Source organism: Sciurus carolinensis, chromosome X (assembly GCF_902686445.1).
Source record: "Sciurus carolinensis chromosome X, mSciCar1.2, whole genome shotgun sequence".
NCBI classification, from domain to species: domain Eukaryota; kingdom Metazoa; phylum Chordata; class Mammalia; order Rodentia; family Sciuridae; genus Sciurus; species Sciurus carolinensis.
This window is the reverse complement of record NC_062232.1, coordinates 44,170,292-44,292,187: the sequence shown is the minus strand read 5'-3', so window position 1 is coordinate 44,292,187 and position 121,896 is coordinate 44,170,292. Positions and strand designations below refer to the sequence as shown.

The following is a 121,896-nucleotide window of genomic DNA, read 5'->3' as shown; positions in this document are numbered from 1 at the left end:
GTATTCAGTTTCACTTTGTCCCCACATTGCCCTGGACAAATTTAAGTCTCACCATTCCTAACTCTTCAAACAACTCTTCAGAGTTAAGAGTAGCTAAAAGTAAGCAGGTTGCTATAGAAATTGTAGTGATTATTTTTATTTTTCATACGTGTTCTTTCTCACATAAGTAAGGCATATTAGTTTTTGCATCGAAGTGAAAATTCTCCCTCTCGGGGAATTTTAGCTCACTTTGCTCAAATTCAATGAATCCACTCTATTTCCTTTCCCATGATGCATCACTCTTTCCCCCACAAACTCCTTATGATGGGAATGGCAGTAAAAAGCCTGAGGCGACTCACTGGGATGCAAGGAGTTGGAAGTGCAAATCCTAAAGACATCTCTTCACGCCCCGCCTCTGTGACACTGTGAACTACAAGAGGGGTAGTACTTCGGTTGCCCGACTACATCCTGAGGCCACATAGGAGAAGACTACAACTCCCAGGATGCGCATCCGCCCCGCCCCACTCCCCCTCCTCCAGCTAGAAAGCGTGTATCATAGAGAAGACGAGGCAACATGGCTCCCGGAGGTGGAAGGAAGAGGTTTCACCCTCTTTGAAGCGGTGAAGAAGAGCAGCGGGAGAGGAGGAAAAAGAGAAGTGACTAGAGCCTGTCATCGCTTTTATCCTCCCAGCCTCTCCTGAGTCCGGTCTGCCTCACCCCTCCTGTCCACCGGTATCCAATCTGTGGTCTCCTCCCCTCCCCGCCCTTGTTTCCTCACCCCTCCCCTCGGGAATCCTTTTCCCGCCCCCTCGCCCCCCGCGGAGTGCGCACGCGCCCGCCCCCAGCTTCGCGCCCAGATCGCCGCCTAGCTTGCTCGCGCAGCCGCTGTCTCATCTCCTCTGCCCACCGACGAAGCATGGGCGTCCAGGGCTTCCAAGAGTTCCTGGAGAAACGCTGTCCTGGGGCCGTGGTGCCGGTGGACCTCCTCAAACTCGCGCGCACTGTCTCGCGCCAGCAGCAACAGCAGCACCTGCACCGCCAGCTGCCACCGACGGCAGCCTTAGCGCCCGGAGCTCCACGCGCCGCCAGGGGCTCTGCTCCTCTGCAACCACCGCTCCCGCCCGCAGCTTTGGGTGCCTATTCCGGGGGCGCGGGCCCGAATCGGCACCATCACCCTGCTCACCACTTCCACCACCACGGCCCGGCACAGCCCGGGCTGCACCCGCCACTGCCGCCGCCGCCCCCTCCGCTGCCCGGGGCTCGAGTGCTGGTAGACGCGGGCTCAGCGCTTCCACGGCTCTATGGCGGTTACCAGACGGATTGGGTGTGTGGTGGCCAGTGGAACGCCATGCTGGGCTACTTGTCAGCGCTGTGCCAGGCTTGTGCCTACCCCGGCGGCGACGGCCTGGAGCTGGTGGTCATGTTCCCCGGGGGCCTGGGCAAGGACCGACTGGCTGAGTGGGGCCGTCGGTGCCAGGCAGAGCGGCAGACAGCGCAACTGATCGTGGGACACGTGGGCAACAAGGGCACCCCTCCACCGCGGGCCTGGTTCCTGCCACCGGCCTGCCTGAGCCACTGCGTGAGGCTAGCACTCATCCGCTTCCGGGTCAAGGTGAGGGAGGGGCCAGATTTTAAATAACACACCCTACACCTATTTCCTCCCAACTAAACACCTAGTCACCCACCCTTTAACCTGCTATCCACCCACTTACCCACTCAATCTGATAATCTAACTGCCTAACTACTGTTGACCATTTTGTCCATTTACCCCCACCCCTTCATACCACCTCTATGGATTCGCTTACGTACCAGACCACATGTCTATCCATGTAATCCCAATAGCTCCATTTATCTTCACTTATCTAATTGGTCTACCTCCAGGTTTTAGCAGAATCTAGTCAGAATTTCTTTTGCAGCCTCACCTTTCTCCAGCTGTCTTTTTCCCTCAAACTGAAATACCTTTTCCTTGCTTTTTCCACTTGACATCTACTCCTATATCTCTTTCCAACCTCACAGCAAATCGTTTGAATAGATGTTAATTCAACACTGCCAGTATTTTCCCCATCTTGACAAGGTGCTGCTTTTTTACCCATCTATCTATTCAACCTTTCTCATTTCTACATACTTCTGTCTCCTGTCTTAGCCTAAATGAACAAACAAAAACCTACTGATTCAGTCACTGTTCAACAAGTGACTGAATATAAGGGGTTTGAAAGACATGCAAGACACCGTTCCTGCCCTTGGAAAATTAGATATGTACACATGGAACATTTATTTAATCGTGTAAGTGTGTACGGCGACAGTGGTTTATCATACAGACAGTAAGTACAGTACCTGTTTGTGTATGTGTGGGGGGAGGATATTTTTGTACTGAGATAGTCTTTCCTGAAGAAGTCAGACCTTGCCTGGCTCTGCAAGGATGGGTTGGATTTCAATGTGGCACAGGTTTGGGAGAAGGGTGCTTTCAGTGAAGGGAAGAAAATGAGCAGAAACAAAAAGGACTACCAAGTGTGTGAGGCCCCATGAGCAGTTAAGTCCAATCTGCATGTGGTTGGGTCACTCACTGCATATGGGGCCTGGGGAACAGCTTGGCAGCATCCCCAGTTCTTGGCACCACTGCTGTTGCTCTGTTGCTTTCCCATACTCTTAGGTTTCAAGTTCCTACGTGTAGGGAATAGTAAGGCTTGAGAATTAAGGAGATGGGCAGGAAGAAGAAAAAAAACAGTACAAGGTTGGGTAGGATGAAATTGCCAAAAAAGAAAGAAAAGAACAACCATGCATGTGCTTATCCCCCAACCAAGGTTTTTGGGGATGTCCTCACAGGACAGGGAATTGTAGGTTTTACACAATAAAGAAGAGGTGCCTGGTGGAGTACTGAGGAAAGAAATTTCAGCTGAGAGACTGAAAGACCTATACAGAGAAGCTTGTAGTAGTTACTGAGCTTGTAGCTAGAGTTCAGTTTATGCTACACTCCTAGTGCACAGCATCAAATCCGTTGCATAGACTGGATTGATTATATCTGTTTGAATTTAAAAATCCAGCTGTAGTCTGGGGATGCGATTCAGTGGTGGAATGCATGTTTACCATGCATAAGGCCCTGGGGTATGATTTCCCAGCACCACACTCATAAAATCCAATCATGACTAACTTAAACATACAAAGAAAAAGAACAATATAAAAAAAACCCACTTGCTTGTCCTCCTAACTGAACATTTTAAAATAGATTCTTCATTCATGGCTTTTCTTCCTACTGCTACCCCCTAGACTTTCAAGACTTTTCTTCATTATTAACCTGGTTGCTGGCAATAGTGACCACACTGATGGATCACTTACTGCATGTGTGCCTTTATTTATTTATTTATTTATTTTTGCAGTGCTGGGAACCTAACCCAGGATCTTGTGCTCTACCACCAAGCTATAACCCAGTACTACATAGTTTCTTTGTAAAAATTATTGTCTCATTGGAGCATCACAATTACCAATGAAGCAATATTATCCCTGTTTTCCAATGAGAAAATTTGGGCATAGGAGTTTAGAAACTTGCCCAAAGTCATCCAGCACTAAGTGGCAGAGCTGGGATTCTGGGATTCATGCCCATGCAGTTTGGCTTCAAAGCTCATGCTCTTAACAGTACTCTGAGCTGAATCTTTCTAAAGTGCCACTGTGATTAGATCATTTCCATAATCGACTACTCTTCCATGGCTCCTGGGTAAAGACAGGTTCAGGTCATTCACTTATTACTTTATTGAGTGCTTGCTGGCTAAGTACTGTGCTAGCTGCTGAGAATTCAGAGGTAATAAGAGCATTCCTGCCCTCAAGGAGATCTGGAGTTGGTAAAAAAGAGACATACTGAAGACAAAATTTCACATACTGTGTGATAATTGCAAATGATGAGAAAAATAAGGCCCCTGTAGAGGCATGCTTTATTTGGGGTGAGTGAGTGAAAGTTGGGGAGGCATCAAAGCTGGGTGCTGAGCTATGAAGTGGGCTAAGGATAGTACAGATAGTGGACAAGGGTGTGGAGACCTAAAATAGCCATTTGTGAACTCTGAATAGGTTTTGATGGGAGGCTGACAGGAAAGATGAAGACTTCGAGTTTATGGTTTCCAGATTTTTTTTTGTTCACGTATTCCAGTCAAAATTTTGAGAAGTGACTGTAAATACATTTTGTCATACTTAACATGAATTCTCATTTTTAAAATCCCAGCAGTAGCTAGGTGTGGTGGTGCACATTTATAGTTCCAGCTACTCTGGAGGTTGAGGTTTGAGGATTGCTTGAACCCAGGAGTTTGAAACCAGCCTGAGCAACTTAGCCAGATCCACGTCTCTTAAAAAAATAATAAAAATTCCAGCAGTTAATAAAAAAAATTAAGATGGTTTGGATAGATAGATGGATATATAATGAATCAAGTGTGGTAAAAATTGGTAGAATGTCAGTGGTGAGTATTTGTATGTTCATTGTAAAATTATTTCAACTTGACCATGTGTTTTAAGATTTTCATAATAAAAATGTTGGTGGGGGGATTCCCAGTAGTTTTCTTCAGTCCTGAGAACCACTGTTTGGGGAATATATAAATCTTATTCTCCATGCTAGATTATAAACAAACTCAGATCTTTTCATATTTTTCATAATGGCTTGTATACTTTGGGTACAGGATTTTTTTTTCCTAAGTATATAGTCAGTGAACCTAAGAGAATGGGTTGTGGGAATGACTTAAAAAGTCTTTAATGTAATGCTTAATATAGTGGATTTAAGACCTGCTCCAGAATTGCATATGTAAATTATTTGTTGATGTTATCAGCTAGTGAAGTGTTCTCTCCTTGTTGTGGTTGGTGACTTGTTGGAGTGAAGAATTTCCTTGATTTTAGCACAGACTTGAAAGGTATTGATTAATAATGGATAACAGTTTGCCTTTTCAGAGGAGTGTTCTGCCATCTTCAAGGGGCAGGTTTTGACTTGGATCATTTACCTGTCTAGGATTTCTTGGACTGTTTCAAAACAAAACTGACTACTTTATCCTTTGCCTCCTTGGTTTTGTTCTTCAGACTAGTCCACAAGATGGGCTTTTATTCTCAGTATCATTTTCACTTGTTACAGAGAATGTAAAGGTGGTAGGATTAAATAATAAATTGCTGGGTTGTATGTTTAGATTTAAACAGTTTAGGATTGCCACAAATAAATTCAGTGTATATTGTTGGGATAAATTTTGCTCTTTGGTTGGTTTCAGTTGTGCATTCTGCAGGTCTTTGTAAATGAAATTTGCTAGTAGCAGGCAAATTCATAAAATGCACAAATTGCTTGACCGATCTCTTCCAAAGGATCTCAGAAGTAGAGGAACCTAAAGCAGTTTTAGATAGTGATTCAGGGATGATGTAATGTGATGAAGGGGATTCTATTTAATAGTTAATTTATATGAGGAAAAAAGATAAGTAGCATATCAAATTTACCATTTCACAGGTATGCTTTTTCCAAATATGACCAAGTAAAGAAAAATGAATTGATTTAAAGAAAAATATTGCAATACTTGGTCATGGCAGTGGTAGTATGTGAATAACTAGACTTTGAGGAGTCTGACCAGGACCTGATGATCATTTTATACTTCGCTTCATCAGAATATAGTAAAACAATGACTGATGTGCTTCCTCATTGTTTATTTATACACTCATAGACAACCTGAAAAGTCAGTGACTCATCTAGATGCTCTTGTGTTTGGAAAAATGATCATAATAGTAATTGCTGCTACTTGAGTACCAAGTGGTGTATAAAGTACTTTTTAAATATCTTATTTAATCCTTACAAGCTTATTAGCTACATGGTATATTTCTCCCTTTTACAATTAAATAACCAAGGTACAAAGAGATAAATAAGGACTAGCTCAGTGGTAGAGTGAGGCCCTGGATACTATTTCCACCAGAAGTTTTTGGTGCTTGAGATTGAATCCAGGGCCTCATGGATTCAATCTCATTGAACATATTGTTCATTGAACATATTGTTCAATCTGATAGAACATATTGTTCTATCACTGAACAATACCCCTAGCCCCAATAATTTTTCTTTGGTGTGGGCGCTGGTAAGTGGTGGATAAAAATTCTTATTTGAGGTCTCTCTTGCTCAAAATCTCTTTCCAGAATCCCATGACACTCTTTCTTTCTTTTTGTGCATTTTTGTGTAAGATGGTATAATTTTATTGTCTAATTGCATCGATGCATGAAGAAAAACAGTTAAGCTGATTTATTGAGCACTTAGTTTGTGCCAACATTGTTAAATATACAATACTGCCAATACAGAGCAAATGTGTAAGCTAATTGCCAAATGAGTGAGTTACACAGTGATGTTAGGGGAATTCAAAAGTAGAACTCCCTTTTCTGCATTTTCAGTCTCTGATTTCATTCACATGCAGGATGCACAGACGATGATGATGATTAGTGGTGGTGGTGGTGGTACTGGAAATTGAACTCAGGGCTTTGTGCATGTTAGGCAAGTGCTCTATCGCTGAGCTACACCCCCAGTCCCATGCACACAAAATGTCTTTAGCAGACAAAATGTTCCTCTTTGTAATTCCTTCAAGTAATTTTCCTTATCTCTTTTCTTCCCTTTTTACCATTGTTCTTGAAAATGAAAAGTGAATTATCATTCCCTAGCCTATTGTTACTTTATATCTGACTTTACCACTCTGAGCTGCCACATCCATTTCTATTCTTATATTTCTTCGCCCTCTTTGAGCCATTCTATCCTTGAACTACCTCCCTTGCATTCCAAAAAGTTACTTGTTTATTTATTTATTATCATTATTAAATTTTTGAGATAGGGCCTTGCTATGTTACCCTGGCTGACCCTGAACTCGTGGAATCAAGCAATCAATCCTCCTGCCTGAGTCTCCAGACTCAGGGAGTATCAGCATATGCCACTATGCCTTGTAGTCCTACTCACTTTTTAAAAATTCTTTTTAGTTATACAAGACAGTAAAATGCATTTTGATAAAATTATATGAGCATGAAATATATCTTATTCTAATTAGGACCCATTCTTTTGGATCAACACAATGGTGAGGTTCACTGTAATATTGTCATATATGTACATAGGAAAGTTAAGTCAGGTTCATTCCGCTGTCTTTACTTTTGCTATCCCCCTCCCTTCCCTTCATTCCCCCTTATCTAGTCTACTGAACTTCTGTCCCCCGCCCCCTTTTGTAGGTTGTCTTACACATATCAGAGAAAGCATTTGACCTTTTGTGGTGGTGGTGTTTTTTTTTTTACTTATTTCACTTTGCATGATATTCTCCAGATCCATCCATTTACTGGCAAATGTCATAAAGTCATTTTTAATGACAGAGTAATACTCACTTCTGATTCTTCATGTGAATCTCTAGTTCTTTCTTCTCCTTTCCTTTCTCCTATTCCAGCATCCTTAAATGTTGGTATTTCCAAGGCTTCTGTCCTAGTCACACTCTTCTGCATTGGTTTCCTGAGCAATCTTATGCATTACTATAGCTTTAAGTTTTAAATATATTCTGATGATTTCTATGATTCTTCCTCTAACCTTTCTCATGAATTTTATTTATTTATGTATATTTGTATGTATGTATGTTGGTACTAGGGATTGAATCCAGGGGCACTTAACCACTGTGCCACATCCTCAGCCATTTTTATTTTTATTTTTGAGAGGAAAGTCTTGCTTAGTTTCCTAAGGCCTTGCTAAGTTGTAGGGGCTGACTTTGAATTTGCAGTCCTCCTGCCTCAGCCTCCTGAGTCACTGGGATTACAGGGGTTTGCCACCATGCCTGGCTTCTCATGAACATTTATTCTGTCTTTTCATCTCTCTCCTTGATGTCTTATAGGTCACTTAAACTTAAAATAATCCAAGATGGAACTCATTATCTTTCCCCCAAAACTTGTTCTACTTTTGGTATTTTCTTTTTCTGTGAGTGAAATCTTTCATCCTTTCAAGTCAGAAACCACCCATGGTTCTTCACTCTCCTATCATATCCCATGTCTACTTCATCCTTTCAGTTCTTCCTCAAAAATGTCTTGAGTTCAGCAACATGTGTCTGCTTCTACCTCCATTACCTTAAGTGAAGCCATCAAAATTTCTTATCTTTCCAAGCCAGCTTTGCCACTTAAAGTGAATGACACTTTACTTTGTGCTTCCAGAGTACTCTCTTCTTAATCTCTCTCATAGTTTTCTCTTATAGTATTTTAATGTCACATTATAATTCTCCTTTAAATGAATTCCTAGAGGACAGGAATTTGCTCTAGAATTTTGTTACATATTTATAATGATTGTTGAGAGAAAAAGACTAAGAAAGATCAGTTGATAGAATGACTGTAGAGAACTTTAAAGGACAGATGAGGAACAATTTAGAACAATTTAACAATTGTTAAATTTATAAAACCGGTGTTTTATAATGTTATATGTTAATCACATATAAATGAATTCAGATTGCAAATTGAATTGCCAAACTCCTGTGATTCAGAAGTGAGTTTGTATTGCTTAGCAATGCATATATAGAATATATAATACCCCTTTAGTGGTAGTAATAATAACTATGATATGTGCTAGGTCTGTTGTATATTCACCAGGTCATTTAATCCTCACAGCTACTCTTTGGGGTAGGTATTAATCTCCATTTTTATAACTAACATAAAAAATGACCTCAGTTTAGTTTCTGACCCAAGTTTGAACTGCCTGAACTTAGTTGGACCAAGATTGGAATCTAAAAAATTTAATACCCAAATCCTTCCTGTTTAATGTGTCTCAGAAGAGTACAGTTACAATTGTATTAGTGCACATGTATTATACAGAATAATGGATTTATTCTCATGTATCTGAACATGTATATAACATGCTTTGATCAATTCCACCCTCCTTACCCCCCCATAGTTACACTTTTTATGGTTGTATTTCCTTTTTCCAGAATAACTTTTCTTATAATTAGTTTGTGTAACATAATGGAAAAAATCTTGGAGTGAGACTGCCTAGGTTTAAATCCCTGTTCTTTCCCCTACTCGGTAAGTGACCTTGGGCAAATTAACTTCTCTATGCTTCAGTTTCTTCATCTGGAAGATGAGGATGGTAATGCCTATATCACAGACTTTTTCTTGTGATAAATAAGTGATTTAATTTAAGTAAAGGGCTAGAACCTTACATTGCACATAATAAATGCCAGCTGCTACTACTTTGCCCAAATGTCTTATGTGCCTATTGGATTGGACATTAATTATCTCACTCTTATGCTTTAACTTTAGCATGGCATGGAGCATTCTTGGTGATCTGCCTACCATTCTGTAGCCTCATTTCACCCCATTTTTCTTACCAGGATGATAAATGCTTTTCAGTTCAGTTAACATTTTTTGAGCAATTACGCTGTGCCAAACATGTTGTGCTAAGTACTATGAGCAATGAAATTCATTTATTCAACCAATATTTATTTGGTTCTTACTATATGCTGGGCAGAGTTCAAGATTATGAGATTGCAGTAGTCAATAAAACAGATTTCTGACTTTGTGAAGCTTAAATTCTAATGAAGACAGACAATAAGATTAGACAACAAAATAGACTCTACTGTCATGTATAACTGAAAAGAATTTAAAAAAGTAAATAAAACAGATTAGACAAAATACAGTATTTTAGGTAGTATAGTAAGTGCTTGGAGAAAAATTAAGTAGAGAAGTGAGATAAGGACTGTTAAAGTTAGGGGTAGAAAGCATGGTAACATGTTCTTCCGGGAGTTTATAATCTAATAGAAGAGGCAAGTAAGAAAATATAGTATGATCCCCTGGGATCATTTTCTAGCCCTTGTCGTAGATTCAGGGACATAACCAGTAGAAATGACAGAATTAGAATTTACATGCCAGACACCAAAACCCTTGCCCTTTCATCTCTACACATAGGAAATTAGAAATATTGTGTCAAAGTTGGTAAACTTGCAACCCATAGCTCATATGTGGGCCATTCATATATTTTTGCATTGGTCCACACATTTTTGTTTGGTTGGTTTTCTAGAGAACATCGTTATTATCTTTCATCAATAGTGTTCATGAGAATTTGAAGTCAAATAATGTGTTTGGGTGAATATTAAGGTATCATCTAATTGAATGAATTTCATTTCCTGCATTGCATTATATGTTATTTCCATTGCATTGTATGAACTCATTTCTTTTTTAGCAAATTTGAATTTGTTGAAAACTTATAGATATTGTGAAATATTGCAGAAAAGTCTGACTTTTCAAATATTCTTGAAATACCAGATACTCTGGCCATACCAGCTGTCCCTTTTTGTTCAGCCACAAGGTCTTTGTTCATCAGCATCTCCACCATTGCATGGCATCTCCCTGACACAGTGACCAAGTGCCATTTTTCATTTATAATGGACATTTCCTGCAGTGGTTTCCAGAGATTCACCTGAATTCTCAGATTTTTGTAATCCCTTCCCACCCCATGTGTGGGTTGGACCTAGTGACTTGCTCCTCAGAAGAAGACTGCAACAAAAGCAATGATATGTCACTTAAACGATTAGGTTATAAACTACTGTGACTTCCATTTTGTTTGTGCTTTCTTGATCTCTTTCTCACTTTTGCTTTCTGGCTCTTCTTGCTTGATCACTTTGATGAAGCAAGCTGCCATATTGTGAACTGCCCTATGTAGAGGCCCATATGACAAGAAACTGAGGGCAGCCTCTGAACAACAGCCAGTGAGGAACTGGGGCCCTTAGTTCAACAACCTGCAAAAAACAGACTCATGCCAACAGTCACATGAGAGAGTGAGCTTGGAAATGAATCCTTCCTATTCAAGCCTTGAGATGACTGTAGTCCTAGCTGAATACTTTGCAGCCTATGAGACACCCTGAATTAGAGGGCCCAACTAAGCCATGCCCACAGAGACTATAAGATAATAAATGTTGTTTTAACCCACTAAGTTTTTGGGTTAATTTGTTATACAGAAATAGACAACTAAAATATTATCAATTGCTGTGATTGTATATTTTTTACATATATATTTTTAGTAGATGGACACAATACCTTTATTTTATTTATTTTTACATGGTGCTGAAGATTGAGCCCAGTTCCTCACATGTGCTAAGCAAGTGCTCTACCACTGAGATACAACCCCAATCCTGTGCCTGTACTTTTTTTGTTTGCAGTGCTGGGGCTTGAACCCAGGGCCTTGTACTTGCAAGGCAAGTACTCTACCAACTGAGCTATATCGTCAGCCTGCTTGTACATTTTGTTTTTCACATAAGGGAGTTTATTAAGCAAAGTGTCTCCCTGCAGGGTAAGAGAGAAAATGAGAGGAAAAGAAAGGGAATGAGAAAGGGCACATGCTAGAGAGAGTGGAAAAGTGAGGAGGATAGAGAAAGTGAGTAGGAGAGAGAGAAGCATGAGAAAGATGGCAGGGTAGCTACCGTGAAGCGGTTGAATTCCACCGGGCTAACAGGGGACCAATAACAGAGAAGGATACTTGCAAGTTGACTGTTGAACCAATAGCTATCTAGGATGTTCACAGACTGACAATAGTTGGGAGGCGGGGAAATGGCTGCAACCGAAAGGGTGGGGAGAGTGCTTTGTACATTATATTCCCCTATTTCTGTTTTTATAAGAAAATCGTTTGTTCTCCAGTTCTTTCCAAAGCCGCCTCTCCCTTTCCTGCCTAAGTGACCAGGACTGGTTTTGCAGGTGAGATGTAAAAAGTCCATTCTCCTTCCAGACCTCCAAAGGCAGATGGTTTTCATGGCTTCATTTCCTCGATTTGACTGATCCCCTATTTCTACACTAACTGCCTGTCCCCAATTCTGGCTTCATTCACCCCTCTAATTTTAGGAACTCCTTCACTGCTGTAGGGAAAGGGGGTGATGACCGATCTGGCTTCTTCGAGCTGGAAGGGGGCAGTGTGGGTCAAGCAGTTTGGAGTTCCTTTTTTAGAAATCAGGTTAAGCAAGGGGTCCATGCTAGAAGTCTGGTTGGGGAAGAGCAGGTCATAAAGGCATCTGGGGATGGGTGCTTCAATCTGAAGTCCGGTGATGAATGCAGAGCAGAGTGTCCAGGTGAATGGAAGGTGGGACCGTGTCTGGGGCTCACTGGGGCATCAAATGGGGTTCCACTCGCTTAAGAGACAGTGGAAGAACCCATCCCAAGTTGCCGCACCAATGTAAGGAATCCCACGGAAACCATGCTGGACACGGGAAATCACATAAGGGAGTTTATTAAGCAAAGTGTCTCCCTGCAAGGTAAGAGAGAAAATGAGAGGAAAAAAAAGGGAACGATAAAGGGCACGTGCTAGAGAGAGTGGAAAAGCAGAGGAGAAAGAAAGTAAGTGAGTAGGAGAGAGAGAAGCAAGAGAAAAGATCCACTTGTACATTTTTTAATGGCCATTTTGAGAAACCACATCTATGCAAAGTGAAAAAGATTATGCAAGAAGTTCACTTATTTGCTACAGGAGCAAGCCTATTTCTTTGTAGAATTGATGAATTTTCCCATGTCTCTAAAGACCATGTCTGTTCAAAGACCACAGTTCAAAATACCATTTAAAAATAAATAAATCATTGTAAGAAATATGACCAGTATACAAAAATGATGAGTGCCGAAATGAAGACAACTTTAAAAACAGGGAATTTCAATGGTCTGTGGTTTTGAATACATACAGAATAAGTGATGCTGCCATGAAATGCAATTGTGTGTTAAATGAAAAGATTGCCAGGACTTGGAAACCTTTTGTAGGTGGTAGTTTTTTGAGGGATATCAAGTACAGCAGAAATTACATCATAAGCATTTATAAAGATAGGAAACACTTTGCTCAGGATGTTAAAGATGGGTAACTGAACATTTGGGGGACAAATTGGGTTGTGAAGTTTTAGATAGCAGTTGCTTACAGCAGATATAAATACCACCCACACAGCTGTACACAGCTATTTGCCTAACCAGTAGTTCTCAAAATGTGGTCTCTGACCAACAGCACTATACCACCTGAAAGCTTGTTAGAAATGCAAATTCTTAGCTTCTGAAATTGAGGGCAGACTCTTTCCAACAACCAATGAGAAACTGAGGCTCTTAGTACCCACAAGGAAATGAATCCTGCTGGCAGCCAAGTGAGTGGACTTGGAAATGGATCCTTCTGCAGTCAGACCTTGTGATGACTAGGTCCCTGGTTAACAACTGTGATTACATTCTTTGAGAGATCCTGTCATATCTACTGAATCAGAAACCTGGGGAGAGGCTCATGTTTTTATCAAGGTCTTCAGCGGATTCTTAAAAGTTTGAGAACCAGTGCATGTAGGTATAATTCGAATTTCAATGTAATCTAACTCTTCTGGACTTGTAGCCTGTCACAGGTACATCTTCAAATACCAGAATTTTCTGTGTTGAGAAAAGTGCTGGGAATTGAATCCACATCTCTGCACATGCTAGGCAAGTGCTCAACTACTAAGCTACACCCCCAGTCAAGTCTTGAAGTTTTTAGTATTGATTGATGAAAATTAGTAAATATGACTATAGCTTGTCCTTCTGGCAGTATTACTGTTGGACTTGGAACTTTTTTTTTAAAGCTGAGACACTTTCCAATGACAAACATACCCTTTTTTTTCTCCTTAGAATTCACTTTATACTAAAAATTTCAAGATGAATCAGGTCAGGAATTAGTAATTAACATTGATTTTATGAATTAATAGGTGCATGTTGTGGAAATCTGCCCTATTATATGGAGGTTGATTGGCCTAGTTGGGGCACATTACTCAAGATATTATAAAGAAAAACTTACTTATTTGGCATTCAGAGAGCATTCAGCATACCCATATGGATTGAAATAATATATTTGACTTGTTTGGTTGACTTTACAACTCATCTGGACATTTTGAAATTAAAGCTGGGTTGTTCAAAAATACCTTCCTAAATGTATGGTTGTGTTTGTTCATTCCTAGCAAAATTATGCCTTTGGGAAACTCATTTGGCAAGAGATAAACTGGCTGACTTTACTGAAGTTGGTTTCCAAGAAATGAAAGTGGTGGCCTGAATTACATTCCCACAATTGTGGAGTTGTCTGTTGAATTCCAGAAAAGGCTCTCTGACTGACATGTTTTATGAAAATGAAGAAATATTGTTCAGCCTTTCTCAGTGTTCATGGTGTGAAAGACTACTATGAAGAAATTGAATTGTCATGCTTATGGTACTGAAAAAGAAGAATGATGTCATCGAAATACCAGAATTCTACAGTTATTTTGGGAGAATTTACCCTAAATATAAAACACTGTGCAAGTGAATTTTTGTGGCACATGTCTCTAATCCCAGCTACTTAGGAGGCTGAGGCAGGAGGATTGTAAATCTGAGACCAGCCTGGAAAATTTAGTGAGACCCTGTTTCAAAATAAAATTTTAAAAGGACTGGAATCTGGTGGGCAAGGTGGCATATAATTGTAATCCCTGTGCCATAGCAGGGATGGTTTGATTCAGGAGGATCATAAGTACAAGGCCAGCCTTGGAAACTTGGCAAGATCCTGTTCAAAAAACAAAAGGGCTGGGGATATACCTCAGTGGTAGGCCACCCCTGAGTTCAATCCCAGTACCACAAAAAAGGGGTGGGGTGGTAATGTAATTCAGTGGTAATATGTGCAAGGTCCTGGGTTTGATTTGTAGTACCACCAAAATGAGAAAATAAACTATGGAAACATCTTTCTAAATAACTGTTTTCCATTATGAAATAACCAACTTGATCACTCCCAGTTAAAGGACTCAAGACTAAATTCTGTACTGCACATTGTAACAAAAATATATGACCTCTTAGGAAAATGGGCATCAAGCCTCTGGTTCTAAGACAGAAGAAAATAAACTACAAAAATATGTAATGATCAAAATTGTCTGTTTTTTAACTTTTATTTTAAATTTAAAATGAAAATCTCAATATCTTGCATGTATATACTATTAACACCCACAGCATGGTTTAGTTAAAAAAAAAATCTGGAAGTTGATTTTTTTTCTTAGCCTCTTATAAGCATTTTCAACCCCTATTTCAAGGGCTCTTAGGAATTTTTCACCATAATTGTCTTCTCTGCAGTTCTTATCTTCCTTTGTGGGGTAACCCAGAAATTTTCTTGGACTCTTGTTCTCTTGTTATTCCTAAAGATACCTTCCTTCAAGCCTTCTGACTTTTCAATCCTGATGGTTTACTTTGGGCAGAACAGTTGTTTAGTCTGATACCTACTGGTCTCAAATGATTTTCAGGACCTCCAGACATACCATAGGCTTTATCTTTCCAGAATAGGCTATAATTTATTTCATAATTTTTCAGAGTTTATGTGCCAGGCATTTTATAAATAATCTCTAATATAAATATTTTAAACATAATTTCTGAGTCTTACAATCAGGCTTTGGATTCTATCCTTGTTACAAATGAAGAAGCTAAGTAACTTCCCTATGACTTATTTCTACAAATTCAATTTGAGCATTTGTCCATTGAATTCTCCTGCTGTATTTACTAATTACAAAAGTTACTGTCAAAGTACAGTTTCCAGCCCAAGGAGGGGTCACAACAGGTTTTTTTAAAAAAATCTTTGTTTTTCTTTGGATTCTTACACATGACACCTACAGAAACATGCTGGCTCCTGGCAGACTAAGAGTAATTAATGGTACTGAAATTGGATGCCCACAAATTATAATTACCATCTTAATGGTGTGTACTCAGCACTTGGTCAGTATCAATATTTTTTGTGTGGGGGGGAGTACCAGGAATTGAACTCAGGGGCACTTAACCACTGAGCAACATCCCTAGTCCTATTTTGTATTTTATTTAGAGACAGGGTCTCACTGAGCTGCTTAGCCCTTTGCTTTTGCTGAGGCTGGCTTTGAACTCAGGATCCTCCTGCCTCAGCCTCCAGAGCCACTGAGATTAAAGGCATGTGCCACCTTGCCCAGCTACTTGATCAGTATTTTATCTCCAGCCTTATTGCTGTATTTTATGGTCAAGGCTCTACTATGTATGTGCATGTAGATAATTGAAATTCTTACAATTGGGAGGGAAGGGCACTGTATCAATATTGCCTTGAATTGGCTATAGTTTTTAATTGCTGCTGTTCTTTTTATAACTATTCTTTAGCTTTGTAATTATCAATTTAGTCTCTTAATGGTTGATTTTTTTTATCTCCACAGTGTCTAGTAATGCATACTTACATCAACAGTAGTTTGAGTCTGTCTGAAGTGTTTAGACTTCAAGGCTTATAGGCCTTGCAGTTGAAATGTAAGTCATCCATATTTCTATTGCTAAAGCATATTTACACATAATTTCCCCTCCACAAATCTTATGATGGTCTGATTCCTTGTCATCTCTGATTTCCTTTGCTTTGGGATTGAGAGCAGGTGGAGAAGGAGGACCATAGATCCCTCCCTGAGTCAGACACCAGTTTGGAATAGTTAGCATGGTAGATAGTTGGAAGCATTATATTCCAATTGGATATGAGACAAACTGAAAGAAGTATTGCCTTTGTTTGGAGTAACTTTATTTTTTTTATTTTTTTTAGTTGTCAGTGGACCTTTATTTATTTATATGTGGTGCTGAGAATCAAACCCAGTACCTCACGCATGCTAAGCAAGTGCTCTAACACTGATCTACAATCCCAGCCCCTGAAGTTAATTTAAACAAGCATTTATTAAGTTGTTTCTATATTTCAGGAAGGGAGCTAACATAATTTTGCCACTGAGGGTCCACCAGTTATTCTTTAGTGACTTTTTATGCCCATATTTGTTATTATTTTATGCCCATATTTACTGTATATTTGTGAATTGATCTGAGATTAGTGTATGCACAATTTTGTAGTTGTCTTTGAGAAACAAAACATAATAAACTTCAAAATACAACAGTATTTTGAAGTTGAGCCTCACTGGGTTCAAATCCAAGTTCTGCCATGTTGCTAGCTGTGTGATTTTGGTTAAGTTATTCAAATTTTCCAGGCTAAAGTTTTCTCTGTTAAAAAAATGCAAGAGGAGCAGGATTAATGATATAATACCTATTTTATGTGATTAGGTGGATAAGTGAGATATTTCTTTAATTGCTTAGCCCAGCGTCTGTCTTGGGACATCAATCATTATAGCTTCAGCTCCACGAGAGCAGGATTTTGTGTCTCGTTCACAATTGTATCCCCACACCTAGATAAGTACCTGGTATAGTTAATATAGGTTGAAAGTTGAACCAGTTCATTGATTGCCTGCTTTTTGGAAGTGTTCTATGTACCAGAGATACAGCAATGAGAAAAAAAATTTTAAATTCCAGCCTTGGGCTGGGGGAGTGTTTCAGTAGTAGAATGCTTGACTAACATGTGCAAGTCCACGGGTTCTTTCCCCAGCACTGAAGAAAGAAATCCAGCCTTCTTGAAACTTACAATCTAGTGGTTAATAGTCTTGTTTTTATGGCGAATATGCTTTTTTGTGGGTGGTACTAGGGATTGAACCCAGGCTTCTCTACCACTGAGCTACATTCAGCTCTTTTACTTTTAAAATTCTTTTTAGTTATACATAACATTAGGATTCATTTTGACATAATTATAAAAAGGTGGAATATAAATTACTCTAATTCAGTCCCCAGTCTTCCCCTTTCTCTCCCCACTTCCTCCCCCTGTTCCCTTCCCTCTACTCTTCTAATCTTTCAACTGTTTACTTATAGTTTTAATTAGTACCTTGTGGATACACATAATGGTGAGGTTCACTATGGTATATTCATATATGTACATAGAAGAGTTAGGTGAAATTCATTCCACTGTTCTTCCATTATCCTGTCCATCCTCACCTTCCCCAATACCCTCTTCTAATCCACTGATCTTTCTTTATATTTTGATGGAATTCTTCCACCCTAATTTTTTTTTTATTTTGAGACATGGTCTTGCTAAATTGTTGATGCTGGTCTGAGCCTGAGCCTCTCGAGTTGCTGGCGTTACAGGTGTGTGCCACTGCATTTGGCTAGCAAATATTCTTTAAATAAAACATTTCGAAAAGATGTACCCCATTTGTGTACAATGAATCAAAATTCAGTCTGTAAAAATAAAAAAATACTAAAAAATGAATTAAACCCAAAGAATAAAAAAAAGAAAGTTAACTCCAGAAATAAGGTCTGAGAATTATAGCGACACCAAGATATCTCAATGAATGGACAAATCATTCCCCAAATATAATGGTCTAAATAGTTTTAAAAATTTCTGAAAGCCAAAATATATAAAATGGAGGATATGAGATTAGATTGAAGAGGAAGTAGGAACACTGATCCTCCCCAGTTATTTTGCCCTGTATCCACCTGCTGAAATCGGGGTTTGGGGAAGCACAATTTTTTTTTTATTATATTTCTGGTACCTGCAATTGAACCTGGGGGAAGTTAACCACTGAGTCATGTCCCAGCCCTTTTTTGTTTTACTTTTGAGTCAGGGTCTCACTGAATTGCTTAGGGCCTCACTAAGTTGCTGAAACTGGCTTGAGATCCTCCTGTCTCAGTTTCCCAAGCCTGTGGGATTACAGGCCTCTGTCATCATTGCACCCTGCTGGGGAAGCACAGTTAAGCCACTGCTTTAGACTACTTATGGTTGGAAATGAGACATCAACCTTTTCTTAGTCATCTTTCCCTGAGTTTAATAAATGTTGCTTCTTCTAAAAAGCATTACCCCTCTAACCCTCTGACTGGTAAGGTGTCTTTCCTCTGTTCCCCATGGCAACCTGTACTCATAATTTCTCACATGCTTTTTAAATGTCCTACTTTGTGCTGTCTGCATCCTGGCACTTAATATGTCCTCAATTCATATTGAATGGTGAAGCAGCAATTAAAAACTTTTAACAGTTGTTCAGAATCTCACCAGTTGCTTTCTTTAAAACTCAAGTATATTTCTTTTCTGATTAGTTTGAATATTTTATGGCTTAATCTTCCTAAACCATTTCCTAGAGAATTGCAAGGTTAACAACTAAACTGGACCAATATGGCCAGGCACTGGAAAATCTGCTTATAGGTGGTGGGACTCATCATAAATGTATAAAATGGACCCAGGGTGATTGCTATTCTGAGGGTTATTGTAGCTAGAAGTTTATCTCTTTAGGCCTTGGTCAACATTTAATTGTCACATTCCAGTCTAGATTGTATTTTACTAGAAATAAGTTGCCATGTTGTGTGATGTGACTAAAGAGCTACTTCTTAAATTTGCCTCATCATGAAAATCATCTCAGATTCTTACTAAAAATAGATTCCCAGCCTGACCCTAAGACCTACTAAATCAGTCTCTTCATGGGAGGTGCCTAGAATGGCAATTATCTCCTAGAAATAAAAGGACTATTGCGTAGCCAGGTGTGCTGTAATTCCAGCAACTCTTGAGACTGAGGCAGGAGTATCGCAAGTCTGAGGGCAGTTTGGGCAATTTAGCAAGTATCTATTTAAAATAAAAAGGGCTGAGGATGTAGCTCAGTGTAAAGCGACCCTGGTACTGAAAACAAGCAAAGGACTAATACTTTTCACTATATACTCTCCTGTATTTGATTTTCCCCCTTTATGTGTTCTGCTTTTATTCAACCATAATATATATATTTTTGGTGCTGGGGATGGAAGCCAGGGCCTTGTACATGCAAGACAAGTTCTCTATCACTGAGTCACAACCCCCAGTTTTTGAATGTCAATTCATGATACAAAACTTGAAAAGATATAGAATGATATATGGTTAAAAAAAAGTATCTTCCATCACTGTCCTGAGCCACTAGATTCTCTTTCCTAGAGGTGATCAAAATATTATCAGTTTATTGTATATTCTTTCCAGAGATATTATACATATAAAAGCAAATGCATTTAATGATATATAAGAATATGTATTATTCATATTACACATATTACACAAAATGTACACCTTTTCAGAAGACACAAGCAGTTCTATACTATATAAAATGTTCTGTACTTTTTTTGGTGTTGGAAATTCAGCTCTTTTAACATTTAATATATCTTGGTAATTCTTCCACATATATGTACAGAGTTTTGTTATTTTTATGATTCTGCACTATTCTATTGTATGCATATTTTATAATTTAGTTAGTCCCCTTATTGATGTGCATTTAATTAGGTTGTTTTCAGTCATTAGCTATTATAAATAATGTTGCAATGAATATTTTGTATACTTGAAAAGTAGTTGTTCAAACATAAGCATTTGCATTATTGTTCCAAGTGCTTTATGTACCTAAAAGATAAATCCCTGAAGGAAGAATTGCTGGATCAAAACATATGTGTTTTTATAATTTTGGAAGATTTTGCCAAATTGCTCTTCCTAGATGTTGTACCATTTATACCCCTACCAACAGTGTTTATGTATGCCTGTTTCCCTCATCATTATGTCATTTGCAACCAGGTGTACACACCTGTAATCCCAGCTACTTAGGAGACTGAGGTAGTCCTCCCATGTTCCTCACACAAATTCGAAGCCAGCCTGGACAACTTAATGAGACCCTGTCTCCAATTTTAAAAAACAGAAAGGGCTGGAATGTAGTTCAATGGTAGAGCGCCCCTGAGTTCAGTTCCTGGTACCACAAAAAAGAAAAACCAAACAATTATTTGCTACTCTTATATGTTTCAGAATTTTAATTTCCATGTCTCTTATCACCAGTGAGTTTGATCATTTTTATATACTTAGGATCTACTTTTGTTCCCTTTTTTGTGAAGTGCTTTCTAAAATCAGGCCTTTGTGCTATGAGTTCAAGATTTTTTGTCATTGTTTTTTGAGTTTACATACATTGCCTTTTCCCAAACAGAAATGTTTGATTTTTTTATTTATTATTCAATAATTTATGCATTCTTACTATAGAAATGTTTGATTTTTGTATAGTTAAGAGAATTGGTATTGATCTTTTTATTTTGTTACTGGATTTTCTCTTAAACCATCATGCACTCATTTGTTTAATGATGGGTACATTCTGAGAACTATGTCATGGTATTTGTCATGCAAATATGGAGTGCACTTATAGAATGCCCTACACACTGAGCTACATGGGGTATGTATGTGTGTGTGTGTGAGAGAAAGAGAGTAAGCAAGCAGTGGGTAGAACACAATGGAGATCAGTAGAGTTGAGGAAGGGGATCAGGCAGGAAAGGGGAGGAACTAGGGGTAAAACTGAATAAACTATATGCATGTGCAAATATGTCATGAAACTCACTTTATGAATGGTCATAATGTACCAATTTTAAAAAGTTATGCTCTTGGGCTAGGGATGTGACTCAGTGGTTAAGCGCCCCTGGGCTTAATCCCTGGTATTAAAAAAAAAGTTATGCTCTTTGTATGATTATATTTTTCTGTAGTAAAAAATTCTTAAAGTGAGAATTAGGGAACTTGGGCTTTGTGGACAGAGTTGAATATGAATCCTAGCTCCACTTTTTAAAAATTGAGATATAATTCATATGCCATGTAATTCACCGTTTAAAGTATGTAGGTTGGTGTTTAGTATATTCACAGTTGTGCAAATATCACCACTATCTAGTTATAAAACATTTTGTAACCTCAAAAGGAAACCCAGTACCCACCCACTAACAGTCATTACCCATTTCCCTCTTCCCCACTCCAATCCCTGGAAATTGCTAATTTATTTTTCCAACTCTATGAACTTGCCTGTTTTGGACATTTCATAAAAAGCAGTTGTTCATCATGTAGTCTTTTGTGTGTGGCTTATTTCATATAGTATGTTGTCAAGATTCAGTTATTATAACAAGAGTCAGTACTGTGTTCCATTTTATAGTTGAATAATGTTCCCTTGTGTGGATATATGACATTTTGTTTAACCATTCATCAAATGATAGAAATTTGTGTTGTTTCCATTTTTTAGCTATTCTGAATAAGGCTATTCTGAATGTTCATATACAAGGTTTTGGTGAACACAGCCTTTCAGTTCTTTTGGGTATGTATCTAGGAGTAGAATAGCTGGATCATATAGCTATGTTTGACCATTTGAGGACTTTGCAGAGTGTTTTTCAAAGTGACTTCACCACTTTTCATTTCTACCAACAATGTATGATGATTACAATTTTTCCACATCCTTGCCAATACTCAATATTTTCTATTTTTTAAATTATGGTTATCCTACTTGGTATTAACTAGTTTCTCATGACTTTGACTGGCATTTCTCTGGTGACTAATGATGTTGTGATTATAGGCCAGCTTCACTTTTTTAAAAATAATTTAACCTTTATTTAATTTATTTTTTATTATGTGGTGCTGAGGATCAAATCCAGTGCCTCACCTGTGGTAGACAAGTGCTCTACCACTGAGCTACAGCCCTGGCCCCAGCCCCAGCCCCAGCCCCAGCCCCAGCCCCAGCTTCACTTTTTAGCTGTGTGACTTTGGTCAAGTTCTGTATCCTCTGAGTGTCATCTATCTGTAAAATATAGATGTAGCAGTCCCCACCCCCTTATCTATGATTTTACTTTGCATGGTTTCAGGTGCCTGTGATCAGCTGTGGCCCAAAAATATTAAGTAGAAAATTCCAAAATGAACAATTCATAAGTCTTAAATTGCACACCCTTCTGAATAGTGTAATGAAACTTTGTATCATCCTTCCAGTGTATCTATGCTATATATTTACATGTTAATTAGTCATTTAGTAACTATCTTGATGATTAGTTTGGCTATTGGAGTATCTCAGAGCTTGTGTTCAAATAACCCCTATTTTACTTACTAATGACCCCAAAGCACCAAAGTAGCGGTGCTGACAATTTACATATGTCAAAGAGAAGCAGTGTTTCCCTTAATGAGGAAAGAAAAAAATCATATGTTGAGGTTGCTAAGATCTATAGTAAGAATGAATCTTCTATGAAGCTAGTTTGGCTGCTATACCTCAAACTGCAGAAGTTATAGTCAATATATTTAAGTGTTAAGTTAGAAAAGGCATTAAAGTTGTATATATGTCTAAGATAAAAACATGGGATATAGAGGGCTTGGTACTATCAACCATTTCAGGCTTCCATTCAGGGATCTTGGAACATACCCTGGTGGCTGAGAGAGGATTACTTAATAATGCCTCACAATGTTATTGTGAGGTTAGTGGAAATGAAGTGGATTTAGACCAGTGCCTGCTATGTGGTAGATACCTAACTGATAACTAATATCGCTACTTGAGATTAGGTAGCCAGCAATGCAGGCAGACTTTTCCTACTGACTTCAGGACATGTACTGTAGAAATCAAATGCTAAAATGATGGTGTCTCTCATTTGCCAGGGCTTAATGCTGTCATTAGAACCTGGAGGATATATACAAGAGTAAGATAGAATTTATGAGATTAAAACTTGGAGATGATGGTACTGTCAAATTAATACTGTGACATCTATCTCAGTGCTATAAAATGAAAATGAGAGAAATTATCCAAGAATAAGAGAATATCTTAGATAAGAATAATATAGGCCTATGGAAAGTATTCAGAACACTGGGCAAGAAAGACAGTAAGGCATTCGAGGTAGGGAAACCCAAGTGAGCAAAGATGGAAGTAGGAGTAATCTAGGATACAGTCGGTTAGGAAGCTAGCCTAGTAGGAGCGGGATAATGGGAAATTGTGAGACAGTTTTGTGACATTCTTATTCTGTTTATCATTATTCTATTCCAGAATACATAGTGAAAGAAGTTCTATACCTGGAACATTGAGACTTTTTTTATTTTGCTGCAGATTAGCTCTAGGTAGTCTTGTTGTTTATTCTAAGTAATAATATGAATAATTGTTTTAGTTTAGTGATTCTTAATTAAGGGAGGGTATGCATCAGAACCTACTGGAAACCATTTCAAATATATGTTTGGCTCACATTCAGCAAATTGTTTCAGCAGATCTGAGGTCAGGCCCAAGTTAGTATATTTGGAAAAGCTCTCCTGGTGATTGTGATTTACATTCCTAGTATCATGGGAACCACCAGATTAGTTAAAAAGCATTAATGTTTGGCTTTCTGTAGTTGAAATCACTTGAATGGAACTGGGTACAGTGGCATATGCCTGAAATCCCAGTGACTCAGGAGGCAGTGGCAGAAGGATCTTAAGTTCAAGGACAGCCTCAGCAACTTATCAAGGCCCTAAGCAACTTAGTGAGACCCTGTCTCAAAATAAAAAATAAAAAGGACTGTGGAAATAACTCAGTGATAAAGTGTCCCTGAGTTCAGTCCCCAGTAGAGAAAAGAAATTACTTGGATGGTAGCATAATCAGCATCAGACCAGCTAAAGATTAGGTGTATAGTGAACAGAACATGGATTTTCATATTAGTCTGACACAGATCACTGCTTCCCAGTTCTGAAAATGGCACCTAACTTCTCTCAACCTCAGTTTCTTCATCTGTAAAATATGATTTTATGATGCCTGTGATCAGGTTGGGATAATAAGTGAGAACATATCACACTACACTGTGCCTGGTACAAGGTAGACGGATGCTTTTATGAGTGATAAACTGGAAGAAACTATCACGAGGGACAGCATAAAACTATACTTGTACCCTTACACATCTGGAGTTAATCATAACTCTAGGTATGCTGAACTACTTGGTGGTTCCTTAATCTAAACATAAAATAATACAGACCTTGCTTCACTATCTGCTTATATCCTTTTATGTGACCTAATGTGGAGCATTACTGTCAACATGACTAAACTCCATAGCAAAAGTTTAATGCATTGAAACTTCTGTTGGACTCCAGAAAACTATAATTCCTTTACAACTTAAATGAAAAGCAAGTAAATTGAATTTAACAAAATTATCAAGGCCCATAGGGTCTTGAGCTGACATCTAGCATTTGCTCCTTCTAATTCTGTTCCATTGGAAATAATTTAAAATAGGGGGCTAATAATAGTAATTATGACTTCATAAGGTTATTGTGAATATTAAACAAGTTAAGGCATGTTCAGTATTTGCAACATTGCTTTATACATATTCACTGTCTGTTAGCCATTATCATTAGCATTACCATGCACCAGGTCTTATGTGGGAGCCAGAAATAAAAACTCTGTAGTCAAGGAACTTGGAGAATCCAATATATAGGTAACCTTAGTATGTTTCAAGTGCAGCATTCGAGGCACATATAGGAAGAGTACTTAACAGTCTATCACTGTTTCATAAGAAATAGTTCTCTCAGCCGGTGATGGTGGTGCACACCTGTAATCCCAGCAACTCGGGAGGCTGAAGCAGGAAGATCACAAGATTAGCAACTTAGCAACTTAGCAAGGCCTGAAGCAAACTTAGTGAGACCCTGTCTAAAAATTTAAAAATAAATAAATAAAAAGGCTGGGGACTTAGCTTGGTGGTTAAGTACCCCTGGGTTCAATTCTTAGTACCAAACAAAGCAAACAAACAAAACAACCAAAATGCTCTCCAGGAAGGCGTCTGGTACAATGGAAAATGTATGTGTACTGAAGTCAGGTTAGCTTGTGTTTGACTTGTTCACCACTCATTAATGCAACTCTGGGACAGCCAAACTCTTACAGCCCTATTTTCCCCATTTCTAAAATGGGATGAAGTTTCTGACCACTTCCTGTTGGAAGTACCCTAGGTAGGTGCTCTGCAGTATTAGGTGCTTCTAAAATAAAAAGCATGAACTTTTAAAAAGAGTTAGATGAATGTAGGTTTTCATTTCTATATCCATTCTGAGTTTTTTCATCAATATGTACCTTGTCATGGCTGTTCTGATAAGAAAATGTAGGTAGAGTATGCGTAGCACATAGTAGATTGTGAGCAATAAATAATGGTTTTATTATTTTTCTAACAAAGGTCTCCTCTGTTATTGTTTGACACTTATGTGATATATACCTTGTTAATTTTATCCTTCTGATTTTGAAACATCTTAGACCAAGCTTCATAAAAGGAGTAAAAACTGACTGGGCATTTGAGTGAACACATGTACGATTCTGTCTTTGTTTACAGAAATAATCAAGTTCTAGGCTGAGAGAACACTTTGGTTTTGTTTTTGCTCTTTTAAAATATATTCTGTGCAACCACATGTAATCTTAAATTTCATCAAATTATAAAATTTTCCTGACTTCTAACAGTGCAGATCAGTTTTTGTGGCATGACATGTTTTTTTCTCTCCTCTAGGTCTTTCAGAGCCTTGAAGACCACCATTTGGAAGTGGTGGCTTTTTTCAGGGAAAATGGCTTCCATGGCCTTCTTGCCCATGACTCCGAGTATGCTCTCTACAATATTCCCTCTTACTACAGTTCCCATGCTCTGAAACTGAGTTGGAATGGGAAGAACCTCACTACCAACCAGTTTCTGATGCAGGAGGTAGCCAAGCAGCTGGGCCTGAAGCGGATGAATTTTCCCATATTTGCTGCACTGCTAGGTATGTAGTCCAAATGAAAAAGTCCAAGTAAATTTTCCTCTTCCATTGTTAAGGATGAAGACTAGAGTGATTTAGCCTATCATCATTAGATTCATCTTTTTAAAAATTCTCATGCCAAACATCATGCTGTGAAAAACACAGTGGATGCTTGGGCTTCTTTGTAGGCCACCCTAATGTGAGTCAGAATGTTTGACTCATGGATTGTTGTGGGATACTCCAAAAAATTATTTGTATTCTTGTAAAACTTACTATCTTTTTACATTTTATAACTTTTATGCTAAATATTTTACTTATCATAGTTATTTTGGTTCCTTACTCAGATAATTAGCATTTCTTCCCCAGTGTCTAAATTTAGGCCAGGAACACAAATTATGGATTATATTTTCCTTTTTTTTTTCATTTCTTTTGTACTAATATTTTATTATGAAAATCTCCATAATACAGCAAAATTTAAAGAATTTTACAATGAAAACTGTATATCCACCACCTGTATTCTGCCATTAACATTTCACTATACTTGTTTTATCATATATTTATCCATTCCTATAACTCTCTATTATACTATCTTTTAAAGTTGTATTTTAAAGTAAATTCTGGGGAGTTGGTTATGTTTTGAATTGGTTTTCCAAATAACTACAGCATGAAGGTTAGTATATTATCTTAGGTGTGATCACTGCTCTATAATTCCAAAGGATATGAGTTTGGGTAGCCTAATAGTTATCAGCACAAGTTTTGGAATTTGACCTTATACAAATCACTGAAGTCACACTTTACCAGTTTCAGTTTACTTATCTGTGGAATGGGAATAATACCTCATATATTATTGATGAGGTTAAATGAAATGAGATATAATATGCTCAATATTTATTAGGCAGTCATTAATTTGGTTGCTGCTATTATAAAGGCAGCATAACTAGGTGATAGATAATAGCATGGACTTTGGAATCAGATAGTCCTAGCTTTTCATCCTGGTATGTACATAACTAGGGCCAAGTCACCAAAATTGTCTGAACCTCAGTTTCTTTATCTGTAAAATTGGAGTAATACTATTATGCATGGATATTATACAAATGCTACATATAAAGCACATGATATGTAGTAGGTAATCAGCATATTGCTATTGTAATTATTACATTAAGAATACTGGCCTATGTGATTTATTTAGTCATTTTCTCTCCCAGAATCTTCTTCATGGCCTGGGGATTCTAAGAAACCTTTGTATAGTCAATAAATGACAAATGTACTTTACAGGTAACCACATTCTCCCAGATGAGGACTTGGCTGCTTTTCACTGGAGCCTCTTGGGACCAGAACATCCTCTTGCATCCCTTAAGGTAATGTGTCCCATTTCCTGCCTGTGCAGATAGACTGTTATCAAGTTTTGGAGTTTGATGGAATAATTGTCTTTCATTAAATTCAAAACATTTAAGATACAGATCAATTAGTTGTAATAATGCCCTTAATATCTTAAGAATTCATACATATCTATAAAGAAAAATAGTAGTAAAATAATGAACAAAGGACTGATACAGAAAATTCATCAAAGAGGAAATATAGTGACCAATAATATGACTAGATGTTCAACATCTGTAGTGGCCAGGCATGTAAATTAAATGAGCAGTATGATTTTTTTGTTAACAGTGGGGCAAATATTGAAAAATTATTCTATCAAGACTGTGGTGAGACTGATGCCCACCTACACTTCTGGTGGTGGTGTAAGTTGGCGATTGTATTGTATTTCCCTCTCTCTCACTTTCCTAGATGACTGTTTTATATCATCTCTTTCCTCCAGCCTCAAATACTTCTTTATTTTCTCATTCTCAGTATATAATTTCACTTCCTTTTCACTGAGAAAATGGAAGCAATAGGAAGAGAACCTTTCATAAACTCCCAAATGCCCTTTACCTCACCTGCATGTATCTATGTGTCCATGTGCTCCTGTTAGCTGTGGATGACCTGTCTATGCTCCTTTCAAAAGCCAACCCCTCCACTTACACTAGATTCTATCACCTCTTGCCAATTTTAGGGCATTGGTACAGCAATTCTTCTCTTTCTCCACATCATCTATTTTTCTCTCTTCATTGATTTTTCCCGTCAGATGAATAAACACACATCCATCTTAAAAGATAAAACAAGTTGGGCATGGTGGCACAGCCTGTAATCCCAGCAGCTCAGATGGCTGAGGCAGGAGGATCGGAAATTCAAAGCCAGACTCAACAACTTAGTGAGGCCCTAAGCAACTTAGTGAGACCCTGTCTTAAAATAAAAATATGGTTGAGGATGTAGTTCAGTGATAAAGCACTGCTGGGTTCAATCCCTGGCACCAAAAAATAAAAATAACCCACTGACCTCACTCCCAACACCCAAGCTGCTACATACTTCTTCTCATATCAAAGTATTCTAAAGAGATGTCTGTACTTAAGCTGGTTACTATCCTCCTCCCCTGTTCTCTATTCAATCTGATTTGCTGTAATTACCCTTGGCCTTGTCAGTAACCTCCAGGTTAATAAACCCAGTGGCCAGCTCTCTCTTTTCATCTTCCTTGACTAGTTGGCATTTGACATGTTGCTCATTCTTCATTTGTCTATAAGGAAACCACTCTTTTCAGATTTCCTTCCTATCTCACTGCTGCATCTCAGTATCCTTTTCTGTTCTCTTATCTTCAAAATATGAAGTGTCCCAGAGTTCTGTCCTGGTTTCCTTCCCTTCTGTCTACACACTGATTGATTTTATCCAGTCTCATGACTTTATGATCATCTGCCCATTGATGACTCCTAAGATTATGTCTCCAGTTCTTACTTCTTTCTCAAAGTCCAGACCTAGATTTAGTTGGCTACTAAACATCTTCATTTACATATCTAAATGGGCATTGTTCTTTTTTTCCCCTGTTATTGGGAATGGAATCAAGGGGTGCTCTACCACTGAGCTACACCCCTGAATTTTTCTATTTTTTGTTTTGAGACAGGGTTTTTTGATTACTTGATGAGACAGACCTTGAACTTCCAGTCCTTCTGCCTCAACCTCTGAGTCTCTGGGATTACAGATACACCATTATTATTTCTTGCCTGGATTATTGCAGTAGCTTACTAACGGTTGATCCTTTGCTTATACTTTCTTCCCATTCCAATCTGTTTTCAGTGTACCAATCCTTACCACATCTTATAAACCCCTGTACTCTCTGGCCCCCTGTTATACTTCTATTCTCATCTTTCCTTTTTTTTTTCTTTTCACTGTTAGAACCGTTGCACTTAACATCTCTTTTATTTAGAATGCCTTTTATTGTCACATAGCCATTTCCTTACTCGTAGAGATTTCTCAAATGTCATTTTCTCAATGAGGCCTTTCCTGATCACCCTATTTAAAATTTTATGCACACACCCATTTCAAATTTTATGTGCACACACACACATTTGCACTTGTACACATACATGTGCTTGAATTCCCAGTTCCTTCTCTCTATTTACTTTTTTATAGCTTTTATCTACATCTACCACACTATATATTTTACTTAGTTATTAATTTTGTTTCACTCCCCTCACCACATCCCAACACACCCACATTAGAATTTAAGCTCCCATGTGGGCAGAAATTTTTCTTTCTTGTACCCTGCTATGTCCCTGGTACTTAGGACAGTGTCTGGCATATAGTATGCATTAAATATTTTTTAAAGGAAAAAATGGTACATCATTTTTGCGAAACAGTTTTTATCACAGCATTTATGAACTTTAACTCATAATTACAATTTGAATAAGCTTATAATTAATTGGAAAGTGGGCAATAAGTCACACCCACATTTCATCAGAGCATCAAAAACTTCTTTAAAACATTTTTAAGTATGAAGTCTGTTGTGGTGGCACATGCCTGTAATCATAGCTGCTCCAGACACTGAGGCAGGAATATTGCAAGTTCAAGGCCAGCCTGTACAATTTAGTGAGACCCATCTCAAAATGAAAGTTTAAAAAGAGGCTGGGGAGGCTGGGCTTGGTGGCACACAACTGTAATTCCAGCAACTAGGGAAACTGAGTCAGGAGAATCACAAGTTTGAAATTCAGAAACTTAGCAAGGCCCTAAACAATGTAGCAAGACCCCTGTCTTAAAACAAAATAAAGTAAAAAGGGCTGGGGATGTGGCTCAACGACTAAGAGCCCCTGGGTTCTATCACTGATACCAAAAAATTTAAAATAAAAATAAAAAGGGCTGGGGGTGTAGCTTAGAGGTTGAACTGTTATCTGTCATGTGTGAGACCCTGTATTCCATCCTAGGTACTGAAAAATTAAATAAATAAAGATTTTTCAATATTGTTGAGTGTTGCTCTTGTTGTTGCTAATGTATTTTAAAGCAAAATGCAGTACCTTAAGTTATTTCAATCCCACATAAGCCCACTGCCATTATCACTAAGAAACAATGCTAATTTCTTGGTATCTTCTTAACATGTAGTCCATTTTCAGGTTTTCCTGATTATCTCAAAAGGGCATTTTTGTGACTAATTCAATCAGATCCAAAGGTGGTCCACCCATTACATTATTAAAAGTAATGAAAATAACAAAAAGTTGGAAGCAGACAAAAGGTCTCATGAAGGAGAATTGACTGATTATGGTGGTGTCATCAAACAGTTGTTATGTATGTAGTAGGATTATGAATGGTATGTTTTTATGTCTTTGTAATTTTTAATCTTTTCCAGGTGCTCTATACTAAGGGGAAAAAACTTTTTAAAATAATTTATCTCGGGATTTAGTGAATTTCATATCTCATCCCCACATAACTTTTTCTCTTAGTGATCCATCTTTTCCTAATTTAAAAAAATATTTTGTGGCACTTGGAATTGAACTCAGGGAATATCTACCACTAAGTTACATCCTCAGCCTTTTTAAAATTTTGAGACATGTTTTTGATTAATTGCTGAAGCTGCTGTCAAACTTGCAATCCTCCTGCCTCAGCCTCCCAAGTAGCTGGGATTACAGGGTGCATCACTATGTGCATTTTAGTGATCCATCTTTAATGTTAGTGACCATTCTTTGTTTTGCCTTTTCTAGGTTCGAGCTCATCAACTGGTTCTTCCACCCTGTGATGTGGTGATCAAGGCTGTTTCTGAGTATGTAAGTTCTATCAAAGACCCTTCAAACCTGGATGTGGTTGGGAAGGATGTTTTCAAACAATCTCAGGTGAGCCAGCCTACTCTTTAATAAAGAATTAACAGTTGTTTTACCTTCTCCAGCAACACCTGCAAGTCTCCTGTTGTTTTCTGTGACACATAACTTCTCTTTGCTTGTCTTCTCCAATCTTACAGACCAGAGCCCTAAAAATTTCCTTTAAAATATTTTTAGACTTGGATTGAAAGGTTTCTTTGCTTTTCTTCCTGTAGATGATTAAAGTGAAACAATCCCTCTGAAAATAAATAAGGGAATAAAGAAGGGAAACAATTCACTTAAAATATCATTACACAGTTACTTAAACAATTCGCCTAAAATACCATTACTGAGTTGTTTCTGGGTAATGATATTTTAAGTGAATTGTTTAAGTTAATCTGACATATCTCCTTCTAATTAATTTTTTTCCAGTACTGGGGATCAAACCTAGGGCCTCCCATATACTAGGCAAGTGCTCTACCACTGAGCTACATCCCCAGTCATTTTTTTTTGTGTATTTTAGCATAAAGGAGATCTTGCTTAGTGGAGGTTTAAATAGGTAATGATAAAGACACTTAAAATGAGTCCACATAAGACGTGAATCAAAATTTCTTTGTTAATAATGGGAGAAAGGACTCAACTAGTATTTTATCCTAACAAAATTAAACTAAAAATTATGAAAATATGTTGGCTTTATTTTTAGCAAATTGATTATTGCTTTGTAATAACACCCAAGCCTATCCCAAATCCCTAGAAACCACTAATTAGTCTCTGTCATTATAACTTTGTCTTCTGGAGAATGTCATATGAATGGAATCATACAGTAGATAATCTTTTAAAAATGGTTTCTTTCATCCAGTATAATCCTTAGTTGTTGCATGTTACACGTGTCAATAATTTGTTCCTTTTTATTGTTGAGTAATGTTTGTTGTATGGATATACCACATGTTTTTTATTCATTTACCTCTTAAAGGTTATTTAGGTTGATTATAATTTTTGGTGGTTATGAATAGAACAGCTATAAATACTTGTGTATAGGTTTTTGGGTAGATGTTAGTTTTCATTTCCCTAATGTACATATCTAGGAGTGGGATTTTTGTGTCATATGGTAAGCATATAGACCTTGCTAAACAGTTTCTAGTCACTGTTCCTTTTTATCAGTACTTGGTCAGTTAATTTTTAAAATGCATTTATTTTTTTTTTCTTTACACCAGGGAGTGAGCTTAGGGGTGCTTAACCACTTAGCTACCTCCCTGCCCTTTTTATTATTTTTTATTTTTGAGACAGGGTCTTGCTAATTTAGTTAGAGCCTTGCTAAGTTGCTGTGGCTTGCTTTGAACTTGTGATCCTCCTACCTAAGCCAGCCACCACACCTGGCTTATTTACTTATTATTGAACCCAGGTATGCTTAACCACTTAGCCACATCCCTAGTCCTTTTTACTTTTTATTTTGAGATAAGGTCTAAGTTGCTGAGGCTGACTTTGTAAATTATGGGGATTATAGGTGTATGCCACCATGCCTGGCCATTTACTTATTTTGTAACTTATTTTTATTTTACCATAGTGGAAATAGAATCAGGGCCTCAAACATGCTAGGCTCATGTTTTATCACTGAGCCACACTCCTAGCCCTCATTACAGTTTTAATTTGCATTTCCCAAATAACTAATGATAAAAATATTTTTTTCTGCTTTACTTGTCATCCATGTATCTTCTTTGGTGAATGGTCTGTTAACAAATAGTCTTTCACCCATTTTTTAAAAAATATTTTTTAGTTGTCAATGAATCTTTTATTTAATTTATTTATTTATATGCAGTGTGAGGACTGAACCCAGGGCCTCACACATGCCAGGCAAGTGCTCTACCACTGAGCCACATCTCCAGCCATTGCCCATTTTTAAAGTTCATTTGTTCGCTTAAATATTGTACTTTGAGAATTCCTTATATATTCTACATCTGAGTCCTTTGCCAGGTATCTGGTTTATAAATATTTTCTTCCAGGTTGTTTCTTAATTCTTTCATTAACATCTTTTGTAGAACAAAATTTTTAATTTTGGTCAGTTTTTATCTTTCATGGATAATGCTTTTGGTATCATGTCTAAGAACTTGTTGCCTAACTGCATGCATGATAATTTTTGTAAATCAAAGAGTTATGCATTTTACATTTAGAACAAATCATTAACTTATAGTTAATCTCTTTATAAAGTGTTAGGAGTTTTTGTTTGTTTTTGCATAGGGATATCTAGTTGTTTAAACAGAGTTTGTTTAAAAGACCATCTTTTCTCTGTTGAATTGCCTTTGCACTTTTGTCAAAAATAATTTGGTTAAATTGCATGGGTGTATTTCTGGATTCTCCTGTTCACTTGATCTATATGTCTATCCTTTTCCAGTAGCACACTGATTATTGTAACTTTATAGTAAGTCTTAAAATTGAGTAGTGATTTCTCCAATTTTATTCTTTTTCAATATTTTTAAAGTTTTTTTTGCCTTCCCAAATAAGTTTTAGAATAATTTTAGTTATATCTGTAGGAAAGAAATTCTTCTGGGATTTTGATTGGAACTGTGTTAAATATATAGATGATTTTGGTTAGTCTTTGAATTCATGAATATGGTATACCTCTATTATTTGGTCATATTCAATTTCTTTCATCAACTGCAAGTTTTATACTTTTTAACATACAAGTCTGGTACATGGTTTTTAGTATTTATACTTATTTCCTATTTGAGGCATGTATTGTCATGAATGTTGTTTTGTTCATTTCCATTTTTAATTGTTCAGAGATAATATATAGAAATTATTTATTTTTGTGTGTTGACCTTATAAATTGTGACCTTTGTAAAGTCTCCTATTCTAGAAGTTTTTTTTTTTTACAGACTTCTTGGAATTTTCTCTGTAGGTGGATCATATTGTCTGAACACAGTTTTATTTTTTCCTAACCTGCATACCTTTATTTCTGTTGACTTACTGCATTATTTAAGATTTCCAAATGATGCTGAATAGAGAAATATTGCAAGTAGATATCATTTTCTTGTTCCTGATCTTTGGAGAAAGCAGTAAATCACCATTAAATGTGATATTAACTGTAGGTTTTATAGATGCATGTTATCAAGTTGAGGAAGTTGTCTTCTATTCTTGGTTTGCAGAATGTATACTGTATTTTTCCAAATGCATTTTATCCATCCATTGATAAGATCATATTATTTTCTTCTTTAATCCATTAATATTTTGGATTGATTGTTGAATACTGCACCATTCTTGCATTCCCAGAACATGGTCCTGGTGTATTATTCCCTTTTTTGGATAATAGTTTTTAATTTTGTTTATTTCAAAAGGATTTTGGTCTATAGATTTTGGTTTATTTAGTTTTCGTTTTAATTTTGTGCTCTCTTGGTCTGGTTTTGTTATCAGGGTAATGCCAGAGTCATGAGTTGACAAGTACTCCTCTGCAATTTTTGAATGAATCGTATAGATTTGGTGTTATTTCTTCTTTGTTTGGCATGATTTATCAGTGATGTGTTAGGCATAGATTTCTTTGACCTTATCCTGTTTAGAATTTGCTGAACTTCTTCTTCCTTTTTTTTTTTTTTTTTTTTTTGTGGTACTGGGGATCGAACTCAGGACCTTGTGCTTGCAAGGCAAGCACTCTACCAGCTGAGCTATCTACCCAGCCCTGCTGAGCTTCTTGAATCTCTAAATTTGCATTGCACTAAATGTGGTAAATTTTTAACTATTGTTTCTTCAAATACGTTTTCTGCTCACATTCTTTCTCCTTTCCTTCTGTGACCCCAAAGAACCAATTTAGACCTTTTGGTGTTATCTCCTAGATTTCTGATACTTTGTTCTCTTTTTGGGGTGGCACTGGGAATTGAACTTAGGGGCACTTGACCACAGAGCAACATTCCCTATCTTTTTGTATTTTATTTAGAGGCAGAATCTCACAGAGCTTAGCACCACGATTTTGCTGAGACCAGCTTTGAACTCAAAATCCTCCTGTCTCAGCCTCCCTAGCTGCTGGGACCACACGCCTGGCTATTCTCTCTTTCTTTCTCTTTTTTTTTAAGAAATTATTTTTCTATTTGTATCATACTGGATAATATCTGTTAATCTATGATCAGCTTCATTGACACTTTGCCATCCCTCTTTTGCTTTAGAGTCCTTCCACCAAGTTTTTTTATTTAGTTATTGTATTTTTGAGTTGTATAATTTTCACTTGGTTATTTTCATATATTTTCTTTCCTTACTGAGACTTTGTTTCAAGTTTTCCTGTTAGTTTCATACATTGCTGTAATGGCTTTGAAAGTGTCTTTTTGGGCTGGGGAGATAGCTCAGCTGGTAGAAGGCCCTGAGTTCAATCCCCAGTACAGCAAAAAAAAAAAAGTGTCTTTGTTAGGTAATACCTAACTGTGTGTCTTCTCAACATTGGTATCTGTCAATTCTCTTTTTTCCATGAGAGTTAATATTTTCCTGGTTCTATTCATGTCAAGTAATTTTGGATTATATCTAAGAAAGTTTAAATATTATGTTATGAGGCTATTGGTCTTTTTTCAGCATTATGGCATGTGTTGATAATTTTTGTTTTAGGAATCACTCAACCTATTTTGGTTCAGACCACTAGTTCTTTAGGCTTTTGTGAACTGTGCTTTCATTGTCAGTGTGGTTTTCAAAGTTTTTGCAAACATATCTGAATTACTCCTGTGTATATGCCATTTAGTGATTAGTCTGGATCTTGAGCCATCATCTATTAATTAATTCAGTTCTTAGAGTCTGGGTCTGCTATTTAGTCTGATTCATGCATGTGTATCTCAGGAGTGAGCCCAGTGCTTGATAAAAAACTTGTCATTTTGCTTTTAGTAATTCTCCCCCTCTGCATCTATTCAGGCTTCCTGGTTCTTTGGGCCCACCCCCTTTGGGTTCTCTTGTCATAAAGTCAGGGCTTTAATCATGCAACTTTGTGGTGTACTTTTTATGACTGTGTCTGTGACTGAGGCCAAGGAGCATGAGGACCAAAAGAGTGAAGAAAACCATTCTTCTGATTAGAGAGGAAGGTTCTTATCATTCAGAGTTTTAGTTTCCTGCCACTTTCATTGCCACTGTTGCCATCCAAGTTTTGCTTTGGTCTGGAACAAAAGGGAAAAGAAAAAATAAAAAGGAAAACAGGGTATTCCTTTATACTCTGAATTTTTGGAGACCACGTTTTCACTCCATAGGCCAGAACTAGACTACAATTTGATTCTTTCTTTTTCAGTTTCATCCTTTTTTTTTTGGACCAGAGAGCAAACGCCAGGGCACTTAGCCACTGAGCCACAACCAGTCCTTTTAATATCTTATTTTGAGATAGAATCTCACTAAGTTGCTTAGACTGGCTTTGAACTTGTGATCCTCCTGTCTCATTTCTCCAGAGCCTCTAGGATTTACAGGTGTGCACCACCCCTTCAGCCTGAACTAGTTTCTTATGGAGCTTTCTCTGTCCCCTTAAGTAGTGAACACTTCTAGATTTCAGTGTATATTATATATATATATATATATATATTATATATATATATATATATATTATATATATATGTATATTATATATATATTATAGATTTCAGTGTATATTATATATATATATTTTATACATATACATATATATATTTTATACATATATATATGTACCCTGAGGTTCTGGAGGAATAAGAAATGCTAAACACACCATTGAATCAGTAGTATTTTTGTCACCAGAGAGGGTCCGAGGAGGTCTTAAAGGAAGGGAACCTCAGCTTGGAACCATTCAGGTTATTTTTTATCCTGTGGTGCTATGGATCAAACTCAGGGACTTGAGCATGCTGCCCTAGGCAAACACTCTACCATTGAGCTACATCCCCAACCCCAAGCAAGTTCTTAACATTCATTACAAAAAAGGTCATCAGACATGTTCTTTTTTTTTTTTTTTTTTTTTTGCGGTGCTGGGGATTGAATCCAGGAACTTGTGCTTGCAATGCAAGCACTTTACCAACTGAGCTATCTCCCCAGCCCATCGGACATGTTCTTAAGCAAGAGAAAGGTAAAGATTTTTTTAAGAACAGCAAAGAAATTCACACTCAGAAGTATAGGTGACCCTCACCTCTCAGAAGATGAGTGACATGCCCATGTTTGAGTGCTTTGCTGATGCATATGATTTTTGAGGGGGTGGGTTGGGATCACAAGTAGGTGAGCTATTGTTAGATTTTGATAATTTGGAAAATGTTTACAAACTTTCTTAAGGATGAAATTTCATGACAACTAAGTCCCATAACAACCACTCTATACTTGGAGGTTAGAATGTTTCTCTTTGGTCACATAGCCTAGCCATTAATCATTTGTGGGCACATTGAGTAAGCACCTCAGGTGAATGACATTTTAATTAATAATATGTCTAATCTTTATAAGCATACATTAAATGTTCTCTTTATCTTTAACTGAATGAACAAGTTCAACATAACTTGTCATGTTTTTAGTTCTCTCCATTTACTAAGGCTCTCTTCCCAGGATCTCATTGTAGTTTTCTGATCTCACTTTGAATTCTTGTCTTCTTCCCCAGTCTATCTTTAACTACTTACAGATTTTAATAACTATCCTCAGTGGGAACAGAGTGAACTTTACTTATTCCGTTTTATCTAATACTGAAATATCTATGGATTTTTTTAAATGAAAAGAAAAAAATATGAGAGCTGGGGCTGTGTCTCAGTGGCAGAGCCCTTGCCTGGCACATGCAAGGCACTGATCATCAGCACCACATAAAAATAAATAAAGATATTGTGTACATCTACAACTAAACATATTTTTTAAAAAGAATAACATATGAGTATTTGACTTGGGGGACTTAAATTTTCTCAACAAAATTTGTGATAGCGAAATCTAATATGTTACCTTACATTTAACTCACTAGTACAATCACAACAAGGATTGTCTTATAGAAAGTATACTTGGACTTTTATTTTCCACAAGGTCTTATATTCTTTCTCTATTCAAATGACTCTCTTTTCAAATGCCTACTCACCTTCATCTTTCATAATTTTCTTTCATTGTTGTTGAACGCTAATTGCACCTGATCCTCATTTGTCTATGCTTTATACCATGTGAAGAGTCCTCCATCATTTTCCTTGACTTTAGAAACATTCTCTTATGACAGATTTGCACATTTACTTTGTTTATTTGCATTTTCCTCTTAACTCTTTGCATCAAACAGGAAGAAACTGACACAACAAAAAATTGACCTTTTTAGTAGGGAGAAATGTTGTTAAGTAGGGAATACTGTTAAAATAGAGAATAAATCTTGTAAATGCTTAGTTTTATGGTAAATACTTTTAATGTTATGGTTTTTGCATGTCCTTGTGACTTCCTGCATTTTGGAAATATGATAATTATTTTTAATAACAAAGACTCCTGTATAAACAAAAAACTACAAAATTTGAAAATAGAGACACAGTTTTTAATTCTGCCCCAGTCTTCTGTATTTGCAATTTTGTTTTCTTTTTTGTGGTAGAGCACCTGCTCCCTTGACCTACATTCCCACCATCCAATTCCCCTTTTTAAATTTTGAGACGGGGCCTCACTAAGTTGCCATGTTTTCAATCATTTTTTCATTGATGCTACATAATCTTCATAAAATCGTTTTGTTTTTGGAGTCCTGGGAATCAAACCCAGGTCCTGGCCCATGCTAGATCAATGCTGGACCACTGAGCTATATTCCCATCCCATAAAATCAGAATTGAGGATAGCTTTTGTAAACAAATGTACATACTATTTACTAGTACAGGTTGAGCATCCCTAATCCAAAATTCCAAAATCTGAAACTTTTGTAGAACTGTCATTATGTCGAGTGTAAAATTCCACACCTGACCTCAGAGATACATTGAGTGAAATATTTCAGTAGATTGGGTCCTAAATCTCTACTGATTAGCATTGAATAATATACAAGACATATTGTTAAATGCAAAAAGCAGTTGATAACCATGTGGTAATATGGTTCCATTTGTATGAAAAAGACAAAAACCATATTGGTATTCATATATGTGTGTGTAAACATAGCAGTATTTATGAAAGAACATCTACCAAAGAGGTCACTTCTTAGGAAAAGAGTAGATTCAGAGAGAGAAATGTTAAGGGAGACTTGTACACTTTGTGGTTTTTAGAAGATTGTTTTCTATTATGTGTATTACTAAATATAATAAGATTATGAATAGACTAATGAAATGTTGATAGTATACTGTTATTTAACCATTTAGATACCATTCTGATAGTCATTAATTTGTGAACATTCTCTAGATTTGAAACCCTTTTTTAATCACATATCAAATTCAGATTTTTATTAGTACTTTATAGTTATATATAATTGTGGGGTTTATTTTGACATTTTTGTAAATGCATATAACCTAATTTGCTCCATTTCAATTTCCAGTATTGTGCCTTACCTCTCCATCTCCCTCCCCCATCCCCTTCCTCTGTTCTATTGGTCTTTCTTCTATTAATTTATTTTTAACTGGCTTTTGAGAAACCAGTGAATTTCTTTCTGTTGGTCTGTAGGACCCCAGGATCTCAATTCCTGTGTTTATGTGCATATATACATGCAAATAAAAGCCCTGGAATGTTTAAAGATTCTGGATGTTAATACTGATAATCTCTGAGAGATAACATTATAAATGTTAAAAATATTTCTTTTTTGTTATTTGTTATAGCTAGTAAATAAGTAGATAGGGGTTTTTGGTAGAAAATACTCAACACTGGAACTGTATGGTGAACTTGATATTCTCATACAATACTGATGAAAGTATAACTTGAGACATCTGTTTTGGAAAGAGATTTAGTATCAGGTGTCAGACATCTGAAAATGATCATGATTATACCCTTTGACCTAGTAATTAAACTTCTGAGAATGTACTGTGAAGTAACCCAAGAAACTTATATAAAAATATGCTTATGAGAACATTATTTTTAATTAGAAATTGCCTTTAATATCTTATATTGCATTTGGTAAAATATTATGAAGATCTTAAAAATATCTCCAGGAAGAAATCTTGATAAATCTAAGAACTCATTCTCTGCCCTTTCCCTGCAAAGATAAATAGTAATTTTTTATTTTTCTTTTTTTGTGGTACTGGGGATCAAACCCAAGTTTTGGTACATGGTAGGCAAGTACTCTACCACTGAGCTATATAACCTTAACCCAGAATTTTTAATTTATATTGCTAAAGATTGGTTTTCCCTCTATCTGACTTTCATGTATATGTTTTTATTTCTCTCTTATTTCATTCAGTATAATATCTTTGAGCCTATTGTGTATATCAGTAATTTCCTGTTTTATTCCTGTATAGTATTCCATTGTGTATCTATGCAACAAATTATCCATTTTTCTATTGATGTACATTTGAGTTGTTTCTGGTTTGGAACTATTGTGAATAAAACTTGTAAACATTTTTGTGCATATCTTTTTGAGGATGTTTGCACTTTTTTCTCGTGGGTAAACACTTAGGAGTAGGATTGCTTATTATGGCACACACCTATAATTCCGCTACTCAAAGACTGAGGCAAGAGGATTACAAGTTAGAGGCCAGCCTGTGCAACTTAGCAAAACCCTGTCATAAAGTTAAAACATAAAAAGAGCCGGACATGGTAGCACACACCTGTAATCCCTGCAGCTTGGGAGGCTGAGGCAGGAGGATCAAGAGTTCAAAGCCAACCTCAGCAAAAGCGAGACACTAAGCAACTCCATGAGACCCTATCTCTAACTAAAATGCAAAATAGGGCTGGGGACATAGCTCAGTGGTCAAGTGCCCCGAGTTCAATCCCCAGTTCCTAAAAAATAAAAAAAAGCTAGAGATATAACTCAGTGGTAGAGTGCCACTGGGTTTTATCCCCAGTAGTGAAAAAAAAGTTGTAGGATTACTGTACCATATGGTAAATGTATGTCTTATTTTATAAGAAACTGTCAGCTATTTTCCAGACTATACCAATATACATTCCCACTAGTAATATGCTCAAGTTCCAGTTATTCCCTATACTTGCCAGGATTTAATATCACTAATCTTTAATTTTAGTCTTTCTGTTAGATAAATAATATCATCACATTGTGGGTTTATGTATGTTTAAGTGCTCTTACTTTTAATGTTCATACCCTTTGAACCAATATCATTTCAAGAATATTTTCTTAAGGTATAATCTGAAATCCAGAAAAAAATGTATATGGACAATATTTACTCTTGCTTTGTAGCTTAAAATAGCCAAATATGAGAAATAACCTAAATGTGAGATATTATGCAACTGGTTATAAAATTTTATGATAAATACATAATAATAAAATATTCAACCATTCGATATTATTTAGATAAATTAGTATAATAAAAACAAAATTATAGAGTATGTATATTATAATGGCATATACTGCAACAAAATTTTTTAAAAATAATGTAAGGAAACACATTGAAATATTGTTAGTTGGTTATACTATGTGATTCCCCACCCCATTCTTATGTATGTTTCCTACAGATCATGTGATCATTTTAGAATAGCATGAAATGTAAGTAAACTTTTTAAAAATTTCCAGATTTTGTGTTCCATAATGATTTCTCTCTCTCTAATCTTTCCTGCAAAGTGGAAATTTGTTTTCTTGGGTTTCTCTAAATATTCAATTTCTGCTATTGTTTTGACTCCCAAATTATAAGTTATATGAAAAAAACTCTCTTATCATTTCTTTTTCTGAAAATCTCACATGCCAACAACCAGTCCAGGACAGAAGATAAAATAGAGCGATTCAAGAAAGCAGTTGAATACTATTCAGTCACAACCAAACTCTCTTCACTGCCAGTGGGTCCCTCCTTTCTAGGTAAGGTTTCCATCTGACCCCAGGCTGCTCTGTTCATAGGGGAAACTGTTGGTACATCACAGGAACTCCAGGGTCAGAATGGAATCACTTGTTTGTGGTTGGGCCTTCCTAGAAGTCATTGCTATTTGGAAGGCATTTTACTTTAGATTTTCATGTAAAACAGTAAAGCCCTGTCTTTGCAAATTTATAGATGAGGAACAAAGTTATTTGCTTAGTATGGACTGCTTCTAGTTCTAACCCACATTCTGTCCTGTTATATATAAAAAAGCCCTATCTTTGGGGTCAGACCTGAGTTTGAATTTTACTTACCACATATGTGACCTTGGTAAGTCACATTTGTATGAAATATAGTTCATGACACCTACTCTATAGGGTTGTTGTCATATGAAATTATTTATGTAAGATTGCTGGCATGACACATAGTAGCTGTTCAATTAACTTTTTTGTGGTGTTGGGGATCAAACCCAGGGTTTCATGCATGCTAGGCAATGGTTTATCACTGAACCATATCTCCAGCCCATACCTTATTTATTAATATTATTTTTTCATGTGGTGATGGGTTGGCAGAATATAACATTGTAAAATTATTAGGACTGATTGAAATATAGTCCTTTCTCTTGGCTTCAGGCTTTCGAAATAATCGTCTTGGAAATCCTCCCCTTCCACGAAATCAAATGGGCACAATTTCTGCTGGAAAGCCAATGGTAAGCATCCTTTAAGAGGTCTAAGACCTTTTGTTAGCATTGGACTCACATTGCTTCCTGGTTTTTATTATCTGAGTTGTGGAAATGGGCGTTTCAGTGTTAGCAGAATGTCAAGGTCATATATATCTATATCACGTTCTACTTTGAGGCTGTCAAACTATGTAAAGATAGTACCCAAATCAGTAACCATTAGGGCATCGTAAAGGTAGATTAGCTAATGTCAGGGAATGGGTCTCAGTGACTTGGATTGGCTCATTGTCCTACCTCTAGTGGATTCTGTTCATGCAGCATGGTTAGAATTATTTCTTATCATTCTCAGTAGGATATCTCCACAGTCCCTGCTACTGGTATCCTCCACTATGTCACAACTGCTGAGGGAACCATCTTGGAGTCTGGTAAAATGTTAAACAGATTTTCTGTCTGTTTTGTCCTTTAGTTTTCTCACCAAGTGCCCCAGAAAATGAAATATCCACCACCATTCCCAATGGGACCCAACTCATCTCTTCTCTTCTCCTCCCATCCTCTGGGGGATTCCCATGCTTTTTCTGAGGATCCCATGCTGCAGGACAGCCCCTTTGCCAATTGGGCTGTCTCTTATGACTCCTCTGCATCCCAGTTTCCCAATTACCTGACTTCCAAAGCTTCACCTCCTTTGGGACCAGACTCTTCCCACTCCTCTTCCTCTGATGGTGATGAGCCAAATGGAGCCAGTTCTGAGTAAGTATCTGTATAGACATCCAGGGGAAAAGACTTCAGAAGGAATGTGGGAAAGTATATATTCTTGCCTTTTCTCTATCATTCTTTGGTTTTTGGCCCAGTGCAGATGGTAGTTTTCAGATGTCCAGGCTACTGTAGTCAAAGGCAGTATAGCAGTTGGTTAGGGAAGCCCTGGTATGGATGTGCCATGTAATTTGGGTATCATTTCTCCATTTCTAAAGGGGATAGTTTGAATTTTTTAAAAAACAATGTATAGAGTTGACATATTAGAACAGTGGATTAGGCAGTTAAATTGCTTAGTAATGAAGACACGGTTCTGATCATAGCTCACTTTTTTAGATTATTTCTCTAAACAGATTATTCTTGGGAAGCAAAACTATTTTGAGGTTGCAGTTGCAATTATTTTCTTAGAACATAAGCAGATTCCTAGCATGGCCTTTAAAAGATATAAAGGATTCAGAGTGATTCCCATTACTTTTGATTGCTTTGGTTTGTGTCAGGTGAAAGAATCCAGGAGGGAAGTGATGGCTACTGAGAGGAAAGGTATCATCTCTGGTGCTAACCTAGTGTCTGGACCTCCAGAGGGTTTGCAAGATTCCTTGGGATCACAGTAGCCATCTTGGATGGAAGTATTATTATCAACTTCCCTTTTCTGTTCTACGCTGTCTTTCTAAATTTTTCAGTCACATCACAGAAACTCTTCAGCAGCAGTCTAGATGGGAAGGTCCTAATGGTGACAGAGGATCTTGGGTACAGCCTGTGGATACTGGAGTTTCAGAAACCAGCCTAGGTGATGGTGAGCCTCACATCCCATCTCTGCTATCTATGTCTACAAGGAACCACATGGACATCACAATTCCACCCTTACCACCAGTAGCTCCAGAAGTCTTGCGGGTTGCTGAACACAGGCACCGAAGGGGTCTTATGTATCCATATATCTATCACGTCCTCACTAAGGTGAGACAGCACATCTACACCTACCTCCCTATAAGAGTACTTTATATTTCCTAGTACTATAAGTTATCAGAAAGAAAGTCTGATATTGGTATTTGAAAAGAGATAAAGGAGAACAATTGTACTGGTGCTTCTCCTCATATTAAGGGCCTCAGATGAGTCAGGACCAACTAGAGATAGGACTGTACAGTAAATGAGGTGCCTAAAAGCAAAGTATAATTGTGAGATTTTGAAGTAGACACTGCACCAAATTGGTGGACTTTTTCTAGAGGTAGGCAGCCTAAGAAGAAGCTTTATGCCCTTGTTCCTTATGTTTTCCTCCACTGCATAGCTAGTCCCCTCCTCTGATCTTACCATACAAATCTGTCCCCCAGCAAATTGTCTAAGCTTTCTCCATTAGTCATCTATAGTCAATCATAGGTGAGACCTCCAAAATGGAATATACCTTATAAATTGACTGGTTAGCTGAGCTTCAAACAGCTTCTTTTTAATCTGAAACTCAGAAATACATGTAGAAAATATAGTGGCTGAGCTATAGAGGCAGCAGTTCATTGTTGGTTCTTCTCAGTTTGGTTCTAAACCTCAAAAGTACTCATTTTCTCCTTTCCCTTGGACCTTTCTTTTATTAGGGTGAGATTAAGATCCCTGTATGTATTGAGGATGAGTGTAACATGGAGTTACCTCCAGCTGCTCTCCTGTTCAGGTCAGCTCGTCAGTATGTATATGGAGTCCTTTTTAGTCTGGCAGAGACACAGCGGAAAATGGAACGCCTGGCCATACGGCGGCGGCTACCTGTGGAAGGTAAGTAAGTGTATGTAGTTATAGCTTTGATAGTTCTCTCAATGCTTGACACAGCAAAATATAAATAAGTGTGTGTGTGTGTGTGTGTGTGTGTGTGTGTGTGTGTGTGTGTCCAGGCACATCATACAGGCTATGCAGTCTTTAAGAAAATGTATCATTCATCACAATATGTGTCAGTATGAGAAACACATTAATGTAATAGCCCCAAATCTGCAATCATCAAGCATTCAGAATGACTACTACTAATAAGAAGTATGTTGGGCTTTGAGAATATAGAAGTGTAACTGACACAGTCTGCCTCCTCAGAGTGGTTTTGTTTTGGAGTTTGAACCTGTGCTTATGTTAAACCATTGAGGTATTTTAAGCTACAGAGTGACATGGTCAAATTAGTGTGTTCAAAAGAATACTGTAAATTTCTGCTTCCTTGAAGATGAACTAGATCGGATGTAGTTTTCCTATTCCTGCTGTTAAGTACAAGTAATCCCAGGACACATGTAAAACAAGCATAAGGTAATCTAGAAGGTAGGGAGAAGACAGACTGGCTGATGACATTGGGTCCCAAGGAATGATGCAGTGGTGCACTAGTGAGTTCCCTGGGTTTTCTTTTTGCCTCACATATCCCAAACTGGATGTGGAGCAAGCTGACAGTGGCCCAGAAATGTTAACAACTGCAGGACAGTAGAAGCCTCCAAAAAGCTGGCTTTCTGTGGTCAAAGGAACAGAACACAAAGCCTAGCAACACAGAAAATTTTTAGGTAGTAACCACTGTACTCCAGCCCCGATCCACAGCAAAGACTTTATGAAGAGCTTAGACTTTCATCCTTACCAGGCTATAATAAGGTGCCTTACCTGCTCCTGCAGGGGAGGGATCAAACAAGGTTAAGCAAGGACTGAAACTTCCCATTCCCACCTGATAATAATGAGATAGTGTCCTCTTTCACTCACATAGTGGTCAGAAAAAGCCTGCTAAGACACAAGATTTAAATAAAACCCAGAGCCTTTTAAAATAATACTCAAAATGTTCAGTTTTCAATTAAAAAGTCCTCATTATGACAAGAACTAGGAAGGTTTCAAATTCAGATTATCTCAAAGTGACTGAGAATAAAATGAATACCATGATGGTAGATTTCAAAGCAGCCATTGTTAAAATGTTTTAACAATTGTAAACATTCTTGAAACAAACTAAAAATAGAAAGACTAAGCAAAGAGAAGATTTAAAGAAAAACCAATTGGAAATTAAGAACTAAAATATACTTACCAAAATAAAACACTCAATGAGTAGATTAAATCTCAGGTAAGAGACAAAACAGGAAGAAATCAGTGAACTTGAAGACAGAACAATAGAAATCACCTAGAACAGAACAGAGAGAAAATAGACTGACAAAAACTGAATCAAAACAGAAGATCTCATATTGGTATCATCAAAGTTTCAGAAGGAAAGGAGAAAGAGGATGGGGATGCAAAAGTATTCAAGAATAATGGCTGGACTATCCTCAAATTTGGCAAAAATATAAATTTACAGGTTCAAAAAGCTGCATTAATCATATGCAGTATAAACCCAAAGAAAGCCATGTCAAGACAGATCATGGTTAACACTTCAAAAGTAAAGACAAAACTTAATGAAAGGAGCCACACAAAAATGGTGCTTTACTTATTGGGTAAAAATAATGCAAATAACAACTGATCTCTCATCAGAAGCATTAGAATCCAGAAAAAAGCAGCACAACATTTTCAAGTACTGAAAGAAAAGAATTGTCAATCAGAATTCATTATCAAACAAGAAAATTCTTTAATAATTAAGAGAAAATCATGCCATTTTCAGAAGGAAAACATAATTTTTCATAAGCAAAACTACCCCAGAAAAAAGAATAATTAAAGGTAGTTCTTTTCATAGGAAGAAAATGACAAAATAAGGAATCATGGAACATGAGAAAGGAAGAAAAACAGTGGAAAAAACAAAGGAATAAATAAGTACAATAGACTTGCCTTCTTGAGTTTCTAAATTGTGTTTCACATTGAAGCAAAAAATCACAACGCTAAGGGACTGGAGATATAGTTCAGTTTGTAGATGGCTTGCTTTGCATGCAAAAGGCCCTGGATTCAATCCCCAGCACCACACACACACACAAAAAGAAAAATCACAATACTGTTTAGTGTGGTTCTCTAGTTAGAGAAAATATTTTAGACAATTATAAATGGAGTGGTATAAAGAGTCATAACATAGGTCAGGTTTCTACATTTCACTTGAACTGGTAAAATGTCCGTGCCAATAGGCATAAGTTATGCATATAATTCATTTATTTATAAGTATTTGGAATTCAACCCAGGACCTCGTGTATTCTAAACATGAACTCTATCACTGAACCATATCCACAGTCCTGCTTTGTATATTTTTAAAATGCATGTTCTAGGTATTAAATTAAATACATAATGAGACCATGGTTATAGCTCAGCAGTACACTGTGTGCCTAGCATGCATGAGGCCTTAGGTTCGATCCCTAGCACTCCAAAAAATATATACAGAGATGTTCTAAAAAACACTATAAATATATAAAAATGGAATCAAAATTAGTTGAAGTAATCCACAAGAAGGGAAGAATACGAAAACAAATGAAAAACTTAAAAGTAATATGATAGACTTACTGACTAATATATCTATTATTACATTAAATATATGGAGTCTAACAGGGCCAATTAAAATGCAGGTTAGTAGACTAGATAAAAACTATGACCCAAGTAAATGCTGTCTGCAAAAAGTTCGCTTCAAATATACATACAAATATAAAAAGAGGGAAAATGATAAACATGCAAACCTTAATCTAAAGAAAGCTAGAACAACTATATTAATGCCACATGTAGTAGACTTTTGAGAAAACAATGTTGCCAGAGACAGAATATAATGATAAAAGGGTCAATCTACCAAGAAGTTATAGCAAACCTGAATAATATAGCCACAAATAATATAGTCACAAAATATGTGATACAGTAACTGATAGAACTAAAAAGAGAAATAGACAAACCCATAATTATAGAGACTTCAACACCCCTTTCAATAATGGGCAGAACCACTGGACAGATGATCAGAAAAGCTATAGAAGAACTCAGTCACATAATCAGTGAGCAGGATCTGATCAACTCTTAGAAAACATACAAGGGAACAGTATACATTATTTTCATGCAGTCACAGAACATGTGCCATGATAGATCATTTCCTTAGCAATAAAACAAATCTCAGTACATTTAAAATAACTGAAATCATATAGAGTATATTTTCAGACTTCTGTGGAATTGAATTAGAAATCAAAAACAGAAAGATAAAATCTGCATATTTTGAAAATAACAAAGCATGTGTATATAATCTGTGGAAGAAGTCTCAAGGGAAAGACAGAACTGAATGAAAATGAAAATACAAGTGCCCCTCAACATACAATGGGCCTTTGTCCTGATAAACTAATCATAAGTTGAAAATCTGTATATGGAAATGTCACAGTGAAACTCATTAACTTGTACAATTAATATGTGTTAACAATTGGAAAAAGCATTTCCTATGCTTAACCTAGTAAGCATCACAGCTTAGTAACACAGCACAGTGTAGCGTATCAGTGGTTTCCCCTCATGACCACATGACTGGGAGTTGTGGCTCACTGCTACTGCCCAGCATCAAAGAGAATTTTGGACTTTGTATAGCTTACCTGGGAGAAGATCAACATTTAAAATATGATTTCTTTTTTAAAAATATTTCTTTTATATATTGATAGATTTAATTTATTCATTTATTTATATGTGGTACTGAGAATTGAACCCAGTGCCTCACACATGCTATGCAAACACTCTACCACTGAGCCACACCCCCAGCCCCTAAAATATGGTTTCTATTTCACTTTTGAATTATCATCAAGTCAAAATAGCATAAGTTGAGCAATTATAAGTTGTGGACCATCTGTACAACATAGTAAATTTGTGGAACAGAGCTAAATCATTGCTGAAAGGAGAAGTTAATACCACTCATATTAATAAAGAGGAAGCCAGGTATGGTAGCACATGCCTGTAATCCAGCTACTTGGGAGATGGAGGTAAACTCAAGGCAAACCTCAAAAACTTATACCCTGTCTCAAAATAAATTTAGAAAGGTCTGGGGATGTGACTCAGTAGTTTAGTGCTAACACATGTGATGGGTCCATATCCAGTTTATTAAAAACAACACAAAACCAGAAGATCAGCCTCTAATCAATACTCTAAAATTTCATTTTGAGATACAAGAAGAAGGGAACCTGGGCCACCCTGGGGGTGAGAGGCCTGCCATTCTTGGGGTGGGGGCATACTGGGGGTGCACCAGGGATGCACATGGAGGAGGCCTAGACCACAAAGTAGAAGGCCCTTTCTCACTCACTCCCTCTTACCTACCAGTGGACCTCAAATCTACAGCAGCTACATCAAACCAGGTAGGGAGCAGTGCCTAGCATGCACCCTGATCCTTTTCCAGGATTATTGAGGCCCATCACCCTGGGTCCCTGGAAGAAGACTTCTCAGGTACTTTGCATGTGAGGCAAGTTCCTTGGTTTGGGGAGGCAAGCTCAGGCAGGCCCAGGGGAGCGGGTGTGTGCGCAGATGATCACTCATAGTGGATCTGCTGCCACCAAGAGGTGGCACATTCTTGCAGGCCAGAGAGCACTGAGGGGTCGGGGCACTTATGAAGAAGTGAGAAAGAAGCCTCCACTGGTCTTTGAAGGCACAGGCAAGCCTTGGGTGTACAACTTCGAGGTGGGAGCCTGAACCCGTTGGCCAGAGACCATGGCTACATTATACCAAGCCAAATAAGGAGGGTACTGGGCCACCCAAGAGCCTGCAGCCACCTGTCCTGAGGTTAACAGAGAGGAGGTTGGCAGCAAGCTGGATACTGTTGAAAGAGCAGCAGGAGCCTCAGGTATCAAGGGGACTTGGCGGAAGCCCCCACCCAAGGCGAACCCTTGGACTAAGCATGTGCTGCGGCCAGTCCTGGACCCTGTGAACAGACCATACCCTCCGGAACATTCTGCTCCAACCAAGGTGTTTGAGAGCAACAGCCCCTAAACAGTGCAAAGGCAGCAAAGTTGGTGACTTTGGAGATGCAATTAAACTGATCTACAACTAAGAGATAGCCCACAAGTGTGTGTAGTCAACAGCATTTAAAGCCTCAGCTTGCCAGTACACTGCCACCTAAGAAGGACATGAAAGAAAGAGGAGAGCAACAGTAACAAGAACCTGAAAACCAAATCAGAAAAATCAGGGAAGAAGAAGCATGGGGATGAGGACTGCCAGTGAGATGGGCTGAAGAAGGAAGAGAATAAACACAAGTGGGGTTCAATACAAATAGACATGAAGCCTATCATACTCAGAGAAACTTGCCCGCCCACAGGAGCTGAGACGTATACCTGCCAAATGTGGGGAAAGTAAATGGTCTGAGCTTGCCACCTACATGCCCTTGTCAGTGGCCACTCCTCTGAAGCTGGGCAACCAGAGACCAAACCTAAGCCTACCTAGCACAACCAGAACAAGACATAAAGTGAAGATTAATGGGACTGGTGGAGCACAGGCTTCCTTCTGTGGCCAGGAATGTGGCGGGACATAACACTGAAACCCATTTTGACCACCAGTTTGGCTGTCAAAACTGATGGTACAGAGGGGCCCTGTTCCCCCAAGAACATGAACAGCATCACTTGCTACTTTGATGATGACAGCAGTGTGGACCAGGCACTGTGCAAAAACTACATGAAGTGACAGATTGAATATAATTTAGAGCAAGATTTCTTCCTGAGGTGGAAAATGGATGCCAGTGGTTTCCTTCCCATTCCCCTTATTGTTTATTTCTACCCAGTGCAGACCCTCACCACTAACAGTTCATTCATCTTTGTAGCCCTCAAGGACAGCAAGATGGTGAATATTATTGATGAGAATGTCCTTACAAGGGAAGAGCCTGAGAAGTGGCCTCTTCTTGGTCCCCCAATAATTTGCATACTGATTTTTTTTCCCAGTTTCTCAACTGCCCTAAGTTTGTTCCCTTCCAGCCCTACCAGAAAGAGACAAAGTCAGTATCTGGCTCTCCCTGTACAGTCATCCCAGTGCCAACCAAAATGGAAGAGGTGAACAACCTAAAGATACTACCCAAGGGCATATCTTCCAGTCTGCCTGACCTGGGTTCTCCGCAGCACAGCCCAAGAAGTCAGAGGAGCCCAGGTTCACCCACCCAACCTCTGCCTCAGCAACTTCTCTCCAGGAAGCTAATGTCCAAGGATCAGGATGAGAAGAAGAACTAGATTTCTTTTTTGATGAGGAAATGGAGCAGATGAATGGGTCAAAGAATACCTTCACTACTTGGTCTAATGAAGACTCTGACTGTGAGATTGATGACCAGATGTCATCAAGATCCTCACTGTCACCCAGGCACCACCTTACATTCACCAGCACCTAAGTGAGATCAGCAATCATGGTTTTTGACCAAGATGAGTGCTGAGATGACCAAAGTCATTAATGACAGGCTTTTCTACTATGGGCAGGACCTGTAGACTGAGAAGTTTGAACCCAAGTATTCCAAGATCAAGCAAGAAAGTCAATGTGATTAGCTGTAAGTAGTTTGATACACTGACCCCCTGAGCCCTCTGTGAATCCCAACCAAGAGGTTCTTCCCGGGTAACTTCTGTTCTAGCAAGTTCCCACTGATGCCCTGGTCAATAAGCTGTTTGGTGATCCTGAGCCCTCCACTACAGCCTGCTCTTTACCAACCAGTGTCCGAGAGTTGCCCAACTACAGCAATACCAGGACCTCACACACACCCAGGCCCCACAGATCAAAGACTCAAGCCAATCATCACAGTTTTACCCAGTTATGAAAGAAGGGCAGATATTAGATGTGAAGATGCCTCGAAAAAAGGAAGACAAGGCATAGCTCAAAACCATTCTTGGAGAGCCATGTAGGCTGGGTGATGGATTCCCAAGAGGCCCTGGAATGCTTTCATTAGCTCCAGCCCCTCAGAAGGAACACCCGAGGTTGGCAGCTATGGCTGTACTCTTCAGTCATTGTCCAAGTTCCAACATCCTTCCCATGAGCTGCTCACGGGAAATAGTTTTACATAACATGTCTACCTCAAGTATCACAGGTACTACCTTAATTAGCAAAAGCACATGGGCAGTGTCCAGTCCGAGGAAATGTACATTCTTCTTCTACTTCTGATCCTTCTTCCCCCAAGATCAGTTCAACAAAAAGATGTATGAGGAGTTCAAACAGCTGACTCTGGAGGATGTCAGAGAAGGCTATATATATGGTTTGGAGTACTTTTTTTGATATTGTAGTTATGACCTAGAAAAGAAGTTCCAACTGGATATATTTCAGGATTTTCAGGAAGAAACAATGAGGGACTATGAAGTTGGCCTACTCTATGTGCCAGAGAAGTTCTGGGCCTTCTTGAAATATTCCAGAGCCAAAAAATTTGGACATTGACCCCAAAATACAAGAATACCTCAGCAAATTTCAACATCTTGAAGACTTTCAAGTGGATGCCTCATTGGTGAGGAGAGTAACCACAAAAAACACCCATTGGAAGCAGGAGGTATTAGTGGTGAGAGCAGGAAGCAGGGCACCTCCCAGTCTTCCAGCAGGCTTGCCATGATAATCAGCTAACCACCAACTGGAAAGCCCATTCAGGAAGATGCCAAATGGACAAGCCAACACTGGTACACACAAACTTTGGGAAAACAAAAAGTTCCTTAGCCCTAGGGTTTGGAGCTGGGAATATGTGGGATGGTCGAGGGTCCATAGGGATGCCTAGTCCCAGGAGGGAACAAAGAAGAGAGAGGTCTGGATTTATAAGGATGGACTTTAATGCTGAGTAGCAGTATAGATACCTTTTGGGCTATTTGAGGCACGCTAGGTAGTAGCTTCCACATAATTCCCTTCCCCTCCTCTCTACACAACTCTCCCATCCCAGCTTCTTGAAAGGGTAGATATTTTAAGTGTGTGTCTATATATATGTGTATCGAATTTTAAATTATTGATAGTTTGTCTGGATTACCAAAATCATTCTTTAGCCCTGCCTATGGCTGTTAAGGCACAGCCCTGTTCCCTATCCACTGCTTTCTCTTACTGCTCCTCAAGTCAACTATGCAGCCCATCAGAAGACCCTGTGGACCCCATTTCCCAGCACTGTCCCATGGAAGACTCTGACAGTACCCCTGGACTCCAGGAGCTTCAGCCCCTTAATCATCTAGGGTTTGCCATCACTATATTCTCTCCCTGATATCCCTACCATGCCCTCTGCCATCTTCTGGAAGAAGGAAACCAAAGGATCTAAAAGTGGGGATTGGGGGGAGATTTCAGCTTCTCCTACTGCCCTTACTCCCAAGCCCAGAGAGATGCTGCTCATACCAGAAAAGACTATTTGAAAATGATTTATTTTTCTCTGATCTTTCTATTCTTGGGAAAATGGGGAGAAAAAGACAAAATTGACCATAATAAAATCAGAAAGCCCCCACCTAATCCATTGAAAGTAATGTCTTTCCTTTCTCCTTGGAATTTTTGTTTGTTTTTGTTCTTGGAAATAATATTTTTTTTCCAAAACGTTCCCTTATTATGGAGCAGGAATCCAAAATAATACAGAAATGCCTATTTTTTTTGGTGGAGTCAACTTGAAGAGCTCCCACTTTCTCTGGATGTTCCTGGGTTTGAACTGGCTAGATCTTTCTCTGCACCTGGTTGCCTGTATGGTGCCTCCTGACTGGAGACAAGAGAGTTGGGGTGAGCTTTTGTCAGAGCCGTGCCCAAAATATCCCTGCTGTTGCATCATTGAAGCTGATGTCCTGTGTCTACACTGCTGCCACTGTCATGTCCTCACTCGGCCTGCTGTCACCTCATACCAGGCCCTGCCCTGCTGTGAAGCCAGGCCCTGGCCTGCTCTTAACACCTTTCCTTCTACCCTTGGAACCCCAAGGCCAAGTTTGCTTCAGACTATTAGAAAATAGAGTTGGGGTCTCAGAGACTACAGACTAACCAGCCATTACTTGCTTCAGGAGCGTTCTCTTAATATACACTTTCATCTTCTGGATCACAGGTGTTATCCTTCTTGCTGTTGGCATTTGAGACAAGGTGAGCCTGGAAAATTATTTTTCACTTTTAACTGAGAAGGCCACCAATGTCCCCTTTATGCTCATCTGTATAGGCACTGTCATTATTATTTTGGGTGCCTTTGGCTGTTTTGCAGCCTGCCAAGCTTCTGCATGGAAGCTGAAACTGTATGCACTGACTCTCATTTTCTTGGTTGAACTGGTTGCTGCCATCGTAGGATTTGTTTTCAGATATGAGACTAAGACCAGCTTTAAGAATAATTATGAGAAGGCTTTAAAACAGTACAACTCTACAAGAGATTATAGAAGTGAAGCAGTAGACAAGATCCATTGTTGCGGTGTCACAGATTATAATGATTGGAAAGATACTAAATATTATATAGAAACAGGATTTCCCAAGAGTTGCTATTAACTTCAAGATTGTTCTCCACAGAAAGATGCAGATAAAGTAAACAATGAAGGTCATTTTATAAAAGTGATGACCATTATAGAGTCAGAAATAGGAGTTGTTACAGGAATTTCCTTTGGAGTTGCTTGCTTCCAGCTAGTTGAAATCTTTCTAGCCTACTGTCTCTCTTGCATCAGAACAAATAACCTGTATGAGATAGTGTGACCAGAAAAAACAAGGGCTTCTCTTCAACTTTAAGGATACTTAGGCTCCCCCTGTGAATTATAAAATCGTCTGGTTGGAAGACTAACATCACTAGTTATCAGTATGCTGAAAAACTATACCAGTAGATTGAAAAACTATACCAGTAGACTGAATCAAGATATTTGTTCAGTATGTTCTAAGTGCACTTTCTGTCCCATGATGTCGCATTCATGTTTGATCTTTGAAATCCTGTATCTCTCTGAAATGCTAGAGAAGCTAGTAAATTGTAAAATGAAGTAAAAAAAGAAAATAGAGTTGCCCTGGATCTGGAACACACTTGTCCTGAGCCTGAGCATCTCTCCCATGCAGGATGAGAAAGGGGAACACCTGACACCTGAGGCTTGGATATGTTTCTCAGTGTTGTCCAGAAAGATCCCTAAGACCTGGAGGTGGCTTTGTCTCATGAAAGGTAGAGAAAGGTCCCATTCCTCTCTGAGGGTCTGATGGGGTCTCCCTGTCTTGCATCCCACCTCTGCAAGCCATCTCTGCCCACCCTCTGATCAGCCACACCTTGGAAAGAGAATCTACCTGGGAAGAGGGGATGAGGAGGAATTGGGGACTGGGGGACATCCTGCTAGTTGGTAAACCCCTGTGGCAGGAAGTGTATGTGGACATAGAGTATACCTAACTTCTCTTCTCTGGCCACTGACTGTTTGAGTTGGGCTCTGAATGTCAATGGAATGGCTAGTCTACTGTTATCAAAAGCGAGGGAGAGTTGGTCTGCTATTGTAGCTGAGTGGTAGAGCGCTTGCCTGGTATGTGTGAAACATGGGGTTTGATCCTTAGCACCGCATAAAAATAAATAAAATGAAGGTATTATGTCCATCTACAACTAAAAATATTTTTTTTAAAAAGATAAGCTAGGGAGGGTGATGAAGGACTCACTCACACAGACTGGGATGTGTGTCATCCCTAGTGGGAACTGGGCAACACTGAGAAGTTTGCAATACGATTACTCAATTACTGAAAACTTCTTTGGCCCTTCTTTTCAACAGGTTCTTCTCTTGGTCCAAAGGTTAAGAGTGGGAGATGGTATCCCAGACTGACAGGGGCTTGCCCTCTGTCTTTGGGTACCTGGTTGCTTGTAGTCTGTGTACCACCCTCAACACCATCTCTGTCATCCCAATGCTTAGTATGTGGGAAGCCCATATCACTTCTCATGAGCCAGTTGTCTTGACCTAAGGATGAATATCTGGTCTGTGCTATGACTATAGGATGAGGTCCTGCCCCACATAGTCCCAGACTCTGAACTCCTGGACCCCTCTTCTCCTTCCCGTCATTTCCTCTTTCTTTCCTTTGAGTCACTCAGCATTGTACTGTACCCCACACAAGAGAATCCTTGGTGTTTGACTCCTGCTGGGTTTGGGGACACAAGGAAACCTTGGAGGTTGTGTTAAAGCCGTTCTCTTCTAGAGTTACTCCCAGGCCATGGTCTTCCACCCTTTCCCTGATCCTTAGACACCCCTGAAGGAAGAGGCCCCTTTGAGGTTTGTAGGTGAGGACTTCATCTCAACATAAGCTGAGGAGGGGTGAGGGTGGGGGTATTTTCAAGTTATTAGTTAATAATGCAAAGAGTAGTTTCATCTTCACTTTGTGAAGGCACTTGAACTTAGGACCAGTGTATCTGTGATAAGCATGAATGGCTGGAGCTGTCAGAAATAGCCACTTCATACCCACCACCTTTATGTGGCGATCTAAGACCTGGTTCACAAAGCAACAGCCTGCCTAAATCCCCCTGTTCATACTCTGCCCTTCCAAGGATGGTCCATGCCAGCATGACCTGTGGACGTCAAAGAGAAGGTCTGTGTGCCTCAGCTGTAGTGAGAGGCAGGTTTCTCTTGTGCTTTCTTCAGAACCTGGGACAAATTGTCTCAGCCTGGACCTCTGAGACTCAGATGGAGGTGCTGAACCCCAATGTCAGAAGTTTAAGTATTTTCGTTTTGTTCCTTTGTAGCTCTTTTTTTCCCCTTTTCTGATGATTGATAAGCTGCCCAGAAGGCTTTGGAAGTGCGGAGGAGGGAACCAGAAGACCAGTAGTTAGGGAGGGCAGGGGACTTTTGCCAAAAACCTGAATAGAGTGGCTTGGATCATCCTAGATGGGAACCTCAAAGTATCTCTTGTGTGGAGGGGTCCTCAGATTCTCCTCAGTTCCACCCTCTCCTTCAGCCATGTTGATGGCAGAGGCAGAGGGGAAAAAAAAAAAGCTTAAAAGCCCCTTCTCACTAGAAAGGAAAATTTGTCATTTGGTTTTGCAGAGAAGTTACATCTTAGGCTTGTTCATCTTTACCATGTGCTAGGATATCACATTTAAAAGGACAAAAAATTAAAATACTTCAATTAACTTGTACTATAACATTATCGAGAGTATCTGCTTTCCAGACTGAAGTGATTCATTCATTATTGTAGTCCTGCTTTTAGTCCTTTGTAATTTGTGGTAATTATGTTTTTATTTTTAATGTAAAAAAAACCATGTAATTAAAGTTTGAAAAGGCAAAAAAAAGATATAATTTGAAATCTTAACCCCCAATGTGAGGATTTTAGGAAGTGGGGCATGGGACCTTTGGGAGGTAATGAGATCATGAGGGTGGTGCCTTTATGAATGAGATTAGTGTCTTTCTAAATGGGGTCCTACAGAGCTCTCTCTTCTCCAAGCCAGGTGGGAATACAGTGAAAAGACAGCCATCTGCAAACCCAGGAAGCAGGGCCTCACCAAATTGTATCAGCTAGCATTCAGATCTTGAACTTCCCAGTCTCCATAACTGAAAAATAAATTTGTTGTTTATAAGTCACCCAGTCTATGATGTGTTGTCATAGCAACCTAAACAGACAATATAGCTGGGCATGGTTGTGCATGCCTGTAATCCCAGCTGCTCAGAAGACTGAGGCAAGAGGATGGTAAGTTCAAAGCTAGCTTCAGCAACTTAACAAGACTGCGTTTCAAAATAAAAATGGAGTGGGGATATTGCTCAGTGGTTAGGTATCCCTGGATTCAATCCCTGGTACCAAAAAACAGCAACAACAAATAAACTAAGACATTATAATGCAAAAATTCTTAACAAAATATCCCATAGAATTAAACAACATATGAAAAGAATTATACAGCATGTCCAAGTAGGATTCATTCTATTGTTGCGAGGCTGGTTCAGTATTTAAATTTAACTTTTAAAATTTTGAAAAATCAATCAGTGTAATCTATCATCTATATGAACTAAAGAAAAATCATATCATATCAATGAATGCTGAAAATCATTTGACAGAATTTGACATTTGTGATAAAAACTCTCAGAACACTAGAAATAGAAGGGAACTTCCTCAATTCGATATCAAGAGTATCTACAAAAAACTTAAAGCTGACTTTATACTTAGTGGTGAAAGACTGTTTTTCTTTTAAAATCAGGAACAAGGCTAGAATGTGTGCTCTTCAACATAGTTTTTGCCAGAATAGAAGTCAAGAAAATGAAATACAAGATTCAACATAGTAAAGATGTTAGATGTTAATGGGGGTGGGGAGATAGCTCAGTCGGTAGAGTGCTTGCCTTGCAAGCACAAAGCCCTGAGTTCGATCCCCACCAATTCAAAAAAAAAAAAAGATGTTAATGCTGTCCAAATTGATACACAAGTTTAATGCAATTCCTATCCAAATTCCAGCAAGATTATTTGTAGATATAGACAAGATTATTCTAATATGTGGAAAAGCAAAGGAATTAGAATAGCTAAAATGATTTTTAAAAGTAAGAATAAATTTGGAGCAATTAGTAAACCTGATTACAAGATCTAGTATGTAGCTATAGTAACAAAGACAGTGTAGTATTAGCAGATATATTGACACATAGATCAGTAAAATGCAATAAGGAATCCAGAAATAGCCCCCACAGGAGTACAGCCAACTGGTTTTTTTTTTTTTTTTTTTTTTTTTTGCGGTACTGGGGATCAAACTCAGGGCCTTGTGCTTGCGAGGCAAGCACTCTACCCAGCTGAGCTATCTCCCCAGCCCCAGCCAACTGGTTTTTGACAAAGCTGCTAAAGCACTTCAAAGGAAGAAGGATAGTGTTTTTTAATTGGTGCTGGATGAACTAGATAATCATAGTTGAACAGGTCCACATTGTCTTGACTAGTACCTAAAAATACATGAAAAACTCTAAAAACTAAACATTTTAAAAACAAATTAGAGGGCTGGGGAGATAGCTCAGTCGATAGAGTGCTTGCCTTGCAAGCATGAGGCCCTGGGTTGATCCCCAGCAAAAAAACCCAGAAAACTAGCAGATGACATGTACAGACATTTCACTGAAGATAACAGAACCCCACTATTATGTATAAACAGATAAACAGAACTCCACTATTATGTATAACTATAGTGCACTAATAAAACATTTTGTATCATTAAAGAAATGCAGATTAAAACCACAGTGAAGTATAACTGCACCTATCAAAATAGCTAAGATGAATAATAGTGATAATAACATGTCAGAGAGGATGCAGAAAAACTGGATCACTCATAAATTGCTGGTGGGAATGAAAATGGCACTACCATTCTGGAATGTAATTTATCAGTTCCTTTCAAAAGCTAAAAATAGACACATCCCAGAACTTATACGCACAGACATATACCAAAGACAGTTTCCTGCAGAAACTTCACAATACAGCTTTATTCTTTTTTCTTTTTCCCAGGACTCAAACCTAGGGCCTCACACATGCTAGGCAAACACTCTACCAAAATCTTGTATTCTTAATAGCCCCAAATTAGAAATAACCCAGTTACATATTCTTCAGTGGGTGAATAGCTAATAGTGATTCCATGCCACGGAATACTACTCAGCAAAAAAGAAACAAACTATTGATTCAACAACATGAATGGATCTCAATGGCATTATGCCAAATGAAAATGCCAGTCTTCAAAGGTCACATACTGTATGGTTCCATTTTTATAACATTTTCAAAATCACAGAATTATAGAGATGCAGAGTTAGGGATTTGTTGGAAGGCTTTAGGTCTGACTCCAAAGGATAACACAATGGAAATCTTTGTCATTATGGAATAGTTCTGTGTCTTGAGGTGGTTACATGGATCTACACTGTTAGAACTACATACACACGCACATTGTTCCAATATCAATTTCTGAACTTTAATGTTTTATATTATTTTTGATGTTTTATATTGTTTAAAATAAAACTATTAGGGGAACTTAGGTAAGGGGTATATAGGACTTCTCTACTATCTTTGTATTTCCTTGTGAATCTATAATTATTTCAAACTTATAAGTTTCTTTGTATGAGTGTGCCTTTTCCCCCATATCCACGCTAACACTTACTATTGCTTGCGTTCTTGATAATAGTCATTCTAATTGGAGTTAGATGAAATCTTAGGGTGGTTTTAATTTGCATTTCTCTAATTACTAGAAATGATGAGCACTTTTTCATATATTTGTTGATCACCTGTATATCTTCTTCTGTGAAGTGTCAGCTTAGTTCCTTAGCCCATTTATTGATTGAGTATTTTTGGTGTAAAGTTTTTTTAAGTTCGTTATAAACTTTGGAGATAGTGTTCTGTCTGAAGTGTGTGGGGAAGAATTTCTCCCACTCTGTAGGCTCTCTTTTCACATTATTGATTGTTTCCTTTGCTGAGAAAAAGCTTTTTAGTTTGAATCTATTCCATTTATTGATTCTTGCTTTTATTTCTTGTGCTATGGGGGTCTTGTTAAGGAAGTCTGGTCCAAAGCCAACATGATGGAAGTTCGGGCCTACTTTTTCTTCTATTTGGTGAATGGTCTTGGGTCTAATTCCTAGATCCTCGATCCATTTTGCATTGAGTTTTGTACAGGGTGAGAAATAGGGGTTTAATTTCATTTTACAGAGATTCCTCAGAAAACTTGGAATGGACCTACCATTTGACCCAGTTATCACACTCTTCAGTTTATACACAAAGGACTTAAAATCAGCATACTACAGTGATGCAGCCACATCAATGTTCATAGCTGCTCAATTCACAATAGCTAGATTGTGGAACCAACCTAGATGCCCTTCAATTGATGAATAGATAAAGAAACTGTGGTATATGTACAATATGGAATATTACTCAACCATAAAGAAGAATAAAATTATAGCATTTGCTGGTAAATGGATGAAGTTGGAAAATGTCATGTTAAGTGAAATAGACCAAGCCCAAAAAACCAAAAGTCGAATGTGTTCTCTGATAAGTGGATGATGATGATACATAATGAGAGGGAGTGGTGGGGGGGTGGGGGGAAAGAGAAGAATGAAGGAACTTTGGATGGTGTAGATGAAAATGGGGCAGGAGGGATGGGGGAAGGAAAAGGAAAAATAGTAGAATGAGACAGACAGTATTACACTATGTATATGTATGATTACATGAATGGTGTGACCCTATATTGTGCACAACCATAGAAATGAAAAGTTGTACCCCATTTGTGTACAATAAATCAAAATGCAGTCTGTAAAAAAAATTAAATAAAAAAGTTTTTAAAACTTTCTGTGTTTTAGAGAGCACTCTAGGGCAAGGTATGTAGCTCAGTAAAAGAGTACTTGCCTAGCATGAGTAGGGCCCTGTGTTCAGTCCCCAGCACCACAAAAAAATAGTAATGCTCTTGTGATTGTGGAGCATGGGGATGAAAGGGACCAGTCAAGATGAAGGTAGGAACAAGCGGTCTAGGGACTCTTGTCAGGTGAAGAATAAGAATATTTGTTGTGATGGAAAAAGGGTACAGATGGAAGGGCTGATTCTGGGGTAGAATCAGCAGGCCCCTGGCTTAAAAAACATGTTTTGGATGTGAGTAGAAAGAAAACTCATGATTCCTAGGTTTCTGGCTTGAATGACTGAGTAGATGCTAGACATCTCAATTAAAAGAACTATAACTTAGGAGCCAGAGTGAACTAGAAGTAGACAGAAGCTATGTTTTTCTGTTCTGTTGCACCCTTGTAAATCTAAAAGATGTTGGGGGGTGTTTGGGGAACAGAGTCTCACTGTGGTACCTAGGTAGGCCTCAAAAACCCTTGGACTCAAGCAATCCACCTCCCTCAGCTTGCCAAATAGCTAGGATTACAGGCATACCCCTCTATGCCCAAGATGTTAGATTTTTGAGAATTTTGTGAAATTCCTGTAAGTCTTTTGGAATGTCCTATTATGTATTGAAAAGCCAGATATGTACATAATTTCTCCTTCAGCTTCATTCCTTGTCAGCCTGGTACATTTACCTAAGAAATTTTTTTCAAAGTAATTAAGAGCTGTATGACATTGGGCTTTGATTTCTTCTTCTGCTAAATAAGCACTGTGTTTTGTAATAATCATAATAGTTTAATCTCAGGGTTTTGTGGTAATTAAATGAGATAATGTTTGAAAAGTGCTCAATATACATCAAGTACCTAATAAATGCTTGCTACCATAGCTGATAGTACCGCTAATAATAAAAACTGGAGTGATAAGTACTTAAAATGTTGACATATAATAGATCCTGTCGATTGTAGCTATCTGCCAATAATTCTCGGATTTTCTAGAGCCTATTTTTCCTCAATTTCTGTTTTCCAGTTCCTTCAGTGATCCTTAAAGAGTGGTCTGCCTATAAAGGAAAGTCACCTCAAACCCCTGAACTGGTGTCTGCACTGACATTTCGGGAATGGACTTGCCCAAATCTGAAGAAGCTCTGGCTAGGCAAAGCAGTCGAGGACAAGAACAGAAGGATGCGAGCTTTCCTGGCCTGTATGAAGTCTGACACACCCAGTATGCTAAATCCTGCTAATGTCCCCACTCATCTGCTGCTCATGTGCTGTGTTCTCCGGTAAGCCATGTGACAGGGAAGTAGCTAGTTCCTTTTTCTTTTACTTTTTTTTTTTTTACAATGCTTTTAAGTAAGTGTTTTATGATATTTCAGGGTGGGGATATTTTTGTTTCATGTTCACCTTAGACTTCAGAAACACTGAAAATTATTGTTAGAATATTCTCCTCATTTTATGATCCTCTGTCATCATCAGACCATGAATAATCCTTTATTTGGTTTAACTTTTTGTCCCTTTCTGTCCTTACCTGATCTAGTTCCCATCTCATTTCTATGAAGAGTCTTACATTGTTGAGTATTTGATGCATGTCCTTCCAAGCCATCGGCCATATATTTATATCTATATCCATATCCTCCATAGTCCATAGGATTTTTTTGTGTGCTGGGGATCAAAACCAGGGTATCGTGAATGTCAGGCAACTTGTATATCTCTAAGCTACATCTCTAGTCCTAATAGTATTTTTGAATGTGTACATTTTTTCCTTTTTTTTTTCTGGTGCTGGGGATTGAAACTAGGGATTCTCTCCTACTGAGCTACTTTCACAGATCTTTTTTTTTTATTTTTTAAGTTTTGAGTCATAGTCTTGCTAAGTTGCCAAGGCTAGCCTCAAATTTGTGATTCTCCTGCTTCAGCCTCCCAAGTATGCACCACTGTGCCCAACTTTTTTTTTTAAGAGGTGAGATCTTGTTATGTTGCCCAAGGTGACCTTGAATTCCTGGCCTCAAGTGATCCTCCCACCTCACAGTCTTTTGAGTAGCTGGGAGTACAGATGTACACCATCTCACACAGCTAAAGTTTTGTTTATTTGTTTTGCTTTTTTGATATGAAAGGTGTTGTGCTATAAGCCTAATTCTTTTTCTTACCTTTTATTCACTGTTCTTTTCTTTTTTGAAAAGGTCTCTGTGATGCTCACTTTGGTCTCATACTAATGTACTTAAATGTTCCTCTCACCTCAGCCTCCCTAGCCCTATAGGCATGATCCACCCCACATTCATTGTTATTTTTAAGGTGTATCCATATTCATATATGGTTCATTCCTCTTGACTGCTAGTTATGTTCCATCAAATACTGATAGTGTACAGTATTTTATTGATTGATGAATGGATAGTTGTTTCCAGTTCTTTGGTGAGTATCAAACAGTGCTTTGAAGAGTATCTTAATAGATGTCTCTGTCTTTTTGTGTTCCTGTGTTAGTTTATACTCAGGAGTAGAATTTCATGATCCTGTAAAATATACATGTAGATCTAGAGCTATATTGCCAAATTGCTCTAAATAAAAGTATGCCAATTTATATTCCTATGAACAATACACAAGGTTTTCTGATTCCTCATTTTGCTACTACTGATTGTACAACTTAATTTTTACCACTCTGGTAGGTTTCAAACAACATTTTAATTTGCATTTCTTTTGATTACAGATGAGACTGATCTTTGTTTTTGTTTATTCTTACACTAGAGATCAAACCCAGGGTTTTGTGCATGCAAAGGAGGCATTTCACCACTGAGCTCTATCCCTAGCCCTATTCTTCTGTTTTTATGCTTATTAGCCATTTGAGTTTTCTCATTCCCTGAAGTGCTTATTTACTTATCTTACAAATTTTCTATGAGATTACTTGTCTTTTCTCCTTGGTTACAGAAGATATACAGCAGATACCTTTTCTGTATTTGTATGAGTATGTGCTTATGTGTATGTGTGTATGTATGTATCAGTTGTCTTTTCCTGTTGATCAGTTTGTTTAAATTTTGTGTACTATAGCCTTTATTGAATAGAAGTATTTCATATTAACCAACCTTTTATTATTTTGTTTTGTTTTGTTTTGACTGGGGATTGAATCCAGGTGTGCTTTACCACTGAGCTACATCCCTAGTCCTTTTTATTTTATTTATGTATTTATTTATTTGGTACTGGGGATTGAACCCAGAGGTGTTTAACAGCTGAGTTGCTTAGGGCCTCACTGAGTTGTTGAGGCTGCCTTTTTTTTTTCTTTTTCTTTTTTTTTTTTTTTTTTTTTTTGCAGTGCTGGGGATCAAACCCAGGGCCTTGTGCTTGCAAGGCAAGCAATCTACCGACTGAGCTATCTCCCCAGCCCTTGAGGCTGGCTTTGAACTGGTGATCCTCCTGCCTCAGTCTCCCAAGCCACTGGGATTACAAGCATGTGCCACCACACTGGCCTCCTTTCTATTTTTTGAGACACGATCTTGCTAAGTTGCTTGTGGATCTCACTAAGTTGGCGAACCTCAAACTTGGAGTCCTATTGACTCAACCTCCCGAATTGCTAGGTTTACAGGTGTGTACCACCAAACCCAGCTCTTTGACCTTTTATTTTTATAATTTCATATATATAGAAAAGTTGGAAGAATAACCACCTCATAGATTCTAAAATTAATATTTTACTGTGCTTTATCCCACAAAATTATCCATCTGTTAATTTCTAGTCACCTCTTTAGCTATCCTTCTTAACAAATTTCTAAGTAACCTTCAGATATCAATATCCTTTCCTTCTCCTCATGAGGTATTTTGCTGAGCACAGTGGTGCACACCTGTAATCCTAGCAACTTGGGAGGATAAGGCAGGTGGATTGCAAGTTCAAGGGAAGTCTCAGCAACTTAGTGAGGCCCTAAGCTAGGCCCTGTTTCAAAATTTAAAAAATGTAAAGAACTGGAAATGTAGCTCAGTGGTAAAGTGCCTCTGGGCTCAATCCCCAGTACCAAAAAAAAGTATTTATTTTGGTTTTGCCAAACCCATCAATATGTACCTTTATACTGTGTAATTTTGTGTCTTTATTTAATAAACTATCCCCAATTTCTAGGTCATAAATACATTTTTCTAAATTTTCTTGTAATTTTATAATCTTTTTCTGTGTCACATTCTTAATATAGTGGGTATTTATTTTGCATATGTCAAGAAATTTTGTGCATATTGAGAAAAAGGACGTTACTTCATTACTTTATTTTCTCTATATAATAAGCCAGTTCCCCAGGGATTATTAAATGATCTCTTCTTTCCTTACTGATTTGTATTACCACCTTCCTCTGTACCAATTTCCTATATATACACGAGTCCATTCCTGGATTCTATTTTGCTCCATTGCCTATTTGATCCCTCATCAATATCACATTGTTTTATATAAGGGTTTGTAAGTTGACTTAATTATCAGGTAGGGCAAATCTCCACTCTGCACTTTTAGTTTCAGAATTGTACTAGCTATTGTGTCTCATAAGTCATTACTCTATGTACAATTTAGCATTGGTTCAGTTTCCACAAAGTATTATTGAGATTTTTTTACATTGAACTGAATTTGTAAATTAATTTAGAGTACACTGATATCTGTATACTGTTAAGTCTTTCCATCTAAAGATCAGAGTTTAACTCTCATTTATTCAACTCTCTTATATCTCAGGATTAATTTTTTTCCCATAGAAGTCTGGAATTTAATTCCTAAGTACTTGTTATGTATTGTTTTGTTTGTGAATGATATCCTATTTTCTATTATATTTTCTCACTTTATTTTCTGGTGTAGTGGTAGTAGTTTTTATATAAAGGGGAGGTCCAGTCTTATAAGTAATAGAGCAGTACACATTGAAACTGGGCAGAATTTAGTTTGAATTGTATTTTTCTAGCACTTTTCAGCATGGATAAGTCACTTTAGCCTTGCAGCACATCTGTGTTTTTTTTCCACTGTAAATGGTATGTTAGCTTTCCATCACTATGACAAAATACCTGGGAAGAACAACTTATAAAGAGGAAAGATTTATTTTGGCTCACAGTTTCAGATGTTCTATCTCTATTCTCTTGGCTTTGCTGTTTCTTGGCCTGTGGTGAGGCAAAGCAGCATGAGAGGGGGGGCATGTTGAAGCAGAGCTGCTTACCTAATGGTAGACAGGAAGCAGAAAGGGAGAAAAAGGGACTGGGAACAAGAAATATCAAAGATATGCCCCCCTGTGACCAACTAGGCCCCATCTCCTAGAGTTTCTACTACCTTCTTGTAGTGCCATGGGCTGTCTGCCAAGTCTTTACTATATGATCTTTGGGGAACATTTCATATCAAAAACATAACAAATGTGAATAATAATTCTTAATTCTCAAAAGCTCATATGAGGTCAGGTGTGAAATTTTCTACTTGTAACATCAATTCAGTGTGCAACAGAGATTTGGGAGTGTTTTGAATTTCAGAGTTTTGAATGCTCAAGTTGTGCCACCTAGTCTCTGGTTGGATCACCACAGAGGTGTGGAGCTGTAGTGAGAAATAAAATCACTATCAGCCCAGAACAACTCAAAGTACCATTCGACGAAAGGTGCATGTTCACAATGAAATACAGAAACATGAGGAAGTGTCTAGAAACGCCTGCAGCAATTTTACAAAGTAATTTGATGTCTATTGAGTATCATCATAAAAAATTAGGTAGAATTTCAAATACTTTTTATTTCACTTTTCTAGTCATTTATTTTTATTGTATTTTTGAAAAGTATCAATCCACAACAAATTGGAAAAGAAATAAAAGAACTGAAAAAAAAAAAAAGCTGTTTGGGCATTCAGATGATGTATGCAGGGGCCCTACTTCATAATAGTTGTTCAGTATATATTTCCCTGTATAATTCCTTAACCACCTTAACAATTAAACTGTTGACTTAGAAGTCTTATACAATATGGAAAATGGATAAGGGTTTAATCTTTCTAGTTCCTAATATTCTCCTCGTCCACATCTTATATTGTTACATATTAACTGTGAAATCGCATGTTTTATCTTTTTTATAAACTGTTTATTAATAGCTCATTTTCACATTCAGTTGTCTGGATTATATAGAATATATCAAGGAACATGAAAATAATGAAAATGGCCTAAGAGCACCGTAATAGCTACCAGAAAGATATTTTGATAGTCTAATAGAGTCTATATACCTACTTCCCTTGAAGAGAATCCCTCAGCCTCCTACTCGACCTGTTTATTCTTAATTTAGACACATTTATTATAATTTGTCAATTTTGCAGTATATAACAAATCAGAAGCATCAAATTATGAGGGAGGTAAAACAGGAAGGAGGATCTATTGTTAGATCTGGCCCCAGTGACAACAGTGTTAAATGATAGCTTACCGCTAAAACCAAGGAAAAAGATACAAAGATTACCTACCTTAAAAGTCCAAAAAGAAGGCTGGGGAGATAGCTCAGTCGGTAGAGTGCTTGCTTCTCAAGCACAAGGCCCTGAGTTCGGTCCCCAGCACCGCAAAAAAAAAAAAAAAAAAAAAAAAAAAAAGTCCAAAAAGAATAGGTAACATCTAGAGTCATGTAGTATAGAATGAAATTGCCCAGTATAAATCAGTAACCCAGTATACTTCAAATCATCAGGAACAGGTTCCACAATATTACCTATTATGTGTGCTAAATCATTCCTTTTTTCTTTCTTTCTCTTCTTGGTTTTATGGGTTTTGTTTTGTTTTGTTTTGTTTTTTGGTACTAGGGATTGAACCCAAGTTGCTTTACTACTAAGCTATATCCCCAACTCTTTTTATTTTTTATTTTAAGACAGGATCTCACTGAATGGCTGAGGCTGGCTTTGACTTTGCCATTCTCCTGTCTCAGCCTCCCAAATTGCTGGGATTGCAGGCACATGCCACCATGCTCAGATAAGTCAACCCTTTTTGTGTGATGTTTCTAATCTTTAAAATAGTGCTGAAAATTTGATGAGGCAACAGGCTCACAGAGCATTAACTCACAAAAATGATAATAACTTGGAAAGGAGGGATGGAGGGGTAGTAAGAGGATTGAACCCAATGTTCTCCAACTTTATTTTTCTGGGTACTGGAGATTGAACTCGAGGCCACTCAACCACTGAACCACATCCCCAACCCTTTTTTGTATTTTATTTAGAGGCAGGGTCTTACTGAGTTGCTTAGTACCTCACTGTTGCTGAGGCTGACTTTGAACTCATGATTCTCCTGCCTCAGCCTCCTAAGCTGCTGGGATTAAAGGCATGTGCCACTGTAATGCTCTCTGACTTCTGAATTCCTATTTTTTTAAGCCAAAATGGTAGGAAAAAGCAATTTTAACAACATAAAATTTGGTTGGAAATTTAAAATTTAACTTTAAATGAAGACTAAACTTAAACCAGGTGTGGTGGCCCACACCTGTAATCCCAGCAGCTAGGGAGGCTTAGACAGGAGGATCATGAGTTCAAAGCCAGCTTCAGCAACGGCGAGGCACTAAGCAACTCAGCAAGACCCTGTCTCTAAAGAAAATAGAAAACAGGGCTGGGGATATGACTCAATGACTGAGTGCCCCTGAGTTCAATCCCTGGTACCCCCTGCAAAGATTAAATTTTTCTAAATAGTGCATTCCTATACAGTAAACACTGTATAGAAATATTGAGCTGTAGCCTAATTGAGTACTAAGAGTCTGAATTACTCAGTTACTTCTAGTAATATTTAAAATCTGCCTCTTAGAACAGAGAAAGTAATATTGGGCAAGTTGTGTGACTACAATATATGTTGGTGAAGTTCCCAGATAGTTCATCTAGAGATATAGTCTCCTAGAAAGGATTGATACAGTTTAAGAAAGGCCAAACCTTTGCATATACATTAGTCATATGAGGAAGGCAGGATACAAGGAATAGAGTGCATCTTTGTTGAATGTGGAGAGGCATGCACCAAGGCCCTGTCATTTCTAGCAAAAATTCATTCAAATCTCAACAATCTTCTAGAAATAGGACATGAAATTAAACAAGGACTCTTCTCTTAATTTACTGGTAAAGTTGAGGAGTCTCTCCTGTGAAACAACTCGATTAAGAAACACTGGATTGCTAGACATGGTGGTTAGGGTTAGGTTAAAGTAGCCTTTAACCCTAGCTACTTAACAAGGCTGAGGCAGGAAGATACCAATTCTGAGAACAGCCTGGAAAGCATAGTGAGACCCTGTCTAAAAAAAAGATAAACCCACAAGATTCATTCCTAGCATTGGGTTTACTATGTGCCATCCTGATAAGTAAAAAATGAAAATATATGTAAACTTTTAAACTCATTTGTCAGAGTAATTCTAAAGTTCATCAGGGTACAAATGAGGAAGAGTAGCTTAACATTTTTCAAAAAGAACAACAGAAGCTTGGCATAGTGATGTACTCCTGTAACCCAGCAACTCCAAGTCCAGGAGGATTGCAAGTTCAAGGCCAACCTCAGAAACTTAGTGAGGCTTAAAGTAACTTAGTGAGGCTCTGCCTCAAAATAAAAAGGGATAGGGATGTATCTCAGTTGTAAAGTGTCTCTGGGTTCAATCCCTAGAACCAAAAAGAGAGTACAAAAGGAAGTCTCATGGCTCAAGTAGATATCAAAATATATTATAAACTTATACTAAAATAATGTGCCAGTATCATTATTTTAAAACAAGTAATAGAGACCCTAGATATATTAGACCTTAAACTATATGAAAGGATACAAATCAGTGAGGAAGAAATGACTTTCCAAAGTAATTGTTGTTTAGAGTATTAAATCTGTATCTAGGGAGAAAATATCTATTTAGAGCCATGCCTCTCAGAATCTTAGATGGACTGATTATAGATATGAATGTTTTTTTTTTAAAAAGCACAAGTCAGAAGAAAAACTAAGTATTGATATAACTTACCTTGAGATGGGAAAGATATTTTAAAATGAAAATTAAGAATCCTCAATCCCAGGGCATTATCAGAAACAGTGGCAATCTCAGTTGCAAACAATCAGGAAAGGCATCTACCTCAGTTGATTGTGGCTCCAAATCACCTAGTCAAAATTTAACTCAGAGATCTGTGCAATAAGATAACCACAGGGTTTGTTTGTTTGTTTGTTTGTTTTTGTGTTTTTGCAGTGCTGGGGATTGAACCCAGGGCCTTGTGCTTGATAGGCAATCACTCTACAAACTGAGCTATATATCCCCAGCTCACCATAGGAGTTTGATAATCTGTCAGTTATTCTTAAATATCTGGAAGACTACATGTATACTCAGGAGAAGGATCCAGTTACATATTCCTACCTGACTGAATAAGGATTTGAACAAGGTGAAAATAAAAGCCAGGACAGATTCTGGTGATGTAGCTCAGTGGTAGAGCACTTGCCTTACCTGTGTAAGGCATTGGGTTCAATCCCCAGAGCAACAACAACAACAACATTAAAAATTCAGCATGGAGTTGTAAATTGTCTGAATTTTTAATGAATACCCCAACATACACAAAGATCCCCTTGAGATTGATGGAAGCCTTATTGCTCAATATGTTTATACACAAATTTGACCAATCATTGACTGCTTAATGAGGTATGCTAATCCAAAGGAGACCCCTAGGAAGCTAGGCCTAAAAATTTAAAAGAGGAATTAAAAATAAAAGTCTTGGGCTAGGAATATAGCTCGGATGGTAGAGTGCTTGCTTTGCATACACACGGCCTTGGGTTCAATCCCCAGCACCAAATAAATAAATAAATAAATAAGCCAATCAGTCAGTTAGTCAAAGCAGGAATATCCTGGACCACACCTTGCAGGGGACACAGATTTTTTTCCAAAAATAGTTCAGAGTAGTCACTATAAACAGACCAGCAAAAATGACAATACTCAGGGAGGGAGTCTGAAGTCCAGACTTTCTCTAATATATTATCAAAACTTATCAATTTCCAATAAGAAATTACCAAACTTACAAAGAAGAAATACTTTGTGGCTCATACACAGGAAAAAATATCAATCAATTGAAACTGTCACTAAGGGAGTACAGATGTCGAATGTGATATGTAAAAACTTTCAGTTAACTACTGTTATGGATTGGATATGAGGTTGCTGCTGCCCCCACAAAAATTAAAAACTCATAATTAAATTATGGGAGCTGTGACCTAAATCAGTAAATTAATCCATTTAATGGATTAGTAATTTCAAAGGACTGTAGTACTGGGTGATAATTGTAGGTAGGTAGGGTGTGGCTGAACTAGGTCACCAGGAATGTACCTTTTGGATTTATATCTTGTCCCTGGTCCCTTTCCCTCTCTCTAATTCCTGACTATCATGAGCTGAGCAGCTTTCCTCCATCATGGCGTTCTGCCTCATCTTGGACTCAGGCAGAGTAATGCAGCCAGACAGCCATGGACTGAACTCCTAAAACTGAATTCTCAAAATAAACTTTCATCCAATAAATTGTTATTCTCAGGTATTTTGATCACAGCAACAAAAAATTGATAAAATTACAAACGCATTTGTAGAATTGAAGGAAATCATATTTCAAGAATTACAGGGGAACTAGGGGAGTAACTCAGGCATAGCTTAGCATGCATGAGGCCCTGAGTTTGATCCCCAACATGAAGGAAAGAAGGAACTATACGCTTTATGGTTAAAGTGGTAAACTTGATTATTTATATTTTACCATGATAAGAAAAGAAAGGAAGGCAAGGGATGAAACTTCCATACATTTAAAGTAAAGAGATAGCAAAATTTCAACTCCCTAATGAAAATTATAAAAACAAATCATTTAATGTTTTTGGAGTTTGTCTTAAGGATATCAGCAAATGGAGAAACATTCATTGAAGAAAATATACTAAGAGAAGTGAGTAGGGCTGATACACATCTTTCTTCTCCCAGAGAAGCCACAGGAAAAAAGGGTTAGTCAGCTATGTTGTCCCTGATCAGAAGGGTAAGCAGCATCACCAAAGCCCCAGAAGCCAGTGGTCATTACAGTCCAGCTGTGTTAATCCACAGGGAAATTTACATTTCAGGACAGCTAGGCATGGACCTTTCAGGTGGACAGCCACTAGGGATAGCAGAGGGGGGCAGTAGAAGGAGCCAAGCAAGCACTTAAAAACGAATGATATTTTGAAAGCTAGAAACTGTGACTTCACTGATGTGGTAAAAGCAGTGGTTTTGCTGACTGATTAATGATTCGTGTCCAGTCAATTAAATCTGCAAGCAGTAGTTTAGATATAGGTTTCCTTTTAGAACTGCTTACCAGTTTGCAGCTTTTCCCAAAGGACACTGTCTTGAGATTAAAGCAGTAGCCATCCAAGGACCCCTACAGAAGCATGACTATAAGGGGACCCAGTGTTGTTTAGACTGGAATGTTCATTGAGTTTTTAAATTAATATTTTTATCGTTAGAATTGATGTTGGCAAGCAAAGAAAGGAAAGCAAGGGATGAGACGTCCACAAATTCAGAACAAGGTGTAGACAAGCCTCTGTCCAGCAAAATCTCAATTTAACTGCTAAAAATTATGAAAACAAAAATCATTCATGTAAGTTTGTTTAAAGTATCTGAAGTTATTGTTGAAACATATATAGGGAAGGTTGAACATGAAAATGAGATAATCTTACTAATGCTATAAATTACACTTATGTACATTCATATTGCTGAATGTGGGAGAAAAGATTCATTACATAGATACTCAAATAAATTAAAGAGAAATAACATGTAGGAAAGATGAGTTACTGTTCCTGAAAAATAATAAAGAACATATCCGTTTCATTGAAATCTTATTAATTTAATGATGTGAAATATTTAGTTCTCATGTTAGATGTCATTCTGCTTTTACTTGAGTAACATTAATATATTCATATTTGAATGGTAGATGTAAAGTAGAAGAAAGTGGGCCAAAATTATATATAGATGATTTTTTTAATGGAAATAAAAATGCAGATTTTTATAAAAGAGAAAAGTAAAGGTGAAAGAGAGGAAAGAAGGGAGAGAATCTTCTAAATCTGGTAAAAATAGCAAGAGTTTTTAGCATTTGAGTTAAAATTCATTCCCTTACTCTGACATCTGTTATTACAGTAGGTCTCTTTCAGGCATGAATAGCCAAGAAGACAGGGATCCCTTTTTTTCCCAGCTCCCATACTTGGGCTATTTTACCCTGGGAGGGGAAGTCTGCCCTTTCTCATCAACTTCATCCCTGTGTCCAGGTAAGTGTGGACAAGAGGATCACCAACCAAATCCCTCCTCATAGAGCAGAAGCTCTTATTAGGGGCAGCAGGCTCAGAACATTGTCATCCCCAACTGTGCCCAGTCTGGTTCATGTTGCTACACTTGAGGGAGTAACCCAAAATAATCGGGCTGCCAATTCCACTGCATCCCCCCATCCTTGATGTCCACTTAGAACATAGAAGTGCAACTTCTAGGTAGGTAGAAAAGCATGCCTACCTCTCGTGAAATGACCAGGTATTCTTCTCGGGGAAAAGCAAGACATGAGGACAAGGAAACTGACTTTTTAGAACAGAGCATGGAGAACTCCATACCTAAGAGATGTTGAAAAACTAGAGATCTTTTTAAAAAATATTTTTAGTTATTGATGGGCACAATACCTTTATTTTATTTATTTAGTTTTTTAATGTGGTGCTGGTGATTGAACCCAGTGCCTCATGCGTGCTAGGCAAGCACTCTACCACTGAGCCTCAACCCCAGCCCAACAACAGATATCTTGATGGTGATAATTAAGAGGAGGCTGGTAGCTCCATGAGAGAAGCAAAATGACAGAGAAATCATTGAAATTTTATAGCATGAACCAGAGAAATAAACAGCCAAGAGGAGCCCTAATGGGATCACAGTAACTTGGAATCAGGAAAGGTGTAATTAAGCACTAAATCAGGACAAGATTGAGGGCAAAACTTCAATGCTTTCCCTAAGTCACACTCAGACTCATCAACACAGTATAGATGCCTCCCAACTGAGGCTGAAACACCACCTCTGACAAAACATTGTCTGAAGATAACTACTCTGACTCAGAGGCAACTCCTAGGAACTTAGAATTAAAGCTAAAATATATCCTTTCATTCTGGAAGACTGAATGTCCAAGGCCATGTCCTCATAGGAGTGAGGACAGAAGGTACCTCCAAGATACTAGTCCCTCATTGAATGTGGGGCGAAAGAATATAAATTCCCTGACCTATGATAAAAGCTTTCCTCCTGACATATATTCATTGATAAAGGGTAAAAATCTAACTGGCAGACAGTACTTAGGTATAACCTTTGACCATTTGGTGGCTTACGCTGACCTAAATGTGACACATAGGTAGACAGGCTAAAGAATAAAAACAAAGTGGAAAACTTTTAGCAGGGGCAATCAGATGCTTTACTCTGCATGGGAAATAAACTTCACAGAATTATCACATCCAGATCACTAAATAACAAAACCAGAGAGCAACTAAGCGACAACATTGACCATCTCTGGGCTGGAGAGTTGCTACATTATCTAAAATATCCTGTTTTCAATACAATCTTCTAAGGCATGTTAAGAAACATGAACATGTGACCCATACACAGTAAATAAATTAGGGTTTTGAAGTGACTCAGGTGGTAGACTTAGCAAAGACTTCAAAACAGTGTAAGTATGTTCAAAGAACTCAAGCTGTGCTTAAAGAATTAAGTAAAGGCATGACGACTATCAATAAAGAGAAACGTAAAAAAGAACCAAGTAGATATTCTGGAGTTGAAAAGTACAATAACTGAAATGACAAGTTTACTGGAGATGATCGACAGTAGATTTGAGCTGGCAGAAGAAAGAAGCAGCACACTTGGAAAGAATCAACAGAAATTATGTGATCTGAAAAACACAAAGAGGGCTGGGGAGATAGCTCAGTTGGTAAAGTGCTTGCCTTGCAAGCATAGGGCCCTGGGTTCGATCCCCAGCACTGCAAAAAAAGAAAAAAGAAACTGAAAAACACAAAGATAAAAAACAAAAGTGAACAGAGTCTAAGAGAAATGAGTGACACCATTAAGTGAACCAGCATACATATGATGGTAATACCAGAAGAGAAGAGAGAAAGGAGGAAAATATTTTTTAAAAACTGAAAATTTCCCAAACTTAATGAAAAACTATATATCCAAGAAGCTTAATGAACTTCAAGCAGGATAAACACAAAGAGAACCACCAGACATATGATGAAAGACAGCCTACATAATGACCTTTACTGGACGTCTTTTTTTTTGGTATGGATTTTCATTACTATTTTTTATTGCTTTCAGCCTATAGAACTTCCTTCAGTATTTTTATGCTTTTTATTTGTGCATTATAATTACACATGAGATTCATTATACATGCACATAACATAATTTGATCAGTCTCATTCCCTAGTACCTCCCCTCTTTCCTTCCCCTGATCCCCTTTCTCTACTCTTTTGGTCTGCTTTCTATTATTATATTTTAATAAGTACATTATAATTATATTTAAAAGTGGGATTCACTGTGGTATATTCATACATGGATATAGCATAATTTGGTCAATTTCATTCCCCATTCCCTCTCCTCCCTCCCTCTTAATCCTCTTCCTCTATTTTGTTGCTCTCCCTTCTATTTTAATGAGGTTCATTTTTCATTCCTGTTTTGTGGGGTTTTTTAAATTTTTGTTTGTTTGTTTTGCTCCAGTTTCCACATGAGAAAACATTTGAACCTTGATTTTTTTGAGTCTGGCTTATTTCATTTAGCATGATATTCTACATCTCAACTCATTTACCAGCAAATGACATAATTTCATTCTTATGGCTGAGTAAAACTCCATTGTGTATATATAATGTGTTTTATTTATCTATTCATCTATTGAGAGACACCTAGGCTTGTTCCATAATTTTGACTATTGTGAATTTTGCTCTTGTAAACATTGGTAAACATGTATCACTATAGTATTCTGATTTTAATTCTTTTGGATAAATACCAAGGAGTGGGATAAGTGATTCCATCGATAGTTTTTAGTAGTCTCCATACTGATTGCTAAAGTGGTTGCACTGATTTTCAGTTCTGTCAACAATATATAATGTACCTTTTCCCTCACATTCTTTAGTATGTCTTATAAAGCATATCTGTTAACAACAAAATGGTGACAGAGTGCTTGAGTGCTGGAAGAGAAAAATGACTCGTAACATGCAATGGAACCACAAAGATTAGACTTTTCGTCAGAAATAATAGAGGATAGAAGGCAATAGGACAGCATATTCATTATAATGAAATGAAACACTATCAACTGAATCTTATGTCCAATAAAACTGTTTCAAAAATGAAGACAAAGGCATTTCAAGATAAAAGCAGAGAATTTGTTAGTAGATCTGTCATATGAGGAGTACTAAAGTATGGAAAACTGAGTTTAGTGAGTACATGCCTCTAATCACAGTGACTCAGGAGACTATGGGAAGCGGATCACAAGTTCAGACCAGCTGGGCAACTTAGCAAGATGCTGTCTCAAAAATAAATAAATAAATAAATAAATAGAGATGTAGAGCACTTTCCTAGCATGGGTGAGGCACTGGATTTGATCCTTGGCACCACATAAAAAGAAATAAGTAAAAGGTTAAAAATAAAAAGTAATGGGGTTATAACTCAGTGGTAGTGTACACCTGGTTTCAATCACCAGTGCTGCAAAAGAAAAAAAATAAAGGATTAAAATTCATATTTAGAAAATGTTTACTAAAAGAATACATCAAGTAATAACAAAAGACACATGGGACATGAAATATAGCATAGTAGATTCATATCTGCCATAGACAATAATAAATTGGATTAAAAATTTAGTCAAAGGCAGAAATTGTCATATTGGACAAGGAAACAAAATCACCTATACACTCTCTACAGGAGACACACATTAGATTAAATGATACAAATAAGTTGCAAATAAAAGAAGAGAGTTACATATAAGTAACCACCATAAAAGAACTATACTCAATGCTAGTACCATACAAATAAAAATATAACTAGAAGCAAAGAGGGTGTGTTAACTTTCTATCTCTGTGACAAAATACCTGACATAAACTGAAGGAGGAAAGATTTACTTTGGCTCAGAGTTTCACAGGTTTCAGTTCATGGTTGCTCAACCCAGTGTCTTTTGGGCCTTCAGTGAGGTAGTCCTTAATGGGTGGCATGTGGGCAGTTGTTGCTGCCTGCAGCAACAATCCCATGGGAAGGAATTGGAGGTGGACTGGGAATGAACTACTTCTATTCTCTTTTTCTGGGCTGCTTTCTTGCTTGCTTGTTTGCTAGTTTATAGAGGAAAAGAGGCTTGCTTGCTTGCTTTTAGAGGCAGAGAGGCTTGCTTGCTTTTACTACGCTTTCAGAGAGGCTACACTTATCAGAGAGGCTACGCTTTCAGAGGAGCTATTTCTTAGAGTTCTGCTGCTTCTTCTTAGAGGTGTGTCCTGCATCCTGTGTCCTAGAGGTGCATGCTATTAAAGGTGCTTCTTAGTGGTGCGTCCCGTGTACTGCGTCCTTCATTCTGCGATCTGGAGGTGTGTTCGTAGTCCTGCATTCTGCGATCTTCTTCCAGGCAAAGAGAATGTCTTATATACACTAAGGCAGCCAGTCAGTTTAGGATTAAGTAGCATGATTGGAGCACGCACCACGTACCAATCAAGAAAGAATGAGGAACATGTGTTGACCACTAGAGCAGAAGAGACATCAACCAATCAGGCAAAAGGTCATGTTAACACTAATTATGTGCCACCTCTTGGCCCAATGCCAGCCGCCATCTTAGAGCTACTTAAACATGTCTCTGCATCTCCCCCTTTTTAGTTTAAAAGGTGAAGAAAACTTTAATGGATGTGTGATGGCTATCACTACATCTGGATCGACTGTGCCCATCTTAGGCGTCCATATGTCTTACTGACATTCTTACCCATTATCCGATTACCAAGAAGCTTGATATTATCGTCTTGGCTCCTGTCTTAGGTTGATATGTCAGCCACATGAGACTTTCCCGTCTCTGACTACCAGCCATCCATTTGAGACAACCAAGCAGTTCCGGCTTCTAAGGCGGCAAGTGCATTTTTTACAATGATCTTATCCCTTTGTTGGCGAAGGCACATCTTACACGTGCAGTAAAATGCTAACACAAACAGACACATGAATAAATCTAAGTTTCCCGAAACGGGGGTCATGTGTAACATCCATTTGTCGTAAGTGACTAGGCAAAAAGCCTTTTAGGATTGATACCAACATAAGGGACTGGAAAGTGAGTTACACAGAATGAAAACCAGCAGCTTGCTTTACTGAGGAAAAGATGAAAACCGTCTGAGTGGCCAAATCAGCCCCATGATTACGCTCATGTAAAGGACCAGGTAAGTTGGTGTGAGCTCTAATATGTCCAACAAACAAGGGCTTCCCACGCTACCACAAAAACCCCTGCACCTGCAAAAACAATTTGAATGCTGGAGTATGAGGGGCCACAGGTCCAGCCTACTCCAATCTGGGAATCGCCCAAGTGATGTAATTACTATAAGTAAAGCGATTCATTTGTTGCTCCTTAAACTTTACAAGGGCTGTAACAGCTGCTTCCATTTCCACCAATTGAGCCGATTTTTGAGATGTATGATAGTATCTTGGTGAATAACTACTGCAGCAATACCATTAGAAGAAACATTCAGGGCATTAGGAATGGGTAGAAAGGATTATGACGAGGAACCATCTGAATTCGTGATCTGATATTGTTCCCCTCTAAAGCTCCATATTGATTTTGTGTATCTATTGAAGCGTATTGGCCTTCTCTTATTAGCATATCAACATTTCTACCAGGAAACCTTGCTACTGTGTTTCTACAAGCAGTTTCAACAGCTATTTCCTGCCACTGAGCTCTCCAATTCAGATATTGTCCTCCAGATAACACTGCTCTGCATAGCTGTTTCCAATCAGTCATAACTGCCTCTTTAAAGTTTTTCTAATGGTTGATGGTACCTCTATTTTGGTCCTCAAATACAGGCAGGTTCCACAAATTTTGGGGTTCTTTGTATTAGATGTAACTCTCCCCTACCTTTTTCCCTTGTTCTTAAGTTTTCTGAGTAATTGTTTTCCATTTCTCACTTTGTTCTCTTTCCCATTGTGGCACCTTGAGCAGCCTTTCCTCTATAAACCCTGGGCTTATTTCTGCTAGAGTTTGAATATATGATCATGCAGTGGTTTCCTTCACTGTCGTGTCTTTTGTGACCTTTAGTCATTTAGATCTTTGACTGACACTTTCTTCCTACTGTCCCTCAGCCTTAAACCACTCTGGCCAGAGACTCCCGCAAGGTTCCTACTTTCCCTCACCCTATTCCTGCGAGGTTCCTCAGTTTACCCACCGTGCCGATTCTCAGAGGCGGACTGGGAATGACTTTCCCACGCCTTATTCCTGCGAGGTTCCTCAGTTTACCCACTGTGCCGATTTCCCTGTACAGGCCACCATTTGTTGCCGCCTGCAGCAACAATCCCGCGGGAAGGAATCCGAGGTGGACTCGGAATGAACTACTTTTCTCTTTTTCTGGGCTGCTTTCTTGCTTGCTTGCTTGTTTGCTAGTTTATAGAGGAAAAGAGGCTTGATTGCTGTTAGAGGAAGAGAGGCTTGCTTGCTTTTACTACGCTTTCAGAGAGGCTATGCTTTCAGAGGAGCTATTTCTTAGAGTTCTGCTGCTGCTTCTTAGAGGTGTGTCCTGCATCCTGCATCCTAGAGGTGCGTGCCAGAGGTGTGTCCTAGAGGTGTGTGCTAGAGCTGCGTGCTATCAGAGGTGCTTCTTAGTGGTGCGTCCCGTGTACTGCGTCCTTCATTCTGCGATCTGGAGGTGTGTTCGTAGTCCTGCATTCTGCGATCTTCTTCCAGGCAAAGAGAATGTCTTATATACACTAAGGCAGCCAGTCAGTTTAGGATTAAGTAGCATGATTGGAGCACACACCACAGTACCAATCAAGAAAGAATGAGGAACATGTGTTGACCACTAGAGCAGAAGAGATATCAACCAATCAGGCAAAAGGTCATGAGCGATCACACCATGTTAACACTAATTATGTGCCACCTCTTGGCCCAATGCCAGCCGCCATCTTAGAGCTGCTTAAACATGTCTCTTCAGGCAGTAGAACAAAGCTGCTCACCTCATGGCAGCCAGGAAGCAGAGAGTAAGAAAAAGTGTGCAGGGAGACGGGATAACATACAACCTTCAAGGGCTTGCTCCCAAGAACCCATTCCCTTCAACTACACTCCACCTCCTAAGTTTCCACCTCCCAGTAGTCCATTAATTATTAATCAATCAATGATCTAATCACGTTCTAAAGTTCTCACCTCTGAACACATGCCTTTGGGACAAAGCCTTCAACACAATAGCTTTTTGTGGACATTTCACATCTAAACCAGCCCATATTGTATAATGATAAAAGATTAAATTTGCCAGGAAGATAACAATTATATGCACTTAACAATAGGGCCCCAAAATACCTGAAATGAAAAGTGACAGAAATAAAAGGAGAGACAGGTGTGGTGGCACATGCCTGTAATCCCACCAACTTTGGAGGCTGAGGCAGGAGGATCACAAATTCAAGGCCAGTCTCAGCAACTTGAGAGGCCTTAAGCAATTTAGCAAGACCCTGTCTCCAAAATGGTCTGGGATGGGGCCTTGTGGTAAATTTCCCCTGGGTTAAATCTCCAGTACCATATAAAAGAAAGAAAAAGAGAAATAGACAATTTGATAACCAGGGTTTGGAGGTGTAGCTCAGTTGTGGAACATATGCTTAGCTTGTACAAGGCCCTGGGTTCAAGTTCCATCACCAAAAATGGTAATGAGAGAATTCAATATTCCACTTTGAAAAAATGAAAATAAAAATTCTGCAAAAGATCAAGGATATAAAAGATCTGAACCGTACAATAAAGTAGTCCTAGCAAACATCTATAGAAAACTTCATCCAACAGTAGCAGAATATGCATTCTTTTCACATGCATATGCGTTTATTCTGCATGATAGACCATAAGTTAAACGTTCTTCTTAGGCAGTAAAGTAAGACATGGTGAATTTAAAATGATTTAACAGCGAAATGAAGTTAGAAATCATTAACAAAAATAAACTTGGAAGATTTATAAATATGTCAGAATTGAACAGCACACTCCTACATAACTAATAAGCCAGAGAAATCACAAGAGAAATTAGAATATACTGAGATGAATGTGAACAAAATGATAATTTATGAGATGCACCTAAAGCAGTGCTAGGAGAGAAATGTATAGCTATCAGTACCTATGATATAGAGAAAGATCTGAAATTAACAACCTAGTCTTAAGACACAGTGACTCAGGAGGCTGAGTCAAGAAGATAGCTAGTTTGAGGCCAGCCTGAGGAACTTAGCAAGACCCTGTCTTAAAAAGGGCTGAAATTGTGACTCAGAAGTAGAGAGAGGGGTTGGGGAGATAGCTCAGTCGGTAGAGTGCTTGCCTTGTAAGCATAAGGCCCTGGGTTCGATCCCCAGCACCCAAAAAAAAGAAGTAGAGAAACCCTCTGGGTTCAATCCCTACTACTACCAAAAAAAAAAAAAAAAAGCAAAAATACCTTAATTTTTTTTTAATGCACAATTATTTATTCAATCCAACTGCACAATTTTAAAGAACTTTTGAGATACTGATTTAGTAAACATTTGCCTACATGATCATATTTGGACACTTCTGTACCTTGTCCTGATCTTTGGCAAAGAAACTTCTAAGTTGGAACCCAACTGAAGGGGTTACAGGAAGAGTATTTTAGACAATTTTAAAAAGTAAATAAAATATTTTCAGGTAAACTGTATTGGACTGTAATTGAATTTTATCTAAAAAATTTATGCTCAATACAAAAAGAAAAATGAAAAATGGAAAAATACCAAGTATCTACCAAGATACCATTCAAACAATTGCAAAGTACTTAGATTTTCAAGTTTCTCCACCAGTTTTTCAGAAGGTGCCAAGAAGTCCTCTTTGCATGTACATTTCCCTTTTTGGATTCTGTGCTCATTTACACTTTTTTTTAAAATTTATTTTTATTGTAAACAAATAGGATACATATTGTTTCTGTTTGTACATGGAGTAACAGCATATCATTTGCATAATCATATATTTACATAGGGTAATGATGTTTGATTCACTCCATTATTTTTTCCTTCCCCCCCACCCCTCCCCTCTCTCTTTTCCCTCTATACAGTCCCTTCTTCCTCCATTCCTTAATCTTATAAAACTAGAAATAGTTTTAAACCCCTCCCCACAAGAAAGCAGGTAGACACTAGCATTTGTGTAGTCCCAGTTTCTCTAGAGACTAATATAGGAGAATTGCTTGAGTCCCGGACCAGTCTGGGCAATATAGCAAGACCCAGGCTCAAAAAGATTAAAACAAAAGAGGAAATCATATTACATTAGACTGGAAGTGTAGTTCAACAGGTAAACACTAAATTGGATATAAACAAAGTAAAGAATAGAGAAAACTAAACCCAGAAGTTTTTTTTAATTAACAAAATTGACATGCCTTTACTTAGAGTGACCAACTGAATAAAAGAAGACAAACTACTAATAAGGAATGGGAGGGAGGCATTACTACTGGCTTAAGAGAATATTATGAACAACCATATGCCAACAAATTAAGTAGCACATGGAATTGACAAATTCCTAAAAAATAAATCACAAATTACTGCCATTGAAAAAGAAACAAAATCTGAACAGAAATATAATGAGTAAAGAGCTTAAATTTGTAATTAAAAACTTCTTACAAAGTTAAGATCAGGCCCAGGTGGCTTCACTGATTAATTCTACCAAGGATTTAAAGAATTATATCCAATCTTTTACAAATTCTTGTGAAAAATGAAGGTGAACACTTGCCAGTTCAATTTGGCAAGTATTAACTTGAAATCAAAACAAGACAGACATCACAAAATTATAGAAATATAGTCCTTATGAGTAGTAGGTGCAAAACTTCTCAACAAAACAGTAGGAAACCAAATTGAGCAATGTATAAAAAGGGTTGTAGAGCATGACCAAATGAAATTCATCCCAGGAATGTAAGATTTGTTTAACATAGAAATCAATAAACCATATTTACAGAATAAAAGACAAATTATATGGTGATTTCAATAGACAGTAAAACATTTGTCTAAATCCCATTCCCTTTCATGTTAAACACACAAACACAACAGAAGGGAACCTTCTCATTTGATAAAGGCCATCTATGAGAACCCCACAACTAACATTCTACATTTTGACAGAAGTTTCTCTAATCCTTTATTTTATTTTATTTATTTATTTATTTATTTATTTATTTTTTGCAGGGAGAATGTACTGTTGCTTTACACTGAGCTACATCCCCAGCCCTTTTCATTTTTTAAATTTTGAAAGTCTCACTAAATTGTTCAGGGTCTCATAAAGTTGCTGAGGCTCAAACATATGATCCTCCTGCTTCAGCCTCCTGAGTTGCTGGATTAAAGGCGGGTGCCACCACACCTGGCAAGAGTTTCTTCTTAATAATGGAAACAAGACAAGGATGTTCATTGTCACCCTTACTATTAAACATAGTAGAAATTCTGTCCAGCTTAAGAGAAAGGAGCCTTTCTATTGTAGGCACCAGTGTTTGTTGTCAAAATAGGCAACTTCATGAAACTCGAGAAGGTGGAGCTGGTCCTGGCCAGATACTACTCTGTATACAAAGCCATCAAGAAGAATGTTGACAGTGGCACTTCAGACTGCCCTTATAGCCATGCTCTCTAGTGGCTGGAATTGATCACTATTCTCAAAAAGGGGCAGCTTCCATGGGCAAGAAGAAAACTGCCTACAAGTCAAAGATCAAGTTTTGAGAAAAGTTTGGAACTACTATCACTTCATGTCTACAAGGAACCCTGTGGATATCCTTTTGGGCAAAGTTATCATTGAAAGCCAGGTGCAGTGGCACAAATCTGTAATTCCAGTGGTTTGGGAGGATGAAGCAGGGGGATTGCAAGTTCAAAGCCAGCCTTAGCAACTTAGCAAGAACATGTTTCAAAAAATAAAAAGGGCTGGGGATGTGGCTCAGTGCCCCTGGGTTGAATCCCAGTTCCAGTACATGTATACGTCATCAACAAAAGTGTCTTTGAGGATCCTGTTCTTAAACACAAGAACTGATCAGAGGCCAGGATTAATTTTGAAAAAGGGTACAAAGATGGGCAAGAACAAATAGTTCTTTCAGAAGCTGCAGTTTTAAATGTTCTTTTGTTCAGTCACTAAAAATTTTTTTAAAATCCCTGGAACAAAAGAAATAAAAGGCATAAATATTGTAAAGGAAAAAGCATGGAACATGATCTTTTATGTAGTTTATTCTGTTGGTTAGATTTCTACAATATAATGCCAGAAACTTAAGTCACAAAAGGAAAAATATATTGGACTGGATCAGATTTTTAAACTGCTAGAAGCAATAGCACAACATAAAACCACAGCTACCATAAAGGGAGAAAATATTTGCAAACTTCATATTTGATAAGGACCTAGTATCCAGAAAGAGTTCTTTAGAACTCAATGAAAGATAATTCAATTTCTAATTTTTATTTTATAAAAGCAAAAATTATACATATTAATAGTGTACCATTTGATATTTATGTAAATTGTATAATATTTAAATCAGGCTAAATGTATATATCTACTCAAACATCTCATTTTTTAATGATGAAAACATTCAAAATTCTGGTTTTTTTTTTTTTTTTTTTTTTTTTTTTTGATACTGGAAATTGAACCCAGAGGCACTTAACCACTGAGCCACATTCCCAGTACTTTTCATTTTTTTGTTTTGAGACAGGGTCTCACTAAGTTGCTTAGGACCTCAGTGAGTTGCTAAGGCAGGCTTAGAACTTTGGATCCTCCTGCCTCAGCTTCCTGAGCTGCTGGAATTAGTCATGGGTCACTGTGCTTGGCTCCTTCTAGCTTTTTGAGATAATATGGTACATAATTGTTACCTACAGACAAAATATTTGAATAAACATTTCTCCAAAGAAATGCAAATGTCCAAAAAGCACATGAAGAGATGATCAATGTCATTAATCATTAAGAAAGTACAAATCGTGGGGCTGGGGAGATAGCTCAGTCGGTAGAGTGTTTGCCTTGCAAGCACAAGGTCCTGGGTTCTATTCCCCAGCACCCAAAAAAAAAAAAAAAAAAAAAAAAAAGAATACAAGAAAGTACAAATCGAAACCACTATGAGAAACTAGTCAACACCCATTATAGTGGTGAAAACCTAAAGGACAAACAAGTGTTGGCACAGAGGTGGAGAAATTGGATCCCTTATACATTGCCAGTAGGAACATATGTCTACACTAAAACATGTTTATAAATGTTCATAGAGTTTTTCATAGTAACCAAAAGTGCAGATAACTAAATGTCCATAAACTGATGAGTGGGTAAACAAAATGTCATATACCCATGCAATGGAATATTATTTTTTATAAAATGAAATTAACTGTTGGGTCATGCTATAGCATGGAGATGAACCTGGATAACATCAGGATAAATGAAAGACCAATCACAAAAACTGTATGTGATTCTATTTATATGAAGTGTTTGGGACAGGCAAATCAACATGTACAGATTAGCAATTACTACGGGTTTGGGTGAGGAGTAAATAGAGTATTTGCTATTGTATAGGGGTTTTTTTTAGGGGTAATTTCAATGGTCTAAAATTAGAAAGTGGCAAAAGTTCTGCAAACCTGTGAATTGTATAATTTTAATACATGAATTGTATGGTATGTTAATTTTATTTAAAGTTATGGAAGAAAAATAAGGTGAAATAAATAAAGAACTAACCAAAGAGTAAGAGAATTTATTGCTACCAACTTGTCTTACAAGAAATATTAAATGATGCCTTTAAGACTGAAAGGAAATGACACCAAAGGAATAAATAATTACCACCTACAAAAGTAATTATACATGTATATAAGCATGTTTTTTGCATTTAACTGATTTAAGACAATTATTAATATATAATTATGTGTTAATTTTAGAATAAAGGTAAAAATATGCATGACTTTGGAGGAAGAGAACAATATTGAAGCAAAGTTTTTACTGAAAATAATTTAGTATTAATTTGAAGTAGCGTGTAATAAGATACATATAGTGTTCCACAGTGCAATCACTAATGAAAATAACTAAAAATGTAGTGAAAAACCAACCATAGAATTAGTATTTTATATCATAGACTATCTCTTTAGCACAGACAGTAAGAGTAACAAAAGATATGTGACCTATAAATCTAACCATATCAATAATTATATAAAAAGAAATAGATTAAGCACTCCATTCAGACTGGATTAAAAAGGTTGGATATGCTGTGTACAAGAGAAATACTTTAGATTCAAAAACAAATAGGTTCAAAGGGAAAAACTGAAAAAAGTACCATATATGCAATAACCATATAAAAATTATAGTGGTTGTACTAATAACAGACATAATAGATTTTCAGAAAAGTAATATTACTATGAACAAATAACTTTTTATAGTGATAAAAGTGTATTCATCAGGATTATACAATGGTTATAACAATATGCAACCCTAATTACAGTGTTCCATTGTTGAATTTAGTATGATGTTGAACAATGATGTTGAATAATTAATTTATACCCTTACTTTACTCAGCACACAATAATTACTCAGTGGATCATAAACCAAAATGTAATCATTTAAACTATAAAATTTATTGAAGAAAACAATGGGAAAATGTATGGAGTTTGGCAAAGATCTTAGATAAAAAAAACCAGAATGCAATCCTATATGTATATATATATCTGTGTTGGATTTGATCAAAATACAAAACATACTTGCATTTCAAAAGCCACCATTATGAAACTGAAAAAGGAAAACCATTGCTAGGCACAGCTAAATATACCTATGTTATCAGCATTCAGGAAACTGAGGCAGGAGGATGAATTCAACCCTAGGCAATTCAGAGCCAGCCTGGGCAACATAGCAAGACCCTCTCACAAAGGAGGAAGGAAGGAGAAGACAAGATACACACTGGAGGAATATTTACAAATCTTGCATCTGATTAAGAACTCCTATCCAGAACATACAAAGAACTCTTACAGCTGGGCGTTGTGGTGCATACCTCTAATCTCAGGCTGCAGAGGCTGAGGCAGGAGGTTTGCAAGTAAGAAACTCAGCAAGACCCTGTCTCTAAATAAAATATAAAAATTATGGCTGGGGATGTGACTCAGTGGTTAAGTGCCCCTGGTTTCCATCTCTGGTACCCCCCAAAAATAAAAACAACTGACAGCATCTGTGCCAAAATGCATCAAATTAAAAAGACAAATGAGAATGTAGGGAAATATTTGGGCAGGACATGTGTTAATGTTCTCTCTATATAAGGGCATTTTAACTCAATGCTTCCTGGTACTATGTCCCTAACTGCTTTCCTCTGCCATACCCTTTCACCAAGATGTTCTGCCTTACCTCAGGTCCAGAAGAATGCACTCTATGGACTAAGATCTCTGAAACCTTTATAAATTTTGGTGATCAGATGCCAGGAATGCAGGTGCCAAGAACAGGTCCAAACACGTTCCCTGGTGGTTACTCTGGGTACCCAGCATATTCAGACAGCTGTTCTTCAGCCGATGACCCTATACTTCGCTTATATTGGTGGACAGGATGGTAAAGTGGATGCTGAAGATCTTCAGAAATGTTGGACACAGTCTGGAATTAGTGGAGCTTATTCCCCCTTCAGTTTGGAAAACTGTAGAATTGTGATTGCCATGTTGGATGGAGATTACAGAGGAAAAATGGGATTCAATAAATCAGGGAGCTTTGAATAGCTCTTAATTCCTGAAAACAGAACTTCATGGCCATCAGCCAAGACTGAAGTGGCACAGTAGCGCTTAAGAAGTAGTCAAACCATTGTTATCATGGGTTATAGGTTGAGTGTTAACTGCTATTATTAAATGTTATAGTAAGCATGGCAGAATTTTTTTTTGATGATTATATCACTCGCTGTGTGAAGCTTAGAGCATTGACAGCCTTTTGTAGGAGAAAAGACTACTTGTAACAAAAGTGTGTGAACTTCATTTATGATGATTTTTTTGCAGTGTTTCATATTAATTTGCATGCCTAGTATTTGAAAGCTAAAGAAATACTATGAATTCTTAATGCTTGGAAGAAATGAACTGGACTAACTTAAAACTTTTGGAGTGTTTTCTGTTCCTACTTGTTAAACCTTTTCCCTTACTAGGTGTTTTTACTTGAATCCACACTTCAAAGGTACACACACACACACACACATATGCATATATAGATATATACACAGATATATATTTTGGGGGATAAAGGTATCACTTTGCAAATATCTGCACACTTATAAAATATTGGTATAGAATTAATTGGTGTAAGATATTCTTAGCCTTCATTTTTAACAATGAAAACCTAGAGGAATGTGCTAACACAATACATTGTATAAGAAGCCAGATGATGAAAGCCTAGATAAAAATTATTTATGCTCACCTGAAGGTTACAAACTATACTTTAGAACTTTTTTTGTAGATGTGGGTGTTTGAGGGCCAGCTAGAAGGGAAAGTCTGGATTTTGTTCCATCTTTGTAGTAGGATTTGTTCTTTGATCACATAATCAAAGAACATAACCTTATGGATTTTTGCCTGTGAAGAGGAAAATTGCAGTCCTAAAATTTTTTCCTAATTTGAATATATAGTGAAATAAAACTATAGGAGGAAAGAAAAGTCTTCTTTGAAACCAGAAGTACAAAAGGGTAAATGATATTATTGTTAATCTTTTTGTTATTGTAATCAAAATACCTGACAAGAACAACGTTGAGAAAAAGTTCATTTTGACTCACAGTTTCACTGAATTCAGTCCATGATTGGCTGACTGCATTGCTATGGGCCTGTGATGAGGCAGAACATCATTGATGGTGGAAAGGCATGGTAGAAGAAAACTACTCAGCTCATGACAGCCAGGAAGCAGAAAGAGAAAGGAAAGGACCAGGGACAGATACAGTCCCCAAAGTCATATACTCAGAACCTATTTCCTCCAGCCATTCCCTACCTGCTGACAATCATCACCAACAACCATTCTTTTTTTCAGGAATTGAACTTAGGGGTACTTGGCCACTGAGTCACATCCCCAGCCCTACTTTGTATTTTATTTAGAGACAGGGTTTCACTGAGTTGCTTAGCTCCTAGCTATTGCAGAGGCTGGCTTTGAACTCACCATCTTCCTGTCAGCCTCCTGAACTGCTGAGATCACAGGAGTGTGCCACTGCACTGTGCCCAGCTCAAATTTTTAATTATTCAACTGGACTAGTCCACTAAACTTAGTCCAGGAGCTGAAATTACAGCCCTCATGATTCAATCATTTCCTAAAAACCCAATCTCTGAACATGATCCAAAAATAAGAAAAGTGGTACACATAGAAACTGTCCTGGAAAGTCAGAGGAGTCTGAGGATGCCCACTCTCACTTGAGCCTCTGTGACTTTTTTTCTGCATGTCTGCCTCACGGATCTGTGCTTCTCTTAGCTTAAATTCTCAAAACTGATTGGCAAGCCACGGATTGGTTTGACTCGGATTAGTTGTCCACCTCTTGTTCCAATAGCTCTCATTATTATATGAAAAGGATTTAGATTATCGGAGAAGAAGGAAAAGAACAGGCAAATTAACCAATATGTCTGATAGACATGGACCAGTTTCAGAAGTAAATAAGAGTTTGGGAAAAAAAGATGCAGCCTCACATTAGCAATCAAAGAATATTTTGCATATTAAATCATCAAATATTAAAAGTAACGATCCAGGGAGGTGGGAGGGAGGCAAGAATGGAGGAAGGAGGAACTGTATAGAAGGAAAAGAGGGGTGGGAGGGGTGGGGGGGAGGAAAAAATAACAGAATGAATCAAACAACATTACCCTATGTAAATGGATGATTACACAAATGGCATGCCTCTACGTCATGTACAACCAGAGAAATAAGTTGTACCCCATTTGTTTACAATAATAAAAAAAAGTAACGATCCATGCTGACACACTGCTGGGGCTTAGGATGTAAATTAGAACAAATAGGCCTATATTGGGATTGAACCCAGGGGCACTCTACCACTGAGCTACACCCCCAGGCCTTTTTATTTTTTATTTTGAGAAAAGATTTCTCTATGTAGCTGAGGCTAGCCTTGAACTTGGAATCCTCCTGCCTCAGACTACTGAGTAGGCACACCTGTGTCACTGTCCTCTCTATTATAATCTTTTGAGATGCAGATGGTACTATTCCATTCTAGAGATGGGCAAACTAAATCACCTACAGGTTAAAGGCGGTTGCTCAAAGTCACATAGAAAAAGTATAGTGGAACCTCCTTTAGAGCCAAAGATGCTAACTTCCAAGTTTTTATTCATTTCTACTACATTCTATGAACATTAAAGTCCTTAGCAAGGTTTTTAGAATATCATGCATTTACTAAATGTTTCTTGTGTGAGTAATTTATAGTGTGCTACATATAATAATAGAATGTCATACTTGTACATAGTATGTTTAATAATGTAACCACTACTAATAGTAAAGATGTCATCTTGTCCTTGAAATTGAGGAAGTTCTTGGGAAATAAGTAATGGTACAGTTTTGCCATAGAAAATACCAGAATTATATAATTCAGAAGATAGTGTATTTAATAGCTATTATTATTTTCTACTGTCCCATTTTTAAGTCCTATGCTCCTCTGATTCATTGGCCTTTATATTCTTTGTCTCCTAATATATTCAATACTTGTTGAATGGAAGTTCTGGCTCAAAGATGGATCTGAGGATTCCCTTCTGATTATCCTGACATTGACACAATTGTTTGAGAAATATTTATTGAGCACTTAATCTGCCCTTCATTATATTAAGGTTAAAGAGACATTTCAGATTTCAAATTAAAATTAAAGTATAGATAAAAACCAAACAAAAAGCCCCAGTCCCTAGGAAACTAAATGTTTCCTCCTCTGTGGAGCTTTCTCTGATTCTGCTAGGTACATTTAGTCAGTCACTTTCCTTAGAGTACCCAGAACAATCTATAATCTCAGTTGTATTAAACGTTCTGTGAGCTTGCCTGTTTCCCACACTTTTCTTACATAGCATTTAAGATGATACCATTACAATTCTGCTTTGGAGGATTTGCTTTTGTTGAGGTTTTTGTTTGATTTGTTTTGCATTCAGTCACTCCTCCAATAAATATTTACCAACACCTGCTCCATGTCATGTACTATACTAGCAAGTTTGTATTAAGTTAGGGTTAATAAACAGAGACAAGCAAGGTCCTAGACCTCATGGGAACCCACATGGGTACTTGAAAAGAATATGTATTCTTTAGACAAAATCAACCAAGCATTTAAACCACATTTATTCCATTAATTAGATCTTCTGTGACTTTAAATATAGGCATATTTGGGGACTGGGGATAAAGCTCAGTTGGTAGAGTGCTTGCCTCGCGTGCACAAGGCCCTGGGTTCAATCCCCAGCATCACAAAATATATATATATAGGTATATTTTACATGTCAGCTTGATGGTAACAGTCTTCTACTTAATTGTATTCATGCTCATTTTCTTCTATTGGTGTTTTGCATCTTGCCAATAAACTAAGATGAAAATTTTTAAAATGAAAGAATGGTAAAAGTTGGGCTGGGGTTGTGCCTCAGCCAATAGAATGCTCACCTAGCACATGTGAGTCACTGGGTTCAATCTTCAGCACCACATAAAACTAAATAAAATGTGTCCAACTACAACTAAAAAATATTTAAGAAAAAAAAGAATGGTGAAAGTTAAATTGAAGAATTACAGAATCAAAAAAAAAACTACATTAATAGCAGATACAATACAAGGCAAAAAGCATTGTAAATAAGTTGATATTTATAAAAGGTAAGTTACAGATTACATGCTAAATAATACAGCATCAAAAAATATAAAATAGGTCATAACCAGTCATAGTGCAGCACACCTGTAATCCCAGCAGCTTGGGAGGCTGAGGCAGGAGGAAGATGAATTCAAAGCCAGCATCAGCAAAAGTGAGGCACCAAGCAACTCAGTGAGACCCTGCTTCTATATAAAATACAAAAATAGGGCTCAGAATGTGGCTCAGTGGTCTAGTGCCCCTGAGTTGAATCCTTGGTATGCTAAAAAAAAAAAAAAGGATTCTTTGGCATGTTTTGCCATCCCAAAATCATCCCAGAGCTCAGAGGAATAATAGTTTGGGCTTGAAGAAACAAATACTTGTATATTTTTTCCTCTCTATCTCTCTCTGCATTCTTAGTGTCTAAAACAGTAAAACATATTCAGTTCATGAATATTCAATTCAAATACTCGTCCATGAGTACCTATTTAATTAGTGGATTGTCTATCTTAGAAAATGGCCCCATATCATCCAGCCAAATGCCCAAGCTGGAAGTTTAGGAGTCTTAGACTCTTCCCTTCTTCTCACTCCCTACCCATAAAACCCATGACCAATGGCTATGGATGTAGCTCCATGGTAGAGCTTGCCTAGCATGTGGAAAGCCCAGGGATTCATCACCAGCACTTCAAATTTTTTAAAAAATCCACCATTGAGTCCTATGGATTTATTTCCTTAATAACTTTTGAGTTTGTCACCTGGCTCACTCCCTCTCTTCTTCCAGTGTCTTTGTTCAGTCCCTTTCTGGCCACAGATTCAGTCACCTCCTAACTGGTATCCACACCTTTTGACTCTTTCCCTCTGAGCCAATCAACACCAAACCAGTTAATATCACTCCAAACATGCTTAGCTACAGCACTATTGAACAGGTACATTTTGGCAATTCGTGTTTCTATGCCTTCACATACTCTTCAGTCAGTCTAGAACATCGTTTTCTAACTTTTGTGTCACTAAATTCTATAGGCCCCTTGGAACTCGGCTCCTGCTGACTTTTTCAGGATGCTCTCCCTCATTCTTAGAGTTATAAGACTCTTCTGTGTTCTCAGAACCCTGTGTGTTTTTCTCTCTTGATACTTAACACACTGTCCCGTCATTGCTGATGTACAAGCCTATCTCCTGTACCACCCAGACTATGTGTGATCAAATGCAGAAATTCTTCTACTTCATTCTTTTGAAATTGCCAAAACCTAGCCTAGGGTCTGGTCCATAATAGGTTTCAACTTAATAAGTGGTTATGTGATGAATATAATATATCAGGTCTTGTGGCCTAATAATAATACTTTTATTTTCTAGCTACATGGTTCAGTGGCCTGGTGGCCGAATCCTGCATCGCCATGAGCTTGACACCTTCCTTGCACAGGCAGTGTCTACCCAACTTTATGAACCAGATCAACTCCAAGAACTCAAGGTGATTTGATTCTACCTTTATTTAACTTTTTTCCCTTATAAGTTCATGACTCTATTGTAGGTCTTTTTCTCCTGGAACCAGGGGTGGGGCAGGGGATGAGTTCTGCAGGTAAGTGATTGACTTACCTTAGTCAGATGTACAAAAATCTATTAGTAAAATCAAGAGATACCTGCTATATACTATCTTCAGTATTGATGGATGAAAATGGATAATAAAGATGGATATTGTACAAGGCAAATAAATCATGGCCCATAGACTATGTGTCTCTTTTTTAAAAAAAATAACATTTTGTCCAGGCACAGAGGCACACTTGTAATCCCAGTGGCTTGAGAGGCTGAGGCAGGAGGATCACAAGTTCATAGCCAGCCTCAGCAACTTAGCTCTTCTGTCTCTAAACAGAATTTAAAAGGGCTGGGGATGACACTCAGTGATTAAGCACTGCTGAGTTCAATCCCTGGTACCAAAAAAAGAGTTTTTGTTTGTTTGATACAGGGTGTCACTAAGTTGCTGAACCTGGCCTTGAACATATGATCTTCCTGCCTCAGCCTTTTCAGTTTCCGGGATTACAGGTGTGCACCACAATGGCCAGCTCTGACTCTTATAAGAAATACAATAGGGGACTTACCCTGGTATCCATGCTTGTTTCTGAATAAATATCCACCCCCTTTTAATAATACATACTGGGTATTCGGGGGAATTATAGAAAAGCATGAGGAAGAAAATAAGTTCACCGTGTAACTGAAGGCAGTAAAGCATTGGTAATATAAAAGTTAAGCTCTCAAAGCAGGCTGCCTTCAGTTTGAATTCTGGCTTCATAACCTCCCAGCTGTGTGACCTTGGACAGGCTACTTAAACTCTCTAGCTTCAGTTTCCTTACTTGTAGGATTGTGAGGATATTAAGTAAAGTAATCCATGTAAAACACTTAGAACAGTCTCTTGCATATTTTAAGTACACAGTACTCAATAAATATTGCCTACCAATGCAGGGTACCCCAACTCCTGACTTAAGTAGCCATGTTTCTTTAAGGCCCCAAGGTAAACTAGAAGATCAAATTCAATAAGATTTATAAAATTGAGCTGGGCACATTGATGCATACCTGTAGTCCCAGTTACCTGGGAGCAGGAGGATCCCCCTGAGCCAAGGAGTTTGAGACTAGACTGGGTCACAAGGAGACCTCTTCTCAAAAAAAAACTTGGGTGTAGGGGTGTAGCTCAGAAGTATAGCACTTGCCTAACATATAAGAGGCCCTGGGCTCAATCCCCTGTACCAAAAAAAGAAAAATACTTGTAAAATTTTAATTTAAGTTCAGCACACTGGTGTATGCCTATAATCCTATCTACTCCAAAGACTGAGGCAGGAGGCTCATAAGTTTAAGGCCACCTGGGCAAATTAGTAAGACCCTGCCTCAAAATTGAAAAAATTAGATGTAATGGCATATCCTAATGGTGTAATCCCAGTAACTGGGGAGGCTGAGGCAGGAGGGTCTCAAGTTCAAAGCCAGCTCCCACAACTTAGTGAGGCCCTAATCAACTTAGGGGATGTGACTCAGTGGTTAAGCACCCCTGGGTTCAATCCCTGGTACCAAAAAAAAATTATGAAGATTTGGGGTGTAGTTCAGTGGTAGAGCTCTTGACTAACATGTAAGGCTGTGGATTCAATCCCCAGTACAACAACAGCAAAAATCTTAATTTAAATCAGGTCAACTGTGGGAAAGAAGCAATCATCCTAAGACAAAAATTGTTTCCTTTTTGCAGTAAATGTACTATTGCTGCATGGTAGAACAGCTCCTGATACCCAACCACATATAGCAAGCACCTGTAAATACTTCCCTTTTTCCTATTGAAGTCATCTAACACACCAACTTAAGATAACAACTGTGAAAAATGTTGATATTTTCTTCCAACAGTTTTTTTGTGTATGTGGTGCTGGAGATTGACTCTTCTAGTCTTTGTCGTGCATGTGATGTTGCTTAAGTAATTATACCCACAGTTTCCACATATGCATCTATACTGAATGTATAAACTTTATTTCTTGTCATTGTTCCCTAAACGATATACTATAACAACAATTTACATTGCATCTACATAATATTAGGAATTATACATAATCTATATGATATAAATTATACGAGGGTATGTATAGGCTATATGCAAATACTAATGCTATTCTAAGTAAGGGAATTGAGTATCTATGAATTTTGTTATCTTGGTATGGGAACCAATTCACCAGTGATACCAAGCAATAACTGTATTGTTTTTTCCCATAATATGATGTAAATTTTCTATGTGTTAAAATTTTTGGTAAATATTTTATCATATGGATGTATCATTTAATTATTAAAATGTTCATCATTTAATTGTTTCCAGTTTTCCCCAGTTATATGTAAAGTTACAGTTAGCATCTTTATGTATAGAATTTTACTCACATCTCTACTTTTAGAATAGATTCTTAAAAGCAGATTTTCCGAGTCAACAAATGAACATTTCCCAGATTCTTGATATATATTGCTTAATTGTAGTATACATTCATCATCAGTTTTATGAGAGTTCCCATTTATTCACTGCTTCCTTGTCAACATTGAGTGTTCTTTTGGTTTTTCCTTTTTGAAAGTTTTCTAATTTAATGAGCAAAAAAGGTATTTCAAGTTGGTGTATTTTTAACCTTATATATTTCAAGTCATCTCAGTGACAGACATAGATAAAAGCTAATTGTGCATTCAGAGATCTGTATTAAAAAACAACATGTTCAAATTAAACTCCAAGAATTAGCGTGACAGAGACCTGGGGATGTGGCTCAGTGGTAGAGCACTTGCCTAGCATGTGCATGGCCCTGGTTTCAATCTACAGCAATGAAAAACAAAGAAAGAAAGAAAGAATTAGCATGTCAAGAATAAGAATAAATGTTATCAGTAATAGCACAGGTTGGATATCCCTTATCAGAAATGCTTGGGGCCAGATTTGTTTTGGATTTCAGCTTTTGTTTGGAGTTTTGAATATTTGCAAATACCTAATGAGATATCTTGGAGCTAAGACCAAAGTCTAAACATGAAATTCACTTGTGTTGTACGTGCACATACACATAGCCCAGAGGTAATTTTCTCTGATATTTTTGTGGTACCTGCATTTTGACTGTGACCTGTCACATGAGGCCAGGTGTGGAATTTTCAACTTTTGGGATCATGCCATTACTCAAAAAGTTTCAGATTTTGGAGCATTTTAGATTTCAGATTTTCAGATTAGAGATACTCAACCCTCATTTTTAATAGTAATTTTTCCTTTGTGGTTGTTTCAGATTGAAAAACTGGATGCCCGAGGGATCCAGCTTGCTGCCCTCTTCATGAGTGGAGTTGACACAGCTCTCTTTGCTAATGATGCCTGTGGCCAGCCAGTCCCTTGGGAGCATTGCTGCCCCTGGATTTACTTCGATGGCAAGCTGTTCCAGAGCAAGCTCATTAAAGCAGGCCGAGAACGAGTATCCCTAGTTGAACTCTGTGATGGCCAGGTACCAGCACATTGGGCAGCTGCTAAGGGCCATCTCTAATCTGCTGAATGGGAATGAATGAATGGGCAGGGAGGGGAAAAAAACTGAAATGTTGGAGAAGGAGGGAGCCAAAGTGGGGAAAGTGTGTCTAACCTTAACCTAACTGAACCAACATGGTCTCAAAAGCCCATATATAATCTTATAATATTAGTACATGTTATAAAATCATATGTTGAAAGTTTTTTTATAAGCTTGAAGTTCTCATGTCCTTTTTCATATTTCTTCCCCATGGAATACTCAGACGTTATATGCCTTTCTCAATTTCATTTCCCTTATAAAACTATAAGTCACTTTTGCATGTGATGATTTTTTTGGTAAATGAAAGTATGTTTAGAAATAGGTAAAGTAAATGAAAGAGTAGAAGCAGAGGAATTTTTGCAGTCAAATTTTGGAAAAAGTGAGAAAAGGCAAGGGAGCAGAAAGTTTACTCACTCTTTCATCCATTTGCGGAGAATGGGCTGAGATTTTAGAGTAGGGGTCAGCATACTACCCAGTCTGCCTCCTGTGTTTTACAAGACAGTCTACCCCCTGTTTTTGTAAACAAAATTTTATTGGAACACAGCCACATTCATTTGTTTGCATATCACCTCTGCTTTCATACAACAATGGCAGAGTGAAGTAGTTGTGACAGACATGGTGTGGCATGCAAAACCTAAAATATTTACTATTCTACCCTTTCCAGAAGAAGTTGGAGCCTGAGCAGAGCTTAGGGTCTCCAATCTTGCACCTAGGGGAGAAATTTAAAATTAAGGTTTCCTAAATATCAGGTTTTTATTCTTTTCTCTTTTACCTAATTTTGTTACTCTGCCTTAAAAAATGGCATACCCTACCTGCACAAGGCCCTGGGTTCAATCCCCAGCATTTCAAAAACATAAAAGAAAGAAAATAAGGTAAAAATAAATGACCTAGCCTATTACTGGCCATGTAATAGACCATCAATAAATCCTTACTGTTATATTTGTTTTCATTTGTCTAGTTAATGTACCTGGCAAACTGTCAGTCAATACTAATGTGATGGTAGTGTGGTTTCATGTGAAGAGCAAGGACTTTGGTGTTAGATGGGCTTCTTGGGTATGTGGCCTGAAGCCATTTAATTCCAGACTTCAATTCCCTTAATGGGAATAGAATTGTGAGGCCATACCTAAAGTGCTCAATAACTGTGCCTGAAACTTAGGAGAAGTTAAAAAGATGGCAGTTGTTGTTATTATTTTCTCCTTATTTGAAGGCTGACCTGGCAACCAAAGTGGAAAAGATGAGACAGAGTATCCTTGAAGGAGTCAACATGAATCATCCACCACCTTCTGCTCTACTTCCATCACCTACTTTTGTGCCTCCCATGGTGCCCTCTCTGTACCCTGTTTCACTTTATTCCCGAGCCATGGGCTCAATGCCACCTCCCCCTCAAGGAAGGAGCCGAGGGTTTGCAGGTTAGTATGTCAGAATGAGGTATTTACCATCCAGTTCATTTCATAATAACATTGCATTGCCATTACAGAATTATCAGTTTCACATGCATTATACTTCATTTACATTCTGTGCTCTATTTTGGTAGTTTGAGGAGCATCTTATTGAGATGGAGGAATGTAGCCTGGGGAAGAAAATCCTTTGAATTCCCAGACCACTCTCCATAGAGGTGGTTGGTCCCCAGGAATTTGACTTTAACCAACCAAACTCACATAGTGACTGATAGAAAAACCAGGATTCACTTTTTTATTTTGAGAACTATAATTCATATGAACTGTATCTGTATGTATGCACAGGAGCTTTCAGGAAGAGCAGTTGGAATAAATGACCAGTGGGAATAAATAACTCGATATAGCCATTTCCACTCTGGGGGTTGACCTGATGCATTTCCCTTCCTTCAGCTCCAGAAACTTGGAGATAAATGTCTTTGTGCATGCCTCCCAAAGGAATACAGTTTAATGGGGAAAATAAATGCACACATATACGTACAAATACACACACATATATACATGTAAACATACACATGTATGTATACATTATGGTGACATTTGAACGGCTGCTTAACAATAAATCAGTAAGCATGCTTAGGTGGCTCAGACACTGATCCTGATATTTTAAACAACCTGTCTTCTGGTGAAACAGGATATTTTAATGGGGACCTTTTAACATGAAATAGCAAGAGTCTGTGATCACATGAGAGTGTCATTGCTCGGGTTGAATGTGTGTGTGTTGTCCATTGCTCCCCTCTTAAAAATAATAAAGCTAGAAGTTGAAGTTAATCTTTTGGGTGGATCACAAAACTCAGTATGGATGTTTAGTTCAAAGCTGAGCTAGATGAGCAGTGTGAAAATCAGTTCTGGTAACTCCCTGTTTGGTCAGGTAATGATCAAATCTTACAGTCCAGGAAACCAACTATTCCATCCCTTTGAAGTGACTCTACAGATCTCTCTTCTAATCCTTCATTTTTATTTCTTTTTGTTTTGAGGTACCAGGGATTGAACCCAGGGCCTTGCACATGTTAAGCAAGTGCTCTACCACTGACCTACAATCCCCAGCCCTCTTTGGATTTTTTTTTTATTTTGAGACAGGATCTAACTTGCTGAATCTGGCCTAGAACTTATGATCCTCCTGCCTCAGTCTCTCAAGTAGCTGGGATTAGAGGCATGTGCCACCATACCCAGCTTTTTGATTCTTTGTGTATTGCCTTTATTCTATAGTCTCAGAAGTCACCTTAATTATGGCCTACTTCTCAAGAGGTTGTCACCATTGTCCCAGCCACCAGTAATACTGTAGTCTCCAGGTAGTGGTGGTTCGTGGTAGTCTCCTGCCTCCTGAAAGGACACAATAAAATCCCCAAATAAAAATTTTTCTTGGGCTGGGGAGATGGCTCAGTCGGTAGAGTGCTTGCCTTGCAAGCACAAGACCCTGGGTTCAATCCCCAGCACCAGAAAAAAAATTTTTTTTTTCTTGTCACTTTTAGGAGTATAGTTCCTAACTCCTGGGATTCTCACTTTTATATAAACCAAGAGCTCTTTACTAACAACCTGATTAATGGCTTAAGGATTATTACCTTTGTGTTTTATTTTCCATAAATTAAAATGCCTATTAGAACTCCATACATATTCTTTGAAGGCCAGATTAGAAACCTGAACTGTGCTGTGAGTTTACATACACAGAGTTAAAATTTCCTCTGTCTCAAGTAACTATATTACCATCCTATCTTGAGTTGGTTCTGATTTTCAACTGTTACTTCTCTTGCTTTTTAGTTATAAATTGCTGTTAGTCTAGTTTCTCTTTTTCCCATTGTTTGGTGGTCTGACTAATCCTACAGTGGGTAGTGATGCATAACTGTATAGAAAGTGGGTTTAGCCTATAATTTTCCAATAACTAGATTTTAAGACATTCTTCCAACAGATATTGAATTCTGACTTCAATATTCAACAAATACTGAATTCCTGCTGCTAGACTCTAGAGTTGAAAATGAAATCACTCACCTGTTAGTAAAGTGTACATATACAGATCTTTTACCCTCTCCCCCTGTATTGGCTTTCTTCATGACTCCATGCTGTTTTCATAGTCTTCTTATCACAGAGAAATGGAGATAAGAAGAGTAGGTAGATTGTAGGATCTTTTGTTATTTAGCATTCATTGCTGCTGTCCCTCCTTTTTTGCCAGGTCTCCATCCAATCCCACCCCAAGGAGGAAAATTAGAGATTGCTGGTATGGTGGTGGGCCAGTGGGCTGGCAGCAGATCCTCCAGAGGCCGAGGATCCTTTGGCATGCAAGTGGTTTCTGTCGGTGGTCCAGGAAAGGGGTATGTATTCAAATGGGTTGGTAGGAGCTAGTGTCAATCAAAGTAACCAGCTATTGAATCATTCAATTATGGTAAGAGGCATTAACCAACAATCCATATATAAAGCCAGTTTTCTGTTTAGTTCAGCAAACATGTACTAAATGCCCTGCCTTGATGAAAAAAAGTTTTGTACTAGAGGAGAAAGTGGAACAGTGTAATGCGGTATATATATTGTATGGTAATATAATATGGAAATTAGAGAGATATAGGTTTACAATAGTAATACTGAGGAAGGGCATCCAATTAAACCAGGTCAAACTTCCTAGGGGAAATGAGCAGCTAACCAAGTGAAAATGGTATGGATGTGGGCTTTATATGTTTCTCATGATCACTTTTTCTCCCACTTGCTAAAGGCATGGAAAAGAGCAGACTAGTAGAGGATCCAAAGGACACAAAAAAGGAAATAAACAAGTAAGTACCTTTTGTTGAGATTCTTTAGTTTTTGTTTGATACCTCTTTCTTTTTAAACTGAGTTGCCAGAGATCACAGACATGGAAACCTGAGCTACTCAAGGAAAGAAGTGTTCACATCTTTTCTGGCATTTGATTCCATTCTCCTCCTCTCTAAATGTGTAGTGAGGGCTGGGGAGATAGCTCAGTTGGTAGAGTGCTCGCCTCGCAAGCACAAGGCCCTGGGTTCAATCCCCAGCACCGCAAAATAAATAAATAAATAAATAAAAATAAATGTCTAGTGAGTAGTGTGTGGGATATATCTTACTTGGTAGAGTGCTTGCAAGGCAAGCACAAGGTCCTGGGTTCAATCCCCAGTACCATAAAAATAAAAAAAATAAAAGTCTAGTGAGGATTAGCCTGCCTAGAACTATTCCCACAGGCCTGCAGGGGCACATCCTTAACCATGAATGAGGCCACAAGGCAGAATCAAAGTACTGTGTCCTAAAGACCTGTGCCTAGCATAGTATGTGCTGCCTAGATACAGAAAGGGACGAGAGTACAATGAACAGTGTAATTGCCTGCAGTCTGCCTAAGCTTCTGAGGGGCCACCAGAAATGCTTGAACAATACTTTGGACTTTGCTGAATGTGGAAGAGGGAAGGAGCATTGTCATTCTTCTTGTTGTTTTTTAAATGTTTTTATTAGTGCATTATTATTGTACATAATAGTGGGTTCATTTTGACATAATCATTTATGCATAGAATATTATTCGCTACATTTCAGTCCCCAGTACTTTCCCCTTCCCTCCCCTCATCTCTCCCCCTGTTCCCCTACTTCTGATCTACTGGTCTTCCTTCTTTTTATTTGTTATTTTTTTAATTGGTACTTTATAGAGATATATATATATAAAAAGTTAAATTCATTGCAATGTATTCATATACGTACATATCGTAATTTGGTCAGTTCATTCCATAGTTCCTCCCTTTCCTGTCCCTCCTTTTCACCTCAATTCTTTTCCTCTACTCTACTGATCTTCCATGTATTCTCATAGTATATACTCCCTTTTAATCCATATTTTGCTGTAGATTCCACATGAGAGAGAAAACATTCAACTCTCAACTTTGAGTCTGACATTTTTTATTTTGCATAATGTTCTCCAGTATCATCCATTAACTGACCAATTAAATAATTTTATTCTTTATGGCTGAGTAAAACTCCACTGTGCATATATACCACATTTTCTTTATTCATTCCTCTGTTAGTAGTCATGTGGGCTATTTCCATAACTTGGCTATTGTGAATTGTGCTGCTATAAACATTGAGATACCTATATCCCTATAGTATCCTAATTTTACTTCTTTTGAATAAATACCAAGGAATGGGATAACTGGGTCACATGGTGGTTCCATTCCTAGTCTTTTGAGCAATCTCCATACTGCTTTCCAAATTGGTTATACTAGTTTATAGTTCAGCCAACAATGTATGAGTGTAACTTTTCCCCCACATCCTCACCAGCATTTATTATTATTTGTCTTCTCTCTCTCTCTCTTTTTTTTTTCTTTGCAGTGCTAAGTATCAAACCCAGTGCCTCACATGTGCTAGGCAAGTGCTCTGCCACTGAGCTACAGCCCCAGCACTATTATTTGTATTCTTGATTATTATTGCCATTCTAACTGGAGTTGGAGAAAATCTCAGTGTAGTTTTGATTTACATTTCCCTGATTGCTAGGGATATTGAACATTTTTTCATATATTTGTCGGTAATTTGTATTTCTTCTTTTGAGAAATATCCGTTTAGTTCTGCTTATTATTAATGACTGAGAAAGGTCTTAAACTTTCTTCCAATCTATGCCTTGAATTATATCTTAGTTCCCAATGATCCTTATTAGACATACCCCCCTCAAAATATAGACTATGCAAAACTATTCTGTAATGATCCAAAGTCTCATATTGGGACTGTGGGTACAGCTTAGTGGTAGAACACTTGCCTAGTATGCAGAAGGCATTGGGTTCAGTTCTCTAAACTGCAAAATAAAATTCTTGTACTGAACTCAAACTGTTAGGCTTCTCATAGTATTACAAGCTAACATTCTTGAGGACCTGCTCTCTACCAAGCCCCGAACATTTTACATGCAGTTTCTAATCCTAGGCAATTTTGTCATCACTTCTACATCATAAATCTGCTTTCCTATATACCATCCACCCTCACTGCATCCATGTTAATCACCAACATCTAATGTTTTCTCAAATAATACAAATTTTCTTTAGTTATTTTGAGCAAAAATTGAAGCTAGCATATCACACAAAGCATTTTGTAATTTACCCAAAGCTAGAAAGCATCAACTTTGGGAGTTTCTAGAAGAGTGCTATACTAGTGATCTATACCCTCAGCTCCACTATTTTGGGAGTATTTTTTTAAAGCTGCTTACCCTTTTCCATAAACTGCTTAGTAAGATAAAAAGGATTGCAGCTAGATGGAAAACTAATTAGCCAGATAGGTTTCCACAAGGTGATACGGCCTTGGTGAATTCACCATGATTCAGGGTCTGATCCTCAGTTGTAAAATCTGAAAACCTTTCTATTTTTAGTACAAAAAGAGTAGATCCATTTCTCTGTGGTTGTCTCATACCAACCAAGATCACAGAAATGTCAATACCACATAGGGTAAGACTGGGGAGTTGGGGAGAAGGAAGAAATCAGAGATAAGTACTGGTAAGTACTAATTTATGATAAGAAATTATTAGTGAAATGTATTTATACACACACTTTTTTCTAGTCACTCCTAAAAATGTATGAGCTCATCAAAGCCACATGAATACCCTGTAAGGTACTTATTACTCTCCATTTTAAATAAGATGAAACAGAGGCCAGGAAGAATGAAACACCTTGCCACAAATTATCCATCAAGTCAGTTATCAGACGTAACATTCCTGCCTGAGCTAACTGATTCCAAAGCCCTGTCCTATATTGATTCCAACACAGCATAGTGAGTCATTGTTAAAGACAAAAGTCAGACCCAGGTCTGGCTGACTACAGTGTGCATGTTCTTAACCATTACTGCCAGATGTTTCTTTATCTAAGGTCAAACCACAAGAGAGGCTACAGTATTAGAAATTTTCTTAGGGTCATAGTATCAGGCTAATGATGTTAGTTACCATTTTTTGAGTTATGCAAGACACAACATGTTCTAAGTGCATTACATTGAGTGTTTCATTGAATCCTTATGGGAACCCATGACGTACATGCTATTATTCTCTATTTTACAGATGAAGAAAATGGGAGAAAACAAGGGATGACAGAGATCTTAAGTTTCTCTTAGCTATGATTCCTTCTATTCTAGAGGGGAATCCTTGAGTTGACTTTGTTTTTAGCTAAAGCATCTTCCCTAGAGGGAGCTGCTGCTACCTTGCTGGCTTTCCCTTTTTCTATTCAGTCACACTTTGACCAGAGCATGAGATAATTAATTACTCAAACCTGGGTCCACATGCGCACGTAAGGCAAGCGCTCTGCGAGCTGAGCTATTTGCCCACTCCTGATAATTAATTATTCTAGCCTACTAAATCTTATTCTATAGTGCTTTCTTCTGAGATCATTATTTTATATGTTCTCAAATTATTAACTTACTTATTTATAATATTTTTATTTCTTTGTTGACTACCTCAGGTGGCTCACTCCATCTTCTGTGTGGATTTTACTAGTTTCATATTATTTCCATGTTTTTTTTTTTTTTTGGGTGCCAGGGATCGAATCCAGGGCCTTATGCTTACAAGGCAAGCATTCTACCGACTGAGCTATCTCCCCAGCCCCTATTTCCATGTTCTTGAGCAGCACTTCTTAGTAGCCTCCATGTTGTGCAGACCTTGAAACCAAAGGATTTAGCTTTGCATCAGACTTTGACATTTACCAGTTCTGTGGCCTTGGGCAAGTTATTTAACCTCATGCCCTAGTTTCCTCATCTATATAATAGAGAACTTGGTATCTACCTTGCAGGGTTGTAAGGATTCAATGAGAGGCATATGTAAGGAGTATAGCACAGAGCCTGGAACATGGGAAGTGCTCAATGAAAATTAGTAGTTGTTATTTATAATCAACCACAAATTCAACAGGTATTAGCTTTCCATTATATATTGTATCTTATTGGAAAGAACAAGGCCTTTGGAGTCAAACAGGCTTGGATACAAATCTAGGCATACCAGTGACCTTGAGCAAGTCATTTTGTTGTTCTTCGTGGGAGAAGAACTCTATTATCTTATCTGTAAAATAAACAACAGAGTGTATGGCATGTCCAACCACATGGTAATTAGAAACTACTGTTATTCCTACTAACATTCATCCAAAACCAGCACTAGGCTGCAGGGTAATGCAGTTAATGTCATTTGCAATAGCGGTTACGTTCTTGGGATTAAAAGAAAATCAGATGATTGTTTTTAGTTATAAGAAGAACCAATAAAAAATTTTAAAAGAGAGGGAAATACTAATTACCCTGATTTGATCAGTGCACACTATAGGCATTTGTTGAAATATTACACAGTCTCATTAATATGTGTAACTTGTAAGTCAATAAAATAAATAAAAATTTTATAAAGATCCTCTGGTAGTTAAAATGGTAAATTTATGTTATATATTTTTACCACAACAAAAATTAAAATAAGCCAGGCACAGTGGTGCACACCTGTAATCTCAGTGGCTTGGGAGACTGAGGCAGAAGGATCATGAGTTCAAAGCCAGCTCGGCAAACCTAGGCACTAAGTAACTCAGTGAGACCCTGTCTCTAAATAAAATACAAAATAAGGCTGGGGATGTGGCTCAATGGTTGAGTGCCCCTGAGTTCATTCCCCAGTACCAAAAAATAAATATAAAAAAATAAGAAAAATAAAAGATTCTGTGGAATATTGCACATAAATATGTTTTTTCTTTTCCTTTTATTTACATAACCAATCATCAGCATTAGACTGTACTGCATGGCAGTTGAGAGATTAGAGGCTGAAATACATGGAGTGAAATTCTGGCCCACCCATTTTCTATCTTGAGCAAGTTACTTTCATCTTCCTGAGCCTAGGCTTCTTTGTCCATAAATAGGACATCATAATATCTATCATTTATTTCACTGTAAGTATTAAAAAAGACATGCCAGGCATGTTGACTCACACCTGTAATCCCAGCTGCTCAGGAGGCTGAGATATGAGGACCGCAAGTTCAAAGCCAGCTTCAACAATTCAGTGAGACCCTGTTTCTAAATAGAATATAAAATAAAAGGCTGAGGATATGGCTCACTGGTTAAGTGCCCCTGAGTTCAATTCCTAGTACCAAAAAAAAAAGAAGAAAAATATATCATAGGGGCTGGGGATATGGCTCAGTTGGTAGAGTGCCTGCCTTGCAAGCACAAGGCCCTGGGTTCAATCCCCAGCACCCCCCAAAAAAAAAAAAATATATCATAAAGCTTGGTAAGCAGTACCTGTGTCTTTATTGTATTATCATTGCCATTGGATTTCAGTCAGATCCATCTATTTTACCCTAAATTCTCAGGGTAGTATTCTGATACTATCCTGAGAGTATTGATATCAAGCTTTAAGCTGTCTGGTATTTTTGAAGAACTGAACCAACTTCCTCAGGTTTGTTTATGAACATGTTTGGGAAGGGCTAGCCAGTTTGAGATTAACATTTCCACTGAACATCTATCTCTGTTTTTGACAGGGCTCTTCAGATGGAATTTCTAAATCCCTGGAGCTTCGTCAAGGGCGGTCCCGCTCACAGGTAAACGGAAACAATGGCACATTGATCAAGGAAGAGAAGAGTGATCATCGTCTTCCAGCTCCATCACAATGTGCCTTATCCAGAGACAGCAACGTGTGTAATAATGGTAACCGCTGCCTCCCTGTGAAGAATGGGGAGAAGAACCGCTTACAAGAGCAAAAACTAGAAACTGTGGCACAACGGAAAGAGGAATGACAAGCTGAAGATGGCTTCACCAGTCAGGAAGAGGGGAAAACTATACTTTTCTGATTCTAGGCCCAAGTTAGAGGAGGCTATAAATGCTTGCCCTAGAGTTATCCAGGATTTTGATAGGATATCCTGTTGAATTCATCTTTTCCCCTTCACTATCTTATTCTGGGCCTCAAGACCTAGGACCCAGGGACGTTCTGGTTAAAGGTGAATAGCAACAAAACTAGTTCCAATTCTCAAATTTAATATAATAGCACCAATATTCTCTTTATCTCCCCTGGGAGGCAAGTAAGGCAGTAACTGTCAGAAAGCAGGTGTTATCACGTTAAGTTCCATAGAAAATTTCCAGCTTTGGTTTTCTGAGTATTTATCATGGCATTCATTTGCAGACTTACGTGATAAACCTATGGAGTTAAGGGAACAGCTGTCTATGGCTTCCTCACCATTTTTCCTCCATGAAGTAAAGGGGCTAACCTTGATATATAATTAGTATCCACTTCTTCCTCACTCTTTCTCCCAACTCATATACCCCACGATTTTGTACACCACCTCTAGCTCTGGCCTGACAATCAGATAGGTAGATGTTTTCAGGGAAGTGAGTAGTATTGGTTATTTTATTTTATTTTATTTTTTATTTTTTATTTTATACACTTAAAAAAAACTACCAATGGCCTTTGTACTGGGAGATTCAAGTGAGTCGGAAAAGTACTGGGCAGATTTTTCCTGCCTCTCAACCAGTGCATTGTTTGTAAAATAGAAGATGCGGTGCAGTTCACCCATTCTCTGCGGCCCACACCCTGAAAGGGTGGGAATCAATGTTATGAAACTGAGTACGAAAGGGACTCAAAAGACTCTGTGTGTATGTGTGTGTGTATGTGTGTGTATGGGTGTGTGGGTGGGTGTATATATGGATGCGTGTATCTATATGCATACACATACCCTTTATATAAAGAGACAGATCTATTTATCTATACATATTTTATATATATATAAGTGTGTGTGTATATGTGTATGTATACACATACATACATACATGGTGATGTCCCAGAGGATTTACTGAATTTCCCAGAAATGCTTCCACTGCTATGGAGTGGTGGGTTTCAAAAGATCACACTTTAAATCTGAAATCCTTACTAAGTCACAGCTCATCACAATTATGAGAAGATGGGCTACTCTAAATCAGACACAAAGTACTCTCCAGAGATTGCCTGTTCAGAACAACACTTCAGTTGTTACAAGCTTAATCTTGAACCAGAGCCCTCACATCCCATATGGTGAAAACAGGAGGTTGGAATGGGATTGGGAAGAGTTGGGTATTTCTTTAAGATTTAGAGAGAAAAAGGGGAAGGGAAGTAATTACCATTTGAAAGGGCTTTCAGCCAATTTGAAGCAACTCTCTTCTGGAGCTCCAACATCAAATTGGCTTCAGGTGAGAATTGATAGACATGAAATCCTGAAGGAGGGAAGACTAACATTGGAAAGATGGGGTAGGGAAGTGTGAGGAAATTTGACAATTTGATTTTACATGCCTAGATTGTTTCATTTGTTCATTGACATTTTGACTACCGGATCTTTTCATTTGCTTTGCAAGGAAGAATTCAGAGGACTCTGGCCTGGGCCATGGGAAGCATTCTGTAAAAAATTCTTAGCCCCCCCCATGTGGCTAGGATCTGCCCAGGATAAAGAGGCTGTTCCTCCTTGCTGGAGATAATCTTGAGACAACCTTGCATTTCCAGTTTCCCTCCTTGGGCAGCCAAAATATGAGGGATGGAAACATGGCTTATAACAAATTAGCATCGTATCTTCATTCAGGAATTGAGGCTTCCAGCCTCACACACCTCCTTTTGGGCTTTATGATATTCTTGCCCAAGAAGTACCATTTCTACAAGACTATAACTGACTAGACTTCTGGCAGAGTTCTCTCTTTTTGGAAAAAAAAAAAACCCATGCACCTTAACCCACAGCAGGTCCTTGGTGATTTTATTTTTTCAGACCAGAAGGCTGCTAATTGCCCACTTACAATGACCATATGAGAAATCAAAAACAGTCTCAGACTGTTTAATCCTAGTCTGGCCCAGTTTAAGAGAAGCCACAATTTGTAGGGGGAAGGAGTCCTGGAGTGCCTTGCCCCCTGCCCAGATACTTCTTACGTAAACCAAAGAAGAATGACAAGAGTGTACACCTTGCCAGATATAAGCAGTAACAAAGTGTACCAAAACCTCTTTGGAACAGCTCCCCTGATTTAGTACCCCTTCTTCTCTTGGACCATACCAACCTTTTATAACATCTTGAAGGTTAGGACTTCTGTATCAAGCAAGGGAGAGAATTTTGTAGTAAATTTAGGTGGCTTAGAGTTTTCTTTCTGGGCCACAGAGGGATGAATTCTTTGGAACTCTAAAAGTAATCAGAATCACTGAGCTGTGAGTAAATGAATATATATATATACATACATATAATATATTCATTTTCTAATAGGAAGTACTTGGAGTTGAATGTAAGGTATCCTTTCAGTTGCTGTTCTGTGCATCTTGAATCTTATCTGACACAATCAGATGACAGTATTGTTAACTCTCACAGCATTAAGAAGACTTCTTATTCTATAAGCATTCACTGTGAGAGAGAAAATTGCTGCTTTGACAAAAGATGATTCCAGTTTGCCAAAAGGCTTGCTTTTCTCCCTTCCACACACCTCTACTTTCCCCCAGCCTGGCCCAAGGTGAAACAAGTGGTTTACCTCCAACCTTGATTTTTATTTGAATTCAGCATTTCGAGCTTAGAAGATTAAAAGAAAGAACCATAAAGGGCCATATGCCTAGATTTTCATTTATCTGCCAAAATGCACAACTTAAAAGCAAGAAAAACTAAAGTGCATTACTGGAGTTTAACTTCTTTTTAATTGGAGGATAAATTGGGGAAGGTAGGGTTCCATCTTTGCTGTACCACTTGGAGAGACTATCATCCTTCACTTGAGGTTCCATTTCTAACTGTGATATGGTCTCTCTTGAACAAAGTCATGTTGGAACCCTCAGAAATGACCCATTTACCTTGTAGAACCATGAGCTAAAACACCCTTGTGGTGTATAGCCACTGATCCCCAAGCACTTGCAGTTCTTGATTTCTGCTGGTGTGTCTTGGGATCAGTCTATAACTCCTACCCCTTTTTAGTGGCCAGTCTGGTCTGGACCAGGCCTGACAAACTTCTGCTCATTTGCATCGTTTTCATTCTGAGCCAGTAGGACTTTGGGTAGACTAAAACCCAAGAAGTGGTACTTGCTTTGGCTAGGGACATTTGATTTTTGTCTCCATCTTGATTTTCTGACATTGTTGGCCAAGTCACATTAACCTTTTTTGATCACTGAGAAAGTCAGACAAGACATTAGGGAGGGTGGTTAAGGTGTGGGTGGGGGGCAGGAATGCTTTTGTAGGGTAGAAAGAATATGGGAGTAGCTGTTTGGTTATGGTGATTCAGTCCTTTGGAACCTTAGAAGGCTCCTGTGGGCATGTCAGTGCCACCATGTCAGCCTCTAAGCCCCCCACTCCTTTGAAATGACAATACAAGTAGACCACAGTTTAAAGTAGTTAGTATAATTCTACTAAGGTTTAATCATTATACTTGTTCATTTCCTGATGCATATTTCCTAAATATGCTTGGGGTTTGGGGTGTGGGGGGGTAAATTGTCACTGTTCCATTGTGTGTCACCTATATTTTTCTCCCTCTGGTGACTTTGGCATCTTCTTATTTGACTTTCTCTTTTCATTTCCCTCGGCTTATTGCAGTAGTCTGCTGGTGCAGGTAGAGAGCTCAGTGCACCTATTTCCCCTATTACTGTTAATTATCTTCAATATTGTCCAAGGTTATTTTGATGTTCTAAGAAAATAATGTCATTTTTTACAAAATTATCTTCTCCGAGTTAAAAGCAAAATAAAACATCCCCTGTGCTAGGGTGCCCATTTCAGCTTTTGATATTGCCCCCTGTACTTTTTATAGATGCTCTTTTGTCCGTGTTGGTAGTAACTAATGACTAGTGAATTTTCATGTAAATGAAGCAAATTAAATATTTCAGATTTTATTAATCTCATAACCCTGCCAAATCTGATGACTTCATTTTAATTACTTCCCAAAAGGCACTTCCCCTCCTACCTTTTATTTTATTCTATTCTATCTTTAGACTAACACACTAGGTAAAGAAACTTTAACTGCAAGGAGTCAGTGATTTTTTAGTGTTCCCTGATAAATGATGTTATTGACAAAAGTAAGAAATTCTTTCATTGTTTTTTCCTGTGTTACTATCTCTTCTCCTGTGCTCTTGACAGTGTGTTTAGTGGATGGATAATACGTATTTCTCTTTCCCACTCCCAGATTCCAAATTCCCTGCCTTTTTGGCCCACCTCACCACAAAAGCTCCATAGTTTATTAATGTAAGTTTGAATGGATGCTTCTTTGGGGAAACTGCAGGAGTTAATGGAAATGTTTCAGAAAGGAACGAGACTGTCTCAGGAGTTGTTCTGTGATGGAATTTGGTCTGTTGTTTTGTTAATGCTGATGGAAAGAAACTTACAGCGCTTAATAAAAATCTATTCTTTTAGTAAAAAACATTGTGGAATAATTTTGGGTGTGTGAAGTTTGATTTCTTCTCCCATCTCTGAATCCCTTTCTACAAAGGGGGAAATACTTGTCTCAATTCAGAAATGTTGCACAGAAATTGAGGAGTCTGTAGAATATCAAACTAAGAGATCCCATGTAAGAATAATCAAAAGGAAAAGAATATTTAGCTTCATGATTAACTTCTTTATTTGGATGTTCTACAACCACCTTTGACTCGACATTTCCCAAATATTCTTTCTTCTGAAGTATGCTCCTCTCCATGAGTGACACTCTGATCTACTCAATTGCCTAAGCCACAAACTGACCTAGGGGTTAGTCATCCCTCATTTCTCAAATCCAATTGGTGACATGATCTGTTGATAACACTCAGCTATCTTTCTGTTTCTCATGTCTCTCTCCTCTTTCCTGTCCCTGCTCCTGTGGCCTGATTCAGGCCTCATCATGTCTCACCTGGACTATCGGCAGTTGCTCCCCTGTCTTGCTCCTAACCAGGCAGTTGTGACCAACATTTTGTGTCTGAGTGAATGTACCTTTTTCTGCTGAAAGGGACTGTACCTTTTTTTGAGTTTTTTTTTTAAAGGAATCTATGACACAAGAAAGTTAAGCACTATTGCTTTAATCCACCATGCGTATCAGCTTCCAGAGCAATCTGTCCTTCTAACACCATGCTCAACAACTTCCATGGTCCCTTCATTATCTGGCCTCTGACCACTTCTCTAGCCTCATTTCCTTCCTCCCCTACTGCACCCAGTGATAATAAAGTGCATCTCATACACATTAAGCTGTTAATATCTGCTTCTTCTCATTTGCTTGTACCATTGTGTAGAATGCCTATCTCCTTTTGTTTCTGGTCCAGTTTCTACTTATTCCCCAAGATTCAACTCACATCTTTGACTCTTCCTGATCCTCCACTTGGGATCGCTATATAGACTCATCACAGCCAGGCTCTATGCACTTTGCTGCATCTCTGTCCCTAGATGGAATGTGAGACAGTGTCCATGCTTGACTGTTTCTGTGAGCTTGGCACCTACTGCACAGCATGCACTTAGTAAGCATTCAATGACTAAATCAAGGACAGCCAAAACACCTTTGAAAGTTGCATTGGTACAAAGTGAATTGTAGACTTGAAGCAAAGGATATGTTGGTGGCAAGAACACAGAAGATTGAGTATGAAGGTTCGTCCCTGAATAGTATTCATTTAGATATAGTTTAAAATTGGCTCTGGAAAAAAGGAGTTCTGAGTCACCTTTGAGCAATAGATGGATGCTTGGAGCAGGGTCTGAAGCCAGGACTCCAGGGCATTCTTCTTACCTTACAGCTTCTGCCTAATAATGCTAGCTGAGCTTGGCCTCACTAACCACTCTGTGCCTTATACATAAAAATTATAAAAGGAAACAGCTGAGCCTGAAGGGGACCATTCAAGGCCTGCTGAAGCTTGTAAACACTTCATCCTTAAATAAAAACTCTATTATTTATAACATGCTTTGTTATAGTTAGGTTCACACATGTCTTCCTAACCTTTGATCTATGGTGGGTATTGGTACGCAGAATTTAACAGTAGGAAATCCTTAGCATTTGACTTTTGAAAGTTAGTTTATTAAGGACCTATTTTTTTGTTTTGTTTTTTGTTTTGGTTTTTTGTTTGTTTTTTGGTACCAAGGATTGAATCCAGGGGCACTTAACCACTAAGATATATCCTAGGCCCTTTGTATTTTTTAATTTTGAGATAGGGTCTCACTAAGTTGCTGAGGCTGGTTTTGAACTTACAATCCTGTCTCAGCCTCCTGAGCCACTGCAATTACAGGCATGCACCACTGTGCCCGGCAATACTAGGCTCTGGAATGTTACTTCTAATCCTCAAACCACACTGAAAAGTTTAAGTATTGTCTGCACTTTACATATGAAAAAAGCAATTTAGTGGTGCCCAATCCAGAATTCTAAGTTTGTTTTGTCTTAGTAAATAACTCATTTATGCCTGCTCAATATTCTTCTTTTCAGCAATTGGTAATCTTGGGGTGCATATTTTTAACCACTACCAGAAGTTTCTTTCTCTTAAGGACAAGCCACAAGGGAGACTACAGTATTAGAAATTATCTTGGGCCCATAATTTACAACTTATCAAAACTCTGAAAACAAAAATTAAAAAAAGGAATGGGGATGTAACTTCACCGTAAAGCACCCATGGGTTCAATCCCCAGTACCAAAAAAGAAGACAATGAAGGACTTTTCTGCTGATACAGTTTGTTATGCTGTACAGGAAAAACTGTAAAACCTCTAAAAGGTAACAAAATCCATGTGATCTTGAGCTTGGCAATGAGTTTCTAAATACAACAACATAATCCACAAAAGGAAAAAAAATCATAAATTAGACTTTATTAAAATTGAAAACTTCATGCCAGATATAGTAGCCCATGCCCATATCCCAGTGACTTGGAAGGCTAAGGCAGAAGGATCACAAATTCAAGGCCAGTCTCAGCAACGTAGTGAGATTCTCTCTCAAAATAAAATAAAAAGGGCTGGGGATATAACTTCATGGTAAAGCACCCCTGGGTTCAATCCTCAGTACCAAAAAAAGAAGAAGAAGGACTTTCATTGCTGACAGTGACATCATTAAGAGTAGTTTGTAGGCTGTGACAACATTGGGTTAAATTTTTGGTAAATTGCCGAAAATTGCACTCTTAGTACCTCTAGAGCTCATGTTTCTTGCCCAGTTTTTCTCCACCATGAAGATAGAGGGGGCTGGGGTCGTGGCTCAGTGGTAGCACGCACACCTAGCATAAGTGAGGCCCTATGTTTGATCCTCAGCACCACATAAAAAATATAAAGGTATTGTGTTCATCTACAACTAAAAAATTTATGCATTAAAAAAAGATGGAGGGGTATATGACCCAAGCAAAGCCAAATATAGTGCTTTGAGAATGAAAGTGACGAAGGATGAAAATAATGTCTTCTAAGATCACAAACACTAGAAAAAATGTGATCCAGGAATATTGCCTTCTATTTACATTTTCTACAACTAGTGTTTATTTGTGTTTTAAAAAAAATGAAGTCTGGTTGTTAAATAGTATATACGTGAAGGCATCTAATAAGGGCTTACTTGTGCCAGAGAGTTATAAGCACTTTGTATATATTTTCACTTCATTATTCAATTCTGAAACATTCATAATCTCTATGTCTTGAAAAGGGAAATGTGTCAGGCAGGAGAGGCTAGGTTTTGCTGTCATAGCTTCCAAATCTCAGTAAATTAACAAAAGTATACCTGCTCATATTATATGTCCAACACTGATGAGCAAGGGAGCTTTCTCCACCCCTAGTCACTTGGGAAGGTAGACTAATAGAAACTCTATCACCGAGTCAGGGGAAGGCATATAATCAAAATGCACGTTGACACTTTTTTTATAGCACTAGAGATTAATCTCAGAGCCTCACACTTACTAGGCAAGTGCTCTACCACTGAACTATGCCCCCAGCCCTTTAAATTTTTATTTTGAATCAAGGTCTTGCTAAATTGCTCAGACTGGCCTTGAACTTGCAGTCCTTTTGCCTCAGCTTCCAAGCAGCTCAGATTACAGGCATGCACTACCATGCCTAATGTACTTTGGCTCCTAAAGCTTAAGAGTATTATACATCACTTCTTTCATTGCCCAAAGTAAATCACATGGTCGTGAGACAGAGAAGTACAATTCTACTATGTGCCTGAAAGGGTTAGAACCCAGTAAACTTGTTAAGTCACAGCAATAGCATCCCAGGGAGAAATAACCCATTTCTGGGTAGGCTTGATTCATTACCTTTTGGTTGGTTGCCATTACCTAGTCATTTGGGATCTTTGTAACAAGATTTTGGAATGGAATAAGGAAATATTCTTATTCCAGTATCATAGGGATTCTATATATGTGATCAGAGATGACTGTATCTGGTGGTAAAAAAAAAGCATTGATTTTAGTTCCTTTAGCCCACCCCATGGAGGTGGTTATAAGGACTAAATGACAGTAGTATGTGCAAAGTACCTGACATAATGCCCTCAGTAAACATATAGCTAGTATTGTGGGTTTGGAAGGAGATGGTAGTATATGAAAGACTTGTCAATGTTCCCAAACCTGACTTCCTCCATAACATATTCCTTCCCATCTTCTAATCTAGCATCAGTCCTCTCCATTTGAATGTAGCTGCTTCCAAAGATATCCAGTGTGCTCCCAGTAACCAAGTCCAGGGTTTCCAGACAAGCCTGATCTTGCTGAGAATTTCCATAGGATTTGATGTTGAAACAACTCATTTCCTTAAATACTGGCTTCCTCAACATTTTGGTTTCTTTTTTATCACCTAAAAATAATATATCATAAACAAAATTACATATATCACATACTTTAAGAAATTGAATAATAAATTGAACCCTCACGTCCAACTTAATCCCACTGTCCAACCTAAGAATAATCCCATCTCCATATCTTGAATTATTTTATTCCTTTGTTTCTTTTTAAAAAGTGTTATGACATGTCATTAAAACTGAACAATATATTGTTTTTACTTTTTAAAAAAAATATCTTTTAGTTGTCAGTGGACATTTATTTATTTATTTATTTATATGCGGTGCTGAGAATTGAACCCAGTGCTTCACAAATGCTAGGCAAGCACTCTACCACTAAGCCATGACTCCAGCCCCTGTTTTTACTTTTTAATTTTTTAAAAGTTTATTTATTTTACAGTGCAGTGGATCAAATCCAGGGCTTTACACATACCAAATAAGCACTCTACCACTGATCTCTAATTTTTATAAAAATCATTATTATTATTAATACAAACAATATTAAATAAAAATAATATTTGGGTACTGAGGTTTGAACCCTGGGGCACTTTACCAAGGAGAAACATTCCCAGTCCTTTTTTTATTTATTGTTTTGGGACAAAGTCTCACTTAGTTACTTATGGCCTCACTAAATTGCTGAGGTTGTCCTTAAACTTTCAATCTTCCTGCCTCATGTTGCTGGGATTGATGTGAACTACTGTGTCTGACCAAAATGTCATTTTTGTGTGGTTTTTTATAACTTCCTTTTTTCACTCAATGTCATTTCTTTAAGGCTTAGCTGTGTTGTTGCATATAGCGGTGGTTAGTTCTTTTTCATCTCTGTATGGTATTCCACTGTGTGAATATGCCACAATTTATCTATCCAGTCTCCTATCCAATGGTAGTATGGGTTGTTTCCATTAACATTGCAATGAATTTTTTGAACATGTCCTCTGCTGGAATCCATGGCATGCAAATATTAACCTTTATAAGATAGTGAAAGCTGGGTGGTGCTCACTGTAATCCCAGCTGCTTGGGAGGCTGAGGCAGGAGGATTGCAAATTCAAGGTCAGCCTCAGCAACTTAGTGAGACCCTATCTCAAGATTTAGAAAAAGGATTGGAGGTGTTGCTCAGTGTCAAGTGGTCCTGGGATCTATTTCTCCATCCTTTGAATCTAGATTAGCCTTTTATTTTGTATTAATCAATAGACTTTGACAGAAGTACATTATAATCTATGCCTCAAGATGCATTGCATGCATCCACTCACTTTCTGGATACTTGGAACTACTGTGTGAATGCGCTTTCTGGAGGATCAACCTTCTAGCTATCACAGCCAAAACCACTTTATACCAGTCAACTCACCAACAGCTATACATGCATTAGTTATCCCAGCCAAGATCAGCCAAACTGCTAGTTGTGGTGGCACTAGCCTGTAATCCCAGTGACAGGAGAGGTGGAAGCAGGAAGATCACAAATTTGAGTCCAGCAAATTTGAGGCCAGCCTCAGCAACTTAGTGAGGCCCTAAACAATTTAGTGAGATCCTGTCTGAAAACAAAAAATAAAAAGGAGGGCTAGGGTTGTGGCTCAGTGGTAGAGCACTTGCCTATCACATGCGAGGCACTGGGTTTGATCCTCAACACCACATAAACATGAATAAATAAAATAAAGTTAAAAATAAAAATAAATAAAAAGGACAGGGGATGTAGTTCAGTGGTAAAGTGCCCCTAGCTTCAATCCCCAGTACAAAAAAAAAAAGACCAACCAAACCTAGTCCAGATCTGTAAAGTTATACAGCCAATCTATGGACTCCTGATTGGCTGAGTGGTTGTGATTTCAAGTCAATGAGTTCTGGAATGGTTTCTTATGTTGCAATTGCTAACTCTACATCAGGCAAGGCAATAAAAGTTATATTTTTATGTAGGATCTAGTTGCTTTACGGTTGCTAGGCTCTTCAGAATATCTAGTCTTCTGTACTATTTCCCTGACTACTACTACTTCATTTCCTTCCATAGTATGCCTCTTACATTTCTGAGCTGGGCCTGTAGCTCAGTGGCAGAGGACTTGCCTATCAAGCACAAGACCCTTGGTTCAATCTCTAGCACCAAAAAAAGAAAAAAGATTAATATTTCCCAAAGTTTCTATTCTCTGCCATTTTCTCACAATCCTTTGTTCCTGGTCAGTTTCATCCTATTTTCTATGGCCTCAACTCTTCACCTTTATACAGATGACTAACAAATAAGTCTACCTTTAATGGAACTCTACTGAGCTCCAGATGGAGAAGAGCAATGTATTGCTGAACAAGTTCACATAAGGTTCGCCCTGGAAAAAAAATCACAACTCAATATGTTTAAGTATAAAGGCTTGCTCACACTCCTCCATTGTTTCCTATACTTTCTCCTCCTCCAGCTTGATTCTCCTGTCTTTGGCTACTGTTACTACCATCTTCATGGTCACACAAGCCAGAAATTTCAGTCATCACAGACTCTTTCCTCATCACACATGCCCAATTACTTTACTTCTGTAGTGTATCATATCTCTCACCTCTTCTACATCTTAATGGGTCCCTCCTTGTCTTCCTCCTTTCTCTTCTTTTTTTTTCTTGCATTTTGAAGAGTGATCAGTGGTTCAGCAACATTAGCATCACTTGGGAGCCTATTATAAATGTAGACTATTTGGACCCAGTCTATCAGAATCTGCATATTAACATTATCCCTGGATAATTCATATGCACATTAAAGTATAATAGTACTGTGGTTGAGTCTTAATCTGGACAGGTGTAGTTCCTCTCGAACTCATTAAAAAATTTTTTGAGAGATTCTTGCTATGTTGCCCCGGTTGACTTTGAACTCCTGAACTCAAGTGATCTTCTGCCTCAACCTCCTGAGTAGCTGGAACTATAGGCATACAACACCACTCCCAATTATATAGTCCTCACTAGTTTATAATCTATGTACCAATACTTACCTGAGAAGTCTCTAATTTTCCATTCATCTTTTCATGATTGACATTTTCTTTTTTAAAAAAGGGAAATTTGCCAAAAGTTAGACAGTTCAAACAGAATAGGAATGTACAAAGTGAAAACTGAAAAATATTCATCACTACTTCCTGTATCCAAATATAGTCTTTTTAAAAATTTGTCTTTTTATGATGCTGGGAATTGAACCCAGGGCCTATACATATGCTAAGCAAGAAATCTACCACTGAAGCTATACCCCAATCTCTGCAATCTGTTTTAACAAACTAGGCGATTCTGATATATGCTAAGAGTTGAGAACTATTCATTGCTTTAAACAAGGTGACTACAAGATAGCTGCCAGGAACAGTGGAAGTGAGTCTCTTCAAGTCCAACAGGAAAGAGAGAACTTCTAACCTAGTGTTCCAAGCAGGACTCCCAAAGCTCACTGTAATTGACTTGCACTAGATCACAAGTCCTCACCTGAACTAATAATGTCTATGACCAGACCTGGGAGTAGTGTCAGTTTACCCTAAACACATGGGCTATGAGTGGCAAGAATACATATGCGATTCAAAAATCTAGGAATTGTTAGCAAGGAAAATTGGGGGAATGTTTACTAAGAAAGTATTACCAAAGACTATGATATTCATTCAAGGAATATGGGCATGGTCTATTTTAATATATATCACCAAATTGTACCCTCAAAAGGATGCACTAACATACAGTCCCATTGTTAGTGTGTCAGAGTATGTTTCCTCTTGCCTCATTGGCCCACATATAATCAGACTTTAAGTTTTTTTCCCAATCTGATAGGTAAAGATGATAGTTTATTATTGAAATTTTTTATTAATTTTTTTTTGTTTTTTAGTACCAGGGATTGAACCCAGGGTCACCTAACCAGAGAGCCACATCCCCAGCCCTTTTTATTTTTTATTTTGAGAAAAAAAAATCATAGTTATTCTTTTGGAAAAAATAACTATATCCCTACATCATATCGAAGGCACTAAAATAAATTCAAAATGTATTCTGGAAGCTGGGAAAAAGACAAAATCTCTATGTCATAAGGCTTGCAATTGCAGCAGCTTGGGATGCTGAAGCAGGAGGATTGTAAGTTCAAAGCCAAGTCCCAAGCAACTCAGTGAGACCCTGCCTCAAAATAAAATATTTTTAAAAAGGGCTTTGAGCCTGGGGTACTGGTGCATACCTATACTCCCAGCTGCTCAGGAGGCTGAGGCAAGGGGATTGCAAGTTCAAAACCAGCCTCAGCAACTTAGCGAGGCCCTAAGTAACTCAGTATGACCCTGTCTCTAAATAAAATAGAAAAGAGGGCTGGGGATGTGCTCAGTGGTTGAGCGCCCCTGGATTCACGCCCTGGTACCAAAAAAAAAAAAAAAAAAAATCTCTAACATCATGAAACGTACAAGCTAAGGAGAAAAAAGTCATGGACAAATAAATAAATTATATAACTTCCGAGGGAGATGATCTATGAAGAAAATAAATCAAGGTAATGAAATGTGGCAAGAGTGAGGTGTTTGGTTTAGTTAGGATAATCAAGGAAGGACTCTAAACATGTAATATTTGAGTTGAGCTTTGAAGATGTCAGCTAAAGGGAGATCTAAGGGATGAGATTTCCAGATAGGAGAAATAAGGAAGAAATGAGTTGAAGGTAGATTAGAGACCTAAATGGAAAACACTACCACAGAATGAGAAAAATGATAATATGATTGTTACCTTGGATAAGGAAGATCTTCTACAACAAACAAAACAGAAAAGCCATAGAAGAAAAGATTGATATAAATGTATCAAACTACTACATAAACATTTAAAACTGCATAATAACACACACCATAAACAAATTATGGTGAGAAATATTAGCAACATACATAACAAAGGATTAATAACACAGAAATAGAAATGACTCCTACAACTCCAAATGAAAAAAAAGAAAAATAATATTATAAGGAAAAATAGGCAGCCAGGTTTGGCACAACTGAAGCAGAAGGATCACAAATTCCAGGGCATTGAGAGCAAGTTAGTGAGGCCCTATCTCAAAATTAAAAACAAAAAAGGCTGGGCTAGCTCAGTTGGTAGAGTGCTTGCCTCACAAGCACAAGGCCCTGGGTTCAGGACTGGGAATGTAGCTCAGTGGTTAAGTGAACCTGAGTTCAATCCCCAGTACCAAAAAAGGAAAAGAAAAAATAGGCAAAGATTACAAACAGTTCACAGAGGATGGGCCAATAAACATTGTATGAAAAAGATACTCAATTTTGCTAGTGAGGAGGAAGTGCAAACTGAAAATCAAACACACTTGAGTTACCATTTTTCATTTATCAGACTTGCAAACAATTTAGAGGCCAGGGTTTCAGGAAATGTGAAGATACCCTACTGATAGAGTGAAAATTGGTATAGTGCTTTTGAAAAGAAATTCGGCAGTATATATTTATTTACAAA

General features: G+C 37.9%; 1 protein-coding gene and 4 pseudogenes across 4 annotated transcripts; all 5 read left to right on the top strand.

Annotated features, from left to right (window-relative positions):
- Nucleotides 1-552: 552 nt before the first annotated feature.
- On the top strand, nucleotides 553-109,590 carry Fam120c (family with sequence similarity 120C). 4 transcript variants are annotated; one of them, XM_047535507.1, is made up of 16 exons: nucleotides 553-1,591; nucleotides 26,008-26,254; nucleotides 27,506-27,588; nucleotides 31,288-31,416; nucleotides 42,121-42,220; nucleotides 42,848-42,924; nucleotides 43,361-43,641; nucleotides 44,478-44,598; nucleotides 45,225-45,396; nucleotides 62,680-62,929; nucleotides 93,794-93,908; nucleotides 97,201-97,410; nucleotides 98,675-98,876; nucleotides 101,089-101,227; nucleotides 101,620-101,677; nucleotides 107,351-109,590. In XM_047535507.1, the coding sequence occupies exons 1-16, from the start codon at nucleotides 896-898 to the stop codon at nucleotides 107,603-107,605; spliced, it is 3,135 nt and encodes a 1,044-aa protein (XP_047391463.1). In that variant the 5' UTR covers nucleotides 553-895; the 3' UTR covers nucleotides 107,606-109,590. The 4 variants fall into 4 exon arrangements, with proteins under 4 accessions (XP_047391463.1, XP_047391462.1, XP_047391464.1 ...); XM_047535506.1 differs by having other exon boundaries at nucleotides 44,325-44,598; XM_047535508.1 differs by lacking the exons at nucleotides 44,478-44,598; nucleotides 45,225-45,396; nucleotides 62,680-62,929; ... (4 more) ...; nucleotides 101,620-101,677; nucleotides 107,351-109,590 and having other exon boundaries at nucleotides 43,244-43,365.
- Nucleotides 50,005-53,139, top strand: LOC124972196 (la-related protein 1-like; annotated as a pseudogene).
- On the top strand, nucleotides 54,568-55,101 carry LOC124972195 (tetraspanin-6-like; annotated as a pseudogene).
- Nucleotides 72,535-73,053, top strand: LOC124971774 (2-iminobutanoate/2-iminopropanoate deaminase-like; annotated as a pseudogene).
- On the top strand, nucleotides 80,693-85,203 carry LOC124972193 (60S ribosomal protein L27-like; annotated as a pseudogene).
- Nucleotides 109,591-121,896: the final 12,306 nt, after the last annotated feature.

Coding starts and splice junctions, on each gene's coding strand:
- Fam120c (XM_047535506.1), top strand. CDS start 896: ATGGGCGTCCAGGGCTTCCAAGAGTTCCTGGAGAAACGCTGTCCTGGG. Junction 31,417..42,120: donor ATGTTTTCAAACAATCTCAG/GTGAGCCAGCCT, acceptor GCCAACAACCAG/TCCAGGACAGAAGATAAAAT. Junction 45,397..62,679: donor GCGGCGGCTACCTGTGGAAG/GTAAGTAAGTGT, acceptor TCTGTTTTCCAG/TTCCTTCAGTGATCCTTAAA.